Source organism: Cetorhinus maximus, chromosome 11 (genome assembly GCF_964194155.1).
Source record: "Cetorhinus maximus chromosome 11, sCetMax3.hap1.1, whole genome shotgun sequence".
Taxonomy (NCBI): Eukaryota; Metazoa; Chordata; class Chondrichthyes; order Lamniformes; family Cetorhinidae; genus Cetorhinus; species Cetorhinus maximus.
The window spans coordinates 34,179,721-34,308,561 of NC_135889.1; the positions used below are offsets into that span (position 1 = coordinate 34,179,721).

The 128,841-nt window shown below is 43.3% G+C and overlaps 1 protein-coding gene, 1 non-coding gene and 1 pseudogene across 3 annotated transcripts; 1 reads left to right on the plus strand and 2 right to left on the minus strand.

Moving 5' to 3' along the window:
• The first annotated feature begins 21,120 nt into the window (after positions 1-21,120).
• Positions 21,121-121,372, plus strand: vps16 (VPS16 core subunit of CORVET and HOPS complexes). Of its 2 annotated transcripts, XM_078551781.1 has the most exons (24): positions 21,122-21,267; positions 27,220-27,305; positions 27,429-27,526; positions 29,646-29,774; positions 30,887-31,031; positions 38,353-38,468; positions 40,033-40,155; positions 54,777-54,832; positions 56,593-56,682; positions 63,913-64,007; positions 66,557-66,633; positions 68,071-68,202; positions 77,219-77,346; positions 78,914-78,949; positions 79,303-79,411; positions 84,927-85,061; positions 90,679-90,787; positions 98,834-98,931; positions 100,112-100,219; positions 105,854-105,931; positions 114,692-114,861; positions 116,713-116,809; positions 116,909-117,012; positions 120,390-121,372. In XM_078551781.1, exons 1-24 carry the CDS (start codon positions 21,218-21,220, stop codon positions 120,532-120,534), a joined length of 2,514 nt encoding a protein of 837 aa, XP_078407907.1. In that variant the 5' UTR covers positions 21,122-21,217; the 3' UTR covers positions 120,535-121,372. The 2 variants fall into 2 exon arrangements, with proteins under 2 accessions (XP_078407908.1, XP_078407907.1); XM_078551782.1 differs by lacking the exons at positions 116,713-116,809; positions 116,909-117,012; positions 120,390-121,372 and adding an exon at positions 114,960-115,262 and having other exon boundaries at positions 21,121-21,267.
• On the minus strand, positions 104,197-104,972 carry LOC144686932 (mitochondrial import inner membrane translocase subunit Tim8 A pseudogene; annotated as a pseudogene).
• LOC144687006 (U6 spliceosomal RNA) lies at positions 105,402-105,504 on the minus strand. Its single transcript, XR_013578043.1, has one exon. It is a non-coding gene; the product is annotated as a U6 spliceosomal RNA (small nuclear RNA).
• Positions 121,373-128,841: the final 7,469 nt, after the last annotated feature.

The following is a 128,841-nucleotide window of genomic DNA, read 5'->3' on the forward strand; positions in this document are numbered from 1 at the left end:
GATCAGTAAACTGTCATAAGTCATATACCTTTTCTGTCTAATTAATTAATGCATCGTTTCTAAACTATTGCTTCTTAATAAAATATCTTAAAATTACTTATGAATAGTCAACTGCCTATCTTAGATATCTGTGACCTGAACCCAAAAATCTTACAATATGAATGACAGAATGATTTAGAGCTGCTGTCCAAAAGGAAAAACAGGAAAATTGAGACTAAAACTGAAACCTGCAAAGAAAATGGAAACAGAAGAGGGACAAAGATCATGCTCTGTAATTGTTGAACTCAATGTTGAGTCTGGAATGCAGTAGAGTGCCTTATCGAAAGTTGAGGTCCTGTTCCTCAAGTTTAGGTTGAGCTTCGTTGGAACACTGCAGGAGGCTGAGGACAGAGAGGTCAGCCTGAGAGCAAGGTGGAGAATTAAAATGACGGATGACTGGAAGCTCGGGGTCATGCTTGCAAACTGAATGGAGGTGTTCTGCAAAGTGATCACCCAATCTGTGTTTGGTCTCCGCAATGAATAGCATTGGAGAAATAAATGATGCTGTTGTAGCAGTACCAACCTTGTTTCATAATTAAGGTTTTCTTTTACAGTTCACATTTTATCTCATGCATAGAATTTTCTACTGCAATGTAAAAACAGATATAATAGAGAAAATACTGGAAAAGAAGTGCTCAAGTACACTGACACACAATGATCTGTTGCTTAGAACTCTGAGGATGTATATTAAGGAGTTGGTGGTGGACAGGTCTAGTGCATAGTACTGACCTTGGTGGCATCAAGGTGGCTTGCACAATTGCAAGCTTTCCCACGTAGGTCTATTTTAATTTACAAAAGTGGCACTGGCTGTTAATGAACAGAAATCAAAAGTGCAAGATCTCCCGTTAAACCATTTAAATAACTAATTAAGGCTTAATCAAACTAAAAGAAGTTTAATGTGAACTAAGTATTTTGTTGTTTGTTACTGTGTGCTGATTATACAATAAACATCCTGCGCATTCAATAATTGTGGAAAAGTTTCCCACCATATTTGTGGAACAGACAGGCTTGCTATAACAGCTCCTGGAAGACATAACCTGGACATAAACATTCATTATAATATCGAGGATTTTATGCCTATCATGATTATAGTGAAGAGACAAGTAGATGCTTGGACCTCCAACTGCTGGAAATTCTGATCAATGAGGTATGATCTGCATCTGTGATATAGTCATAAAGAAAAAAAGACTTGTATTTATCACTTTTCACGATCACCTCAGAACGCTTTACAGCCACTTTTTGAAGTGCAGTCACTTTTAATGTAGAAAACGCAGCAGCAAACTCCCACAAATAGTAACGTGATAATGACCAGATAATCAATTTTTTGTGATGTTGACAAGGATAAATATTGGCCAGGACACCAGGAATAACTTCCCTGCTCTTCTTTGAAAAAATTCCATTGGAACTTTTACATCCACCCGAGCTGACAGGTGGGCCCTCAGTTTAATGTCTCATCCAAAAGACGGCACCTTCGCCAGTGTAATGCACCCTCAGTACTGCTTTCATTTTTGTACTCATCAGAACAAACAACAGCATTCAGCCCCTTAAGCCTGTTCCACTATTCTTTTAGATGATGGCTGCTCTCCCAGTGGGGCTGCAGCATTGGGAGTCTACCTGCCATCCTTAATAGGACAGTGATCACAGAGACGGCCAATTATGAGGCCATATCCTGGAAAATTGTGCCAAAAGTCTTGCTGCCAGTAGGTGCTGATGTCGGGATCCCAAAGCCCACAGGAAAATCCTACTTTCTCTCTCTCTTTAATAATGGAGTAATATAAGAGCATTAGAAATAGGAGCAGGGGTAGGCTATTCAGCCCATCAAGTTTGCTCAGCCATTCAATATGAAGATCTTGGCTGATCTTCAATTTCAAATCAACTTTCCCACTTACTCTTCATATCACTTGATCCCTCGAGAGACCAAATATCTCTATTAGCCTTAAATGTCTTCAATTTTGGAGCATCTGCAACCCTCTTGGGTAGAGAATTGCAAAGATTCACAACACTTCGAGTGAAAAAAAGTTCTCCTTATCTCAGTCTAAATGACTGGCCCCTTATCCTGAGACTATGCCCATGTTCTAGATTCCCCAATCAGGGAAAACAACCTCTCAGTGTCTACCCTGTTAAGTTCCTTCAGAATCTTGTATGTTTCAATGAGATTACCTCTCAGTCTTCTAAACTCCAGAAAATATAAGCCTAATTTACCTAGTCTCTCATCATAAAACAATACTCTCATCCCAGGGACCAATCTAGTGAACCTTCCGTGCCACCTCCAATGCAAGTATATCCTTCCTTAAATATGGAGACCAAAACTGCATAATATTCCAGGTGTGGCCTCACCAAAGCCCTGTACAATTCATAGAATCATAGAATGTTTACAGCACAGAAGGAGGCTATTTGGCCTGTCGTGTCTGTGCCAGCTCTCGGCAAGAGCAACCTACCTAGTTTCACTTCCCCCAGCTTTACCCTGCAGTCCTGCAAATTCTCTCTCTTCAATTGTAGAAAGACTAATTTTTTCTCGTACTACAATCTGCAAGCAATAAAGGCCAACATGCCATTTGTTTTCTTAATTGCTTGCTTTACCTGCATGCTAACCATCTGAGCTCCTTGTATGAGTACACACACTTCCCTCTGAACATCAACATTTACAAGTTTCACAACTTTTAAAAAATATTCTGTTTTTCTTACTACCAAAGTGAATAACCTCACACTTCCCCATATTTTTCTCCATCTGCCAACTTATTACCCACTCGCTTAACCTGTCTATATTTCTTTGCAGCCTCTTTTGTGTCCTTCACACAGCTTGCATTCTCATCTAGCTTTGAATGGCCAGCAAACTTAGGTACATTACTCTCTGTCTCTTCATCTAAGTCATTAATATGGCTTATAAATAGCTGAGCAGGTGAAAAGAAGACCCAGAGGCAGTAGCCGCTACATAGAAGAGCAGGCAAAAAGAGGACCCAGAGGCAGTAACCACCACCTAAGAGAGCGGGTGAAAAGAAGACCTGGAGACAGTCAGCAGCACCTGGAAGTGCTATCCAATCCAGTCCAGTCTGGGATCCAGAGTGGAGCAGCCACATTCTGAGAGAAATCAAAGCATGACATCGCAGAAAAACATAAGTGATTGGTTGGTGAATATTTTACTCATTTATCTCCAAAGCTCATGTAATTTATTAGTAACTATGAGGTCTTATTACTTGTAGTAAGGTTTACTAGCGGTAATAAAGGTTATTGGGAGTAGCAGTGTTTATTAATTATAAATTAATTAAGAAAAATAAATTAATTTACATAAAATAAATATGGCAGGCCAGGTGGTGTTGTAACTGCAGAATGTGGGAGCCCTTGGATGCCATTGTGATACAGGGCAAACACATCTGCAGTAAGTGTCTGCGGCTTGAGGAGCTCTAGCTCAGTCATTGGGCAGAATTTTCTGGCTGGGGGGGTGGGGGGGTTGGTGGGGGGGGGGGCGCGGAGCGGGTGCGGAACTGATCGCCACCCGTGATTGGGTCCGCGGCGCCATTTTATGCGGGTGGGCCAATTAAGGCCTGCCCAGCATGAATTATGGCTTCCGACAGCGGGAGTAGACGGGCGGCAGCAGGACTGCAATGACTGCCGGGCCCAATGGTGACCTGGCGGCCTGTTTTAAAAAGTTGCTGTAGCCTTTCAAAGGCTGTGAACCATGGCCAATGGAAGGGCTCCCCAGAGTGCTGCTGGTGAGCAGGCCAGACAGGAGGGTGGGCCAGGGGGGTCATTGTGCCCCTCGTTTTTCTGATGATTGCCTTGCTGCCCTCCTCGAGGAGGTGTCAGTGTGGCAGGAGGTCCTGGTACCCCAGGACGGGAGGAGGAGGCCCCTCCACATGACCAGACATGCCTGGGAGGAAGTGGTGGACTCCTGCGACGTGGTGCGGCGCACCTGGGTCCATTGTCACATGCGCTTCAATGACCTGTTGCGCTCAGGAAGGGTGAGTACCATGTTGGCATTGGTCACTTAACCCAGCAGGTAGGCTTTCCCCCCTGGCGCCACCAACCTCCACCCCCGCAAGTCTGGTTCAATGACTGCATTGAACCATTGACAGCATGTGTCCTTCACTGGTTGGGCCAGCAGATATTGCCCATGCCGAGGTCACCCTGAGAGGGTGGTGAAGGGATGGGTTCTGCACCCACAGCATGTGGTACACTGAGACCCACATTACTGTTTTGGGGGCAACCTGGAGGGGCTGCACTTAGGCGCAGTGCTGGAACTCCAGGACATGTGAAAGTCTGGGTGATGACATGCTGGGAGGGGAGCTTCAAGGTCGCGTGGCACCGATCGATCTGCTGTCCTCTGCGCTCCACGTGCTTGCACCTCCTTGCTATGGAAAGTTAGACCGTGTGGTGCTTAATGTGATGTAGGCAGCATTTGGCCAAGGGGGTTGAGGGAGAGGACAGGCCTAGCATGTTTGTGTGAGTGTTAGGCAGCAGCGGGTTGAAAAGACATTAGAGCCCTGCAATGTTCCATTCTGGTTGGGGTGGGCTGTCCGCGAAGAGAGTCCAGGTACAATTAGCACTAATCAATGCTCTTCTATCCTTTTCAGGAGAAGAATGCACATAATGCAGCCGAGTGGGTGAGGACTGGCGGCGGGCCAGCACAGTTAGCGATTCTCAGCCGCTTCGAGCAGGGGGCCCTAGATTTGGAGAGGCACCATGCGCCCAGGTCCACCAGTGTCAGTGAGGCTGGAGTGCCACAGGCAGGTATGTTTGCCCAGCAATGAGGTCACCATTGTTCTCCCAACAGCCATGGCAGTGCTGAATGTTCAGTGATTGAAGTTTGCAACATGGCTTGACCATTGCTTAAGGAAGTGGGAGCGCATAATGATCCGGGGGACAGGGATGCACATTGACATTGTCCCCACATTAACTGATCCAATGTCCTTGTTCTTCCTTTCAGCATCAGTGGAGCACGGCCGGGAGGAGGAGCAGCAGAGGCCCTCTCTCACACCTAAGGGTCCTGAACTCTCACCAGCATCACACCATCTCTGCCAGGCAGGCACCAGCGCAGATACTAGCACCTCGGTGGGAATTAGAACATCGGCTAGTGTCCCTGGGCAAAGCGGTGAGGGCACTTCACAGTCGCTGGAGGAGCTGGCAGAGACAGAGAGTGCCCATGGTGCCAGCAGTTGGAGGACTGCAGGGGACCAGTTGGTGCCTGATGATGTGCCTCTGGAGTCGTCCGTGATGCAGCATACGCAGGAAATGCGGCCGGGTGTGTGGGAGCATCTGGGGGAGATACATGAGGCTATGCTTGGCTTGGTGTCTGTGGTGGAGGAGTATACACGGACTATCGCCGAAGCAATGAGCCTCATGTCAGAGCGCCATGCGTCCTCCATGGAGAGAGTGGCAACTCTCGTGGAGAGGCTCCTCCGGGAGACTCATCAGGGCTCCCTGGGGATGCGCTTGGACCAGCAAGTCCTCACATTGGCATTGACCTCAGTTGGTCAGTGCCAGTGTGGGAGATGGTCTGGGCACCAAGTTTCCCAGCTCGGTGCCCATCCATCCACAGTGAGCAGGGAGGTCAGAAGCGACCTCAAATTGGCGCAGCAGCTGCCTGCTGTCTCTGCGGGCTCCTCTCAGGGCGCTCCGGATGAGGGAGGCAGCTACTCCACCCCTCTGTCAGTGACCATTGCATCCGGTGAGGCTGCGACGACTGGGGAGATGCCAGCTGTGGAACTGGCAGCTCCCTCCCAGGCGGGGCAGAGGATGACCGCCAAGGTCATCGAGACCAACAAGGACAGCAGAGTCAGCAGGCTGTCTCAAATGCCACTCCCAGTGAGGGGTCAGCACCAAGATGAAGCACCCGAAAACATAAACATAAGGCACCTTAGGCACATCACGGGTTTATCACTGGTGCTTTTGTGTTGGCCCGCAATGAGGTCTTTATGAGTTGGCGTGATTTTTAACACCTTTTTCATTTTGTTTCATTAAGTTTCTTTGGTTGCAATATTAAATTCAGACATGTCACCATGGCAAAGGGTGCCCCTTTTGTCCTGTAGGTGGATGGTTTCCGACAATGTAATGAGTGTTTTGTGGGATGTTCAGCTTTATTAACAAGGACCTTAATTAATGTTCCTAACCAGGCAGATTTTGCTCTTAGGTCTCGAATATGGAGCCTGCAGCCCAGGCTTGTCCTGGAGGCCCATATGTGGTGTACTAGCTGAAGGTTCGTTGAATTAAAGCCTCCCGGATGTCCCTGCCTCCCGGGTCAGCGTCTACCCCCTCAGCATTTCCCTGTGTGTGTTCATCCTCGGACTCACTGCTGGACTCATCGTGTGCCGCCACAGCCAATGAGTCTACGTCTTCATCATCCACTGCACCCCCCCTTTCCAGCGCAAGGTTGTGGAGATCGCAGCATGCAACCACTATCAGTGACACATGATCTGGGGGTATTGGAGAGTGTCCCCTGAGCAGTCCAGGCATTGGAAGCGCATCTTTAGAAGACCAATGTCTCTCTCCACCACAACCCTGTGGAGGTGTGGCTCCTATTGTATTGCTGCTCAGTTTCTGTTCCTTGGATGGCGGAGAGGCATCATGATCCACCTTCTGAGGGTATAGCCCTTGTCACCCAGCAGCCATCCATCCAGACAGGTTGAAGCACTGGAGCGCCCCGGCACCTGGGAGTGTCTGAGGATGTAGGCGTCGTGGGAGCTGCCTGGGTACCTAGAATCAGCATCCTGTGATCACACACTATCTGCACGTTCATGGAGTGGAAGCCCTTCCTGTTGACAAAGGCACCAGGCTCGCCTGCTGGTGCCTTGATGGCCATATGTGTGCAGTCTATTGCACCCTGGATGCGGAGGAAGCCAGCAATGGCCACAAAGCCTCTGGCTCACTGTGCCTGGCTTGCCTGGTCCCAACGGTAGAGGATGAAGGTCAATGCACGCCTGAACAGAGCATCTGTAACCTGCTTGACACAAATGTGGACAACTGATTGGGAGACACCGCAAAGATCACCCACCGACCCCTGGAAGGAGCCAGAGGCATAGAAGTTGAGGGCAGCTGTGACCTTCAGAACCACTGGCATGGGGTGTCCACCCTCACAGTTTGCGGAGATCTCAGGCTCAATCATCTGTCAGATATAGTTGACTGTCTCCCTTGAGAGACGGAGCCCCCTTTGGCACTGCACCATATTGAGGTAGCTACTTCGCCACCTGTATACCCTGGCAGCAGGATAGTTTCGTCTTCTGCGGCCCCTTCCGCCTTGGACTACCTCTTGGCCCTGTACCCCTTGTGCCTGCGCCTGACCTCCCAAAGGTGGCTCCCCTGGAGGCTGAATGTGCACTCCTGGCTTCCTCCCCCTTCTAGCCCTCCATTTTTCCTCAGAGGAGGTGCCTCCAGCGGAGAGTTCAGCTCCCATTCCCAGGCTAAGGGAAGGCTTCCTGAAACATGCAGGCCCAAAAAAGATTCCTCACTGCAGAGTGCTGACCTGAAGGTTATGAGTTCAGTCCAAGCAGCTTGTATGCGTTTTAAAGTATTGCAAATCACACAGGCACACAGGTAAATTTGAAACATCAATATTTGACAGAGCACTTTTGCGACCCCACTGAGCCCTCTTATCCCGCGCATGGATGAGGTTTATACAAATGTGTCCTACCAGCCCGCCCGTTGCGCCCGTGCACCGACCCAAAGATTGCATAGGCACTGAAAAATCACCATCGATCAGCGCCTCAAGGGCCTTAAGTGGCCCGTTAATTAATGGCGGGTGCGCATTGGAGATCATCGTGTGCCTACCCAATGAAATATCGCGATGGCACATGGTGATGTCGGGACGCTCACCCGACGTCACCGCATGTCATTTTACGTGCATGCATGCGAGGCCAGCCCCCACACGCCAATGGGAAAATTCTGCCCATTGAGCTGGAAGCCAAGCTGCAATCGCTGTGATGCATCGCGGAGGGATGGAAGTTACCTGACATTTTGTACCAGGAGGCAGTCACACCCCTTAGGATAGGGTTTTCTGATTGGGTCAGTGGTCAGGGACAGGAGGGTGTGATTGCAAGTGAGGCAGGTATGGGGACCCAGAAGTTAGAAGCGGAGGAGCCTCAACCTTTGCAATTGTCCAACAGATTCGAGGTTCTTGCAGCCTGTATGGATGAAAGCTGTGGCTGCAGGTTAGATGAGCAAACTGACCATGGCACCATGGTATAGGAAGCCATTCAAGCAGGAAGAGTTAATAGAAGTAGTGGTAGTGCGGACAGTATTGTCAGGGGAATAGACAGTTGTCTGCAGCCAAGAGTGGGAGACCAGATGGCTGTGTTGCCCGCCCGATGCCAGGGTTTGGGACATCTGCTCTGGGCTGTCGAGAATTGTGCAGAGGGAGGGGGAAGATCCAGTGGTCGTGGTCTATGTAGGTACCAACAACATTGACAGAACTAGGAAAGAGGTAGTGCTGAGGGAGTTTGAGCAGCTAGGAGCTAAATTAAAAAGCCGAACTTCAAAGGTAATAATCTCTGGATTACTACCTGAGCAAATTGGCATAGGGTAAGTCAAATTAGAGAGTTGAATGCATGGCTCAAAGATTGGTGTACAAGAAATGGGTTTCGATTCATGGGGTACTGGCACCAGACTGAGGAAAGTGGGAGCTGTACCATGGGGATGGTCTTCATCTGAATCATGCTGAGATGAGTGTTCTGGTGAGTCATATAATTAGGGCGGTAGATAAGGCTTTAAACTAAATCATGGGGGTGAGGGATCAAGTTTGGAAAGATGTGATAAGAGAAGACAAGTTAAGAGAGCAAGATAGAAATAATGGAAATGATGATCAGAGTGTGGCAGAAAGGGTGTACAAACCTAAGAGCACACCCAGATAAGGCTACAGGGCACAAAAATAGAATACAAAAATGGTAAAAAGACAGAACTAGAGGCTCTGTATCTGAATGCACGTAGCATTCGTAACAAACAGATGAATTGACAACACAAATAGAAATAAATATGTATAATCTGATAGTCATTACAGAGACATCGCTGCAGAATGACAAAGACTGGGACCTGAATATTCAAGGGTACATGGCATAAAGGAAGGACAGGAAGCTAGGAAAAGGTGGAGCAGTGGTTCTGTTAATATTGATATTAATATTGATTAAAGGATAATATTGGTACTATAGAGAGAGATGACCTTAGTTCTGGAGATCAAGATATAGGGCAGAATTTTCCACTCCAGGACTAAGTTCCATGGCAGGGGCAGGAAGTCGGAAGTGCTTCTGCTGCAGAGCGTGGCAGGTAATCGTGCTGAATCGTGTGATATTGAGTGAATTAATTATGCAGCCACATGGTTCACGATGAGTCTCGTGGCAGAGCAGGCAGAAAGTCAGTCACCCTGCCATCATGTCCAGGCGCCATATTTAAAAGACACCCAGACAGTCCTTCATTAACGGTGCCAGGACCCTTGCAGGAAGATGTGCATGAGAAGGAAGCAACATCCAGCGATGCCTCCCTGGAGACTCCCCTTCATGCCGTTGAGGACAGGCGGGATACCCCTTTTCCAAAGGACAGCAGGTCCTCCCGGCTGACCATGGCGGCTTGGGAAGAGGTTGCAGGGGTGGTCACCGCTCAGAGGGTCCATAGGACAATCGCCCTGTGGTGCAGGAAATGGGTCAATGATCTAATCTGCACCATTAGGGTAAGTGAACCTCTACTCATTCCAAACTCACATTACCACTCATTTTGTGATTTTATCATGGGATGTGGGCATCATTGTATAAGCAAGCATTTTTGCTGCCATACCTAATTGCGTTGAGGAGGTGGTGGGGTGCTGCCTTCGTGAACTGCTGCCGTCCATGTGCTGTGTTGTTAGGGTGGCAACTGCAGGATTTTGACCCATCCACAGTGAAGGGACAGCCATGGCGTGTGGAGTGGAGGACAACTTGCAGGTGCTGATGTTCCCATGTGCCTGCTGCCCTTGCCCATTCAGCTAGTAGAGCTCGCAGGTTTGGAAGGCGATACCAAAAGAGCCTTGGTGAGTTGCTGCGATGCATCTTGTACATGGTACACACTGCTGACACTCTGTGTTGGTGGTGGAGGGACTGAATGTTGGAGGTGGTGGACGGGGTGCTTTGCCCTGGATACTGTCTAGCTTGTTAAGTCTTTCTGGAGCTGCACTCATGCAGGTAACTTCCATCACACTCCTGACTTGCTCCTTGTACATAGTGGTCAGGCTTTGGGGAGCCAGGAGGTCAGTTCGTAGCCACAGAATTAGCAGCTCTTTCATCAAACTTACTCACAATCCATCCATCTGTCTTTATGCAGGAAAAAGACAGTCCACAACAGGAGGGAGAGAGAGAGAAAATGTGATGTGGGATGCCAGAGCTATGAACCCTCATCACATTCGAGCAGCAAGCTGCAGCGCTGGCAGGGGAGTACAGAGCCTATGTCTGTGCTGAGGGCGAGGTCAGCCTCTCTCAATAATCCAGTGAGGAAGCATGCATTATTCTGAGACCTTTGGAAATTTTAGGTGATTGATGCGTGCAATGTTTGAGCCAACCATGCAGTCACTTTTCTCCATTCCAGGTTCCAGCAAGAGGAAGGGGAGGCCAGTTTCCTCCAGTGAAGAAAGCCCAAGCCCTCAGGCTTCCTGGGAGGAAGAAGAGCCATCACAGCATTACCCTGCACCCTCCACTAGCCCAGAGACACATACCTTGGTGGGTCATAGATCTAGTGTAGGCTTGGGTTCACACTCCAGTGGTCACTTCACAGGCACGGGTCTACGGCAGGGACAGCCAAGGTCTCCAGCACTCGGAGGACTGCTAGAGACTAGGCACCTGCTAAGTCCGAGTCTGATGATGAATCGGCCATAGAGAAAATACTGGAGTTACAAAGAGAAGCACAGGAACATCAGTCAGAGGTCATCAACAGAGTGGCATGAGAGACGGAGGAATCCGTCTGTGTGCTCTCTGATGTCATGGCTCCCGCATGTGAGTGCATTGAAGTCTCCACGGGAGGATGGCGGACACCATGGAGACCCAGGTCCAGCAGAACGCACAGTTCCTGCTGGAAATGCACTTGGACCAGCACACCATCGCTGTAGCCATGGCTGCGTTCCAGCAGTAGCAAGGTGAGAGGGGGACAGGGGACGTCGATCTCCCTCTAGGTGCTCCTTCTCCTCAAGGAGTCAGGGAGGGGCCCTCAGGCAACCAAAGGGAGGGGGACCGTCAGCCGGACACCCCAGGGGCATCCACCCAGGACACACCAAAGTTGTCCAGATGTTCCCAATCCCCTCTGCCTATGACCCCATCAGCTCCAGCAGCTCAGTCGAAAGGGGTGCATCTGACACTAAGCAAGAGACCCAAAGCAGGCTGGGACCCTCCAGGCCTCGGACCTCTAGAGGATGCCCACCAAAGTCATCACAGACGAGAGCATAGTAGTCAGCAGGATGCATCCACCTCTGTTACAGCTGCCAGGGCTGCACCTTGACGTAGCAGTGGGGTTAGCAAGATTAAGAAGTTCTGAATTACACTGGTGGCACAGATGTACAATCATTGTATATAATTTGGGCATTTGTAAATCTATATTCATTTGCACTGTTTGTAAGTTTCCTGGATTCCATCTTGCTGCTAATTGCTTTAATGTTCGCGTACACTCCATCCCTTCAAGGTGAAGGACAACCTGGAGGACCAAGGATGGGTGTCCCTTCCCTTAATGCACGCCTGCACATGGAACCATCGCTCTTTGACAAGGGTGGTGAGAGCCAATTGCAAGAAACCTCCCTCTCAGTGTACCGCTTGCCTCCACTACCCTCAAGGCTATTAGAGAGACCTTTGCCTTCTCATAATAGAAAGACAAACTACATGAGCCCTTGTCAGGCATGATCATGAACTCCGAAGGATGGAGGTTGGCAGTCGTGAATTGGCAGCCATTCACCAGCATGTCCTTTGTAGGCATCCACCTTCCTCTCTCCCTTCATCCCTCAGTTTGACTGCAGCCCAGGGCTAATGGCTCAGAACGAGTGGCAGCTCAACACCTTGCCGGCATCTCATTGCTTTGAGAATCCTCTGGGCCAGACCTGCTGCCTTGTGGGCTTTACCATACTATTACAATTTCAAATGACCATAGCAATCACAGTTCCCATTACTATTAGGGTGTTTCTTTAATTGTCCAGTTGTACAGACCTTGAGCTCCACCCATCCGAGAGGACCCTCCTCCCAACTAAAATTTTACATTTGGACATCAGGAGCATTCTCTTGCTAATGAGCTGATCTTGTGAGAAGATGGTACAAATCACTTTTCACACCAGCTCCGATACCTTTCACACCCACCCATCACCCATCAACTTCCCCATCACCATTGACCTCCCCCAATGTCACCCTCAACCTTCCCTCTATAATCCTTGAACCTCTCCCCACCACCCTGGACCCTATAACTATAACCATGCGTATGCCTTCCCTCCCCAAGGAGGCCACACCTGTCACCATTACCATGCCCACCCTGACCCTGCTTATCCGTTCAACCTTTCTACTCCCCCTACATGACCCTCCTGACCAACACTACTGCCAAGAAACAAGAACCTTTGCCCTCTGCCCTCCCGTGTCCCACTTCCCCTGTTACTGTAACCGTTCCCTCTGTACAGCAATGCCCTCGGTTTGTCCCCCAGGACTTCGATAGCGGCTCAACCCAAGCTGCCCTATAACAAACTATGGCCCCTACTTCCCCGGAACCACCCCTTGCAGACTTTCCCTTCCCTGACCCACCCACCTTGGACTTCACCCTCCACACCCACCCTTCCCCCCTTGGACTTCGCCATCCAACTCATCCTTCCCTCATGTCTTGCACCCCCCCACCCACTTCATTCATGTGCATGCCATCTGCTGCGCAAGAGACTGCTGGCACTGGGGAGAAAGGCAATACAAATGGGAACGGAAGCATCCAGTGGCAGGTAAGTCCAAGAGGTCTCCCTCGCTCTGTGCACACCACATTTGTCAAGTGGGATAACTGAAATCATAAATTCTTGCTCGTGGGGCGGAAGATTTCCCGGGGGTGCAAGATTCTGGTCTGTTGTCCCATTAGTGAGTGTGCATGAGATGCAAAATACATTCCCGGCATTCACTAGCGGGAAACATGACTCACCATGAACATCAGGTGAGGAAGATTCGAACCTGATTTCCCAATGTGAGGAAACTGATTTTTGGCCTCCCACCAGATCTTCCGGCCCCAACTGCCACAATTCCCACTACTGTTGGGACCAGAAAATTCTGCCAGTAGCATCAGTTTGGGTAGAAATAAAAAATAGTAAAGGTAAGAAGTTACTTGTGGGGGTGGTTTATAGGCCCCATAACAGAAACCACACTGTAGGAAGGGGTATACAGGGAGAAGTAATGGAATTATGAGAAAGATATGGCAATCGTCATGAGTGATTTTAAGCTACATATGGATCAGATGAGTCAGATTGGCAAAAGTAGCCAGGAAAATGATTTCATAGAGTGTTTTCAGAACAGTTTGTTAGAACAGCACATTCTAGCACCAACCAGGTAGCAGGCTATTCTAGGTCAGGTAATGAGACAAGGTTAATTAATGACCTCATAGTGAAGGCACCCCTAGGTAGCAGTGATCATAATATGATTGAATTTCACATTCAGTTTGAAGGGGAGAGGAGTGGATCTAAGACTAGTGTTCTAAACTTAAATAATGACAATTATGAGCGCATGAAGACAGAGCTGGCTAAAGTGAACTAGGAAATTAGGTTAAGGGATAGGTAAGTAGAGATGCAGTGGCAGAAATTTAAGGAACTATTTCAGAATACTCAGAAAGAATATATTCGGTCAAGATACAATGGTCAAGTGTCTGGGAAGAGTGTCCTGCAGTCAGCATCGCGGTGAAGCAGTCTGGGAAGAGTGTTCTGCAGTCAGTTCTTGTTGAAAATGATAAGAGTGACATCACAAGACAGCGCGAGGAGAGTGACGGAGAGTTCAGAACCAGCACGAGAACAGGGAAGCTTCAAAAAGTGACGTCAGCACAAGGTGAGAGCTGATTGGTGAGTAGTGGGTAAGTGTTTTTCTCCAGTTTTTTTCCAGTTTAAAATAGATTAAGCTAAGGAAAGGTAAGGGTTCTAGTTTTTATTTAAAGTACATAAATAATGTAACTTTTTTTTTACTGTATTTAACTTAAAGTAAGAGTTTTTTTCAACTAGAGGCATGGCAAGGCAGCTCAGTCCTGTGTTATGTACCGCCTGCAGCATGTGGGAAGTCCTAGATGCTCCTTGTGCTCTGACCAGCCACGTGTGCAGGAAGTGCCACCAGCTGCAGCTACTTGAGCTCCGGGTTTCGGAGCTTGAGCGGCAGCTGGAGGCACTGAGGGTTTCGTGGATAGTAAGTTTTTAAATGTGTTCACCCCACAGTTTACAGAAGTGCAGACAGAGAGGGAATGGGTGACCACCAGTCAGAAGAAAGGTGTCAGGCAGGTAGTCAGGAAATCCCCAGGGTGCATCTCGCTCAAGAACCGTTTTTCTGTGTTGGAAAACAGTGTGAGTGATGGTTCTTCTGGGGAGTGCAGCCACGCTCATGGCACTGAGTGGCTCAGCTGCACATAGGGGGAGGAAAAAGAGGGGAAAAGCAATAGTGGTATAGACTCGATAGTGAGGGGAACAGACAGGCATTCCTGTGGCCATAGACATGACTCCAGGATGGCATGTTGCCTCCCTGGTGCCAGGGTCAAGGATGCCACTGAACGGCTGAAGGGCATTCTAAAGGGGGAGGGCAAACAGACAGAGATCGTGGTACATATTGGTACCAACGACATAGGTAGAAAGAGGGATGAGGTCCTGCAAGCAGAATTTAGGGAGCTAGGAAACAGATTAAAAAACAGGACTTCAAAGGTAGTAATCTCTGGATTACTTCCGGTGCCACGCGCTAATGTGTATAGAAATAGGGGGTTAGTCCAGATGAATGTGTGGCTGGAGAGATGGTACAGGAGGGAGGGCTTTAGCTTTCAGGGACATTGGGACCGTTTCTGGAGGCAGTGGGACCTGTATAAGGCGGACGGGTTGCACCTGAACCGGAATGGGACCAACATCCTTGTGGGGAGGTTTGCTAGTGCTGTTGGGGAGGGTTAAAACTAAATTGGCAGGGCGATGAGATCCTGAGAGGAGGTTCAGCAGGGGGAGATGCACAGCCAAAATTAGTAAAGAGAGCAAGTGAGTCTGGAAGGCATAGAAATTATAGGCCAGTTAAGGCACAAGGGAGTTTGGCAAGGTTGCATGGTATTTGTTTTAATGGAAGGAGTTTAACGAATAAGGCAGATGAGTTGAGGGCACAAATTAACACATGGAAGTATGATGTCATTGCTGTTACAGAGACATGGTTGAGAAAGGAGCAGGATTCATAGCTCAATATTCCAGGATATAGGGTCTTCAGGTGAGACAGGGAAGGAGGTAAAAGAAGAGGGGGTATCGCAATATTGATCAAGGAATCAATTACAGCAGTAAGGAGGCATGACATCTTAGAAGGCTCCTCAAATGAAACCATATGGGTAGAACTGAAAAACAAAAAAGGAGCAATCACATTGCTGGGAGTGTACTATAAGCTCTCAAACAGAGAGAAATAGAAGAGCAGATATGTAGGCAAATTTCAGAGAAGTGTAAAAATAATAGGGTAGTAATAGTGGGGGATTTCAACTTCCCCAACATTAACTGGGCTAGTCATAGTGTGATATGTTTAGAGGGAGCGGAATTCTTAAAATGCATCCAGGAGAACTTTTTAAGCCAGTACGTAGAAGGTCCTACAAGACAGGGAGCGGTCCTGGACTTAATTTTAGGGAATGAAGCTAGGCAAGTGGTAGGGGTATCAGTGGGGGAGCATTTTGCAGATAGTGATCAATACTCCATTAGATTCAAGGTTGTTATGGAAAAGGACAAGGATGGGCCAGAAATCAGAGTTCTAAATTGGGGGAAGGCCGATTTTAATAAGATCAGATGTGATTTGGCCAGAGTGGACTGGGAGCTGCTACTTTTAGGTAAATCTGCGTCAGAGCAGTGGGACTCATTCAAGAAGGAAATAGGGAGAGTACAGGCCAACATATTCCAGTAAAGACAAAGGGTGGGACCAACAAATCCAGGGAACCCTGGATGTCGAGGGATATACAGGATTGGATAAAGAGAAAAAGGGAGACTAATGGCAGATACCAAGGGCTCAGCACAGCAGAAACCCCAGAGGAGTATAGAATGTGTAGGAGGAACTTAAAAAGGAAATTAGGAGAGAAAAAAGGGGGCATGAAAAAACATTGGCAGGTAAAATAAAGGAAAATCCAAAGTAATTTTACAAGTACATTAAGAGTAAGAGGATAACTAGGGAAAGAGTAGGGCCCATTAAGGACCATAATGGTAATTTGTGTGTGGAGCTGGAAGATGTAGGTAGGGTTCTAAATGAATACTTTGAGTTGGTATTCACAAGTGAGAGGGACGATGTGGGTATGGAAATCAGGCAGAAGGACTGTGATATAATTAAAGAAATTAGCATTGAAAGGGAGGAGGTTCTAACTGGTCTGGCAGGCTTAAAAGTAGATAAATCGTCAGGCCCGGATGAAATGTATCCCAGGCTGTTGAGTGAGGCAAGGGAGGAGATAGCAGGGGTGCTGACAAATTTCAATACCTCTCTGGCCACAGGAGAGGTGCTAGAGGACTGGAAGACAGCCAACGTGGTACCGTTATTCAAGAAGGGAGGAAAGGATAAACCAGGGAACTACAGGCCAGTCAGTCTAACCTCAGTGGTGGGGAAACTATTGGAAGCAATTCTGAGGGACAGAATTAATCTACACTTGGAGAGGCAAGGATTAATCAAGGACAGTCAGCATGGTTTTGTTAAGGAGAAGTCATGTCTGACAAATTTGATTGAATTTTTCGAAGAGATGACCAGATGTGTAGATGAGGGCAATGCATTTGATGTAGTCTACTTGGACTTCAGCAAGGCTTTTGATAAGGTCCTGCATAGGAGACTGATAATGAAGGTAAGAACACATGGGTTCCAAGGCAATTTGGCAAATTGGATCCAGAATTGGCTGAGTGGCAGGAAGCAGAGGGTGATGGTCGAGGGGTGTTTTTGTGACTGGATGCCTGTGTCCAGTTGGGTTCCACAGGGATCGGTGTTGGGTCCCTTGCTGTTTGCAGTATATATAAACAATTTAGACTTGAATGTAGGAGGGTTGATCAGTAAGTTCGCGGATGACACGAAAATTGGTGGAGTAGTAAATAGTGAGGAGGATAGCCTTAGATTACAGGAGGATATAGACGGGCTGATCAGTGGCAAATGGAATTCAATCCGGATAAGTGTGAGGTGATGCATTTGGTCAGGACAAACAAGGCACGGGAATACACGATGAATGGTAGGACCCTGGGAAACACCAAGGATCAGAGGGACCTTGGTGTGCATGTCCACCAGTCCCTTAAGGTAGCGGGACAGGTAGATAAGGTGGTTAAGAAGGCATAGAATATAAGAGCAGGGAGGGTATGCTGGAACTGTATAAAATGCTGGTTAGGCCACAGCTAGAGTATTGCGTGCAGTTCTGGAATCCGCATTATAGGAAGGGTGTGATTGCACTAGAGAGAGTGCAGAGGAGATTTACCAGGATGTTGCCTGGGCTGGAGAGTTTTAGTTATGAGGAGAAATTGGATAGACTGGGGTTATTTTCCCTGGAGCAGAGGAGATTGAGGGGGAACATAATTGAGGTGTATAAAATTATGAGGGGCATAGATAGGGTAGACAGGAAGGAACTTTTCCCCTTGGTGGAGGGATCAATAACCAGGGGGCATAGATTTAAGGTAAGGGGCAGGAGGTTTAGAGGAGAGGCGAGGAAGAATTTTTTCACCCAGAGGGTGGTGGGAATCTGGAACTCACTGCCTGAAAGGGTGATAGAGGCAGAAACCCTCATAACATTTACGAAGTATTTGGATGTGCACTTGCGATGCCATGGCATACAAGGCTGTGGACCTAGTGCTGGAAAATGGGATTAGAACAGTTTGGTACTTGTTTGACCAGCGCAGACTCAATGGGCCGAAGGGCCTTTTTCTGTGCTGTAGATCTTTATGGCTCTATGACATTCCAGTGAGAAAGAAAGACTATCAGGGAAGGACACACTATCCATGACTAACTAAGGAAGTTAAAGATGGTATCAAATTGAAAAAAAAAACATATAATTCAACAAAGATGAGTGGCAGGTCAGACGATTGGACAGCATATAAAGAACAGCAAAGAATGACTAAGACTAAGAAGGAGGGAGAAGTTAGAATACGAGAGAAAGCTAGCTAGAAATATAAAAACAGACAGTAAGAGTTTCTATAGGTTTTTAAAAAGGAAGAGAGTAAGTAAAGTGAGCGTTGGTGCTCTAGAGAGTGACAATGGGGAATTAGTCATGGAAAATAAGAAAATGGTGAATGAATTGAATAGATATTTTGCGTCTGTCTTCGCAGTAGAAGATACAAATAATGTCCAAGAAATAATTGTGAATTAGGTGAAAAGGAGGGAGGGACTTAAAACAGTTGTAATCACCAGGGAAAGGGTACTAAGAAAATTATTAGAACTAAAAGCTGACAAGTTCCCAGGTCCTCATGGACTTCATCCTAAAGTCTTAAAAGAAGTGGCTGCTGAGATAGTAGATGCATTGGTTTTAATTTTCCAAACTTCCCTAGGTTCTGGAAAGATCCCACCAGATTGGAAAATAACGAATGTGACTCCTCTATTGAAGAAAGGAGGGAGACATAAATCAGGAAACTACTGGCCAGTTAGCTTAACATCTGTCATAGGGAAATTGCTGGAATCTATTATCAAGGAGGTTATAGCAGGACACTTAGAAAATCTCAATGCAATCAGGCAGAGTCAACATGGTTTTGTGAAAACTAAATCATGTTTGACTAATTTATTGACATTCCTTGAGAAAGTAGCATGCATTGTGGATAAAGGGGAACCTGTGGGCATGTTGTACTTAGATTTTCAGAAGGCATTTGACAAAATGCCACATCAAAACTTATTATACAAAATAAGAGTTCATTGTGTAGGATGTAACATATTAGCATTGATAGAGGATTGGTTAGTTAACAGGAAACAGACAGTAGGCATAAAAGGGTGCTTTTCAGGTTGGCAAGATGTGACAACTGAAGTGACAGAGGGATCAGTGCTGGGGTCTCCACTATTTACAATTCATGTCAATGACTTGGATGAAGGGACCAAATATATGGTTACTAAATTTACTGATAGGTAGGAAAGTAAGTTATAAAGAGGACATAAGGAGTCTGCAAAGGGACATAGATCAGTTAAGTGACTGGGCAAAAATTTGGCAGATGGAGTATAATGTTAGGAAAATGTAAATTTGTCCACTTTGGCAGGAAGAATAGAAAAACAGTAAACTATTTAAATGGAAAAAGATTGCCAAACTCGGTGGTGCAGAAGGATTGGGGTGTCCAGGTACATGTATCACAAAACATTAGTAGGCAGGTGCAGCAGATGATTAGGATGGCAAATGGAATGTTGGCGTTTACTGCAAGGGATATAAAAGTTGGGAAGTTTTACTGCAGCTGTACAGTGCCTTGGTGAGGCCATATCTGGAGTACAGTTTTGTCAACTTATTTAAGAAAGGATATAAATGTGTTAGAAGCAGTTCAGAAAAGGTTCGCTCGACTGATAACTGGAATGGTGCGGGTTATTTTTTGAGGAAAGGCTGGACAGGCTGGGCCTGTATTTATTGGAGTTTAGAAGAATGAGAGGTGATCTTTTGAAACATATAAGATCCTGAGGGGACTTGACAGGGTGGATGCTGAAAGGATGTTTCCCCTTGTGGGAAAGACTAGAACTAAGGGTCACAGTTTAAAAATAAGGGGTCTTTCATTTAAGGTGGAGATGAGAAGAATTTTTTTCTCTGAGGGTCATGAGTCTTTGGAATTCTTTTCCCTGGAGAACAGTGGAGACAGGGTCATTGAATATTTTTAAGGCAAAGGTCGATAGCTTCTTGAGCAAAAAGTGAGTCAAAGGTTATCAGGGAAAGAAGTTGAGGCAATAATCAAATCAGCCGTAATTTTATTGAATGGTGGAGCAGGCTCAAAGGGACTAATGGCCTACTCCAGCTCCTAATTCGTATATTCCTTGCAGTACTCCACTATTTACAGCCTGCCAACTTGAAAATGCCTCGTATCCCTACTCTTTGCTTCCTGTCCATTATGTAATCCTCTATCCGTGTTAATATATAACCCCCAACTCCTTAAACAATTTGCAGTTTTACAATCCATAGGCACAAATCCTGAAACTAGAGGGCTTTGGAAAATGATGATGAATGCATCGGCAATTTCTTTACCTATTTCAATTAGGGGTGGGTATCATCAAATTCTGTAGGTTTTCCTATCTTCAGAACTATTATATTATTTTTTACTTATATTAAATTAACTAAGTTCCTCACTTTTTATTTGTACTGCTAATGTTCTGCAATCTCTTGACTGTGAAAACAGATACCAAGCACTCAATTAACAAGTATGCCATTTCCCCAAAGCATAGTTTGGAGTCTTTTATGCAGTGATGGGTCTGCCAATCAACTTACTAAAAAAACTGCTCTTAGGATACAACGAAGAGACAGAAGAACAACATTAAAATATATATTTAGATCACAACATCCCTTGCTATATTTGTAACTTTTCCACCCTACAACCTTCTGATAATTTTCTGTTCCTCCGGCTCAGGCCTCTTGTTCATCCCCCACTCTCTTCACTCCAACATTGGTGGCCTTACCTTCAGATGTGCGTCCCCATCCTCTGCAACTCCCTTCCTAAATATCTTAATCTCCACAACTTCTTTTTTAAAGACCGTCCTTCAAATAAACCACTAGTCAAGCTTATAGTCACCCCAACCTAATATTTCCTCTGGCTTGACACTGCTTTTCGAGAGGTGCCTTGGTAACTTTTCCACATTATGTGCTATATAAATGCAAGTTAATGTGGGGAAGAAACTAAGCCGGTTAAATAATTTGGTTTATTCTTGTTCTTTTTAAAGAATAACATCCCGTTATACCAACTCAAAAATACTTTATTAGCAATATTATCCATTACAAGAAGTTTGATTCAGGTCAATGTTTAAGTGGTGAAGTTTGTTGCTGTCAGTGACCGACAGTTGGCGCAGTCTGCGCCGCTGCGGCCGGTGTAAACACTGGGACTCGGAGCCGCCGCTGTCCCCATCCCCAGGCCGCACTCATGGCGTTCGTGACGGCCAATTGGAATCCTCTCGGCGACGTGTTTTACAGGTTAGTGTCGGTGTGCGCGGAGGGCCCGGGCCCCGGAGCCGAGGCCTGGGCTGGGATGAATCCCATGATTGACGGCGGAGGCCGCAATCCTAGACATCTCCTTCACCCGGGCTCCCCACTTCCCTACCGCCCTGCGCCCGCTTCTCTCCCGGGGCCCCCGCTTCGCCCCCTCACCCCCCCGCCTGCCTGCCTGGCCCCCTCCTCTGCCTGGCCCCCTCCCTTCACGCCCAGGCTTCGCCTCAGCCCGAGTTCCCCGCTTCACTCTCATGCTTTTGTTCTGTTTTGTGAAGCTGCTGTGCAGACTTCTCCATCGCCTGGTACTTGCCGGGTCTGGGGAGGGGGAACATGTTGGGGCACCGACCGTTTGCTTTGGAATTGGGCTGTTCGCTCAGCGTTTGGCTTCACAGGAACATAGGGCCGAGGAGCAGAAGTGGGCCCTTTAGCCCTTTGAAACCACTCATTCATATGGTCTGGTTGTGGTCTCAGCTCCACTTCCTTGTCTGCCCTCCCCATAACCCTCGACTCCCTTGTCTATCAACAAATATATCTAATTCAATCTTTTAATAAATTCAATAACCCAGCCTCCACTGCTTTCTGGGGAAGAGAATGCCACAAGCTAACAACCCTCGGAGAAAATATTTCTCCTCATCTCTGGCTTAGATGGGAGACCCCTTATTTTTAAACAATGTCTCCTAGTTCTAGTCTTCCCCACAAGAGGAAACATCCTCCTGATACCCACCCTGTCAAGTCCCCTCAGGATATTGTATGTTTCAATTAGATCACCTCTCATTCTTCTAAACTCAGGTGTTCAACCTTTATCTGGCGCAGTGGCCACTGATGGGGCTGTACCTGGAGGAGAAGGGCTCAGCACTGGACATGTAGTTCCTGGCTCTGAGCATGACTGAACTTCAATTCAATTCTAAAACTGTTCATTTCCTGTGAATAATTGAAGTTCTTAAATTTTCTCAATGTTGTAAATTTTAATGAAAACGTGAAGCTTGCTTTAGAATTGACTGGAAAACCTCACTTGCAAAGGTAAACAAAAACAGAATTACCTGGAAAAACTCAGCAGGTCTGGCAGCATCGGTGGAGAAGAAAACAGTTGACGTTTCGAGTCCTCATGACCCTTCGGCAGAACTGAAGTATAGTTAGGAGAGAGGTGAAATATAAGCTAGTCTAAGGTGGGGGGCAGGGGGAGAGAGAAGTTGAGGGTGGGGTGGTTGTGGGACAAGCAAGCAGTGATAGGAGCAGATAATCAAAAGATGTCACAGACAAAAGGATCAAAGAGGTGTTGAAGGTGGTGATATTATCTAAGAAAAGTGCTAATAGTGATATTTCATCACGTTTTGATGCCATCTCCAAGAAATAATTTTGCATTTCTTGGAGATAACATCACAGTAGGAAAAACAATTGGATGTGAAACAAATAAAACCCCTGCTTGACCAGCAATTCTCTCCCCTCCCCCCACCCTGTGTTGTTTATCTTAATATTTTATGTAAATATATTCAATGCAAAGTTGACTGTTCTTCGTCATGTGTTTGGTGGGGTTCCAGTGGGTATGTAGGTGACTGCTAAGGTCAATCTGCACTCTGAGGTTCTGCAAATAGGACAGGATGCCACAGATGATTAAGTTTTGGTTGAGTTGCTGTCTCCAGATTTTCTCTGTTTGCATTTTCTCTCTGCTTCTGATATGTGCTTGCTTTCGAAGAAGGCCACACCATTTTTTTATTTGGTTGTGCCAGGGCCGCAATCCTGGAAAAGCTTCTCCCAGGAATTGAAGTCAGTATCAGAACTCCTAAGTGAAGCCTTGTAGCGCTTCCGTTGACCACCATGAGATTGCACCCCAGACTCAAGCTCTCCATAGATTTGCTTTGGTGAGTGAGTGTCAGGCATTCTGGCCACATGACCAGTCCAACACAGTTGTGACTATCTCAATATGGTGCAGGTACTTGTCATGCCAGCTTGGATGAGCACCTCAGTGTCTGGTATTTTGTCCTGCTATCCGATCTTCAGAAGCTTCCGATGGCAGCTCAAATGAAAGTGGTTGACGTTCTTGACATGACGCTGGTACACAGTCCAAGTCTTGCATGTGTAGAACAGAGTGGACAGGATTATTCCTCTGTAGACTTTAAGTTCAGTAGGCAGACTTACTCCTCTTTGTTCCCAGACTGATGTTCAAAGTCTGCCAAAGGCCACAGTTGCTTTGGCAATATTTGCCTGTCATCAATGTCATCTTTCTTGTCATTGAGAGAGAGCGTGCTGCCAAAATAAGTGAACTTATCTACTGCTGATCAATTCTGGTCATGGACTGCAACCTTGGGCTTGAGATGGGGCTTTTCTGGTACATTATTTCAGTTTCCTTTGTGCTGATTATAAGGTTGAGGTTGTTGCATATATGTCCAACTCTGAACCAGCAGCTAATGCACAGTCATTGGCAAACAGCGAAGTATGACCTTGGTCTTTACCTGAAGTTGTCTCAGATTGAGCAGCTTCCTGTCCTTAGATAGCACCTTCCAAACACACCTGCAGTTCCCCTCCAAGCCACACACCATCCTAACTTGGAAGTATATCACCACTGCTTCACTATAGCTGGGTCAAAATTCTGGAACTCCATCCCTAACAGCACTGTGGGTGTACCCAAACCACATGAACTGAAGCAGTTCAAGAAAGCAGTTCACCACAACCTTCTTGAGGGCAATTAGGGATGGGCAATAAATGCTGGCCTAGCCAGCGACGCCCACATCCCATGAATGAAAAAGAAAAATCTAATTTCGATGCCTTCCATGATGGTGATCCTGGCATTGGAGAGCATGGTGTAGAAAAACATGTTGAATAGGGTTTACGCTAGCATGCAGCCTTGTTTAAGTCCATTAGTACTGGGAATGGGCACCATCACCCAGACATGCGTGAGCATGCCTTCGTGGAACTGTCAAACTATTGTGATGAATTTCTCAGGGTAGCAGAATTTCTCCATTACATTCCAATGGCCCTCACCGCTTACTGTGATCTTGGTCAGATCAATAAATGTGGTATTGAGGTCCATGCCCTGTTCTTAGTATTTCCCCTAGAGCTGTTTAGCTGCAAACACCATATCAGTGGTTCCTAAAGCTTTTCTGAAATTGCACTAACTCTCTGGTAGCAGATCCTGGTGATGTTGCACTAAGAAGTTCGGAAGGATTTGGTGAAGATTTTGCTTGCGTTGGAGAGGAGTGAGATTCCTCTATGATTGTCGCAAGATTAACGAGTTCCTTTCTGCTCATGCAGGTGGATAATAGAGGCATCTTTGTATTCTTGCGGATAGTGCCTTGCTCCCACATAGCCTGAAAGAGTTCAGAATGCCCTTGACCAGGCATTAGCCTCCAGCCTTGTAGACCTCAGCCGGATACCATCAGCTCCTGGAGCTTTGACACAAGACAGGAGTTTGATTGCATTCATCATTTCTAACAGCGGTGGAGTACCATTGAGAGCAGTTGATGGCAACTTGTGGCAGCCTGTGGATTGTTGCTTTTTCTGTGAGCATGTTGACCTGTCGGCACTAAGTTTTGGTGTTGAACCAGTAGACAGATTTCACTTTCGTTGAATCTCTTCCAGTCTTTGTGATCTACGTATGACTGAAGTTCTTCTGCTTTCAGGCTCAGCCAAGTGTCCTGCAGCTCTCTGAGCTTGCATTGGACAGCCCCATGGATATTTTGTTAGGAATTGTGGTTGGATAGTGAGGACTTGTCACTGAAGAAATCCACGTAAAGGCGATGTTTCTCCTCCAGTACTTTCTGGATTACCTCATTATTTTGAAAAGGGCTGCTCAGCAACTCGGAGTTCAGCCGAGTTCCACTTCTGCTTCCTTCCAGTGAAAATCGACGCTATGGCCTGAGCTTCCTGTGTACAGGTTCACGGATTTACTGGGAGCTGTCATCATCCCTGCTGCTATGTCACTCGCCAGTTGCCACAGGACTATGACAGATGATGGATGACAGATGATAGAAAGATGGTGAACATGACATGCACATGAATTGGATTATAGTGAGGGAGAGTTGTGCATCATCAACCTCACTCTCTCATCCTGACCTATCTTGATCCAGTGGCAAAACGAATTTAGACAGCTGGAAATAGATCCGGGTGCAGTGGGTGACTAAGATGTTCTATGTCTTGCCGAGCTCTGCAACGTGGTGCTGACCCACCTTCAAGAACGTTGGACCTTAGATTGGTCTTATTTTCCCAGTCCGCTGGAATCGGTCTTCACATAGCAGGGTAGACAAATCCCTAAGTTACCAAAGGTAGGCGACCCAACAGCTACCCTCACCTGGTTTGTTCCACCCGTTGAAGCAGTTTACTGGGGTGTGGCCGCTGTTGTATTCTAATTTGGTGCCACTGTTGAGAGCTGGGTAAAAGTGAGGATCAACACAGTATGAGGCACTCCAAAGAGTGTGGTGAGCCTGCCTGTGAGAGGTGCTACCTCTCCCTTAAACCCAAATAGCATAGTTAGAAATGGATTTAAGGGAAAACTGCATACGTTAATATGGAAGAAAGGAGTAGAAGAATATGTTTGAGGTTAGATGAAATAAGGCGGAAGGAGGCTTGTGAAGCAGAAATACTATCATAGACCAGTTGGGCCGAGTGCTGGTTTCTGTGGTTTACGTTCTAATGTCTTAATGTTTTTCCCTGTTTACATCATTTTTAATGTAAAATATGTTTCTTATTTTTATAGAAAGTGTAAGATGAACATACTGCTTAGCCTGAGAGTAGTCCTGGATGAATTCCTCTCACTGCTAGTGAGCTATGTAGATTCAGCAAGGATCTGCTGAAAGCTTCAATAATATGTTCCTGGGAGGTGTTGGGCAAATTGAACTCAGGCAGCATGCTGCTAGAGCCTCTACAATTGGCCTCTATGTCCTTGAGCTTGGGAGAGGGAAAATCTACCAAGGTTTGGGAGAGGGAAAATCTACCAAGGTTTCTGCAACTGATTGCTCTATCCAGTGACTCCTGCTGAAAAAGCATGCACGTGGACATTGGATGAGGAGAAGGTCAGACTCATCCGTGATGATGTTATGGTAGAATAGCTGCCAACATTTAATGTATGGGCTCACACTTAGAATCATAGATAAGTTACAGCTTAGAAAGAGGCCATTCAGCCCATTGTGTCTGCGCCGGCTTAAATAGAAAAAATGAAAAACTATCTACCTATTCTAATTCCACCTTCTAGCACTCTGTCCATAGCGCTGCAAGTTACAGCACTTCAGGTGCAGATCCAGGTGCCTTTTAAATGAGTTGAGGGTTTCTGCCTCCACCACTAAACCAGGCAGTGAATTCCAAACACTCAGCACCCTTTGGGTGAAGACGTTTTTCCTCATGTCCCCTCTAACCCTTCTAACAATCACCTTAAATCTGTGTCTCCTGGCAATTGACCTCTCTGCCAGGGGAAACAGGGCGTTCCCCCCTCTATTCTATATAGGGCCCTCATGATCTTGTACACCTCAACCAGTAACCTCCTCAGTTCAAAATTGAAAATTGGGCATTTAAGTGAGGTAGTGGAGGTACTCAATGCATATGGAATTATACCCCAGGAGTGCCTGGCACTAAGTGGTAGAAATGGATTTGTCTTCTGCTTCAATATTCAGTGAGTGTCTGATGTTGATTATCCTGTTAGTTGAAGGAAATTGATAAATGATCAGGAGACTGGCAAAGATGGATAAAACAACTCTATTGTGATCAGTCTTAGAAATGTCATAGTTGCTGCTAGTCACGATCTGCAAAACGTAGGGGATCCTTATAAATAGCAAAACAACTCCAGGGGTTGATCAGCAAGTGAACAGTTACCATAAGTACAATACCCGTATAGATAAGTAGTCCTTTAGAGGAAATTGACAGGTTGTCATAATCATACCAGTCACTGGTATTTATATGCTTGATACTTAAGTTTTCTGTTTTGGTAATTGTACATTTTTTTCTGTAAAGGAAATTTGACCTGTACTCTGAATGGATGATAAAAGAAGACATCAGTAACTGTTTAATTGCAGCTGCACCATATGCTGGCCCAATTGGTAAGATATTCTGTATCTTATTTAATGAACAGTATCCTTTTTGCCACTTTCCCATTTTTATCTTGCTAGAAGTAAAGTTAGATATGACTGCTGGTAATGTGAAATGTCAATAATCTTTTGCAGCTTTGATGATCAATGGATCACGTAAGGAAAAATCTCCAAGCTTACGGCCTGTCATGGAAATCTACTCTTCATCAGGAAATCGAATAGTTTCCTTCCCAGTAAGCTTTATTTTTCTGTTATTTCTTGTTATCCCAATTTGAAGTACAACTTGACTAAGGAATAGCAAATAGCAAGATATTATGGATGCTGGAAATCTGAAATAATTCCTCTCTGGCCACGGGGGAAGTGCCAGAGGACTGGAGAACAGCTAATGTGGTTCCGCTATTTAAGAAGGGTTGTACAGATAAGCCAGGGAACTACAGGCCAGTGAGTCTCACGTCAGTGGTAGGGAAACTATTGCGGAAAATTCTGAAGGAGAGAATCTATCTCCACTTGGAGAGGCAAGGTTTGATCAGGGATAGTCAGCATGGCTTTGTCAGAGGGAGGTCATGCCTAACAAAGTTGATTGAATTTTTTGAGGAGGTGACCAGGTGGGCAGATGAGGTTAGTGCTGTTGATGTAGTTTATATGGATTTCAGCAAAGCCTTTGACAAGGTCCCACATGGGAGATTTATAAAGAAGGTAAATGCACATGGGATACGGGGTAATTTGATAAGGTGGATTCAAAATTGGCTTAGTTGTAGGAGACAGAGGGTGATGACAGAAGGATGCTTTAGTGAATGGAAGCCAGTGTCCAGTGGCGTACCACAGGGATCTGTGCTGGGTCCCCTATTATTCGTCATTTATATAACCGACAGGTGACAATGTGGGGATTAGTAAGTTTGCGGATGACACAAAGATTGGCTGGGTGGTTAACAGTGAGGTTGAGTGTCTTGGGCTACAGGAAGATATAGACGGGATGGTCAAATGGGCAGATAAGTGGTAGATGGAATTTAACCCTGAAAAGTGTGAGGTGATACACTTTGGAAGGAGTAATTTGACAAGGAAGTATTCAATGAACGGCATGACACTAGGAATTTCTGAGGAACAAAGGGACCTTGGCGTGTGTGTCCATAGATCTCTGAAGGCGGAGGGGCGTGTTAGTGGGGTGGTGAAAAAGGCATATGGGACACTTGCCTTTATCAATCAAGGCATAGATTACAAAAGTAGGGAGGTCATGTTGGAGTTGTGTAGAACCTTGGTGAGGCCATAGCTGGAGTAGTGTGTGCAGTTCTGGCTGCCACATCATAGGAAGGATGTGATTGCACTGGAGGGGGTGCAGAGGAGATTCACCAGGATGTTGCCTGGGATGAAACATTTAAGATATGAAGAGAGGTTGGATAGACTTGGGTTGTTTTTGTTGGAGCAGAGAAGACTGAGGGGCGACCTGATCAAGGTGTACAAGATTATGAGGGGCATGGACAGGGTGGATAGGGAGCAGTTGTTCCCTTTAGTTGAAGGGTCAGTCATGACAGGACACAAGTTCAAGGTGAGGGGCAGGAGGTTTAGGGGAGATGTGAGGAAAAACTTTTTTACCCAGAGGGTAGTGACTGTCTGGAATGCGCTGCCTGGGAGGGTGGTGGAGGCGGGTTGCCTCACATCCTTTAAAAAGTACCTGGATGAGCACTTAGCACATCATAACATTCAAGGCTATGGGCCAAGTGCTGGTAAATGGGATTAGGTAGGTAGGTCAGGTGCTTCTCACGTGTCGGTGCAGACTCGATGGGCTGAAGGGCCTCTTCTGCATTGTGTGATTCTGTGAAAACCAGAAAATGTTGGAAATAGCACTGGTGGAGAGAGAAACAGAATTAACATGTCAGGTCAAGGACCTTTCTTCAGAATAACAATAATAGCCCACATGAATAATATATACTTTGCTGAAAAAGCCTTTCTAAAACAATATTGTAGGAAGATTTAACAAGTTTTACTTGCAGCATAATAAAACACAAGATTTGAGGTAGGAATTGTTGTACGATACCTTAACGAATTAGAGGCCAATCCAGCCCTACATCAAAAATGGAGATAAACTTGATGATCTCTTAACTGCTCATGAGTGCCCACCTTCTTTGTCCACCCCCAACAAACCCCACCACCCTCACACCCACGCAACTTGTTTGGAGGGTTTATCTATTTTAATCTAAGTTAAATAGCATGTATAAAGACAAATAACTAGTGATTGTTATGAGTAGATAAGATATATCAAACCTTTTACTTCTTGCCGGCTGTGGTTGTATTAAAGCTAACCTATAAATTGGAAGTTAATAATACTTCTACTTTCTGTATCTTTCATCCCTGCAGTGGATAAGTGGCCTGGTGGTTCACATTGGGTGGACTACCAGTGAGGATTTGCTCTGCATACAAGATGACGGAACAGTTCTGATCCATGACATTTTTGGAACATTTAAGCGACACTTCAGCATGGGGAATGTAAGTTGATGTGAAACATTGCTGTATAAATATGACTATCCCATAGAAGAAATTGCAATTTGGCCAATTGACCTACGTAGTGGGGATGCTTGATACTCATTGAACTGTATCATGGTGAGTCAGCACCTTCAAGAGATGAGGAAAGGAAGTTGATTGGGAGGGTGCGGTAGTGGTGGGGGTACAGGGGTTTGCGCGGGGCAGTCAAAATTACCCTTGGGGAGAATGCAGTGCTGCCAGTTAATACATCTCCTAAACGAGAACTTTTGTTTCAGTGGTCAGAAGGATTCATGACCCTCTTCAAAGAAGTGGAGGACATTTTCCTGATGCCTATGCCAAGTTTTAACCCTCAGTCAAGACCATCAGAAACACACATAATTGTTCATCTCATTGTTTGTGGAATTTTGCTGTGCACAAATGGGTACCAGATTTATCTGTACAATTGTAGTCACTGCAATTCAAATTTCAAAAAAATGAGATGAGATACTACATTAAATGTCATTTCCACCCCCCCACCTAGCTTGGTCAAGAGTACAGAAAGCTTTAGCCCACACATGACTTGTGCTCTCTACAACCTGGCAAGTTTGATGGCGATTCTTTGGAAAACTATTCATTCATCAACACTAACATCCCTTACATCGAGCACATAACATTGTTTTTAATGTGAGTGTTCTCTGGTTGAAGTTTCAACCAATTTTTTTTAATGTATGAAAACATTGACACAAGTGAGTTGAAACTAACATCCATTCTTCAAGTTGGACAAAAATACATTCAGAATATTTTTCGAGCATTTTTTTCCACTGCACAGCTTGTCTCTGTGCAGCTACAGTGCCATCACGCTGCTACTAATAGGTTACCTTTGTCAATTAACTTAATCAGCGCTATCCTTCCAATGTCAACTCCAAAAAACGTCATTTGTCGCATTGACTAATATAATGGTCACATACCTAGTACCAATTAACTGTGAAATACAACTGTATCCCAAGCAGACCTTACTGTGTGCAATAATTCAATAATATAGATAAAGTATAAAAATAAATTGACATATTTGTTGATGACTTGCTGTCCAAGACAACATTTAGTAATGGAGTTAATTTATTGTCTTCATTTTGAAGGAGGTGTTACAGAATCGAGTCATGGAGGCCAAGGTTTTTCTCACTGCTTATGGTTCAGGTGTTGCCATACTAACTGGTGCTTTTAGATTCACACTTGCCACAAATATAGATGACCTCAAACTCCGACGACTTCCTGAAGTTCCAGGTAAATATTCTAAGATTCAATAGTAGAATCAACTTGCAGTGTAACCCACAACCAGGCAATGGGTTCATGTAAACATTTGAACTAGATTAAGCTGTGACATTTTGTTGATTGCATTCATAATTTGTATGAACTCTAATAAGATAGCGATTGTACATGTAGGAAGTTCAACCCTTTTGGAGGTTGCTGCTAAAGATGTGTAATTGGATTTATTGGTTTTTACTGACAGTTTTTTTTATTCTTTACATGGCATGTGGGCATTGCTGGCAAGTCCAGCATTTGTTGCCCATCCCTAATTGCCCTTGAACTGAGTTGCTTGCGAGGTCATTTCAGAGGGCAGTTAAGAGTCAACCACATTACTGTGGATCTGGGGTCAGACAAGGTAAAGATTTCCTTCCCTAAAGGAAGTTAGTAAAACCAGATGGACTTTCATGCTCACTACTACTGAAACCAGCTTTCAATTCCAGATATTTATTAACTAATCAAAGTTAAATTCCATCAAATGTCGTGGTGGGATTTGAGCCCATGTCCCCAGGGTATTAGCCTTGGTCTCTGGATTACTAGTCCAGTGACATTATCACTATGTCATCAACTACCCCTGATATCATGATATTGTCAGCAATGACTAATCCTATTTTACACCATTTTTTTCCATCTTAAATTCTTGTATCATTGTAAAAGCTGCCTAATGTATCCATTGTGAAATTATTTTCAAAACTCTCCTTGGGGGCCCATGGTGGAGTTCTGTTTTGAACAACCATATTACTTTTAGAAGGCAAATTATAGGGAGGAACATTACATTTGAATTACTGGAGTGTTTTTTTTATTCACTCATGGGATGTGGGCATCGCTGGCTAAACTAACATTTATTGCTAATCCCTAATTGCCCTTGAGAAGGTGGCAGTGAGCTGCCTTCTTGAACCGCTGCAGTCCATGTGGTGTAGGTACACCCACAGTGCTGTTAGGAAGGGAGTTCCAGGATTTTGACCCAGTGACAGTGAAGGAATGGCAATATATTTCCAAGTCAGGATGGTGTGTGGCATGGAGGGGAACTTCCAGGTGATGGCATTCCCATGCATCTGCACCACTCCCTTCTAGATGTAGGGGTCTTGGGTTTGGAAGGTGCTGTCAAAGAAACCTTGTCGAGTTCCTGCAATGGATCATGTGAATGGTACACACTGCTGCTACTGTGCGTCAGTGGTGGAGGGAGTGAATGTTTGTGGATGGGATGCCAATCAGCAGGGTTGCTTTGTCCTGGATGGTGCTGAGCTTCTTGAGTGTTGTTGGATCTGCACTCATTCAGGCAAGTGGAGAGTATTCCATCACACTCCTGACTTGTGCTATGTAGATGGTGGACAGGCTTTGGAGAGTCAGGAGGTGAGTTACTTGCTGCTGGATTCCTAGCCTCTGACCTGCTCTTGTAGCCAAAGTAATGGCTAGTCCAGTTCAGTTTTTGGTCAAATGCAACCTTCAGAATGTTGATAGTGTGGTATTCAGTGATGGTAATACCATTGAGTGTCATGGGGGGATGGTTAGATTCTCTCTTGCTAAAGATGATCATTGCCTTGGATAAATAAATTACATTGGATAAATAAATTGTGCAGAAAAATCTGGATATATTGGATGCATATGCTACAATTTTTTCCTCTAGATCCCCAGCAAACTAACCATGTGCACAATCCATGCAAGGCCATTTACAACAATGACCCAAAATGTGCCATCAAAATAAGGATGATGATGCTTCCCATTATTTATGGGCAAGTGCAACATCAGCTTCAGAGGAGGACAGAAGAGCAATTAAACTCAGAAATCATAAAGTTTCTGACGGAGAGTGGCTCTCGCCTATTAACTTCAAGAAAGTTCATATCTTGTTGTCTGACTTCCCATTCAAATGCATTGAACGTAATCAAAATACCCTTAATGATGTGTTAATTGTTAATTACTGCCAGTCAACTGCTCTGGCACTGAAAATTAACTATTTCAAGTGTGGAGTTTCATTCATTCAGGTTTTAATTAGAAATTTAAATAAAGTATTTTAATTTTTAAAAACTTTTTCTGTATTTTTCTTTCTCTCTTAACCTTTCTTTTCCTTTTTATTCCTCTTTCTGTACCTGATTTATCATTGAATTCACCAACTCTTAACAGTGTAGGAGAAGGAAGTTTAAGTTAATTTTGCTGCTTCAATTTGATTGGTTAAAGAGAGACACAATTTCTTTCTCTGTTTGCTCAGCTCCCAAGTGCCATGTATAAGGCACTGTGCCATTTCCATCTTGAGTTTCAGCAACTTAGAGGGCAAAACTATTGTTGAAATCAAACTGACAAGGGCAAGTCTAACAAACAATAACTTATATTTATATTGCACCTTTAACCTAATAAAAAGTCCCAAGGCACTTCACAGGAGCATTATAAAACAAAATAATTGGAGATAAATTAAATTGGAGACCAGATTTAGAAGAGCGCATTTATCTCGGAGAGTTGTTGGGCTGGAGGAGATTACAGTGATAGAGAGAGGAGAGACCGTGGGTGGATTTGAAAACAAGGATGAGAATTTTAAAATCAAGACCTTGTTTGGACAATGTAGGTCAGTGAGCATAGGGATGATAGGGGTACAGGACTTGATGTGTGTTAAGGTGTGGGCAGCAGACTTTTGGATGACCTCAAGTTTATAGAGGGTGGAACGTGGGAGACCAGCCAAGAACATTTTGGAATAGTCAGGTCTGGAGGTAATGAAGGCATTAATGGGCATATTTTCTTGCCCTCCTATACCAACCTTTGGACCTATGTTGAAATTAAGTTGCTTTGTTGAAGAGAGATAGAAGATCACATGGCTATTAAATAAGGAACATAGGAACATGAAAAAGACTATTCAGCCCCTCAAGCCTGTTGTAGCATTCTATTCGATCGTGACTTATCTGTATTGTAATACTATTTGCCTGCCTTGGTTTTGTGACCCTAACCTAACAAAAATCAATCAATCTCAGTTTTGAAATTTTCAATTGCCTCACCCTCCACAGCTTTTTCTTTGGGGGTTTGGGTGGAGGGGGCAAGAGTTCCAGGTTTTCAATACCCTTTTTGTAAGGAAGTGCTTCCTGACATCAATCCTAAACTGCCTAGCTAATTTTAAGGTTATTTCCCTCTTCTCCAGACTTTCTATCTACCCTGTCAAATCATTTAATCATCTTAAACATCTCATTTAGATCACTCCTCTATCATCTTTTACTCAAGAGCATAAAAGCTAAGTATATGCATCCGATCCTCACAGATTAACCCTTTTTGTCCCAGCATCAACTCTGGTGAGTCTGGGAAGCATGAAACAGCAAAATGAGTGGGCATGAGTTTAAACAGAGAAGATGCTAGATGATGGGTTCTTCCTTATATCTGCAATGTGAACTCAGTATCTTAGGCCTTTACAAATTGAAACACTTATTGGAAACATACAGTTCTTACACATCTCTTTTGCTTCCTCTGATAATCTGCACAATTCTGCATTGCATAATTATATAGAAATTGAAACATATTTCTATGTAAGGAGCACTTGACTGACCTATCTTTTATTTGTAACCTAGGGTTTCTTTTCTTAAGCTCTTTATCTGGTTGCTTTAACATGTATGACTCCGTATTATACTAGATTATTGATTGTTTCATTATTACTCCAAGTAATTGCTATTCTACCGAGTGAAACATTTAATTACAAGTAAGTCTTTGTTGCCAGTTATACCAATTAAAAAGGATGATGTATTCCCAGATGATTTTGCAGAACTGTTTCCCCACACTGTTATTGAATAATTCAGTTTACAATGGCCTCTTATTATAATCATATAATTTGTGATAATATGATAGAACTCAGCACCCCACAAAACATTTGCAATGCAATTAGTATGCTTATTGCAACAGTACTTCTTTAAATCCCCATCCCATGCCATCCCTTCCTTCCCCCTCATGCCAGACCTATCACATTCCTTTCATCCCTCTCATATCATGGTCATCTCATCACCTCCCCCCACCCCCCTCCAACCCACCCCTTCTTAGTGTGCCATCCCGATCCTTCATTCCATTCCTCCCAGGCCATCCAATCCCCATCTCCCATTCCACACCTCCCAGGCCAACCCTGCCCTCGTATAGGAAGGGGCGTAAAAACCGATTATGAAAACTTATGTAGTTCTGTAAAGATTAGCAAAACTAAACATAGATCTCTTAAAAACAGAGACAGGAGAAATTATAATGGGAATAAGGAATAAGACATTAAAACAAATTCTTTGTAACTGTCTTCATGGTAGAAGACACAAAAGACATTCTGGAAATAGTGGGGAACCAAAGGTCTGGCAAGGATGAGGAACCTTAAGAAATTAATATTAGTAAAGAAATATTACTGGAGAAATTACTGAGACTAAAAAACAACTTTAAAAAAAAACAACTTAAGAAAATAAAACATCCCGAGGCATTTAACAAAAGCATTATAAAATAAAATATGACACTGAGTTACATAAGGAGATGTTAGGGCAGATGACCAAAAACTTGGTCATAGAGGTAAGTTTTAATGAGTGTCATAAAGAAGGAGAACGAGGTAGAGGGGTATACGGAGGTAATCCCAGAGCTTGGGGCCGAGGCAGCTGAAGGCATGGCCACCAATGGTGGCGTGATTAAAATCAGGGATACACAAGAGGCTAGAATTAGATGAGTGCAGATATCTTGGAGGGTTGTAGGAGGAGATGAGGAGAGGTAAGGCCATGGAAGGCTTTAAAAGCAAGGATGAAAATTTTAAAATCGTGACATTGGTTCCCGGTCAAGCAATGTACACCAACAAGCACAACGGTGATGGGGAAGGGGATTTGCTGTGAGTTAAGACATGAGCAGTAGAGTTTTAGCGTCCTCAAATTTACTGATGGTAGAATGTGGGAGACTAGCCTGGAGTGTGTCAGAATAGTCAAATCCAGAGGTAACAAAGGCAGGAATAAGGATTTCAGGAAGTAGATGAACTGAGACAGGGACAAAGTCAGGCAACATTACAGAGGTTGTAATAGGCGGTCTTGGTGATGGTGTAAATATACGGCCGGAAGCTCATCTTGTGATCAAATAAAACATTCAGGTTACTAGCATACTGATTTAGTGTTAGACTGATGCCAAGCAGAAGGATGGAGTAGGTAGCTAGGGAACAGAGTTTGGAACGGGTACCAAAAAAATGGCTTCCGTTTTCCCAGTATTTAATTGGAAGAAATTTCTGCTCAGCCAGTATTTAGAGAAGCAGTCTAATAATTTAGCAACAGTGGAGGTGTTGAGATTCCCATGCTTGATGGCCTGTACCCTGGGGTTTTAAAAGAGGTAGCTACAAAGATAGTGGACGCACAGGTTTGACCTTCTAGAATTTCCTAGATTTTACAATATTCATGGATTGAAAGGTAGCAAATATAACCCCACTATTCAAGAAAGGAGGGAGGGAGAATAGGGGAACAACAGGCTAGCTAGTATGACATCAGTTATCAGACATCAGGAAATGCTAGAATCTAGTATTAGCGATATGGTAACAGGGTACTCAGAAAATCATAAAACGATAAGCTAGACTCAACACAAGCTTATTTATATGTAAATCATGTTGATATACCTATTCGATTTATTTTTGAGACTGCAACCAGCAGGCTAGGTAAGGGGGAAACCAATGGATTAGTATATTTGGATTTTCAAAAAGCATTCATTCAGATACCACAAGGGGTTACTGCACAAAATTAGGGCTCCTGTGATGTGGGGGAGGTAATGTACTAGTATAGATTAAGGATCGGTTAATGAACAGCAAACAGAGTAAGGATAAATGAATCACTTTCAGGTTGTCAAGTGTCATAAGGGTCAGTGCTTAGGATTCAGCTATTTACAGCAATAACTTGGATGAGGGAATCGAGTGTAATGTATCCAAGTTTGCTGATGGTACATAGTTAAGTGGGAAAGTAAGCTGAAAAATGGCTGCATAAGAATTCAGACAGGTCAAATGAGTAGGCAAGAACATGGCAAATAGAAAATAATGTGGATAAATGTGAACTTACTTTTCTAGGAAAAATAGAAAAGCAGGATATTTTTTAAATGGAGAGAGACTGGAAAATGATATTCAGAGGAATCACTGAAAGTTAACATGCAGATATAGCAAGCAATTACGAAGGCAAATAGTTAGCATTTATTGCAACAAAGCGATTGGAGTAAAGACAGACGTCTTGCTGTAATTATATAGGGCTTTGGTGCGACCACACCAGAGTACTGTGCACCATTTTTGTCTCCTTATGTAAAGAAGGATATAATTCCCTTGGAAGAAGCACAGTGAAGGTTCAACAGATTGATTCCAGGGTTGAGAGGATTGTCCTATGAGGAGAGATTGAGTAGAAAGGCCTAAATTCCCTAGCATTAAAAAAAATGAGAGTTGATTTAATTGAACCAAGTAAACTTCTTAAGGGGTTCGATAGGATTGATGCAAGGAGGATGTTTCCTCTGGACTTGGGGGTTGTCTGGAACATGGGGTCACAGAGTTAGAATAAGGGGTCTGCCGTTTAGGACTGAGATGAAGAAAATGTCTTCTCGTAGCGGTGTGGATCTTTAGAATTCTCTATCCAAGAGAGCTGTGAATGCTCAGTCATTGAATATATTCAGGAGAGAGATGGGTAGATTTTTGGGCACTAAGGGAATTAAAGGATAATGAGATAGTGTAGGAAGATGGAGTTGAGGCCATAATCTTATAGAATGGCAAAGCAGGCTCTAAAGGCTGAATAGCTTACTCTTGCTCCCATTTCTTATGTTCTTCTATTCTTTCTCCATCCTGTAACTGGGCACTGCTACACAGTCAGCCCTGGCCCAAAGCCTAGTGGTTCTTCAAATTGACATTCTTCCCTATTTAACAGACAAAGGGCAGCTTTACTACAATATTCAGAAAAATCAATACTAGAATGAAATTAGTTGACTTCAGGACAGTCTGGTTCACCTTTTCCTAACACACAGATAGATATGGATTCAGAAAAATTGCAAAGAAATATTGAAAGGGAGTTGTTTATTGGAGCAGCTATCAAGGGAAGAGATTCAAGACAAAATTATTGAAGTGCTTTGAAAGGAAACATATTATGATATGCAACTGGTAGGCAAGCAAGAAGGACTAGATGTGACTAATATCTTTGCCAGCTTTGAGTTTTTTATGTTTTTAATATGTAGTAGCACCATCTGGGCTAGCATTCAGCATATTGTATTTTACCATTATCCTTTGAGGGTATAAAGGAGAGCAAAATATTACAGGGAGACTTAATTTTGGTAAATATGTACCAGCAGATACTAAATTTTACTTTTTTCTCCCTAACAGGACTGCAGCACCCACCAACATGCTGGGCTGTATTAATACAAGATCGACAGACCAAAATTGTTCTTGCTAATGGGAAGGATTTATATATCTTAGATAATGCTTCCTGCATATCTGTTGTAAGCATAAAATCTGCCTGATACAATAACATGTACTGGAGAGTTAGTGCGTTTCACACAAGAAACAAAGTACAGATTAAGATATATTTGGTAATTGACAGTATATAAATGCCCCAGACAACCAAATGGGAGGTTTGAACTTGAATCCCATTATAAGATGACAAGTGCCTTACAGGTATTGAAATGGGCGTTGACCTGAATAAAAGTAAGATGCTATCAAATGGCATGGCACCCACTATCTGGTAACTTCACCATGGCACTGACTGAGGTATAAGAGATCTTTGGAGTCAGTTGGCAATTCCATGTAGAATGTGCAGTAGCAACAGAGAAGATAATTAGAAGCAATTAATCAGCAATAGAGAGCTTTGGAATATTCTAAAGGAATGAGTGCCATATAAATGCAAGTTTATTCATTCCCTCTCTTCTCCAGAGACTTTATTTTATAAAGCACCTTTCATGACCTCAGGGCATCCCAAAGTGCATTCTAACCAATTAAGCATTTTCGAACTGTAATCACTGTAACAACTGTGGCAGCTAATTTGCACACAGCAAGGTCCCATTATCCAGAATGTTATAATTGGATAAATCTGGTTAATATTGATCGAAAGATAAATGTTAACCACAACACTGGGAGAACTCCCCTGCTCTTCAGATAATGCCATGGGACTTTTTATGTCCACCTGAGAAGGCAGACATCTTGGCTTAACATCTCATCTGAAAGACAGTGCTTCAGATTTTGCAGCACTCCCTTACTATGGAGCGTCAGCCTAGATTTTGTGCTAAAGTATCTGGAGCGGGACTTGAAGTTATGACCTTCTGACTCCAATGCAAGAGTGCTACCACAGGATTATTCGATGGTTATTAATGGAAGTAATAATGACAAATACTTTGTTTCCATCATCCTTCTAAATTGACCTAAACTGATCCATAAGTGTTTCAGTCCAGACCATAAGACATAGGAGCAGAAATTAGGCCATTCGGCCCATTGAGTCTGCTCCACCATTCAATCATGGCTGATAAGTTTCTCAACCCCATTCTCCCGCCTTTTCCCCGTAACCTTTGATCCCCTTACCAATCAAGAACCTATCTATCTCGGTCTTAAATACACTCAATGACCTGGCCTCCACAGCCTTCTGTGGCAATGAATTCCATAGATTCACCACTCTCTGGCTAAAGAAGTTTCTCCTCATCTCTGTTCTAAAAGGTCTTCCCTTTACCCTGAGGCTGTCAACTAATTACAAGCGTTAATTTAGAAAACTTAATAATACTAAAGATTGCATACAGCTGAGCAGGCCTGTTGGCAAAATATATATTTAACCATGAATTGGTAAAACACAGACCCTCCCACTAAGGGAGACTGAGTAACTTTCCAGCCTTAATGGTGACTGTATTGACGAAGGGCATGCTTTTAAATTTGGGGAAATCGAAGAGTAAACCAACTTGTACAGATCACAAATAGTAAAAAGAGGAGTAGAGGCACAAAGCCTCTGCACCCTTAGGGAATAGGAAGAAAAGTAATGATGGGAATTTAAATTAATTTTAAAAATCACTTTTTCTGTTGTAGACTCCTCCTGGCCTTGGACCGCAAGTCTGCTCGTATACCCAAATTGCTATTTCATTCAATTATAAAAGGCTTGCTCTATTTACAGACACTGGTAACATTTGGATGGGTTCTTCATCATTGAAGGTAAGGTGAGCAGTCTAAACATGATAGTATGATTTTTTTTGTTAGTTACTATGAAAAGATCAAATTAACTAATTTGTTGATGAAAGTTTTAACAATTTACAACAAAAACTTGCATTTATGTAGAGCCTTTTAAAATAGTAAGAACATCTCAAGGTGCTCCACAGGAATTTTATCAAACAGAATTTGACACTGAGCCACATAAGGAGATGGTAGGACAGATGATGAAAAATTTGGTCAAAGAGAGAGGCAGAGAGAATCCCAGAGTTTAGGGCTTTGGCAGCTGAAGGCAAAGCCGCCAGTGGTGGAGTGATTAAAATCAGGGATGCACATGGGGTTAGAATTGGAGGAATGCAGAGATCTCAGCGGGTTTGTAGGGCTGGAGGAGGTTAGTGGTAGAGAGGGACCTTGGAGGGATTTGAAAACAAGGATTCTCTCTTAATGAAGGATGACATCAGTACAATAGTGAGCGATGACCTTACTTCTAAAGATCAAGATGTAGGCCTGGATTTTCCACTCCCATTTGTGGTGGGCATCATGGCGGGCGGGAGCAGAAAATATTGTGAGTAGGGCAAAAATCGGTTTTATGACGTTGTAAAACCAGTCCACGATTGTGTGCAGCAGCCTTCGATGGTCGGCCACGTTTCCTGTCGTGGCATGTCAAAAACATAATTTCAATATATTTGCATCTCATTATAAGGACTCTTTACTAGAATCATCCCCCCACGCTGGATCATCAGGGCATGTCGGCGTGCAATTAAAAAGACGTGTTTCACAACGGTATATGGGTGACGTACAGCTGGCGACCTGCACTTTGCTCGTGACTTCAAGGTTCATTCGCCTATATCGCATTGTGCAGCGCTAATGGTAATCCGCACTAGGCTTTGCAGGCAGCACAACATCGATTTCAGGGGGTGTCAGAGGAAAGTCTCTACCTTCCACACCAACGCTAAGGCGGGGGTGGCTTTTATTGGGCTGCAGGGTTAGGGTTGCACTGGGGAAGGGGGGGAAACTGTCCTGAGGCATGGAAGGAGCTGCAGGGCAAGGGCTGCACTGGGAAAGGGGGAAAACTGGTCTCAGTATTGAAAGGTCCTGCAGGACTAGGGCTGTACTAGGGAAGGTGGGGGGGATACTAGCCTGAGGCATGGGAAGGGGCTGCACTGGGAAGGAGGGGTGAAACTGGCCTGAGGCATGGGAATGGCTACAGGACTAGGGCTGTACTAAGGAAGGTGGGGGGGGACTGGCCTGAGGCACGGGAAGGGACTGCAGGGCAAGGGCTGCACTGGGGAAGAGGGGAAACTGGCCTCAGGAGTGAGAAGAGCTGCAAAGGCAGGGCTGTACTGGGAGGTATGAGTGGGGAAGGTTGAATTCAGACACATGACTAGGGGAGGGTGCAAGGGGTTTGCGGCCTCAGTGCCAGGATGGGGAAAGAGTATGTTACAAAATGACGTAAGCCACTTGGGGCCAGAATGGGAGGAGTGCTGAGTGAAGAAGCGCTTCAGTTTACATTTTTGAACTTCAAAGACTGTCCTTGCCCCAGCCGAGGGAAGGAGAAAGGTATGTCAGTTCAGTCTCAATCGTGCCCAGCATGTTGTGCACTGGGCATTGTCGTAACACCAATCATCCATGGGATTTCTGCTATCAGACTGGGCTGCAGATGGCACACTCAGTCACTGGAGGCATCTACAGCCTACAGATGGGGAAAAGGCATTGTGGGGCCATCTGAGGGTATGTGGTATGGGTATACGTGTAACTGTGCAAGTGGTCTCACGATGTGGAGGGGTGGAGCTCCACACGGGGCACAGGCACATCCATCTCAAAATGTTCAGGGGTTAATAAGCGAATATCCACCACAATCATAATGGGATCAAGGAATACAGGGGGAGGATTGAGAGGTCTTGGAAGGAGGGAAACCTGAACATTAAGCTCCTCCAGGATGATTGGAGAGGTGTCCATACTTACATGGAGGGTCCAAGCTGGTCTGGAAGTGAGAGCTCAGCACAGCCATCTTCCAACCTGCAGCGATGGCGCAGTACAAAATTAAAATGAGGAGAAACTCTGGTGATGAGGTCTCTGCAAGCAGATTGGAAGACAGATGCCTGCACTGAAGGCTTGATTGAAACTCTTTCGAGTTATCAACAGTCACAGATTGCAACTCTTTCGAGTACAATCACAGTTCTTGGTTTTCGGGAGTGGGACATGAACCCACAACCCTCTGATTCAAAGGCGAGGGTGCTATGAACTGAGCCACAGCTGACACCTTTGAAGGCTTGATTGAAGGGGCACCCAACTGAACTGTGCATTCTCAAATGAGGAGAGAGGCACAGCTGAGACAGTTTGGAGCCTTTCAATGACAATGCAGGGAATCAGGAAAGTACAGTAATGATGTGCGTTCATGCGAAACTAATCCTGCAAAGAGACTTTAATCAATCTCCTTGTTTTAACCCCTTGTTCATAGCGTGGAAATTCCCCAGATCGATAACGAACTACGGAGCAACTGGGCAAGCTTCAGAAGCGTATTAGAATAATGACGCTGGACGGTTCAATGAAGAGATGCCTCAGGTTCCCCTCAAATAATCTAATTTCCTGACTAAACATTTACCCTCATTTTATTCCAAAGAGTGTAGTGTTAGAGTGCAGTGAATAAGGATTCCAGTGCCTGGGCTGAAAGCAGCACATCCAAGGGCCTGGTCAAAGCAATCTCAAGCAGGCGGTCATGTAAAGGTGGAGGAGCACCTTGAAACGGCCATCATTTCAGGGGTGAATATTTGTTGACATGGAAACAAATCCCTTGAGTCCATATTCACTGATGAGTCATTGACGGATGATTGGAGATTGATGCTGACTGTCGTCTCACTCTCATTGATACTGCAGAGAGGAGACCATCAGGAGGCTGGATTTATTGCTGTCTGCATAATCGCTTACAGGCAGGAGAGAAGAAGGTGAAGGTTGCGACCGAGGCACCTGGCTGGTCAAAGGGAGTAGCAAAACCCTCAAGACTAAGGGCCAGCAGGGTACCCCCTGGATGCAGAGGATGAGGCTCACAGAAATATCGTGCATAGGTGACTGGCAAGACCAAGGGTGTACAGAACTCACATGTCTTATCTGCAGGTGAGCGAGAACCATTGTCACCGATGCCTCCACATGTCCAGGGATCTAATGACTCATATTTGTCACATTCTCCAGGATTGGCACCATGGGGACTGGGAGGGCATCCATTGCCAGTGGCTCTGAAAGTAACCACTACACTTAACTTCTACACCACTGGGTCCTTCCAGGGTCCCACTGGGGACCTCTGTGGGATCTCTCAAGTGTACAAACACAAATGCATACAGGAGGTCACAGATGCCCTTTTTGCAAGGCCCACAATTACATCAACTTTAACAGAGATCAAGCAAGCCAAGACACCAGAGCAGTGAGCTTTGCTAAGATGTCCAGATTCCCACAGGTGGAGGGTGCCATCGACTGCACTCGTGGCTATAAAAGCTCCCTGGCAACAGGCACTCCAACACATAGACCAGGATTTTCCCCTCGGCGATTTGGGGGCGTGGCCCGGTCACCGAGGGGAAAGTGACGCGGGATGACGTTGGGAGGAACCCCCGACATCATCCCAGGCCATTTAAATTTTTAGGAAGGTGGGCGGACAGCGAAATCAGCTATCCGTCCGCCGACCTGTCAATGGCCAATTGAGGCCATTGACAGGCTAGCTAAAGTACTTAAAGACCTGCCCGGCCAACCTTAAGGCGGCCGGGCAGGCCAGGAGCCCCAGCAGGCTTCTGATTATTCATGAAACTTCATCCACTGGTGGGATGAAGTTTCATGTCTGTTGTGTACTAAAATAATAAAGTTTATGTGTTCTTTATTAACATGTCCCATCTCGTGTGACATTGTCACATGAAGGGGACATGGTAATAAGTTTTGAATGTTTCTATTTTTAAAGTTTTTACCACTGTCAGTATTCTCCCCGAGACAGGGAGCAGTGCGCTCTTTCACGTGCATGTGTGAAACAGCGCACTTTGACAGATGGGGAATCCCCCCCCCCCCCCCCCCCCACTGCCTGCCCACTGCCAACCCGGTGGGGCCCGCCCGCCATCCAAGGGCAAGATTCTGCCCATAAACAATACACACCACTCTGCGACCATGAGAAACTTATCATGCAGGTTTAAGCCAGATACCCAGGAAGCATCCACAACTTGCATCTTGAGTAGATTGCAGATCCTGGACATCTTTGAAGGATCACACAGGATCTAGGGCTGGCTCCTCACAGTGACACAGGGTAGCTGCAAAGGATGTGGCTGATGACACCTGTGTGGCGGCCTCAGACTTCCGCAGGGAGAAGGTACAACGAGACTTGTGCCACTAGCCAAACATTGGTGGAGAACACCACCGAGATCCTAAAGATGAGATTCTGATGCCTGGATAGATCTGGTGGAGCACTCCACTATAGCCCGATAGGGTCTCACCGATCATCGTGACTTGCTGCGTGTTGTACAACCTGGCACTGCAAAATGGGGAGGACTTGCCAGATGCTGACATAGAGGAGCTGCATCTCTCCTCTGATGAGGAGGACATCGAAAAGGATGGAGGATGTTGAATTCAAGGAAGCTGAGGCTGCAGGGGAAGTGGCCATCGCATGGGCCAGATGAGGCAGGCATACAGGTGAGGCCCTCATTGCCAGCAGATTCCACGAGGAGGATGATGAGTTGCAGTGAGTAATCTCTTGGACAAAGAGTCCTCCTTCATGGGCCAAGATTAATACCAGCGTTGCTATTCCTCTCATTTCAAACACACACTTCAATATGAGTATGAATAGTTACACATCAGGCTCACATTGTCCTGACCCTTTGAAGGAAGATGAAGCCTCAGAAGCATCCTCACTCCTATCCCATTGCTCCCCTCAGCATTGTCTAAAGTTATGACGTATGCTTCCAGAGCATGCTCAAAGGCTCTATTGACTGCCAAATAGCTCCACTTGCAGTTAGCATCACTTGTCTCAGCGACTGTTAGGTGATGGGAGGCACAGTGCTGCATCCCAACATTGTGATGAGAGCCTTATGGCTGCAATCCAGAGAATTACAGGTTGAGAATTGCTCAAGGTTGTAGATTTGAGTGCCAGGGCAATAAAGTGGCTGAGGGGCAGAGCTTCGGCACCTTGAGGTAGCGAGGTGCTCCCACTTACTGGTGAGCTTAGCAGACATACACTCGCAAAGTCAGAAATGTGGTTGGCATACAGGAGCGCACATGAGTTCTGAGCATGGGCACATAGCATGAAAACCCTGCCAGAAGACAGAGAGCAAATGGAGTTGGGCGATATATGACCCTTTTCTATGCATTAACGCATCTCTCCTTTCAAGAATGCAGGCGAGATAGGAGAACACCTCTGCCTCAATCTTACACAGCCAAGAATAAACATGACATGACCTTGCAAAGCATGTACATGTTCCACAAGTACACTTAACGTTAAGGTTGAGGCATCTGATGTTGAGAATGGCCTGGAAAAGGGCCACATACTGTGGTGATATGGAAGCACACTACATAGATGAGAGGCTCATGCTAGTGACATTTGCAGTAAGTGCTGGGAAGGGACCATGGATTTGACAGCAACACAGCTCATCATAAAGAGGGAGCATGCATAAGAGATGTAGATGTGAAATGGGTGTGATTCTATTTACATTTGTGAAATCGAGAAACGGCTGAAGGCACTGGATACTGGAAAGGCTATGGGCCCTGACAATATCCCAGCAATAATACTGAAGACTTGTTCTCTGGAACTTGTCAAGCCCCTTGCCAAGCTGTTCCAGTAGCATCTGCCTGGCAATGTGGAAAATTGCTCGGGTATGTCCTGTACAAAAAAAGCAAGACAAATCCAACCTGGCCAATTAGCGCCCCATCAGTTTACTCTCGATCATCAGTAAAGTGATGGTAGGGGTCATCGACAGTGCTATCAAGCGACACTTCCTTAGCAATACCCTGCTCACTGATGTTAAGTGTAGGTTCCACCAGGGCCACTCAGCTTCTGACCTCATTACAGCCTTGGTTCAAACATGCACAAAAGAACTGAACTTCAGAGATGTGGTGAGAACGACTGTCCCTGACATCAAGGCAACATTTGACCAAGTGTGGCATCAAGAAGCCCTTGCAAAACTGGAGTCAGTGAGAATCAGGGAGAAAGCTCTGCTGGTTGGAGTCATACCTAACACAAAGGAAGATGGTTGTGGTTGTTGGAAGTTAATCATCTCAGTTCCGGGACATTACTGCAGGAGTTTCTCAGGGTAGTGTCCTGGGCTCAACTTCAACTGCTTCATCAATGACCTTCCTTCCATCATAAGGTCAGAAGTGGGGATGTTTGCTGATGATTGCATAATGTTTAGCACCATTTGTGACTCCTCAGATATTGAAGCAGTTCATGTCCAAATGCAGCAAGACCTGGACAATATCCAGGCTTGGGCTGACAAGTAGCAAGTAATATTCACACCACACAAGTGCTAGACAATGACCATCTCCAACAAGAGAGACCCTAACCATCGCCCCTTGACATTCTAAACTCATGACCGCTACCATCTAGAAGGACAAGGGCAGGGGACCCATGGGAATACCATCACCTGGAAATTTCCCTCCAAGCCACTCACCTTCCTGACTTGGAAATATATTGCCATTCTGTCACTGCCGCTGGTTTAAAATCCTGGAACTCTCTTCCCCACCCCCCTTAACAGCACTGTGGGTGTACCTACACCACAGGGACTGCAGTGGTTCAAAAAGGCAGCTCACCACCACCTTCTCAAGGGCAATTATGGATGGGCAATAAATGCTAGCCTCGCCAGTGAAGCCCACATCTTGTAAATGAATAAAAAAATCATTATCTACATGTTGTGAACACCCATGCTACCGTTGTTCTCCTCAACCTTTTAACTTTCCTAACCCTACTGCTATGTCATGATGCTTCCCCGGCATTGACAGCAGAGGCAGATGCAGCCTGGTGACTGCTACCCCCTGTTTTCTCTGATGACTTTGTGGGTGTACTCCGGAGGGCCGAGACTTGGAAGGCCCCAGCCTGCTTTTGGTGCCCTGCTGTGGGACAGGTGTACCATCCTCAGCCTGTGGAGCTGGAGGTGATGGGGTCACAGGAAGAAGGAATTGGGGTCAGCTGGACAGCCTTGGAGTCATGTGGGTAGATGGCCCTGGGGTGTCCAGCTGCTGGTGGTGGTGGTCCTCCCTATGGGTGCCCGAGGCCACCTGGCTGACTCCTTGAGGAGAAGGGGCTGCTGGAGTGAGATCTAGGCACTCCATCTGCTCTCATATAGCCACTGATGGATGACACCAATGGCAAAAGTGATGGACTGCTGCTCCTGTAGCAGTGCTGGACCAGTGTCCTGGACCAAGGTCTCCATGTTGGCCTTGGTGTGTTGGCATGCCGGCGCTATCACCTCAGACTGAACACGGATGGACTCAAATAAACATACGAAATAGGAGCAGAAGTCGGCCAGTCGGCCCCTCGAGCCTGCTCCCCCGTTCACCAATATCATGGCTGATCTGTTTGTGTTTTGAATTCCATATTCCCAACCACCCCAAGTAACCTTATATTCTTGTTAGGCAAGGGAATCAATCTACCTCTACCTTAAAAATATTCAATGACCCCCACCTCCACCGCCTTCTGAGACTTTTCCATTGTCCATTGCAATCTGAGGAATGCAACTGACATCCCTTCCTTGATGTACCCGTGATTGTCTTTGCAGCTCCACCAACTGGTTTAGGACCAAATCCGGAAGCTCGTCATCTGACTCTCTGCAGATTCCTGGCCCTCAGTTGTCCTCCAAGTGCTGGTGACCTCACTCCGTGGACCAGATTGTATGCTGTACTCACCAGATTATGACCCCGAGCCTGCCTTAGAACTAGGTCTCACCAAGGTCTGTGTCTCTGCGATGCTGGAGGGTGTGGGTGAGCACTGTGACGGGTCTTCGATGGTGCCCTCCTCTGGTTCCTCATCCAAGGTGTCCTTGGGGTTGGAGCTGAGGGCATGACTTGTGGTTGCCCTTGGGTGCTGTCCAGAGGTTCCTATGAAAGAATGGAGCGATAATTACTGCATGGCAGATGACTCTAAAACAGGACAATTCATTCACAATATGGTTGTCTGAGGGATGAACTGGTGCAGGATCCTTACTTGGGTGTGCGCCGTCCACCTCACTGTCGGCGCAGGCCCAGTCCACGGGATGAGGATGTGAACTGCAGAGGATATGTGCCCAGATGAATATGTGAATGTGTGTACGAGAGAGTGAGTGATGTCCCTTGCGCTGGCAGCATGTGAGTTGGCAGTGAATGTTGATGGGCTAGTGAGTGTGACTTGAGAGTGATGAGATAGTTGATTTACCCTGGTGGCATGGATGAGACCATTCATCCTCTTTCTGCATTGGGTGGCTGACCTCTTCTGTGCTGCGTTGACACAGAGCACCACTGCCAAGCCAGAGTGGTGAGATTAGTGGACCTCCTCTAGCCATCACGGGGTTTTAGGACATCGTGGCGAGCCTTGACTGCATCCAGCAGGCGTTCCAGGGAGGCGTCACTGAATTTGGGCGCAGCTATTTTCTTCCCTTTTGGGGCCATCTCTCTCATCTGTGGCAATCCTGGGCTGCAGATATTGACAAAGCTCTGCATTTGTGCTGTTTAAATATGGTACCTGGAGTGAGGAAGCAGTGAGCTCACGGTGGGGCGGGTGAAGTAGAGGCTGCCTGCTCGCGATCCGGCCTGTTTCCTGTGTGTGCATAATTAACGTGGCGGGAAGCAGATGATATGGCGTGAAAACCCGCCATTATGACTGGCACCGTTTTTCACACCCTCTATCGCACTTAGTGCAATGAGGGGAAAATTCACCCGTTGAATTAGTTTGAGTAGAGTTAAGAAATAGCAAAGGCCACTTGTGGGAGTAGTTTATAGGTCCCCTAACAGTAACTACACTGTAAGATAGAGTATACAGGAAGAAATAATAGAGGCTTGTGAGAACGGTATGGCAATTATCATGGGTGATTTTAATCTACATACTGATTGAACGAATCAAATTGGCAAAGGTAGCCTGGAAGATGAGTTCATACACTGTCTTCAGAACAGTTTCTTAGAGTAGCACTTTTCTAGAGCCAACCAGAGAGCAGCTTATTCTAGACCTGGTAATGTGCGACGAGACAGGATTAATTTATGACCTCGTAGTAAAGGCGCTCTGAGATAGCAGTGATCATAACATAGCTGAGTTTCGCATTCAGTTTGAGGGAGAGAAGAGTTGGTCTAACACAAGTGTTTTAAACTTAAATAAAGGCAATCATAAAGGTATGAAGACTGAGCTGGCTAAAGTGAACTGGGAAATTAGGTTAAGGGATATGTCAGTAGTGGAAGACATTTAAGGAGAGATTTCACAACAGTCAGCAAATATAGATTCCAGTGAGAAAGAGAGACTCTAGGAGAAGGATGCATCATTCGTGGCTAAGGAAGATAAAGATAGTATCAAATTGAAAGAAAAAGCGTACACTTCCGTGAAGATTAGTAGCAGGTCAAAAGATCGGACAGGATATAAAAAACTGCAAAGAATAAGTAAAAGAATAATAAGGAGGGAAAAATTAGAGTATGAGAGAAAGCAAGCTAGAAATATAAAAACAGATGGTAAGAGTTTCTACAGATATTTAAAAAGGAAAAGAGTAACTAAAGTGAGCGTTGGTCTTTTAGAGAGTGAGAATGGGGAATTGATAACGGAAAACAAGGCAATGACAGTTGCATTGAACAGATATTTTATGTCTCTTGTCACTGTAGAAGACACAAGTAAGATTCCAGAACTAATTGTAAATCAAGAGGTGAAAGGGAAGGATGGGTTTAAAAATAATTGCAAATACCGTTGAAAAGGTACTGAGAAAATTATTAGAACTAAAGGCTGACAAGTTTTCAGGCCCTGATGGACTTCACCCTAAGGTCTTAAAAGAACTGGCTGCTGGGTACATTGGGTAGGTACATTGATTTTAATTTTTCAAAATTCCCTAGATTCTAGAAATATCTCATCATTGGAAAATAGTGAAAGTAGCTCCTATCTCCCCCCTTCCTTGAATAGAGAAAGCAGGAAATTACAGGCCAGATAGCCTCACATCTGTCATAGGGAAAATGCTAGGATCTATTCTTAAGGAGGCTATAGCAAGACACTTAGAAAATCGTAATGCAATCAGGCAGAGTCAAAATGGTTTTGTGAAAGGGAAGTTGTGTTTGACTAATTTATTAGAGTTCTTTGAGGAAGTAACAAGCATAATGGATAATAGATGTGGTGTACTTGGATTTCCAGAAGGCATTTGACAAGGTGCCACATCAAAAGCTACTGCACAAAAAAAGAGCTCATGGTGTAGGAGGTAATGTATTAGCATGGATAGAGGATTGGTTAGCTAACAGGAAGCAAAAAGTAAGTATAAATGGGTCATTTTTGGGTTGACAAGATGTAACGAGTGGGATCAGTGCCTGGACCTCAACTATTTGCAAGCTATATCAGTGACTTGGATGAAAGGATCAAATATATGATAGCTAAATTTGTCGGCAACACTAAGATAGGTAGGAGGCTAAGTTGTTAAGAGGGCGTAAGGAGTCTGCAAGGGGATATAGATAGGTTAAGTGAGTGGGCAAAAAAATTGACCGATGGAGTATAATGTGAGAAAATGTGAACTTGTCCACTTTGGCAGGAAGACTTGGAAAGCAGCATATTATTTAAATGGAGAGAGATTGAAAAACTCTGCAGGACAGAGTGATCTGGGTGGCCTGGTACATGAATCACCAAAATTTAGTATGCAGATGCAGCAAGTGGTTAGGAAGGGAAATGGAATGTTGTAATTTATTGCAAGGGTAATGGAATATAAAAGTTTTGCTACACTTGTTGGTGAGGGCACATCTGGAGTACAGTGTACAGTTTTGGTCTTTTTTAAGGAAGGATATAATTGCATTGGAAGCAGTTCAGAGAAGGTTCACTTGACTGATCGCTGAGATGAAGGAGTGGCCTTATGAGAGAAGGTTGGACAGTTTTGACCTGTATCGATTGGAGTTTAGAAGAATGAGAGCTGATCTTATTGGAACATATAAGCTTCTGAGGGGACTTGACAGGGTGAATACTGAAAGGATGTTTCCCCTTGTGGGAGAGACGGGAACTAGGGGACACAGCTTAAAAATATGTGGTCTCCCATTTAAAACAGAGATGAGAAGAATTTTTTTCTTAGAAGGTTGTTAGTTTGTGCAGCTCTCTTCCCCAGAGAGCAGTGGAGGTACGTTTATTGAATATTTTTAAGGCTGAGTTGGATAGATTCTTGACTGACAAGGGAATCAAAGAGTATAGGGGTGGACATGGAAGTAGAGACCACAATCAACTCAGCCACAATCTTGTCAAATGGTGGAGGAGCTGAATGGCCTCCTGGTCCTAATTTGTTTGTAGTATGTTTGTGTATATTTGTATTTTTAAAATCGAAATTAACGGACCAGAAGTCAATGTAGGTCAGTGACCACAGAACTGATGGGTGAATGGACTTGGTGTGAATTAGGATGTAGCAGCAGCAGAGTTTTTGATGCACTCGAGTTTTATCGGGTGCAAGATGGGAGCCTAGAGGTGATTGCAGTAATCAAGTCTCGAGGTAACATAAGCATGGATGAGGAGTTCAGCTGCAAATGAGTTGAGGTAAATGCGGAGACAGATGTTACGGAGGTGGAAATAGGCGGTCTTGGTGATCGACCGGCTATATAGTCGGAAGCTCGTTTTGGGTTCAGATATGACAGCATGTTTGTGAGCAGTCTGGTTCAACCTTAGACAGTTGCCAGGGTGTGAAATGGAATTGGTGGCTAGGAAACAGGATTCATGCTGTGGGCTCAAAAGGCAGTGACTTCGGCCTTCTCAATATTTAGTTGGAAGAAATTTCTGCTCATCTTGTACTGGATGTCAGATAAACAGTTTGACAAATCCGAGACAGTGGAGGGTTCAAGAGAGTTGGTGTTGAGGTAGAGCTGGGTGCTGTCATAGTAATAAAAACAAAAAATGCTGGAAAAACCCAGCAGGTCTGGCAGCATCTGTGGAGAGAGAAGCAGAGTTAACATTTCGAGTCCCTCAGAGCTCTAAAGAAGAGTCATACAGACTCGGGTCCATATGACTCTTTATTTAGAGCTCTGAAGAGTCATACAGACTCGAAATGTTAACTCTGTTTCTCTCTCCTCAGATGCTGCCAGACCTGCTGAGTTTTTCCAGTATTTTTTGTTTTTATTTCAGATTTCGAGCATCCGCAGTATTTTGGTATCATGGTATCAATGTGTGAATTCTGACATTGTATTTTCGGATGATGCCGCCAAGGAGCAACATGTTGATGAGAAATAGGAGGGAGTCAAGAATTGAACTTTGGGGACTCCAGAGATAACAATATGGGAGTGGAAAAAGCAGCCATTGCAGGTGATTCTCTGGCTAAGAATGGCCAGGTAAGAACCGGGCCAGGGTCTTCCACCCAGCTGGATGATGGAGGAGAGAGATTGGAGGAGGATTTTTTTAAAAATTCATTCATGGGATGTGGACAGTGCTGGCTAGGCCAGCATTTATTGCCCACTTCTAATTGCCCTTGTGAATTGCTTTCTTGAACCGCTGCAGTCCCTGTGCTGAAGGTACACCCACAGTGCTGTTAAGGGGGTTGCAGTGGGGGGAGTTCCAGGATTTTAACCCAGTGACAGTGAAGGAACGGCGATATATTTCCAAGTCAGGATGGTGAGTGACTTGGAGGGAAACTTCCAGGAGGTGGTGTTCCCAAGGTCTGCTGCCCTTGTCCTTCTAGATGTTAGTGATTGTGGATTTGGAAGGTTCTGCTGGAGGAGCCTTGGGAAATTCCTGTAGTGCATCATGTAGATGGTACATACTGCTGCCACTGTGCATTGGTGGTGGAGGGAGTGAATGTTTGTGGATGGGATGCCAGTCAAGCAGGCTGCTTTGCCCTGGATGGTGTGAAGCTTTTTGAGTGTTGTTGGAGCTGCACTCATGCAGGCAAGTGGAGAGTATTCCATCACACTCCTGACTTGTGCCTTGTAGATGGTGGACAGGCTTTGGGGAGTCAGGAAGTGAGTTACTCGCTGCGGGATTCCTAGCCTCTGACCTGCTCTTTTAGCCGCAGTATTTATATGGCTAGTCCAGTTAAGTTTCTGGTCATTGGTAACCCTCAGGATATTGATGGTATGATCACTCATGTCAAAGTCTGCAGGTTGAGAAGGCTGAAGAGGAATAGTTTACCAAAGTAACATAAGAGGTCATTTGTGACTTTAGTAAGACCAGTTTCAATACTCTGGCAGTGATAGAAACCTGATTGTAGGGATTCTAGCATGGAGTTAAAGGAAAGATGAGCATGAGGTTAGGTGGCAACAATATGATCAAGAACTGTGGAGAGGAAAGATAGGTTGAAGATGGGAGCAATGGTTCTCAGGAGCAGAGCAGACAAATAAATTGAAGCAGGGGCAGAAGGACCTTGGAGTTCATGTGCATCGATCTTTGAAGGTGGCAGGGCATATTGAGGCAGTAATTAGCAAAGCAATATGGGATCTTGGGCTTCATTAAGAGAGGCATTGAGTAGAAAAAGAGAGAAGTACGCCTCACCTGCATAAAGCCCTGGTTAGGCTGCAACTGGAGTTTTGCATCCAGGTCTGGTCACCTCATTTTACGAAGGTTGTAAGGATCCTTGAGAGGATACAGAGGAGATTTGTCAGAATTTTTCCAGGGAAGACAGATTTTAGCTACAGCGTTAGGTTGGAGAAGCAGGAGTTGTGCTCCTTGGAGCAAAGGAGATTGAGGGGAGATTTGTTAGAGGTGTACAAGATTCTGACAGGTTTAGATAAGATGGACAAAGAAAAGCTATTCCCATTAGCTATTTGTACAAGCCCTAGGAGAAATAAGGTTTTGGGCAAGAGATGCAGGGGGATGTGAGGAAAACCTTTTTACACAGCGAGACCCAGTGACCTGGAACTCACTGCTGTCAACAAGACTGATGGAAAACGAGGTGATGAATGATTCCACAAGAAAATTGGTTAGACACTTGAGGAAGATAAACTTGCAGGAGTATGGGGATAGAGTGGGGTAATGGACTGAGTGGATTGTTCTATGGAGAGCTGAGATGGACTCGATTGGCTGTTTGTGTTGTTATGACTCTAGTATTTTAGGTGCTTTGTTTTTATTCGTTCATGGGATGAGAGCATCGCTGGCTAGGTCAGCATTTATTGCCCATCCTAATTGCCCTTGCTGTAATTGCTAAAAGTGGGTTCGCTATCAAATTAGCATATCATGATATTATATAATCTGATATACCACATACGGTTAAAGTATAAGTTTAATATATATACGTGACATGGAGATCTTTTTTGTGGGATGCATTTCTTATGAATTATGAAGGAACAGGGAACACCGTGAACTGCCTGGAATTTGTGATATATAATGCTTCAGTGAGGGGAAATGGGTAAGTGGAGTAAACTGGCAAATGGTCACACACAGAGTAGTGTTGAAGCTGCTAAATAATGTTTACTGTGGCTGCTTTATGATCAAAGAAAGAAACGCTGGATTTATTTTATATATCAGTAAGAAATATTTAAAATTTATGCCGCTTTGTTTCTAGGATAAATTGTGTGTGGTTGACACAAACTTCCAAACACCGCCTAAGCAGTTTGCCTGGTAAGTAGTAGATGTGGCTCATTGATCAAATGAATTTGAGTTTCACGCGTATGTATTATACCAACATGACACAGCAGTGGCAAATGGAGAACTTCTAAATTTGAGTTAGATCATATAGGAAGAGTATGAGAGCAGCCTGAACTGCTCCATCCCTTCCTGTAGAGAAATGGCTAACATCTGCTCAACACCCTCTGCCTAATGGCACATCTGTACTGAGATACTTTCCTTTGACAAATTGAGTGAAAACTTACCTTCTACCTGTGTGTAATAGTGTGTTGGAATAGATGTTCCACATCTCCTGACTCCTTCCAAATTCTAGTTATGTACTGTCCCACCTCCTTGAAAATAGAGCCTCAATTTAATGTTGTTTCCAAAGGACTGCACTCTGAAAATTTGGCACTCTTCCTGTACTGCACCAGAGTGTCAGCCTAGTTTGAGTTAGGTATAGGGCTTGAATAGAAAATTTCCTATCACTGACCTAGCTCCTCCTCAGTATAGTGGTTCATATCCCACCTGTCATGTGGAGGCCAGGGTTCAACTTCCCAATAGGGAAAGGTTATGATCTAAAATCTAAAAGGACACCAGTCAAATAAGAGTTATTTTGAAGGGGCTTGATAGTGAATACTGAGAGGATGTTTCCCCTCGTGGAGGAGTCTAGGACTAGGGGCACAATTTGAAAATAAGGGATCTCCCATTTAAGATGGAGATGAGGAGGAATTTCTTCTCTTAGATCACTAACCTTTGGAATCCTCTTCCCCAGAGAGCAGTGGAGGAAGGGTCATTTAATATATTCAAGGCTGAGTGAGACAGATTTTTGATCTACAGGGGAGTTGGGGATTATGGGGGGGCCAGCAGGAAAGTGGCTTAAGGCCACAAGTAGATCAGACATAACCTTAAGTGGCGGAGCAGGCTCGAGGGGCTGAATGGCCCACTCTTGCTCCTATTTCTTGTATTTTTATGTTCAGAAGGCGAGAATTCCAGGGGGAAAGTCAGCCTTTTCTGCCCTTGCGTAACTCATAGGATTTGGTTTGTGGATATAAGTGGAAGATGCCCTGGAACTGTACTTAGCAACATTTCTGAGTTGGGAAACCATTGTTGAATGGCTGGGGTGAGAAACGATGAAGGCACTATTTTAAAAATAGTAAAGTTCTAATTGTTTAATAAGAGGAGACGGTGTGTGTGTATTATTTATATATTTAACTGAAATAATTTACTTGGAGTAAAAATGAGTACAGATCTCAAGTTTGAATTTTGTTAACATGTTTTTTAGGGAAATTCCTTATTTGTCCATTGGGTCGTTTTCAGAAATGTACATGCTAGTCAAAAAACATTGCTAAATCTTCTCTCTAACTAATTTTGAGCCTAATACTCAGTGTGCATTTAAATCCATTTCAAAGACATTTTTTGCTAATTTCTGACATAACGATTTACAGAAAAAAATTAGGAGAATAAACAAGACTGAAAAAACTCTTCATTTGAAAGCATCAAAGTTTGAAAAACAGCATACATTTTTCAGTTGCAAAGTAACTGTTTAAATCCTGGATCCTAATTGTTCTTGTATACTGGCCATTAATATATTTGCTCATATAGTGTAATGTGCAGTGTTTTGCAACAAATTCTCATCGGCAAAACAATGGCTGCCTACAGTAAACCAGTGATTATTAATCAATTCTGCAAGCCTCTCATTTAACAATGTTTGCTTATGTGAAAGAACAGTAGAGGAATGTTAGCTTTGGTAACTTCTTTCTTTCCATTTTCAGGTGTAATAGACCTAAAAGTAACAATCCATCTGTAGTTGGTATTTGGGACAACCTACTTTTGATAGCAGGGAATTCAAAGGAGACCATTAAGTATCCTTATGCTATGACTGCCATTGATTCCTGTACTCACTGAATGCCTCTCCTGCTGCCAGAACATACAGGACCAAAAAGACTGTCAGGTTAATACCAGAGTCCAAAAAATATACAGGGAATAGTTATCCCACTGTCTCTTGAATTTATCAGCACCCATTCTCCCAGAAGTTGCATGTACTTTCAAAACCAGAGTTTTGCTAGTTCTCAGCTTTGAGAGTGAAACATTTTTAGGATTTGTGGGAGGGAAGGAGATGGAGAGAAGCAAGCAAAAATTGGCAAGTATGTTTTTGCCTGTGGAGCAATATTAATTCAGATCATGGAGAAATCCATGCTGAAATCCTGCTACCATTCTCCATGCTAAAAACGTAAGAACTATACTGTTGCGCTAGGACAAAAAAAAAATAGCAAACAAGATACACATAGCTGTCATTGCAGAACGTTTATGGTATTTTATTATCTTGAGCTCGAAAGTGAGATAAATACAAAATCATGAGCTTGAAAAAGATAAAGTTAGATCAAAAAATGTTCTCTGGGTTATCCTAAGTATCCATTGTTGAGTATATTCAAGGTTGAGATGAACAGATTTGTGGTCTCTTGATTTTATATTTTTGGTTATCAGGTTCGCTTAGTCCTGCGAACGCTAGCTGCGTCCTTGATATTAGCACAACAGTTGGTGCTTGAAACAATATAGGCAGAGAGACCGATTAACTAAACAAACACTGGTGCTTTATTGGAACTAAGAACAGAGCACTAACATAATGTGTGCTTCTTCAATCACCTCCAGCTCTAGACTTACAGTTACCCAAGAAGCCTGCGCTGTGTAGCGATTGGTCAGTGCAGTCACATGGTCAACTAACTACATTCTCTTAAAGGTACATAGCACTCCACTTTACCACATCCCTCCCCCTTTACTTGAAAGTGCAATTGACAAGCATCACAACATCCCAATTATTTACATGAATTTACAAGTCAAGTCTCTGGGGAGGCTTCCTTGGACGTGTTAAGCGTCATAGCTCAACGGCCTCGGCTGGTTTTTCCTAGACCCCCTTCTCAGGGGTCAACTGTCCACCAGGCCCTGCGGTAGAAGTGGGCAAGTTAGTACCTTCGACTCTCCCAGGTCCAACAGGCCCCACCGGTACTTCCAAATCATGTGACATTTCTTCCACGTGCATTGCAGTCTCAAACGTAAATGATGACGGCATTCTTTCTGAGAGACTCTCTCTCTTCTCCGGAGATGATCTATGTGTCATCTAATTATTTGGCTGTTTACCGTCACATTATAGGAGAGAGGCCCTGTCACGGCACTCACTTTGCCTAATAGCCAATTGGGCCCATCTCCAAAGTTCTTCGAGAGAACTGTGCCTCCCACCATTAAATTTCTTTCATGATTATGGCCATCTTGTCTAGTCATCTGAGCCGCTTGTCTTCTCTCCACCCTCCCCCCTAAATTTGGCCTGATAAGAGTTAGACGGGTGTGAAGATGTCTCTTCATTAGTAATTCAGTGGGGGCAATACTGATGGTCGTGTGTGGTGTCGTCTGGTATGCGAACAGGAACCGTGACAACCCGGTGCTGATGGAATCCCTGTCCAGCTTTTTCATTCCGGGCTTAAAAATTTGGACCACCCGCTCAGCCAAAGCATTAGAAGTGGGGTGGTAAGGCGAGGTTTTGATATGAGTTATTCCGTTGAGGCTGGTAAGTGCAATCCCGTTGCCTGACACGAGCACCTCTGGAAACCCATGCACTGCAAAACTGTCGCAAACTATCTATGGTGGCAGCAAATGTGGGTGACCGGACTTCGAAGACATCCATCCACTTGGAGTGGGAATCTATTAGTAAAAGGAACATTGTGCCCAAGAAGTGCCCCACGTAGTCCCCCACGTAGTCGACGTGGAGGCGCACCCATGGCTGCCCCAGCCATTCCCAGTGCAATGGAGCTAAGGGGGGTAGCTTTTGTACCTGCTGGCATTGAAGACAACTTTTGACTAGGGTTTTGATGTCCACATCCATTCCTGGCCACCACAAGTAAATGCACGCAAGCATCTTCATTCTACTAATGCCAGGGTGAGTGTTATGTAATTCGGCCAGTAATGGCCTTGGCCTTCGCCTTCTTGGGTGCACAATAACCCCTGCCCCCCAGAGCAATATACCGCCCTGGCAGGTGAGCTCATCTCTGCGATTGAAATAGGGCTTCATGTCATCAGATTGTGGCTCGCCTGACCATCCATTCAAGATCTGCTTCCGGACATGAGATAAAAGTGGATCTCGGCTTGTCCACCCACGGATTTGTTTGGCTTGGACAAGAGGGGAATCTAGAAAATTTAGCACTAAGACAAGTCTCTGGGGAATTGGAACCTTCATGTTATCTGGCAGGGAGAGGTGGCTCAGTGCATCAGCATGTTCAATCCGGGTTCCCAATTGGTGAATAAAAGTGTATTCGTAAGCGGCCAATATCAGTGCCCACCTCTGGATGCGAGCAGATGCGATGGAGGGGGGTTACCGTCTCATTCTCTCCAAATAATCCCAACAGAGGCTTGTGGTTGGATATAATGTGAAAATGGTGACCATGGTGGTATTGATGGAATTTCTGAACACCAAACACAGTCCTTCCAAATTTGAGAATATCGTCATTCTGCAGCACTGAGCGTGCGAGATGTATAACCAGTTCGAAGCCATCCGATGTGCAAATACAGCCCCTACTCCATAAGGGGACATGTCGCAAGTTAAAATCAATTCTTTCTTTGGGTCAAAGTTGACCAGTAGGGCCGATCTTAATAATTGCTTTACCTTCAGAAACACATCCTGGTGCAGAGCTTGCCAAATCCATTTGTGGTTTTTCTTAAGCGATGTGTATAACGGAGCCAGTACAGTTGATAGATTTGGGAGAAATTGCCCATAGTAGTTTATCATGCCTAAGAAGGTCTTTAGTTCTGTAGTGTTTCTCAGTGCAGGTGCCTCATGAATAGCCTTGACCTTTTCTTCCACGGGGTGCAGGCCCTGCATGTCGATCTTATGGCGCAAGTAAACTACCTCTTTGGCTTGGAAAAGACATTTTTCTTGCTTCAAGTGCACCCCTACTTGTGAGAAGCGTTTCAGCACCTCCTTCAAATTAGCTAAGTGTTCTTCATCAATTCATCCGGTGACTAAGACATCATCCAGATAAACAACGACATGGGACAGTCCCTATAGCAGATTTTCCATGGTACGCTGGAAAATAGCACACGCCGATAAGACCCCAAAGGGTAGTCGACTATATTGATACGATCCCTCGATGTGTATTGATGGTCACGAATTCCCTAGAGCCGCCTTCCAACTCTACCTGCTGGTAAGCGTGGCTCATGTTGTGTTTTGAATATGTGATGCCCCCTGCCAATTTCTAATATAATTCGTCAATCTTCAGTGTCGGGTGTCTATCAAGTTTGTCCACTCTGTTTACAGTTAACTTATAGTCACCGCATAAACAAACACTTTGGTCTGGCTTCAGTATGGGTACTATGGGTGCTGCCCACTGGAAAATTGCACCAGTTGTAAGATACCCAACTTTTCCAGCCTGTTTACCTTGGTCTCGACCTTGTCCCATAGAGCATAAGGGATTGATCTGGCTCTGATAAATCTGGGGGTTGCATTAGGGTCTGTGTGGATTTTGGCTTGTAGCCCATGAATCCTTCCTAGCTCGTCACTGAAAATGGAAGCGTACTTTTGTAACAATTCTGTAAGTTTCTCGTTCTGATTTGAAAAATCTCGGCCCGTTGCAATTTAATCTTTTTGCCTCAGTTGCCACCAATTAAACTGGGGCCTGCCCCAGCTACTACTATAAGGGGTAAATTTGCAGACTGATCCTCATACTGCACCAGGACTTGACATATCCCTTTCACTCTTATTTCTTCACCCATATATGTTTTTAGTTTAGTGCCCGATTCTTCCAAACTTAATGGATGGACTCCTTTATTCGAGTGTCTCCTATGTACTCCTATGACAGACATTGATGCCCCAGTATCGACCTGCATCTTGATGGGTTGTTCATTGACTCTAATAAGTACCTGAATTGGCTCAGTTCTACCCACTTTCAGGTTGTATAATGAATAAATGTCAGATTTTGCTTCTTCTGGTTCTTCAACAAGGCAGATTTCGTGATTTCTACTTTTGTTTTTAAAGTGCTGTCCCAGTCTATCTTGACAGTGCCGCATTATATGACCATTGCGGTGGCAGAAAAAGCATTTGATATTTCTGAATTGCCAATTGCCTGCAAGCTGCCTGGATGCATTTCTCTCATTAATGTCGTGGGTTTTCACTGTAGTACTGTTGTTCTTCAATGATCCCTAAATTGTTCCCCGCCTTTCTGCAGAGTCCAACATTTTTGCACCTTTTGTTACCAGTCCTTCCTGCCCTACAAGATGTACGGAGCCATTTTGTGTATCTTTTATTGCCTCTGAATCTCTAACAGCGCTCTCCATGGCTGTTGCCAATTCTAATGCCTTACTGAAGTCTAGATTAGTTTCAGAAAGCAATTGCCTTTGAACAGCATCGTGCCCCGATTCTGCATATTAATCGGTATCTCATGTCATTAATTGAAGTTCCGAACTCTCAATATTCCATTAATTACTTTAAAGCAGCTACATAACCAGTGATTGTCTTTCCTGGAAGCCTACTCCTCGAATTTAATACGTTGCAAAGTGACTGAGGGCTTTGGCCTCAGGTGGTTTTTTACAATGTTTACTAACTCATCGAAGGTCTTCATATTGGGGGTGTTAGGTGATACGAGGCTGCGGATTAGCCCATACGTTTTGCTCCCGCATGAGGACAAAAGAATCGCCCTCTTCTTGTCCTCCCCATGATGTCATTAGAGGTAAAGAAGAGTGTTAGGCATTTGAAGTAATGAGACCAGTCATCGGAAATGGGATCAAATGGTTCAAGATGCCCAAACCGCAGAATACTCGATGACTAAGGAGACTGCTTTCAAACAGCTTTCAAGGTAGTGGCGAAGCAATGTAGCTGGCTTACTGTGGCTTTCTTTGATTGCCAACAGTTGATCCAGTTTACCCTCGTCGCCAGTTTTATGTTTTTGGTTATCAGGTTCGCTTTGTCCGGCGAATGCTAGCTGTGCCCTTGATATTAACACACTAGTTGGTGCTTGAAACAATGTAGGCAGAGAGACCGATTAACTGAACAAACACTGGTGGTTTATTGGAACGAAGAACATTCTGTGTGCTTCTTTAATCACCTCCAGCTCTAGACTTACAGTTACCCAAGAATCCCGTGCTGTGTAGTGATTGGTTAATACAGTCACGTGGTCAGCTAATTACATTCTCTTAAAGGTACACAGCACTCCACTTTACCACACTTGAGGAATCAAGGGGCATGGGGAGCAGGTGAGAAACCTGAGTTGAAGCAAAAGGGTTGAAATCCTTGAAAGTTGATAAATCACCAGGGCCAGATGGATTGTTTCCGAGGCTGCTCAAGGAAGTCAGGGAGGAGATAGCAGATGCTCTGAAGATGATTTTCCAATCTTCACTAGATACAAGGGAGGTACCGGAGGACTGGAGAAATGCAAACGTCGTTCCATTGTTTAAAAAGAGATCAAAGGGAATGCCAAACAATTATAGGCCAGTTAGTCTTACGTCGGTGGTGAGCAAATTAGTAGAATCAATCCTGAGAGATAGGATTAACTGTCATGTGGAAATGCATGGACTAGTCAGGGATGATCAGCATGGATTTGTTAAAGGAAGGTCTTGCCTCACAAATTTGATTGAATTCTTTGAGCAAGTGACAAGAAGGGTTGATGAAGGTAGTGCAGTGGATGTTGTGTACATGGATTTTAGCAAGGCATTTGACAAGGTCCCACATGGCAGATTGGTCAGGAAAGTAAAAGCCCATGGGATTCAGGGTAATGTGGCAAACTGGATAAAAGGTTGGCTTTGTAACAGGAAACAAAGGGTAATGGTCGATGGATGCTCTTGTAAATGGAAAGTTGTCTCAAGTGGTGTTCCACAGGGCTCGGTGTTGGGACCCTTGCTGTTTTTGTTATATATTAACGATTTGGACGTGAATGTGGGGTGCATGATTGGGAAATTTGCAGATGACACAAAGATTGGCTGAGTAGTGGATATTGTAGAGGGCAGCCATAATCTCCAAAATGATATAGATGGGTTGGTGGAGTGGGCGGTAAAGTGGCAGATGGATTTTAACGTAGAGAAGTGTGAGGTCATACATTTAGGGAGGTCAAACAGTTACAGGGATTACAAAATAAATAGGAATATACTAAGAGGGGTAGATAAAGTGAGAGATCTTGGCGTACAAGTACACAGGTCCCTGAAGGCAGCAGTTCAAGTAGACAAGGTTGTAAAGAAGGCATATGGAATGCTCTCCTTCATTGGCAGAGGTGTAGAATATAAAAATAAGGATATAAGGTTGGAATTGTATAAAACACTGGTGAGGCCACAACTGGAGTATTGTGTGCAGTTCTGGTCACCACATTGCAGGAAGGACGTAATAGCTCTGGAGAGAGTGCAGAGGAGGTTTACAAGAGGGTTAGAAAAGTGTAGCTACGAGGAGAGATTGGATAGGATGGGGTTGTTTTCCTTGGAACAAAGAAGGCTGAGAGATGACTTGATTGAGATATACAAAATCATGAGGAGAATAGATAGAGTGGACAGGATCAAATTGTTTCCCTTGGTGGAGAATTCTAGAACCAGGGCACGTAGATTCAAGATAAGTGGCAGAAGGTGTAGAGGGGACATGAGGAAGAACTTTTTTATGCAGAGGGTAGTGGGTGTCCGGAATTCGCTGCCCAAGTTGGTGGTAGAGGCAGAAACTCTAAACTATTTTAAAAAGTATCCGGATTGGCACCTTAAGTGCTGTAAGCTGCAGGGCTGTGGGCCGGGTGCAGGAAGATGGGATTAGAAAGGGTACCTGGGTGTCCTCGGGCTGGCATGGACAAGATGGGCTGAATGGCCTCCTTCTGTGCTGTAACTTTCCTATGGTTCTAAGATCAGCCATGGTCATATTGAATGGTGGAGCAGACTTGAGGGACTGTATGGCCTACTCCTCCTATTTCTTATGTTCTTATTTTTTCATTAATAAGTAAGAAACCTGCATTGGCTCTACTTTGCTGTGAAGTAAGTGGCTTACTGAAAAGTAGGAAATTGCATGTCATTGTTTAGTTATGCTCTTGTGTTCATTATACAATCCATAAATGATGTGAACATTTAAATCCTTAACTGATGTTCAGATTTTATCAAGATGAAGATGTTCACTTAGTGCCTGAGGTTGATGGTATTCGCATCATTGGTTCTTCCAGCCATGAATTTCTACATGAGGTCCCAAGTAAGTGCTGTGCTTATTCAACAAGGAGTGGTGTTATTAAATATTTGTAGTTTAATTTTACAGCATACTACGTGTAAACCTGGAGCTTTCGAATAAAAACAAAATACTAAGTCACTTGAACTTAAATATTGCTGAAAAAAGAAACCTGCTGTCAAAGCTTTTCGTCTTGCACTCATCAGGGCAGATACACAAGAATATCAGATCTTGCCAGAAGAATACCAAAAACAAAATACCAGAAAAATGCAACATCGAGAAAGCAATAAGAGAAAAGATAGGTTAAAATGTTGAGTGATATAGGTACTGTGTTGATATACTGTTCCATTTTAATCTCTTTTAAATTCTGCCAGACCTTATGTGTATTTCCAGCATTTTTCTGTTATTTTGAAGCACAACTGTTAACTCTTTTGAACTTCTAAATTATTCTTGGTACTGCATGCATGTATCAGTGTCCTCTGTAAGTGGTGTTAGGAAGTGCCAGGCAAGACTCTTATAACGTCTCTTTCCCCTTATGGGAATTATTTCTAGTCTATGCTCAGCATTTCATTGTGCTTCTCACCCATGCCGTAGTTGCATCCAGCCTCAACTATTCCAGCAAACTCCTGGCTCCCACTTCTACCCTCCCTAAACTTGAGGTCTTCCAAAGCTCTGCTGCCTACGCCTTAATTCACAGCAAGTCCCGTTCCTAGAATTGCCAACCTCCGACCCCCCACCCTCACCCTGCCAGGAATCGGCCTCAATCTCCTGGTGGCCAAACAAAGCATTCCAGGAGCGTGTCAGCTCCTGGCAACAGCGGCCAGGACTGGCCACCAGCCAATCACAGCCCACGCTCAGGTACCACCTGACCCTCCAGACTGCCAAGACCGATTGCTTGCCAATCACAGTCTGGACTCAGGTGCTACCAGACATTCTCTATGTCAGGGACAGGCCTTCAGCCAGTCACAACCTGCGTTCAGGTACCTCTTGACCTTCCCAATGTAAGGAACTTACTCCCCTACCCACGGAAAAGCCCGACTTGGTGTTGGCAGAGACCACTTGATGGAAATATCCAAATGGCCTATTGACCACCTGATTAGTGCTCCAATCAATTGAGGTGATGCTCACTCAGGATTCAGAGCTATAGGAATGGGCGCTGATTTTTGAGCCAGGGTTAGGCTTGGTTGACACTGGCTGGATGCTTGTATAATGATTAATTATTGCTGAAAAAAGAGACTTTTTGTCAAAGCTGATTTAAATTTCAAACAATACTTGGCAGTTAACTGTCAGTCACCATCAGCTGGTACATTCTCCATGGCAATGCCTCTACCAATCAGAGTGCACTTGCCAACCAATCAGCACTCTCCTCTTATACAGTATAAATATGTTGTTTCCCCTGACATTGGTATTTTCTTGCGCTATGTCTTTAAGTGCAAGACGAAAAGCTTTGACACAAACAAGTCTCTTTTTCTCAGCAATACTCAAGTTCTGTACTACCAAATTACTAAGTGATTAGTTAGTGTTATTAATGTAATCAATTTGTGTCAAATTGAATTGGTGATAACCAGGCAGATTGTGGTGCCCTGCGGATTTCCATCCCTCAAGAGCAACTGGCAGGGGAAGGAATTGTTCAGACTCAGTAGTGGAATTTAGTGGCGACAGGTTCATTCTCTCTGTGTCACAATGAGTCAGTGTTCACAGTCGATGGAAACAGCCAACAGGTCTCAAGTCCAGGTGACCAGCTTGACGGAAAAGCTCAATAGAGCAAAGCCCTACCTTTGCAGCTGCCAATCTCACATTTGAACTATATAAAATATACAGCACAGAAAGAAAGCATTTGGCTCAACTAGTCAATGCTGATTATATTCCCTCTCTAACTTACCTCAACTTTACCCTTAGCACATTTTGTTCTATGCCCTTTTCTCTAGCTTCACTCGCTAGTACCACACCCACCAGCTTCCAGTGACATCACTTCCACCGGCATCTCCTGGAATATGCCTAACCAGAGTTGGCAACTCTACCCATTTTACTATCACCCCTGAGCTTGCTGACCTATGTTGGCTCCTACTCAAACATTGTCTTGATTTTAAAATTCGTATTCTTGTTTTCAAGTCCCTCCATGGCTTTGCCCCTATCAATCTCTCTAATCCCCTTTCAACCCACAGCCCTCCAAGATATCCATGTTGTTCCAAGTCCAGCCTATTGTGTATTCCCAATCATAATTGCTCCATCATTGATGGCCGTGCCTCGAGTTGTCTAGGCCCCAACCTTTTGAATTCCCTCCCTACACCTCTCCACCTCACTTTTTCCTTTAAGACACTTCTTAAAACCTACCTCTTTTACCAAGCTTTTGGCCATTTGACCTAATATCTCCTTTGTGGTTTCAAAAAACATGTAAATCATATAATTTGAAACATTTCAGAGCAGCATTTTCTACCTTGCACAATGATCCCAAAATTGGGTACCTGTCTTAATTAGGATTGCTGTCTTATCTTTAAATATGGTTTTGTGACAGTGAAGTATATGATTCTGCTAGCTTCTTGTGTCATCGTTTTTTTTTGCTTTGCTGCTTTCAGCTGCTTGTCAAGATATTTTCAAAATTGCCTCAATGGCACCTGGTGCACTTCTGCTGGAAGCTCATAAAGAATATGAGGTATGTTTTGCTGCTACCTTTCCTGTGATTTTGTTATTGCTCCTTAATCACAACTATTCTATTTTGACAGATGAAAATTAAAAAGAGACAATGAATATTTGCTGTATGTATGTTTTATTCTCCACCTTCTCTAAGCTTTAGTTCATCCAGAACTCTCCTGCCCATATCCTATTCTACACAAGCCCCACTCATCCATCAACCTGTTCTTGATGACTAACGTTGCCGCCACGACACCTCAAATTTTAAATTTTCACTTTGATTTAAAAACTTCATGGCCTCACCCCTCCTTATCTCTGTAATTCAACCCACCCCCACCACCAGTCTTCAGCTGCCTAGGCCCTGATCTCAGTAATACCCTCTCTCTCTGGGTGTGTGTGTTGAGCAAGATTGTCAACTCTCGCTATTGCCTGTGAGTCTGCCAGAATCGGACATTGAGACAGGAAGTAGGAGCAGGAGTTGGTCATTCGATCCTTCAAGCCTTCTCCGCCTTTGAATGTGATCATAGCTGATCCTCAAGGCCGTGCTCTCGCGCTCTCCCCTTAGACCTTCATGCCTTTAAAGTCCAGAAATCTAACTATTTCCTTCTTTAATATATTCAGTGGCTTGGTCTCCACAGCCTTCTGTGGTAGAGAATTCCATAGGTTCACCACCCTCTGAGTGAAGGAGTTTCTCTTCATCTCAGTCCTAACTGATCTGCCCCGTATCCTGAGACTGTGGCCTCTTGTTCTAGATCCCCCAGCCAGAGGAAATATTACCCCTGCATCCAGTCTGTCCATCCCTGTCAGAATTTTATACGTTTCAGTGAGATCCCCTCATTCTTCTAAACTCCAGTGAATACAGGGGGCTGTTGCTCTGGATATTGATGCAGTCATCCTAAACTGAGGTCAGTACTAGCATTTCTAAACCACTCTCTGGGCATGGACCCAATACTTGAGAGTTTTCATAGAATTATGGAATTTACAGGACAGGAGGATGGCCTGCCTGTGTCAGTGGTGGTGTTATCTCCATTTCCCCAGATCCTATATTCGTCCTGTTCAGAGTGCAAGCTCAGAAGGTGATTTAGAAATCTTGGTGCTGACCTGACTTGGGAACAATATACCCTGTGAGAAGTGTTCCAAACACTGAGCCCACAGTCCTTTGTATGACCTTCCTATTTGGTTCTCTGCCAAATGGTTTTACGGGTGAAGCGCAAGTAAAGATCAGCTGTGACTGAGGCTCCAAGTTGAGAGTTGTTACAGAATGTGAATCCATGGAGATAGTGAGAGATCAGGTCTATCAAAAGTGCATAGCATTAACAGGGTTTGATTAATCTTTGAAGGAAAAAAGCATTATATTTTTATCTACATCTTGCTGGAATTAACATGTAAAATAATTTTGGAGAGCATGCAACTTTAGTATGTCTGTTAGATTAAATGCAATATTAATTTGTGTTCATAGAAAGAGAGCCAGAAGGCAGATGAGTATTTACGAGAGATAAAGGAGCAAAACCTCTTGTTTGAGGCCGTACAGCAGTGCATTGAGGCAGCAGGCAATGAGTATGAACCTGAGATGCAGAAGACTCTGCTGAGGGTAAGAGCCCATATCTTGTAGATGGGATACAGCACTAAGTAAAAGCAAGGGGGCATCCTTGTCCTTTGTACAATGTTATTCTGGTTTAATCCCCAGGGCGCGTCTAATAAATTTGCATCATTGTCATGTGTTTTGTATCAAAGCTTATGATTTATATTCTCCGTGTCTCCATGTACAGCTATTCTGTAATTAATTTTGAAGCAAGGTTTTTGAATGAATGGTTATAGCATGGGAGGCTGCTATTCAGTATGAGGTGTCCATGCCAGCCCTCTGTAAGAGCAGCTCAGCTAGTCCCATTTGCCCCGGTACTTTCCCCATAGCCTTGTAAACCCTTTCTGTTCAGGTAGCTATCCAGTTCCCTTTTTAAAGCCATGATTGACTCTGCCTCCATCACACTTGGACATGAATTCCAAATTCTAACCACTCGCTGCATGAAGTATTTTCTCATGTTGCCTTTGGTATTTTTGCTGTTCATCTTAAATTGGAATCGCCCGCTTCTCAACCCTGTTCCAGTGGGAACAGTTTCTTCCTATCAACTCTGTCCAGATCCCTCATGAATTTGGACACCTCTATCAAATCTCCTTTCAACCTTTTGCCCTTGAAGGAGAACAACCCCAGCTTCTCCAATCTATTCATGTAGCTGAAGTCTCTCATTCCCGCAACATTCTTGTAAATCTTTTCCATACCCTTCCTAATGCCTTCACATTCTTTCTAAAGTGTGATGCCCAGAATTGGACATAATGCTCTAGTTTAAACAAAACCAGTGTTTTATAAAGATTCATCAAAACTTCCTTGCTTTTGTACTCTTTGCCTCTATTTATAAAGGCCAAGATCCCGTATGTCTATTAACCACTTTCTCCACCTGCTCTGCCACCTTCAAAGATTTTTACACATATACCAACAGGTCTTTCTGCCCTTGAGCCCACATAAGAGCATAAGAAATAGGTGCAGGAGCAGGCTATTTGGCCCCTCAAACCTGCTCTGCCATTCAATAAGATCATAGTTGATCTGATTGTAGTCTTAACTCCACTTTCCTGACTCTCTTGTCAATCAAAAACCTATCCAACTCAGCCTTGAATATATTCAGTGACCCAACCTCCACTGTTCACTGGGAGAGAGAATTCCAAACACTAACAACCCTCGTTGAGAGAAGAAATTCCTCATCTCTTAAATATGAGACCCCTTATTTTGAAACTATGCGCCCTGGTTCTAGACTCCCCCATGAGGGGAAACATCCTCTGAGCAACTACCCTGTCAAGCCTCCTCAGAATCTTGTATGTTTCATTAAAATCACCTGTTATTCTTTTACACATCAATGAATATAGGCCCAACCCAAAAAGTAATCATCATAAGATAACCCCTTCATCCCAGTCAGCCTAGCAAATCTTCTCTGAAATTTTTTTTTTTTTTTTGTAAAAATATACTTTATTCATAAAATATCTTCAATCACATTCCAAACCATTTCAAAAACAACATTACAAGGGTACAATCCAGGTTAAACTTTTACAAAATGTATCACCAGGTGCATCAGTACAAACAATATTACAATCATTTACAGCCTTTCATTTTGATCTGTACAGCCCGAGGGGCTCTAAACAGTTCCCAGTCTCTCGGTGCGCTGTGGTAGAAAGGTCTTAGACAGCGACCCTTCCCCATTGCGCCTTTGCGGCAGCTGCCCCAAGCTTTAGTGCGTCCCTCAGCACGTAGTCCTGGACTTTGGATTGTGCCAGTCCGCAACAATCGGTCGGGGACAACTCTTTGTGCTGGAAGACCAACAAGTTTCGGGCAGACCAAAGCGCGTCTTTCACCGAGTTGATGATCCTCCAGCTGCAGTTGATGTTTGTCTCGGTGTGTGTCCCTGGGAACAGCCCGTAGAGCACAGAGTCCTGTGTCACAGAACTGCTCGGGATGAACCTCGACAGCAACCACTGCATCTCTCTCCAGACTTTCTTTGCAAAGGCACAATCCACAAGGAGGTGAACAACGGTCTCTTCCCCACCACAGCCACCTCGAGGGCAACGTGCAGAGGGGGTGAGCCTCCTGGCGTGTAGGAAGGATCTGACGGGGAGGGCCTTTCTCACCACCAGCCAAGCTACGTCTTGGTGCTTGTTGGAAAGTTCTGGCGATGAGGCATTCTGCCAAATGACTTTGACAGTCTGCTCGGGGAACCATCCCACAGGGTCCACCCTCTCCTTTTCCCTCAGGGCCTCTAGGACGTTACGTGCTGACCACTGCCTGATGGACTTGTGGTCAAAGGTGTTTTTCTGCATAAATTTTTCCACCAGGGACAGGTGGTACGGCACGGTCCAACTACTTGGAGCGTTCCGCGGCAGCGTGGCCAGACCCATCCTTCGCAACACCGGGGACAGGTAGAACCTCAGCACGTAGTGACACTTGGTGTTTGCGTACTGAGGGTCTACGCACCGCTTGATGCAGCCACACACAAAGGTGGCCATCAGTATGAGGGCGATGTTGGGCACGTTTTTTCCCCCTTTATCTAGAGGCTTGTACATCGCGTCCCTGCGGACACGATCCATTTTTGACCTCCAGATAAAGCGGAAGATGGCTCGAGTGATCGCCATCGCGCAGGAGTCTGGAATGGGCCAGACCTGCGCCACGTACAGCAACAGCGAGAGTACCTCACACCTGATGACCAGGTTCTTATTCTCTGAAATTTTTTTTTTTTTGTAAAAATATACTTTATTCATAAAATATCTTCAATCACATTCCAAACCATTTCAAAAACAACATTACAAGGGTACAATCCAGGTTAAACTTTTACAAAATGTATCACCAGGTGCATCAGTACAAACAATATTACAATCATTTACAGCCTTTCATTTTGATCTGTACAGCCCGAGGGGCTCTAAACAGTTCCCAGTCTCTCGGTGCGCTGTGGTAGAAAGGTCTTAGACAGCGACCCTTCCCCATTGCGCCTTTGCGGCAGCTGCCCCAAGCTTTAGTGCGTCCCTCAGCACGTAGTCCTGGACTTTGGATTGTGCCAGTCCGCAACAATCGGTCGGGGACAACTCTTTGTGCTGGAAGACCAACAAGTTTCGGGCAGACCACAGCGCGTCTTTCACCGAGTTGATGATCCTCCAGCTGCAGTTGATGTTTGTCTCGGTGTGTGTCCCTGGGAACAGCCCGTAGAGCACAGAGTCCTGTGTCACAGAACTGCTCGATTCTCTGAAATGCCTCCGATGCAAGCATGTCCCTCCTTAAGCAAGGTAAGCAAAACTTCACACAGTACTCTAGGTGTGGTCTGACCAATGCCCTGTACAGTTGTAGTAAGATTTCCCAATTTTTACACTCCATTCCTCTTGCAATAAAGGCCAACATTCTATTTGCCTTCTTAATTACTTTGTGAGAATTGATGTGATTTTAAAAATATTTTTGGGGTATATTGTGTTATTCTGTGAAGAAGGCTGTGTATGTAAATGATTTAATCAAGCTGAGGAAGGTTACTAGAAGACAGTTTGCCTGGAGGGTTTAAAACATGAAAGGATTGAGTTGTTAGGTTTGCACATTTGTAATAAGATATTATGAGGGGTTGAGGTACGAGTGAGTAGGTTGGATCTAACATTTGCATTTTTAGATAAGGTGAGAGTTTGTTCAATTATCAAAGAGAAGTCAGATGTGACAAGAAACATGTTTGCATCTTACAGGAGTTCTATGGTTAAATAGAAGAGGGTATATTATATTTTATTGACCGGAAAGCAGAGACAAAATAGAATCATGAAAGATTTTATATTTGGAAGGATTTGTGTTTCAAAGAGGTGCGAGAGTGGAACATGAGTTGAAAGGAGGAAAAAGGTATTTTAAAGTTACTGTGGAGAGCTGGCAGTGGTTGGCTGGTAACTGTAGCTGTTGACTTAACTGTGATCTGTTGGCTTAATCGTGGGCTATTGGCTGTGTGAGGAAGATCTTCTGGAAACAGCTGTAGGCTGGAAAAAGATACAGTTTAAATCAACCACCCGGTCAAGCCAGAAAAGTTTTGGGCTGCAAAAAGCCATCTTGTTCTAAAATTTTGGATTTCCACAGCAAAGTGGAAGAGAGTTTGAGGTCATGTGGTATGCCTCTATTAAAGCTACAATAATTTACCTTGGGTAATATTACTGGATTTTTATAGCTAAACATCTATAAAGGGAGTGTTGCTTTGAAGGTGTTTACTTGTGGACCTGACTCTCTAAGACAAAGTAGAGAATGATTTGTAAAACTAATTTTAACTATGCAACTGTAATCTTGTGTGCTTAAGTTTTCTTTTATTCTTGTTAATAAAACTTTTACTCTGAAATTTTAAAATCCCAGAAATGTTACTGGACGTCTTACTGCTGAGATCAATACGTTTTTTCTCATTTTCAGTATACAAAAAAAGGGTATGGCCCGTAAGCCATGTTTCCCTCTGGGATTTGGTTTGTGTATTAATTAACATCTGCTATGGTCATAACAACTTGCTGTACCTGCATGCTGGCTTTTTATAATTCATGTACAAGCTCTGGCATTGTGTCTTTCATTTTATATTGCTTCTCCTTGTTCTTCTACCAGAATGTATCACTTCACACTTCTCTGCACTAAATTTAATCTGCCAACTGCCTGTCCATTTCACCAACCTATCTGTGTCCTCTTTAAGTCTATCACCATCCTCCTCACAGGTTCAGAATACTTTCAAGTTTTGTGCCATCTTCAAATTTTGAAATTGTGCCCTGCACAACCAAGTGTGTGCTATTAATTTGTATCAAGAACAGCAGCATTCGTCATACCGACCATAGGGAACCCAACTATATATCTTCCTTCTGTCTGACAAATAGCCTTTAACTACTACTGTTTCCTGTCACTCAGCCAACTTTGTATACATGCTGCCACTGTCACTTTTATTCTGTGGGCTATAACTTTGCTGACAAGCCTATTACGTGTGCTTTATCAAGTACCTTTTGGAAGTCCTATGTACACATCAATCACATTACCATCATCATCCCTCTGTTGTCTCATCAAAAAACCTCGAGCAAGTTAGTTAAACACGATTTGCCTTTAATAAGTCCATACTAGCTTTACCACATTTGTTCAAGTGATTTAACATTATCCTGGATTATTGTTTCTGAGAATTTTCTGACCACTGTGGTTAAACTGACTGAGCTGTAGTTGTTAAGTTCATCCTTACACCCTTTTTTGAACAAGGATGTAACATTTGCAATTTTCCAGTCCTTTGGCACCATCCCTGCATCTAAGGAGGATTGGAAGGTTAGGGCCACTGTCTCTGTAATTTCCACCCATACTTCCCTCATCCTCGGATGTGCCTCATCCTCGGATGTGCCTCATCCTCGGATGTGCCTCATCCTCGGATGTGCCTCATCCTCGGATGTGCCTCATCCTCGGATGTGCCTCATCCTCGGATGTGCCTCATCTTCAGATGTGCCTCATCCAGTTTTGGTGACTTATCAACTTTTAAGGATAGCTTTTCTATTACTTCATCTTTATCAATTTTTAGCCCAAGGTTTTTGCAAGTAGTTTTGTAAGTGATTGAGGTGCGAACAAGTGACTGAATATGGGGAAATTTCTGTCCTAGCTTATAAAGCTCACTGTGTTAAGCCTTAATGGACTATCCAAGAACACAACTGGAACGTTTCAGATAGTAGGCAAATGTGAACTTTTGGTTCTACAGTAATATAGTTTACTGTATTCTTGAAGCAGTGCTTCTTTTGTTCTTTTAAGAATCTTCTGAATAAAGCTTGTAATATAATGTTGATTTTAATTTCTGATGTGCAAATCAATAACACTATCAATTTATGTGCCATCAACAATATTGAGTTGGAGATTGTGGTAGAAAACGGGCAGAAAGCAAAACTGATGTTCCAAGACTTTAGGATTCCGCAAGGATTTTGGTGTTTTGTCAGCCTGTCAACCAACTTCTCCTTTTATTAAAAACAAAAAACTACTGCGGATGCTGGAAATCCAAAACAAAAACAGAATTACCTGGAAAAACTCAGCAGGTCTGGCAGCATCGGCGGAGAAGAAAAGAGTTGACGTTTCGAGTCCTCATGACCCTTCCGCAGAACTGAGTAAAGTTAGGAGAGGGGTGAAATATAAGCTGGTTTAAGGTGGGGGGGGGGGGTGGAGAGAAGTTGGGGGGGCGGCAGGGGGGTGGTGGTTGTAGGGACAAGCAGGCAGTGATAGGAGCAGATAATCAAAAGATGTCACAGACAAAAGGAACAAAGACGTGTTAAAGTTGGTGATGTTATCTAAGAGAATGTGCTAATTAAGAATGGATGGCAGGACACTCAAGATACAGCTCTAGTGGGGGTGGGGTGGAAAGACTGACAGGGCATTACAGATTTAAAAATAATGGAAATAGGTGGGAAAAGAAAAATCTATATAAATTATTGGAAAAAACAAAAGTGAACACCAGGGAAGCCCAACGCAAACTGGAGGAACAGCACCTCATCTAGGCACTTGACAGCCTTCCGGGCCGAATATTGAATTCAACAACTTTAGATCTTAAACTCCCTCCCCCATCCCCACCCCTTTTCCGTTTCTCCCCCCTCCCTTTTGTTTTTTCCAATAATTTATATAGATTTTTCTTTTCCCACCTATTTCCATTATTTTTAAATCTGTAATGCCCTGTCAGTCTTTCCACCCCACCCCCACTAGAGCTGTACCTTGAGTGTCCTGCCATCCATTCTTAATTAATACATTCTCTTAGATAATATCACCAACTTTAACACGTCTTTGTTCCTTTTGTCTGTGACATCTTTTGATTATCTGCTCCTATCACTGCTTGCTTGTCCCTACAACCCCCCCCGCCCCCTCAACTTCTGTGTCCCCCCCCCACCCACCTTAAACCAGCTTATATTTCACCCCTCTCCTAACTTTACTCAGTTCTGCGGAAGGGTCATGAGGACTCGAAACGTCAACTCTTTTCTTCTCCACCGATGCTGCCAGACCTGCTGAGTTTTTCCAGGTAATTCTGTTCTCCTTTTATTAACATGGTCTTTTATATACTAACGAAAACATTTTCAGCAGTGATTGCAGTGTTTATTTTCCTTTGGGCAGCAGACACTTTCTGAAGTTAGCTCGGGGGATCTCTGGTACATCTCAATATCATAGAGAGTGCCAATGCATTTAGAAATTTGCAATGAGTCACTCACATGGGAGAGATTGAAAACTATTTATTTAAAGGACTCCTCTAATTGAATAATGAGCACATAATGCAAGTTAATAAGCCATACAAACCAGGAAGGTTCCAGGCAACATATCTTCTAAATTTTTTTGGAGTGTGCAAGCAATTTGCTTAAGTGTGCAGCCACTTGAAATTGCACACGTAATAATTGAAAGGGCTGACTTATGCATGGCTTGCGTGGGAACCTTTGGGTTGCTGCATGGCCACAGTTTAAGGGGAACTTTGATCTCAGGTTCCATACTTGTTTGATGTCTTATTGCTTTTAACATGAGTGACGACTAAGATGCTCCAATGGCTTCAGTATCCATGAGTACCTGCCTCTAATCACTATCCAGTGCAACTTGTTAGTAATGCAGATGTGAGGTGAAGACTTGAACAGCCACAGTAGTGATGCCCATCAGAGTCAAATATCTGCCAATATTCACCATCTGCGTTCACAGGTTAAGAATGATCATTTGGGCAAAGTATCATAAGGTGACTAGTAGTTATGAATTGGTACCTCAACAAGGAATCAACACATTCAGGACAGAATGGGAGAATGTTGACAAGGGTGAAACAAAATAGTGTATTAAAAATTTATTGCCTTGTTGTAGAAGGTAATGTGATCATGTTATCAGAATAGTGGCATCAATTCAGGATCATGCAAGATAGAGATGTTGTGGCAGAATGTTCCTCTACGTGAGCATTAGGTTTTTGAAACTTCAGAAGCAGGATTGTATTGTTGAGCTCATACTCAGCACCCTTCGAGAGAACAATAGTCGATAGCTCAGAGCATCAGGTTCTTATTATGGTTGCATTGAGTGATCAGCCACTAGCCAGAAATCTACCTTAAAATTAGAAATTTGCCATTATTCAATCATGTTTCCTTGTACATCACATCAAAAAACTTATATACAGCAGGAATAATTTTCTATGCATATCAAAATTGGCCCACTATATGATCTGTCACTAACTTAGCTAATATTTGCTTGTAGGTACTCTTAAGTGAGCTGTAGAGTATTCAGGACTAAGAACATTTCAGCGCATCTGACCAGCCCCAGAGTTCAAAATGGAAGGTGTAGTTCACTACCTGTATCCCTGAATCAGTTTTTCTCTATAGAGCTATTGACACTGGACTAGTAATCCAGAAACCCAGGGTAATGCTCTGGGGACCCGGGTTCAAATCCCACCACAGCAGATGGTGGAATTTGAATTCAATAAAAAAAATCTGGAATTAAAAGTCTAATGATGACCATGAAACCACTGTCGATTATTGTAAAAACCCATCTAGTTCACTAATGTCCTTTTAGGGAAGGAAATCTATCGTCCTTACCTGGCCTGGCCTACACGTGCCCCCTGATCCTTAAATGACTCTTAAATGCCCTTGAACTAAGGGGCAACTAGGGATGGGTAATAAATGCTGGCCTGGCCGGCGACGCCCACATTCCATGAATGAATTTTTAAAAAATAGTGAGTTCACGTAGCAACAATTCAACAGGCTATAATTACTTACTGCTCCTTTTAATGTTGGTATACCTGACTGAAGCTTTAGCATTCCTCCTATTTTTGCTGTCCCATTACCACCCGAAAATGAAATGATTGTTTATTTTTATTAACAAAATTTAATGACGTGACTGGCATTGCAATGTTTGTAACTGCCAGTGCATGATATCTGGTAGTGCAATATTGTCAAACTTGCGTTACAACTGATGGTATTGTGATAACTTGTGACCATTTTATATCGTAGATAGCTATCACTGCCTGTCACATTTATTCCTTAATCTAGAAAAGGGGAAGAATTAAATGTGTGAAATTCACATGTACAATATATACTGACCTTGGTGATGTTTACTTTGGACACAGGCAGCTTCTTTTGGTAAATGCTTCATCAGCAACTTTCCACCAGATACATTTGTGAAGATGGCCCGAGATCTACGGGTGTTGAACGCTATTCGAGACTATACCGTCGGCATCCCTCTCAGTTATCCCCAGTATCCTTGTATGTGATCTCTGACTTGGGTGATTTTATCGCACAGCTGTTGTAATAAAATGTGACTTTTTTGGAACTGCATGTGTTGCAACAATTTTTTTTTGTTTTGAGTTATTTATTTAGTTGGATACATTAATTTTTGCTTGTGATGTTTCAGTAAATATAATTCATATTATCCTTCAATTGTATTAGTTATCTTTCTTACTAGAATTCCTCTTGCCTGTTTAGAACAATAGTTTTCAAGATACAATCAAAAATACAAAAAGCTTCTCAGTTATAAAAAGTTATGGGGCAGTCTTGTAACTGTAATAACACCGCTTACTGATTCCATTCCCATTCACAGGGCCAACCTCTCATCCCAGTCTTGACTATCATTTGATCATGATTCCCTTCAGTGGGTGATATTGTATGCTAGCTGCTGAGCTAATTGATTGTGTGGTAAGTTTGTTTTGGGGTGAAGACTTGACCAGCCTAGGCTTCTGGCATCATGCCTTCTGTAGGCTGATCACAACGACAATGCTGGTGGTTCAAGAGAACTTAATGTTCCAGAGCATCAAATCTCCCCATTGCAGGAGGAAGCGTTAACATAATTGACGCTAGCACGGATGATTAAAAAAAATACATTCAGTTTAACAAAATTTGGGAAAAATTGATGTTACGATGAGATTAGGGATCCTAGAACTATTACAAATAACGACTTCCACATACTAGGAAGTGTTTGAAAGGCTTGATGATTGATTTAACTGATATCATAAGGTGAGAAATTGATCAAAGCCATCATCCCATCCCACAAATTAGATCTTAGCCTTGAAATTACCCTGCTTTTTCTTTATGCTAACGAAAGTACTGAGATACCAAAAATGTTGATATTTTCTGTGAGTTTATTGAGTGATACTTTGCCATTGATTATACAAAACAACACTACTGAATACTGCATCTCGCTAATCTAATAGGAAAACCCAAAACAAAAAATCTACTTACATTGGGAAACATTTGCTGAACAATCCTGAGCATGCTAATAGTTACACTAACGACCAATTTAAGATTAACCATTGTGGCTCATTTACACTTGCTAGAAGCGACATACACTAATACATAGGGACCTGTTATTTGCAAATAAAAGGAATATATTCGAGCCTTGCGCCTTTTTTGAATTACCTGGAAGCATGGGGAGCCCCATGTTGTTTTCTTCATGGCAACACTTCGGCAATCAGAGCTGACTTGCCAACCAATCAGCACCCTTTTCTCCTATGGTATAAATTGTTATGATAGTTTGAAATTTGACATTCTTGTGTTTGTCCTGATAAGTGCAAGATGAAAAACTTCAACATGTCTCTCTCTCTTCAGCAAAATTTAATGATGGTAAATCTATGATTTTAGAATTTTGTAAAGGGACATTATATATTATCATTTGGTTCTTCTCTTTCTCACCAGTAAGTTTTTAATATGTGCTTACCTCATGGTATTTGATATGATGTTCAGAGCCTCTTGTATTGGACTCATTTTGTATATTAAAGCCAGTGAGGATCTTGATTATTTTCAAGTTTATCTTTAACTCTCAGTTTCAGATATAAGCAGCTCACTATTGAAGTTCTAATAGACAGGTAACTTATGGAGTACTCAGTATGCCTATTTTTTTATAATGATTTACTTTAAAAAGGTGCAATGAAAAGTAATACTGCCTTTTTACTATACTGAAATGGTGGCTGACTGATGTGATCACAGCTTTCTCCAGATCTGTTGATGAGTTGGCTCCTAAATGTGTGACTGTGCTTTGGGGTAATATTAGATTTTACTAACATTTTGGTAGGGATATAACTAACCAAAATCCTGCCATATAATAATTCTTGGATGCAGTTCTATATTTGACCACTCCATAGTATATGATGTTTTTGTAATTAACAAAGAATTAATAAGGGAATTGCTTCGGTCCTGCTTATCTTTTTCATTTCCTCAGATTAGTTTTGCGTAGACTCTATCCCCTTGCAATAAGGATTTGTAAGTACATGAAAATATCAGAATTTCAGGGAGCAAGTCGGATCTTAGCTCACTGGGCCTGCTATAAGGTAAATGTTTCATCTTTGTTTCCCCCTCAGGAATAAGTGCTCAGTAATCTAGCTTTGTCTTTATAGTTCATTTAAATTAATATCTACTGTTTACTGATGATGGCAACTTTTGAAATGTGATTATGCAGTTGACAACAGCTCTCTAAGACTTTGCACTGGTCATTTTATGTGTATGAGCCTGAACTTTGAGCATCAATAGGTTTCTGACAGCTGAGCCAGGACTGCACTTGTCTCTGCCCTACACACAAATGTGTATGTGCTCCAGTAGATAGTGATCAAGAACACAACTGGCTAATTAATCATTGACATTTTAAAATATCCGCACTGTTGCCCAGTCTGAAACCAGCTAATTTAGCATAAACCAGCAGTCGAGCCAGGGATCTTCGTGGCTCATATTTGACTGTCATTTTCCCAATGTTTTCATGATTTTCTTTGAAATTCCCTGACATGAGAGACCAGGGAACACTGTATGTGGTTATGTCGACTCAAACATTCTGATTGTTTAATCAGTACATTCTGAGTTCTAGCTTATCCAGCCTTTCTTGATTCAGACCTGGAAACAACATCACTTTTTTTTGCATGTCTGTAATATAGGAACATATGAAAATGATGGACAGGAAAAGACCTACTGGTCTATCCAACCTGTCCCCCACAGTTGTAATACCTTATGAATCACAGTACGTACACTCTTTCTACCCAAAGCATGTACTTTCCTGGAAGAGGTGATAAAACGAACAGAAACCCAGGCTAATTAGTGAAGATTTTGGAAGATTCCTCTCTGACCCCCTGAGGAGATCAAAGGCAGTCCAGGAGGTGACCTTAGACCTGATTTACTTTACAGGGCACCTGCTCTTGTGCAAGGTGATCTCTGCCCCAGCTGGGGATAGGTCCTGTTTTCTATTGAAGGAATACAATGAATCAGCATTAGTTGGCAACCTGTCCCACAGGCTTATTAATCATTAGGAAAAGTAGCTGCAAACACCCAATTTAGATCTGCTCCACAACCTTAAGCATGAATAGTATTCACGAGAGGGATTGCAGGCATTTCTTTCATGCAGGAGTTCCCAACTGCCTCCACCTTTTCGCAATTCCTCCACTGTTCTTTTTGCCCCTTGCTCCTGTTTGTTTCAGCAACTATGGACAAGGTTGAACCTCGAGCAGGCAGGGGAAGTGGTAACAAGGATTTGGTTGGGAGAGAAAAGTATTGGGACTCATGCAGGCTTTAACTGATCTCAGAATTGTAGAATTATACAGCACAGAATGAGATCATTTGGCCCATCATGCCTGTGCTAGCTCTCTGAAAGAACTATCCAATTAGTCCTACTCTCCTTTTTTACCATAGCTTTGCAACTTTCCCACTTCCAGTAAATGGACTTGGAGCATTTTCTTTTCATTCTTGGAATTTTCAGTTCCAACAAAGTAGCAACTCAGATCATCAGTTAATACCAATCTTTGCTTTATAAATGCCACATGTGCAAAGTGAAGTCTTGTTTCTTTAAGCCACAGTAAACTAGTGTTATTATGACAAAAACAGAAGATTCTAGAGGTACTCAGCAAGTCTGACAGCATCCATGGAGAGAGAAAACAGAGTTAACCTTTCATTACTGTCATTATGATGAAGATTTTTTTATTGTTGACCTTGATTTCACAGATGCTTTGAGATTATGGTTTTGGACAGAATAGTTGGATATGAATGATTACTCAGACTGAATTCTATGGTAGATATTTAGTTGCCAATTACAGGCTTTGAAAATATCATCCAAAAGTGGAAGAAATTGATTTTTTTTCTGCTTTTCCAAAGCAAAATACCGCAGATACTGGAAATCTGAAATAAAAACAAAAAACGTTGGAAGTACTCAGCAAGTCAGGCAGCATCCCTGGAGAGAAAAACACATAATGTGGGGATTTTATGGAGCCTGCAAGAGTGGAAATCAAGGCCTGTGGGGTGACTGAATAAGGTGGAAGTCAAAATTTTGATTCCCTGACAGTGGGTTGAGATGCAGAGATTGAGTCAGTGGTGTGTTTGTGGCATGTCAAGCCTCACACCATTCTATGGCGGTTCCCACTTGTAGTACGTTTGCATGCCATGGATACTCATTAGTGTAAACATTTTTAAAATTATGTCCTACTTTCAAGATAAAGTCAGCGGTGCACAAAAATCTTGTCACGTTCGTTTAAAGGTGGTATGCAACTGTCAGCTTTGTGCAGCTGTGTCTGAGGTCAGCGGTTTCCCTTGTTGAACTCTGAGGCACAAGGGAGGGAAGCAGGAGAATGGCAACTTACATAGAGGCTTGGGACCGGCAAGGGTGAGTCAGTGGTGAGGAGGAGGGAGTGATATTGAGGGCAGGGAGGAGCAGAAGAGGGATCCAAGGGAGGACAAAGGATGGAATCGTAGGCTTGGTGGAGTGGAAGAGGGAAGGGCCTAGTGTCCTAGGTGCATGGTGGGAGCAGTGGGTCAAGGTAAGAAATTGAGAGGACTAAAAGGGTAGTGTCAATACTGTCCAAATGTGTGTCCATCTCAGGGTGTTGGTTGGCAGTGTCCTTGCAGGGCTTTGAGTTCACCTACAACATTTCAGTTATCCCTGCAGAGAGTGTAAAAGACTTTGTCAGAGTTCAATGCATAGAAGGGAGGGCCAGCTGAGTCTGCCAGTTCAGCCACATCCCACAGAGTAGTGAATACAACACTAGACACTAACATGAACACTCAGTAAGAGTGATTGCAAAAACACAACATTTTTTCCTCCACAATCAAGGAAATGTCCCTAACTCCCCTGTAACCATCACTGTGTGCCAACAATGAGACGTGCCAGTACATTTAGCTCTCTTGACTAAGCTGATCTCAACAAATAATGATGATGCACACATGAATAAAGTGAAACCAGTGTAATGTGAAATATTTGCAAGTGAAATTTAAATTTGCAAAGCACCCTGTCACCTTTGTGCCCTCAATAAGTCTTATGTTAATGGCAATGGAGTTGGGCAGAAGAGTTGTGGCCATCATGAAGGGAATGTGCACCCAGGCTATAGCAGCTGATGGAACAGTCTCTAACAGAAGATAGGAGAGTGCAAATGAAGCCACAGGTCAGGGAGAGGGCTCTTGGGTTCTTTAATGTCGCACTGGAAGTTTTAATGCAGGGGTTGCATGGAGGAGAGAGGTTAGTTCTCCTTGGGAACTAGGAGGCCCTCAAGGCATACATACCCTGTGAAGGGAATGGGAACAGGTGGCCATGGAGGTCAGTTCCCAGAGTTTGACCCTAAAGAGCTGGCTGCGGTGCTGGAAAAAGTCCAGTGACCTCACACAAGTGGTCAAGGTCAGTGAATGCATCTTCAGATGACATTTCTACCCCACTGCACAATCAATCTCTCACGTTTTTCAATGTACCATAGCCCCATAACTCACCCAGAAGAGAAATTCAGGCTCAGTGTATGTTGTATTTACTATGCACACTCTTGGGCCCCCTCCTGAGTGCGTAGCCAGTTAGCAGTGCATTTCATGTTGGGCTGCGCACAGCTATCATGCTGATGTGCAGGCAGAACAAAGTTTGCCTGCTGTCTGTCTCAATTTGACCAGGCTCAGGGGAATTGTCCATTGCAATCCCTGCACCTGAAAATGGATGTAATCCCATTTTTAGTCAGGAGATTCGGGTAGTCTGCTAAGTCCAGGCAAAGGTTTCATGTAGTGGGAGTGAGCTTTGGTCACATTCAGAAAGAGGTTAGTTAAGGGATATTTTGTTTAGGTCAAGTAAGGTAGTTCACTGATGTGTGGAAATGTAGCATAATCATTATTTTTATATTATGCCAAGGCAGGTTGTGCTGTTTGAACTCAGCAACTTTGATCATGAATGTTGCTCCATCTGCTTACTTGTTATGAAATGTAGTAGCTTAACAGTACAAATTTAGCCTCATCTTACAAACATGTAAAAATGACAAACATCTCGTTCAGATCACTAGAGGATTGTTATGACACAGCAATTGGTAAAGGCTGAGTTGTTTAAATCCCAGAGGGAAGCTTGAACAACTGTCATAACCTATATTTTCAATTGGTATGTTTGAGATGCAGCTCTGAATTCAGGAATAAGACCACCAAGCCTCAAGAGAGTTTTATATAAAACTAAATTAAACATTTATTAATTTAACAACAATTTAAACACATACACATCTACAAATTACTACCATAATAACTTTTAAACAAATCCCCAAATTAATCACTCCCAGGTAAATTTTCACCAAGGCAACAATAACCCATAGACTTTAAACAGACACCAGGCAAAGCACATTTGACCTTACAAATTCAAAATGAGGTTCCTTGCAATTTGGTTCCTTTGCAGACACAGTTGTAGGCTTTCAGGCTGGTTAGATCTTAAATGCTTCTGACCAACACACACAAACTCCTTTCTGTTTATACCTAGCTTTTCCTTTGAATATAAATTTTCCATTGTATTACTAGGTTTTTTAATTTTGCCTCTCCTAACAATAGTCCTTTCATTCCACCAATTTTATTAGTAATATAAACACATTGCTTGGCGTCTCCCAGCTAGGTGCAAGATTTTACCCATTCTTTTCCATGGTTTATTCAGCAAATGCAAATTTACGTTTTACCTTTTAACTTCCTTACGTTTATCTAATTAACATCTCTAACTACTGTACATCAAAGCACCCAGACTAGCTGGCTTTAATCCAATTAAGACACTTACAGACACAGACCTTATTACAGTTCCAATTTTAAAATAATTTCCAATAACACTATAGATATTAATATCTCTTCATGGCAGGGATGCTTGGTTTTATACCTATATTATGCTATAATATAGTTATATATTGAGCAATATAGGCACAGGCTGAAGAATAAGGTAATCAGCCTGTTTAGGAGAGCAGCTACTCCCACTGCGCCCACGATCCTATCTAAGGCAGAACCTTAAACAGCTCTACAAACAAGCAGCTTCAGTAGCTCTCAGTTGGGATTGCCAGGAGGTTCTTTTGTAGCCTGCGTTTACCTTCTCTATTGTGAGCTGACGGTGGGTTTCACCACTGAGAAGCTTCCCCTGCTGTATGATTGCATGTGACTCCCATGCACGTCACCGGCACTTTAAATTTAAATTGTAATCCCCTGGGAACCAGCAAAAAGCAAGAGAGGTGAAGTGACACCCACTTCCTGTTCTGCCATCAGGAACGGTGCACCACAGATAGAATTCCACCCGATGTTTGAGGTCTATGAAGGTGTTCTGATGAAAGGTTGCAGACCTGAAACATTAACTCTGTTTTTCTCTCCAGAAATGCTGTCTGACCTGCTGAGTGTTTCCAGCATTTTTATGTTTGTGTTTTTAATGTTAATGCTCAAAAACATTTGTTTTAATTCTTTAAGCAATAGATGTTCTGTAGCCACAAATATACACAATATTTGTAAACAACTTTTGTTTATTAACCTCTTAACCTTGTGTTGCAATGAACAAATAATTGGAAGCGTTTTGCATAAACTTCACTTCCCCAAATGATTACCATCTTCCACAATCCACAGGTCCAGCAGAAGGAAGAGCCTGATGACAGCATTGCTCGTGCAATCAACAACAAACTTGGGGACACTCCTGGGATTTCCTATTCCGAAATTGCTGCCAAGGCTTATGAGTGTGGTAGAGCAGAGCTGGCAATAAAGGTAAATAAAATTCAATCCTTGCATTAACTTAATTTTAAAATAGGGAGTATAACATTATTAGCTAACCACAACATATTTTGTAATGGGGAATTCTGCAAAATTTCAGTTCTGGGCACCACACTTTAAGAAGGATATATTGGTCTTGGAGGGAAGACAGCTTAGATTTACAAGAATAATACTGGGACTCCCAAGGGTTTAAGCTATGAGAAGAGATTACACAAACTGGACATGTATTCCCTGGAATTTAGAAGATTAAGGGGTGATTTGATTGAAGTATTCAAAATATTAAGGGAAGCAGATAGGGTAGATAGAGAGAAAGAAACTATTTCCCGTGGTTGGGATGTTTAGGCCTAAGGAGCATAGTTGAAAAATTAGAGCCAGATCTTTTCAAAAGTGAAGTTAGGAAACATTTCTACACGCAAAGGGTGGTAGAACTGTGGAACTCTCTTCTGCAAATGACATTTGATGTTAGATCAATTGTAAATTTTACATCCGAGATTGATAGATTTTTGTTATCCAAAGGGATTAAAGGATTTGGAGCAAAATTCCATGTGGAGTTTAGTTGTATATCAGCCATAATCTCATTGAATGGTGAAACAGATTTGAGGAGATAAATGGACTACTCTCATTCCTGTGTTCCTAAGTTTTCTTGTACAACATTGTATTTTTCTTATAGAGCTGAAATTACAGGAATAAATACTATCTGTTGAATCCGACTACCTAATCATTGAAGTGGCACAGCAATAGAAGCTGCATCAGCGGTAAATGAGTAGGGGAAAAGGAAGCTTTAAAGAAAATCTATTTTCTGTAAATAATTGCAACACTGATGTAATGTTAATTGAAAGCAAGGGGAGTTTAAATCCAGGGTCAGCAATGTAGCCTCATTACTGTTGTAACATATCACTTACCTTCTCTCAGCTTTCCTTTGTTCTTGTAATTTTCCCTTCTTGTGTTGTTCCCACGAGATTTGGGCAGTGATTTTCTGATTAAAAAGTTATCTTTAATATCTTGAGCTCTATCCATATACAGCTATTGTACATAATTTTTAAAAAATCATTCAAGGGATGTGGGTGTCACTGGCTAGGCCAGCATTTATTTCACATCCTTAATTGCTCTTGAGAAGGTGGTGATGAGCTGCCTCCTTGAACTGCTGCAGTCCATGTGGTGTAGGTACACCCACAGTGCTGTTAGGGAGAGAGTTCCAAGATTTTGACCCAGCGACAGTAAAGCAACAGTAATATATTTCCAAGTCAGGATGATTAGTGGCTTGGAAGGGAACTTCTAGGTGGTAGTGTTCTCAAGTGCCTGCTGCCCTTGTCCTTCTAGACAATAGTGGTTGTAGTTTTGGAAGGTGCTGCCTAGGAGCCTTGGTGAGCTCCAGCAGTACATCTTGTAGATGGTGCACACTGCTGCCACTGTGTGTGGGTGGTGGAGGAAGTGAATGTTTGTGGTTGGGTTGCAATCAAGTAGGCTGCTTTATCTTGGATGGTGTCAAGCTTCTTCTTCTGTTGTTGGAGCTGCACTCACCCAGGCAAGTGGAAAGTATTCCATCATTCTCCTGACTTGTACCTTGTAGATGGTGGACAGGCTTTGGGGAGTCAAGAGGTGAGTTACTCGCTGCAGGATTCCTAGACTCTGACCTGATCTTGTAGCCACAGTATTTATATAGCTATTCTAGTTCAGTTTTTGGTAGCCCCCCCAAGATGTTGATAGTGGGGTGGTTCGGTGATGGTAATGCCATTGAATGTTAAGGGGCGATGGTTAGATTCTCTCTTGTTGGAGGTGGTCATTCCTGGCACTTGTGTGGCGCAAATGTTACTTGCCACTTGTCAGCCCAAGCCTGGATGTTGTCCAGGTCTTGCTGCATTTGGACATGGACTGTTTCAGTATCTGAGGAGTCACGAATGGTGCTGAACATTGTGCAATCATCAGCGAACATCCCTACTTCTGACCTTATGATGGAAGGAAGGTCATTGATGAAACAGCTGAAGATGGTTGGGTCTAGGACACTACCCTGAGGAACTCCTGCAGTGATGTCTTGGAACTGAGATGATTGACCTCCAACAATCACAATCATCTCCCTTTGTGTTGGTATGACTCCAACCAGCAGAGAGTTTTCCCCCGATTCCCATTGGCTCTAATTTTGCTCAGGCTCCTTGATGCTACACTCGGTCAAATGCTGCATTGACGTCAAGGGCAGTCACTCTCACCTCACCTCTGGAATTCAGCTCTTTTGTCCATGTTTGAACCATGTTTGAAATGGTTTTGCTTGAGGTGTTGATTTATTTCAGATTTAGTCAGGCTTAGGCAAACAATATGTCATCTCAACAGAACTTCAACCATTTTGATACAACACATTGAGCATAAATTATAGCTTTGAAAAATCTGTGTTGCTAAGTACATTCATTTGGCACTCAATTCATTATTGGATATATGACCAAGACGAAAAGAAATTGCAATATTGAGTAGAGTTTTCAATGCATTGTAATATAAAGGATATGACTTGGGTTAGATTATGTTGCAAAGCAGTAGTTCAGGGGTACTAATAAAATTAATAAGAGAGAAACTTTGATTAAAGACAGAAAATGCTAGAAATACTGTGGAGAGAGAAACTAACATTTCAGATCATCAGAACTAGCAAAAGTCAGAGGTGTAAAAGGTTTTAAGTAAATAACAAGTTAAGAGATAAGCTATAGTGGTATATCAGTGTTATCTTGACTCTGATCCTTTTAATCCTTTAAAGTGCAATGCGCAATGTTCAGGACCATTTGCAACTCCTCAGATACTGAAGTAATGCATGCCAATATGCAGCAAGACCTGAACAACATTCAGGCTTGTACTGATAAGTGGCAAGTAACGTTTGCGCTACACAAATGCCAATGACAATCTCCAACAAGAGAGTATCTAACCATAACAAAAACAGAATTACCTGGAAAAACTCAGCAGGTCTGGCAGCATCGGCGGAGAAGAAAAGAGTTGACGTTTCGAGTCCAAACGTCAATTCTTTTCTTCTCCGCCAATGCTGCCAGACCTGCTGAGTTTTTCCAGGTAATTCTGTTTTTGTTTTGGATTTCCAGCATCCGCACTAGTTTTTTGTGAGTATTTAACCATGTCCAATTGACATTCAATGGCATTACCATTGTTGAATCCCTCACTATCAACATCCTGGGGGTTACCATTGAACAGAAACTGATCTAGACCAGCCATATAAATACTGTGGCTATAAGCGAAGGTCAGTGGCTGTAAATTCTGAAGCAAGTAACTCACTTCCTGACTCCCCAAAGCCTGTTCACCATCCACAAGGCACATGTCAGGAGTATGACGGAATACTCTCCAATTACCAGGATGAATGTTGCTCCAACAACACGAGAAGCTCGACAGTATCCAGGAAAGAGCAGCCCGCTTGACCGGCACTCCATTCACCAACTGAAACATTCACTCCCTCTACCACTAATACACAGTGACAGCAGTGTATTATACATACAAGATGCATTTCAGCAACTTAACAAGGCTTCTTCGACAGTACCTTCCAAACCCACAATCTCTACCATGTAGAAGGATAAGGGAAGCAGACGCATGGGAACACCACCATCTGCAAATTCCCCTCCAAGTCACACACTATCCTAACTTGGAAGTATATCACATTTCCTTCACTGTTGCTGGGTTAAAATCTTGGAACTCCCTCCCTAACAGCACTCTGGGTGTACCTACACCACACAGACTACAGTGGTACAAGAAGGCAGCTCACCACCGCCACCTCAAAGGGAGTTAAGGATGGGCAGCAAATGCTGACCTTGCCAGCCACCTACATCTCATGAAAGAATAAAAGAAAATGTTCTTTAAATGATGGGGAGGGTGACGGAGGAGGAGGAAGTGGCTGAGGGCCTCACGGAGGTAACAATTTTATTGATTCTGAAACTACTTTGTCAAAAAAACGCTTTGTCAGCCGAGATGGTACAAAAAAACTCAGTGACAGTGGCTGTCTGTGATCACACAAGTCACCCCATTGTGTACAACGTAAGTTGAAAGGGGGTAGGGTGGCTGACAAGTGGCTTGTGGTGAATGTCGGAGCTCAGTACTAAATGTGGAGAAGTAACTTAGGTCCTGAGAGACTGACTGAATGACGAACTGCTGGTTTCAGGTGATGACTGGAAGCCGTTTGAAATGGGGGGGTAGCACTGAACAGAACAGGTCAGTTATTGCAACCTGTACTTTATTGACTGGGGGACAAAGTTAAAGACAGTAAGTGGGTGGGAAGAGAGACATTGAGCCAATCAGCTGTGGCTGGACCCCACAGCAGCTGAGAACAGGCCAATGAATTTAATAAAAATATTATTATGGTACAGCCATCTCCAGGCTGCTCCAGGGCTACCTATGATTGCTTAATCAGTATGATAAGTTTATCTAGGACAAATACATTATAAGCTTTGATGCAGGAAATCATAACAAAGGGAAGTTTGACAAAACATACTTTCAACTGAACATGCATGCAATATTAAGATTTTTATTGGGCCAGAATTTTCTGTTGCTGGCAAATGACCAGCGTCCACCATTTGTTAGATTTGCCATTGCCTGTTTTAATTTCCATGCTCTTTTGTATGTCAAACTGCTGTTAGTGGAAAACCTAAATGACCAGATCCCCTCTATCAAGCATCTGGGACTTGTGTGAACAGGGCAAGCAACTGTGTAACCCTTAATAACCAATAAGATTGAAGAATCGTCAATGAATAGTGTCCAGTCTGAGCAAGGAAATGCAAGCTTAGAGTAGTGAATTCAATGTCAAATCGGGTAAAGAAAGTGAAATGTAAAGAAAGATTGGATTAAGAAAAAAACAAAAAAATACAAGTATTTAAAAAAAAATTAAATGCAATTAAAAGCTAAAGGAATAAGACTTCATATATGTAAAAGTAAATATTTTGTGGCAGAGACTGTTTGGCAGTAATCAAAACTTAACATTGGCTCGAAATGTAGTGAGCTCACTTTGTGTCTACCATGCAAGTACAGGAACTTCATGTTGCTCAATGAATTTGACTGGTAAGTGAAGCAACCAGATGCCATTTGGAGACAAATTGAATTATAATGCGTTTTCTGTAATTTTCAATTTTAAACATTTTGCCCTCTGGCTGGTGCCTGACATGGAATGTATATTGTAAATATCAAGAGTATTGCAATTGTGTTGAGGCACCTCAGAGTGGAAAATGCTGTATGGAGACAGTTGAATTTTATTGCACTTCCTGTAATTTTCAAGTCAGGGTTTTGTAATGTATTTATATAAATTTTATGAATAAAGTATGGTTTTGGGGGAAAAAATGCCATTTTTTAGATGACTAACACGAGCAGAATAGATCAGTCAGCAGCATTTAGATTTTCATATCTAATCACTCATCTCTCTTAAAGTTGCTGTGTGATTTACACACAAATATCTGTGAGGACCAATAAGTTGGCCATTATTTTGAAAATATATTTTTGCCCATTATAAGATAAATTATAGATGTATTTCTACATTATTGCAAAGTGTAGCCTTGTTACTTTTTCTTTATTTTCTGTAGAGCTGTACTGAGAATCACTGAAGGGGATTGACATTTCTATAAGATATATAACTTCTGTTTTGTTCTAGCTTTTAGAATATGAGCCAAGGTCTGGTGAGCAGGTGCCCTTATTGTTGAAGATGAAAAGGAGTCAATTGGCACTACTTAAAGCAATAGAAAGTGGAGACACAGATTTAGGTAATTGAAATATTACAATAAAAGTAAAACTTAACAGCCTTTACTTTTAGCTGAAGGCAATGATTATATTGGGTAATTTTTGCACTAGAGCTTTGTCGTGTTTAATTTTTCATCCCTGAGGTCATTCCTAGTAAATAATCTTGAAACTTGTAATGTATAGGAAGTGACTGGCTTTTAATCCTCCTGGTGAAAAAAAATGTTATATGAAAAACATTGAAAGGATAAAATTTATGGACAACATTATTTTGGGGAGTAGGAGTTGGGGGAAAACAAGCAAAGATTTTATTTTGTCTTATCTAGCAAACAGGTTGAAAAAAGAGGGGCCTGGTTGTCGATTAATTTTTATCTGAAACTACAGTACACACTTTTCTGAGGTCATAGTGCACCATGTATATCTCTTAAGGACCATGTGACAAAGTGCACAAAGGTGGAAGTCAGTACATAGTGAATATGTTGGATACAGTGTTCTAGTGGGTGGGGTTGCATGGTTATTTAATAATGGCCAGTGAGGTTTGGCTGGCCCAGGAATTGGCAAAGACCTTGAAAATATCATGGGAGTTGGAACTGTTGCTATTTTATGGGCCCACTTTGACTTTCTTGGTGAGTACTCTGGCGGTTTGAACAGGATCCTGCATTGTCGGTTCCCATCTATGGCTTCCAGATTGCTTGGCTATTTCTGAGCTTAATCCATACATCACCTTTTCTGACTAAGATATATCCACAGATTTCTGAAGCACATGTTCCTTGTGTGGAGACTATTGCTGCCTCATCGTGGCAGGTGCTTTAGTATAATAATGATGAGTGCACTAGTCTGCTTTAGAAGGGGAAGAGGAGGGCAGCCTTATTGGGAAAATCTAAAATGTATAGGGTCGCATCTGTAGGCCTCTATATTACTTTTGGCTTTGTGAGTGGTTCCCCAGAAAGGTTTAATCTGGAGACAGATCTTAACACGTGGGGCAGAGAATCCCTTTCGGTGCAGTCTTTTAGCATTTATCGTCCAGAAGGGCCAGATAAGGAGCATGCTACACTGATGTCGTAGCCAGAGCTGACCCTTTTTATTATATTGTAGGCAGTGTTTGTGAATGTTCACTTCCATACTTTCTTTAGTTCTGCTCTGATTGTTGACAAAGTGTTGAAGGGGGTTTTGTGTTGTCTTTTGATCTGAAAATAAATATGGTGTGGAAGGTAGATTTGTGTTGGCGGTAATTTGTTGAGCTACAGTTCTGTGGAGATGGCTTCCATTGGAGTTTTATGTATGCAGTTGGGTCTTGTGGAAAATATGTAGTTTAGTGGTCAGTGGATAGCTCATGCTGGGCAGTGCTATTTGTTCTTGGAAAGATGTAATTTGGCCCTGTAGAGGAGGGAGACATAGTGTGGTGACTCCCCTTGCCGTGTTGGATTGGAAGCACACCTGTGTGGCAAATTCCTCCATAAATTCCTCTTTTAAGCCAGATTAGCAAAAATCCCAAAGCATTTACAGAGAGATGCAGACCTCTGTCCAGGCAAATGGTATTGCCTTTGACACGGTTGAACACACCATCCTCCTCCAGCAAGTCTTCTCTGTCAGCTGGTTAGGTGAAAATGCCCTTGCTTGGTTCCATTCTTATCTATGAAATCGTAGCCAGTGAATCACCTGCAATGGCTTTTCTTACTCCCACAATGTTACCTCTGAAGTCCTCCAATGATCTATCCTCGGCCCCCTACCACTTCTCATCTATATGCTACCCCTTGGCAGTATCATCCAAAAACACATGTACGCTGAAAACACTCGGTTGTATATCACCACCGTCTCCCTGGGCCCCTCCACTGTCTCTGATCTTTCACACTGTTTGCCCAATGTTCAATTTTGGATGAGCAGAAATTCCCTTCAACTAAGTATTGGAAAGATTGAAGCCATTGTCTTTGGTCCCCACTACAAACTCTGTTTCTTAGCCATTGTTTCTATGCTTGGCAACTGTCTGTAGCAGAGCCAGACCGATTGAAACCTTGGTGCTCTGTTTGATCTTGAGGTGAGCTTCAATCACATTTCTTCGCCATCACCCAGACTGCCCACTCCCACCTCCTTCACGTTGGCCAACTTAGACCCTGCTTTAGCACGTCTGCTGCTAAAACCCTCATCCATGCCTTTGTTAGCTCAAGGCTTGACTATTCTAGTGCTCCCCTGAACAGCTCCCACCATCCATCCTTCATAAACTTGGTATGTTAACTTGCTCCAAGTTTTGTTGATTCATTTTCCCTTTGTAGGTAGCTTGTTGACTTACACTGGTTCCTGATCTGGCAACTCTCAATTCCAAAATTCTCATCCTTCTTTTCAAATCTGTCCATTATGTCACCCCCCCCTCCCTATATCTGAGCACCTTCCAGCACTAGAAGCCTTACAGATCTCTATGTTCCTCCAATTCTGATCTCTTGCACAACCTCGTGGCTGTGCTTTTAGCTGCCTTGACTCAAAGCTCTGCAATTCCCTCCCTAGGCTTCTCCTCTCCTCTCCCTCTCCTCTAAGTTACTCCTTAAAATCTCTTGAACCAAACTTTTGGCCATCTCTTGATAACTCCTTCTGGGGGTAAGTGTCAAAAATGTTCTCACAGATATCCCTCTTATTGAGTGCCTTGGGACATTTTACAATGTTATAAGGTGCTGTAAAATGCAAGTTGTTGTTGATTGTTTCTGGGTCTCAGTTTGTCATTTCTAATGGTCTGCAAAGGGCAGGTTGTGTACAAGAGTTGGTTGAAAGACCTTGACTCTGTGCATAGTTGTCGGGGAGAGCAGGTTAGTAGTACCATTTGGAATAAAAGAGCTGCTGATAGGGTCCTGAGGTGAGCATATTTTAACACAAGTGCTAATCTCTATAGCTGGGTGCCTCCATTTTAAGCCAGAGCAGGACTAATGGGAAAGGTTGCAATGGGCAGGTCGGTAAACGGGATTAAATGCTTCATTCAGCACTCTTGCCAACACTGCTGTGGGCTCCTCATAATATTTTTGCTTTGCAAGAAACTGGAAGCTCTGAGCTTACCCTGCTATCTTGCAAAGACATTGCGAAGTAGAGCAGTATGCATTTTGTCATTCTGTGTTTTGGAATAGTTATCTGTTTCTTGTATGTCATTCTTTGGGAAAAGTGGACTTTGTTGTCCATCCTTTTGTGGGATCACCTTTCAAAAATCGTGTGTTTGGCGACTCCCAGGGACAGCGGGAGTGGGCGGGCGGAGACGGATCGGCAATCGCTGCCGGGCCGGGGCGGCCTGTTTAAAGGCCAAGCTGCACTCACTCCAAGGCTGCTGTACATGGCCAGAGGTTGGGGCCAAGGCACATCGAGGCTAGCCACGCAGGAGGGTAGCGCGGGTGATTACTGTGCGTCCAGGTTTTCAGACAAGTGCCTTGCTGCCCTCCTCGAGGAAGTGGCAGCACAGCGGGAGGTGCTCTTCCCCGAAGACAGGAGGAGGAGGCCACCCCACGACCAAGCGTGCATGAGAGGAGGTAGCAGAGGTCGTGAGCTCCCACGACGTGGTGCGGCGCTCACGGACCCAGTGCCGCAAGCACTTCAACGACCTGGTGCGTACGGGAAGGGTGAGTAGCATGTTGGCATCATTCGCTTCACCCATCATGTAAGCTTCTCCCCCACTGGCGCCCCACCCATGTCTGAGTGACCTGAGTGCAATGAGTCAGTGACAGCATGTGTCCTTAGCTGGGCTGCCCAGTAGATATTCCTTATGCGTTCGTCAGCCTGAGAGGGCTGTGATGAGATGAGTTCTGCACCCGCAGCATGTGGTGGACTGACACCCTCTTGACTTTGGTGGGGACAACCTGGAGGATTTGCACCCAGGCGCACTGCTCGAGCTCCAGGACATGTCAAAGTCAGGGTGATGACATGGTGGGAGGGGATGTTCAAAGTGGCGTGTCACAGATGGACGTGCTGCCCTCTGCACTCCATGTCATTGTGCCTCCTTGCAATGGCAGGTACAACTGTGTGTTCCCAACTGTGATGATGGCAGCGTGTGGCCGGGGGTGGGGGGGAGGGGACACCTGGCATATTTGTGTGAGTACTGGCCACCAGCGGGGGAAGGATGCATTGCACCCCTGCAATGGGCAACTGGGCTTGGGGTGGGCTGGCCGCCAGGAGATTGATGGTACAAGTATCACTTATCAATGCTATTTTTTCATTTCCAGGCGAAGAATTCTCACAACACCGAGTGGCTGAGGACTGGCGGTGGGCCAGGCCAGATTTTGCTGCTTAGCCGTTTTGAGCAGGAGGCCCTCGACCTGGAGAGGCGCCACAAGCCCAGGTCCACTGGAGCTGGAGAGGCTGGGGTTCCATGGGCAGATATGTATGGCCAGCACTCACGACACCAGTAGTCTCCCAACATCCATGGCAGCGCTGATTGTTGAGTGAGTGACTTAACCAACATGGCTTGCCCATTGCGTGTGGAATGATGAGTGCATGATGAGCTGGGGGACAGGCATGTACATTGACATTGCCCGCAGGCTAACTGATCAAATGTCCTTACTCGTCCTTTCAGCATCAGCGGTGCAGGGCCAGGGCCGGGACCCGGAGCAGCAGGGGCCCCCTCTGACACCTGAGGGGCATGAAGTTGCACCATCAGAAGCATCACACCACCTCTGCCAGGCAGGCAGCAGCACAGATACTGGCACCTCAGTGGGCATCATATCTTTGGCTAGTGTCCTGGGTCACAGCAGTGAGGGCACTTCACAGTCGCTGGCGGAGACAAAATGCCAATGGCGCCCGTAGACGGAGGACTGGAGGGGCCCAGGCACATGCTCAGTCCGTCACTGATGATGAGCCTCTGGAGTCGTAAGTGATGCACCCAACTGATGCGATGCGGCCGAGTGTGCGGGACCAACTGGTGGAGATACATGAGGCTGTGTTTGGCTTGGTGTCAGTGGTGGAGGAGTCTACGCGGACCGTAGCTGATGCATTGAGCCTCATGGCTGAACACCAAGCTTCCTCCATGGAGAGAGTGGCGACTCTCATGGAGAGGCAGCTCCGGGGACAGGATCAGGGGATCCTGTGGTTGCACTAGGACCTGCAATCCCTCACAGGGGCTTTGACCTCACGTGGTCAGTGCCCATGTGGGCGGTGGTTTGGGCACCAGGTATCTCACCTCGGCGCCCATCCATCTACGGTGAGCAGGAAGGCCTGAACAGACCTCACATCAGTGGAGCAGCTGCCTGTTGTCTCTGCTGGCGCCTCTCAGGGCACTCCGGATGAGGGCAGCAGCTCCTCCATCCCTCTGCCAGTGACCGTGGCACCCAATGAGGCTGCAACGACTGGGGAGATGCCAGCTGCGGAGCTGACAGCTCCCTCCCAGGCAGGGCCAGCACAGGCTCGATGGGCCAGAGGATGTCCGCCAAGGTTATCGAGGCCAACAGGACATCAGAGAGAGCAGGCTGTCTCAGATGCCAATGCCAGCGAAGGCGCACCACAAAGACGTAGCACCCGCAAATGTAAAATGAAGGCACCTTAGGCACACCCCAGGTTCATCACTGGTGGTTTTTTTGTTGGCTCCCCTATGAGTTCCTTCTGATTGTGTGTGAAGTGCAACACCAATTTATTTCTGTTATGTCAAGAGATTTTTGTTACAGCATTAAATTTATATCGTCTAAAATGGCTGGGGTGCCCCTTTTCTTGGGCAGGTGCATGGATTCTTGAGATTTGATGATTGATTTTACATTTATTGACTGGGCCCATCGTCAATGCTCCTGTCCAGACAGATTTTGCACTAAGGTCTCCAGGATGGAGGCTACAGGCCAGGCTTGTGCTGGAGATCCATATGTGCTGTGCTTGCGAAAGGTTCCTTGGATTAGAGCGTCCCAGGTGTCCCTGCCTCCCTGGAGTATGCCCGGGTCATCATTTCCCTGTGCGTTCTCATCCTCGGATTCACTGCTGGACTCATCGTGTTCAGCCGCAGCCTACATCTTCTTCGTCCACAGCATCACCCCTTTGCAGCGCAAGATTGTGGAGAGCGTAGCATGCAACCGCTATCAGCGACACTCGATCTGGGGAGTACTGCAGTGCACCCCTGGAACGGTCCAGGCATCTGAAGCGCATTTTGAGAAGACCAATGACTGTCTCCACCACAATCCTTGTGGAAGTGTGACTTCTATTATACCGCTGCTCAGCTTCTGTTCTTGGATGGCGGAGAGGCATCATGAGCCACCTTCTGAGGGGATAGCCCTTGTCACCCAGCAGCCTTCCATCCAGCCGGACTGGAGCACTGAAGAGCCCTGGAACTTGTGAGTGTCTGAGGATGTAGGCGTCGTGGGAGCTGCCTGGGTACCTTGCACAGATTTGTAGAATCAGCATCCTGTGATCACACACTACGTTCATGGAGTAGAAGCCCTTCCTGTTGACGAAGGCACCGGGCTCACCTGCTGGTGCCTTGATGGCCATGTGTGTGTAGTTTATTGCACCCTGGACGCGGGGGAAGCCAGCAATCGCTGCGAAGCCTCTGGCTCGCTCTGTCAGGCTGGCCTCGTCTCAGCGGTAGTGGATGAAGGTCAATGCACGCCTGAACAGTGCATCTGTGACCCTCTTGACACAAGTGTGGACAGCTGATTGGGAGACACAGCAAAGATCACCCACCGACCCCTGGAAAGAGTCGGAGGCATAGAAGTTGAGGGCAGCTGAGACCTTTAGAGTCACTGGCATGGGGTGTCCAACCACACAGTTAGCTGAGATCTCTGGGCCAATCATCTGACAGATACTGTTGACTGTCTCCCTTGAAAGACAGAGTCTTCTTCGGCATTGCACCTCAGACATATTGAGGTAGGTGCTTCGTCGCCTGTGTACCCTGGCAGCAGAATAGTGCTATCTTCTGCGGTCCCTTGTGCCTTGGACTACCTCTTGGCCCTGCACACCTTGTGCCTGAGCCTGTCCTCCCAAAGGGGGCTCCCTTGTAGGCTGAATGTGCACTCCTGGCCTCTTCCCCCTTCTAGCCCTCCCTCCCTCAGATGAGATGCCTCCAGTGGAGAGATCACCTCCCATTCCCAGACTCAGGGAGGCTTCCTGAAACCGACAGGCCCCAAAACAAATCCTCACTGAAAAGTGCTGACCTGAAGGTTATGAGCCCAGCCCAAGCAGCTGCTATGTGTTTGCAACTTTTCCACCTCACACAGGCAAGTTTCACTAACTTCTGATCAGTAACTTTTAAATGTCTGGATTTGCGAACCCACTGAGCCCTCTTCTCCCGCCAGTGCATGAGCTTAATGCAAATTTCTGATACCCGGCTGCCCGTTGCGCCCTTGTGACAAGCCGAAGATTGCATGGGCGCCTTAAAATCCAGGTCAATTGGAGCCTCAAGGGCCTTAAGTGGCCTGTTAATTAATGGCAGTCGCGCAATAGACATTGTTGCGTGCGCGCCCACCGAAATATCGCGATGGCACGCGGTGACCTCAGGACGCGTGCCCGACATCACCGCGCGTCATTTTATGCGTCAGTGTGCAGGCCCCGCTCCCCACACGCTGACAGAAAAATTCTGTCCTAGGTCTATTTTAGGCAACTAAATTAAATGGTTCATGACACAGAGGGGAGATGGTGGTGTAGTGGTAATGTCATTGCATTAGTAATCCTGAGGCCCAAGCTGATGTTGTGGGGACATGGGTTCAAATCTTATTTAAATTCAATTAATAAAATCTGGAATTGAAAGCTAATCTCAGTAATGGTCCCAGGTAACCGTGAAACTATCATCTGTCATAAAAACCCATCTGGTTCACCAATGTCCTTTTAGGAAAGGAATCCAGCAAGCCTAACCTGGTCTGGCATACATGTGACTCTAGACCCACAGCAATGTGCTTGACTCTTAACTGCCCTCTGAAATGGCCTAGCAAGTCACTCGGTTCAAGGGCAGTTAAATTTGGGCAATAAATGCTGGTCTTACCATTGACATCCACATCCCATGAGAAAATAAAAAAAGAGGGAATGACGTGCTAAACTAAATTGAATGATGTTGTAAGGAGTGTTAGTGTGTTTAAAACTATGAACTTGTAATGTTGATTCCTTTCTTGTTGTGATTTTTTTTCTCTGTATCTCAGTGTATACTGTTGTGACATATCTAAAGAATGAGATGAACAGAGGAGATTTTTTTATGACACTCCAGAATCAACCAGTTGCACTGAGTCTTTATCGTCAGGTATGGGCTACCTTGTTACGCATATAGGCATTTCCAGAAGCTGCGTACAATTTTACACTGGTGTTAGCTATTGCTTCTTCTAAATTTTATATTCTTGCTTGATTTTTTTGCTGTTTTCTTTAAAGTGAAGGTTATAGGATGGGATACTTATCCACTTTTGACACCTAATGTCAGGATCAAATGTACAAGATCATGTTGTTGCAGTCTGGACCAAATGCAGCATAAAGCTGCTTCTAATCTGTCCCAGCAATACAGTTTAACACCAATCTTGGAGGTGCTTCCCCTACTTGTAGCAGTGTGATTTTTTTTCATTTCCCACAAATGCCACTCATAAGCACCTTGGTGTGATGGTGTAAAAAACAGTTTATACTGTAAAGTATAGCTGGGCTGAGTCTACCTAAACCAGTTTCACATAACACACTTACAGCAGTCAGAGATTTGCCTTCTATCACTCTGGGCTGGATTTGATTAATAGGACAAAAGATGTTGGTCAGATGATAATTATAACTTTTTGAGTAAATCTTACTTTGTCGAGGAAATCAGTAAAATGTTTGAAGTCACAAGCCTGTTTTATTTCTTTGCTATCCTCGTGCTTTTTTTCCTCTATTTCTTTCTCTCTTTCCCTTATCCTCTGTGCTTGCCTCCCGCCCCACCTTCGCAAGCACCAAATCTTCTGAATTGTAACTAAACAATGTGACTGGATTACATCTTCTAAGTTTTCTTTCTTACCAATATTGAATATCATTGCAATGAGGTGAGCTGTTAATTAAAAATGATGTACTTGTAGAATAACCTTAAAAGTATATAAAGTTGCTTGGTGAAACCCTTTAGTGTTCCCACATACCAGTGACTTCAGCTGTTTTAATTTTGCTTTTTATTAGTTTTTGAATGCACATCATGGAAAATACCAAATGTTGTACTGATAGAATTGTGTAGCTTTTGATTTGACAATTTGTCTGTTATCCTGTAAATGTTTATGGCTATTTACTTTCATTACAAGTAGAGAATCATTGTGGTTTTAACAAGGTCCAGTACCTCCCATGTTGTTTTGTTTGTTCAATGATGAGTGATGAGTGTATTTTGGTAATTCATGTAACATAAATATTGAATATTTTGTACTCAGAAGGAAATAAATGTTTTTACTTGTGAAGGTTTTTGACCAATGAATGCTTGCCCACAGTTCTGTAAGCACCAGGAGCCAGAGACACTCAAAGATCTATTCAACCAGGATGACAATCACCAGGAGCTTGGGAACTTCTATGTGCGTTCCAGTTATTCCAATGAAACGGTAAGGACAGAATACTGTTTCCACTGGGATCCAGTATAACCTTTCTGAAATAGACTTTAGTTTCATCATGATAATAGAGGCAGTCGTTACAATCACTAACTGCTCTAATGCAGCATCATGTGCATAGAGTGATGGCTGTGCCAAGGTTGCACTAAAGCTGTAGAAATCGAGGCCACATTCACTAGATCAGGGATGTCCAACCTTAACAGGCCGGATTCTTGCTGTGCAATTGGTTAATAGTCTGCATCCAATTTATGTGTGTACTTACAGTATAGGCCACTCTTTATTCAAAATTAATAAATTTAAATTATTCAATAATTGCATTTATAGTGCAAAAATTTGAATTATCAGTAGACAGCATAACTTATGTCCTTTCTGCTCCCACCAAGTCTCTCTACTCCTCAGTTTACCTCTTTCCCTCCATCACTTCTTTGTGTCGCTTTCTGCATTCATTTCTATTGGTTCCCCTTTCTCTTTTCTCTCCTTTTCTTATTCTTCTATCTTATCTCTCTCTCTCTCTCTCTGCCTTGACAACTGTAGGCATTGAGAAGCAGTATCAGCAGGGCTCAGAAATGGCCAAGTTAGAAGCATTAGTAAGCAGAAATGTGGGCATTGAGTAAAAGCATTAGGGTTCTGATGGTTAGGCTGGTTACTGTCTAGGACCTAGTGGGAGGGAATTCTATTGATTCGGCATGCACTTTCTTGCCTGATCATCCCTGAAGCTCTTTGGGATGTTTTTCTCTAAAAAAGACATTATGGAACTCCAACTTGTTATACTGGAACAAAGATCCAACAGTCTGTTGGTCGATGGTTGCCGAAAAAGGACAGGGCTGATTGCATACTGTGGCTTTTGCATGCCTGGGTTAGTCAGCTGCTCCAGAGTGAACTACCCCTCCTTTTGCTCCAACACCCAGTAAATAATCACAGGTAGGTGAAGAGAATATTGAAAAAGACTCATCACAGAAAAGTCTTCAGAAAGAACAGCTGATCTTTCATTGAGCTACTGACTTTCTCAGCGGGAGTGCACATGTTGCTCTTGCTTTCAGCAGCACTGCTTTTTTTTATTCTTTCATGGAATGTATTGCTGGCAAGGTCATTTGTCATTTGTTGTTCATCCCTTAATGCCCTTAGGAAGATGGTGTTCAGATGCCTTCTTGAACTGCTGCAGTCCATGTGGTGTAGGCACAGGAAGTTAGGAAGTGAATTCAGGTTTTTGACCCAGCAACAGTGAAGGAACAGCAATATAGTTCCAAGTCAGGCTTGGAGGGGTACTTGAGGTGGGGGGTCTGCTCCCTATGTCCTAGGTGGTAGAGGTCGCAGGTTTGGAAGGTACTATTGAAGGAGGTTTGGTGAGTTGTTGTAGTGCAACTTGTAGATGGTACTCACTGCTGCCACTATGAGTTGGTGGTGAAGGAAGTGAATGTTTAAGGTGGTGGATGGGGTGTCGATTAAGCAGACTGCTTTGTCCTGGATGATGTGGAGCTTCTTGAGTGTTATTGGAGCTGCACTACTTCAGGCAAGTAGAAAGTATTCCATCACACTCCTAACTTGTGCTTTGTAGATGGTGGACAAGCTTTGGGGAGTCAGGAGATGAATTACTTGTAACAGAATTCCCAGCTTCTGACCCATTCTTGTGGTCGCAGAAACAAAAACAAAAATAGCTGGAACAACTCAACAGGTCTGACAGCATCTGTGGAGAGGAATACAGTTAACGTTTCGAGTCCGTATGACTTATCAGAAATACTGTGGTCGCAGTATTTGTATGACTGGCCCAGTTCAGTTTCTGGTCAATGGTAACCCCTCAGAAAGTTAATGGTGGAAGATTCAGTGAAGGTAATGCTATTGAATGTCAAGGAAAGCTGGTTAGATTCTTTTTGGTTGGAGATGGTCATTGCCTGGCAGTTGCATGCCACTTATAAGCGCAAGCCTGAATGTTGTCCAGGTCTACTGCATGCAGGCATGGGCTCCTTCATTATCTGAGGAGTTGTGCATGGTACTAACCATTGTACAATCATCAACAGACATCACCACTTCTGACCTTACGTTGGAAGGAATGTCATTGATGAAGCAGCCAAAAGTGTTTGAGGCTAGGATACAACCCTGAGGAACTCCAGCAGCAATGTCCTGGAGCCAAGATGATTGGCCTCCAACAACCACAACCATCCTTGAGTGCTAAGTATGACTCCAACCAATGGAGAGTTTTCCTCCTGATTCTCGTTGACTTCAATTTTGCTAGGGCTCCTTGCTTTCCTCCATAATCAGGACCTATGGTGCTCTGGATTTCTCAGGCAGGTTAGGATTAAAGCTTGAGACTGAGAGCTACATGCAAGCCTAATGGGTTCCCATTGAAAAGACCCTAGCAAGGTTTGTGAATTTGTTTTTCATGTCTAAAAAGCTGCTGGAAGAGCAGCTGTATGTTTGATACAGATCAAAACATTGTGCTTGACAGGCTGGATAGCGCTTTTGTTCACACTTCAAAAAAAAAATTAAATATTGAATCAAAGTGGGCTGGATTTCTCCTGGGTCTTATTGAAATATCCCTGTATTTCAATGCTGAATTGCTTTAAGGCAATACAAAAAATAAAAAACTACCTGGAAAAACTCAGCAGGTCTGGCAGCATCGGCGGAGAAGAGTACAGTTGACGTTTCAAGTCCTCATGACCCTTCAACAGAACTAAGTAAAAATAGGAGAGGGGTGAAATGTAAGCTGGTTTAAGGAGGGGGATGGGGGATGGAGGAACAGCACCTCATCTTCCGACTAGGTACTTTATAGCCTTCCGGACTGAATATTGAGTTCAACAATTTTAGATCTTAAACTCCCTCCTCCATCCCCACCCCCTTTCCGTTTCTTCCCCCTCCTTTTTGTTTCTTCCAATAATTTATATAGATTTTTCTTTTCCCACCTATTTACATTATTTTTAATGTATTCCACCAATCATTTATCTATACCTTTTATGCCCTTTCAGTCTTATTTCACCCCACCCCCACTAGTGCTATCTGTACCTTGCTTGTCCTGCTATCCATTCTTAATTAGCACATTCTTTTAGATAATATCACCACCTTCAACACCTCTTTGTTCTTTTGTCTGTGACGTCTTTTGGTTATCTCCTCCTTTCATTGTTTGCTTGTGCCAACAACCATCCCCCCCCCCCCCCCACCTTTAAACCAGCTTATATTTCACCCCTCTCCTATTTTTACTTAGTTCTATTGAAGGGTCATGAGGACTCAAAACGTCAACTGTACTCTTCTCCGCCGATGCTGCCAGACCTGCTGAGTTTTTCCAGGTAGTTTTTATTTTTTTTTTGTTTTGGATTTCTAGCATCCGCAGTTTTTTGTTTTTATCTCTGCTTTAAGGCAATGATTGTTTTAGTGCAATGACCAATATGCATTTAATCAGTAGCCATATACTAATTTGTAATGTAAACTTTAAAATCTGAGGAGCAAAGATTGTGACATAATTTGAAATTAGAGATGCACAACAGGAAGTTGTTTGGCAAATAACAGTTGAAAAAAAGTTGTTAGTTTGAGTACTCGAAGGATAGCAAACTCTCATTGAAAAAAATGAAGCTGATCAATTTCACATCAATTTCAATTTCACTCACTCGTCTGACACAGAGCAATGGGATTGCTGAACGCACCTTTTTAGTTTACATTTATCTCGCCAACCTAAAGTTGTATAAAAGAGTGTTCAGAATATTTTGATTTTGCCCCAGTACTTGTATACATACTGATATTTTTTTTAAAATGCCACCGTGCTTCATTTCTGGATGGATGACGATCATACAGAAAACTCAGTATCAAAGACATGTTAGCCTGAGTTAAGGTCCTTTTAAGAGCAGCCCCAGGATAGCAGGTCCTGCGGAGCTGTGCCCTAACTGTAGGCAATGCTGTACATCCCACACTGTGCCCACCCTGCACTGTGCCATATGTTGAGGCAAATTCGCTGTATTGCTGATCCACAGTACTGTCCTGTCTGCTCAGTCGCTCAGGCTCTCTGGTGACATCTTACTTTTCTGCATCTGTTCCAGTTGATTGAGGATGAACTGGCTGTTGTCAATGAAACGTTCTACATAGTTCACAAAGCAGGTTTCTGTCCTGTCAAACCAGGGACCTGGTTAATCCATACACTTATCCCAGCAGAGCTCAGTGAGGCCAAGAATCAGCTGTTGTAATTTCTGTTTCTGACTCTCCACCTTGATGAATTGTTGTAAATGAGGATCCGTGGCCAGAGCATACTGATATTTTTTTTAATAACACAATAAACACACATTTATTTCCTTTTCTGCTGTCATTTCAGTGGTCTACCTTACTGTGAAATAAAAAACAGCAGCTTTGTTCATCCAATGTCATCAAAAATCAGTGAGGATAAAAGCAATACTGATATATAATTAGGCCTCCCTGCAACACACATTGTCCTACTTTAATGTTTGGACAAGTGTTTCGTATTTTAACCTTTATTGCTTAATGCCGACAATTATGAAATCCTAAATCAATCTTCCAACCTTGAAGGCACCACTAACAGCATAACAATTTCATTTACATTGAGTTTATACAAGCATATGTATTCACACTGAAATTTTAATCATATTTTCTTGTACAAAGCAACTCATACTCAAAATGATCAAACTATGGGAAAACCTGATTTACTACATCTTATTCATCAACTTAATGTACATTCCCCGCAAGTCCAACATTCAATGAAATATGAAGTTACTAGGCAGTCACGCGTCGTGTGGTAGATGGTTTGATCCATGCCACGCCTAACTTAACTACCGATTCCATCACAGCACCTGGTAAACTCTCCAATGGAATAATTTCAGATCGAGAAGTTTGACTATTTTTGAAAATTCCTCCTCAGTTGCAAAAACTCTCTGTACATTCCATGGAGTTGTATGGTACAAGATTCAAGTTTCCATTCAAATCTGTGTCCTGGGGCTGACCGTTTCCATGATGAGGGTGAGATTCCCGGCCTCTGTCCCGGTTATTCCCAGTATTTCCCGGTGCTGGTCTCTCTCTCCCGGTTTACTCCCCGTGCTGGTTCACCCGGGTTGTTCCCAGTTTACTCCTAGTGCTGGTTCAACCTGGTTGTTCCCAGTTTACTCCCGATGCCGGTTCTCCCGGGTCGTTCCCGGTTTACTCCCAGCTTTTTCCGTTGCCGCTTGCACTCTGCTCACAGCTGGCAGTCTATATGGAACGCTTCACGAATTTGCATGTCATCCTTGCGCAGGGACCATGCTAATCTTCTCTGTATCGTTCCCATTTTAGTATATGTGCTGCCAAAGCTCACTTCTCCAAAGGCGTAATTGATAACAACTGATAAAGTGTGCTTACCGTGAACTTGTTGCAGCAGCAGCCTTGTGTAAAACGTATCTATTGCTCAGAAATTAGCATTTACAGAGTCATCTGAGCTCTGTGCAAAATTTTACAAGTCACTGCATCAAATTGCTGATCATATGATAAGTGTGAATGCGACAAATGTAAATCTTTTGTAATCCGCTGCAAACGTGATATCTACTTCTACCTATGAATTTTCTAGATTTTGAATTGACCCCTTTTCTTGCCATCGGTTATTTTTTCTGGTTTTAAATTGCAATCCCTGTATTAGTTTTTAAATTGTCTTTCTGTGTTTATCAGACAATCGAGGGGCGAGTAGCTGCTTTGCAGAGTGCTGTGGACGAATATAATAAAGCTAAGAATGAATTTGCTGCCAAGGTATGTATGGAAATTGTAAACAAATACAAGTGCCTCAGTATTTTTTTTCTGTGCTGGTGTGTGGTTTGAAAAGTTCCAATAAAAATTACACCTTTGAAAATCTTCAATAAAGTTTCTGTTGTATAATGTTTACAGACTATATGGAGGAGGATTGCTTTTTTTTTCTTTTGTTTTTTACTTGCATTTTGGTGCTGTTTGTGAATTTTGGCTACCGTATTCAGTGCTGTGGCAATTTTCCAGGCTTTGCCCAACTGTAAAATGTCACCACCGTTGCAGTGGTGACAATGGGATTCAAACCCAAACCTGCACTGCATTCTGTGCTGTGGATCCCCTGGAGTTTTATGCACAGTTTTTACAAATCTTACGTTTTTAATTCCTTTTAGGGGTGTGAGGGATATTTAGTTTTCAGTTAGCCACAGGGCTTGGATAAGTTGCCGATTCCTGTTTTCTTCCCTTTTTTTCTCCCCAGACTACAAAAATATAGCACCAGACAATCCAGCTTAAGTCCGGAGTTTGTTATGGGGCAAGCCATTGCTTCAGCACTCTGAATTATTACACCAACACAATAGCAGTTAATTTTATGGTTAAATATCTTCCCTGTCCTTATAATGCCTTCTGGTCCCCCAACACTTTAAATTTAAAATTCTCATTCTTATATTTAAATCACTTCATGACCTTGCTCCTCCCTATCTCTGTAACCACCTCCAAATGTACGATTCTCCCCATGAACTCTCTTTCTGACTCTGATTTCTTTTGCACCCCCTCGACCTAGTGGCTGTACCTACGGCCATCTAAGTCCTAAACTTAGGAATTCCCTCCCTGAATTTCTCCATCTCCCTCCTCCTTTTCAAGCTGACCATAAACCTCTTCTTTGTCTTATTGTCCATTTTTGCCTGATTATGCATCAACGACGCACCAAGAAGCGTTTTGTTACATCGAAGGTGCTATGTAAATGCAAGTTGTAGTTGTAGAAATGGAAATCTGCCATGTAATGGAGGATGTTGTAAAGGGTGAGCTATTGCTTTCAAAATCTGCTCTACCCTAATATGAGTCAGAGTGGCTCTTTACGGCTGTTTCAAGTTTAGGGAAAAAAACAGTATGTGTAGGGATTGACTAGGAGAACTAAAAACAGAAAATACTGGAAAAATTCAACAGATGAGGCAGTATCTTTGCAGCAAAAAACAAAATTAATGATTCAGGTTGTTGTAGCAGGTTTTTAAGCAGATACAGAGATGGGGAAAGGAGGGGTGATTTAAAAAAAGGAAACATCTCTGATAGGGTGAAAGGCAAAAAGCAGAAGAGATTAAATGATGCCCTGCATCGTGTTGTGTGGTACTACCACCTTACTGAATGGGATCATTTAGGAACAGATCTAGCAACTCAAAACTTGGCATCCATGAGGTGCTGTGGGCCATCAGCAGCAACAGCACTGTATTCAATCACAGTCTGTAACCTATGGCCAGGCATATCCCCCACTCTACCATTAATATCAAGCCTGGTTCAATGAAGAATGCAGGAGGCTATGCCAGGAGCTGCACCAGGCACACCTAAAAATGAGGTATCAACCTGGTGAAGCTATAACATATAACACTACTGGCTTGCCAAACAGCAAAAGCAGCACATGATAGACAGAGCTAAGCGATCCCACAACCAATGGATCATATCAAAGCTCTACAGTCCTGCCACATCCAGTCATGAATGGTGATTGGCAATTAAGCAACTAACCAGAGGAGGAGACTCCAAAAATATCCCCATCCTCAGTGATGGGGGAGCCTAGCATATCAGTGCAAAAGACAAGGCTGAAGCATTTGCAACCATGTTCAGCCAGAAGTGCCGAGTGGATGATCCATCTCGGCCTCCTCCTGAGGTCCCCAGCATCATGGATGCCAGCTAATTCGAGTCACTCCACGTGATATGAAGAAATGGCTAAAGGCACTGGGTACTGCGAAGGCTATGGGCCCTGACAACATCCCGCAATAGTACTGAAGACTTGTGCTCCAGAACTAGCCACTTCCCGGGCCAAGTAGTTCCAGTACAGCTGCAACACTGATATCCACCCAACAATGTGGAAAATTGCCCAAGTGTGTCCTGTCCAGAAAAAGCAGGACAAATCCAACCCAGCCTGTTGCCTACTCAGCCTACTGTCAACCATCAGCAAAATGATGAAATCAGTGTCGATAATACCTTCTGAGAGCACTTACACAGCAATAACCTGCTCACTGATGCTCAGTTTAGGTTCCACCGGGGCTGTTAGGTTCTTGACCTTATTACAGCCTTGGTTCGAGCATGGATAAAAGAGCTGAACACAAGAGGTAAGGTAAGAGTGACTGCCCTTGACATCAAGGCAACATTTGACTGAGTGTGACATCAAGGGTCCTTGGCAAAATTCAAATCAATGGGAATCAGGGGTGGGGGGATGTCTCCACTGATTAGAGTCATACCTAGCACAAAGTAAGATGGTTGTGGTTGTTGGAGACCAATACCTCACTCACAGGACTTTGCTGCAGGAGTTCTTCAGGGTAGCGTCCTAGGCCTAACCATCTTCAGCTACTTCATCAATGACCTTCCCTTCATTATAATGTCAGAATTGGGGATGTTCACTGATTGACGATTACACAATGTTCAGTACTATTCGCGACTCCTCAGATACTGAAACAGTCCATTTTCAAATGCAGCAAAACTTGGACAACATTCAGGCTTGGGCTGATAGGTGACACAAATTTATTTGCCACTTAAGTGCCAGGTAACAACCATCTCCAACAAGAAAGAATCTAACCCTCTTCCTCTGACATTCAGTGGCATTACCATTGCTGAATCCCCCACTATCAACATCCTGGAGGTTATTATTGACCAGAAACACAACTGGACCAGCCATATAAATACTGTGGCTACAAGAACAGGTCTGAGGTTGGGAATGCTGAGGTGAGTCTTGCACCTCTTGACTCCACAAAGTCATCTACAAGGCACAGTCAGGGGTATGATGGAGGAATGCAGCCTCAGTGACAATCGAGAAGCTTGACAATATCCAGGACAAAGCAGCCAACTTGACTGGCACCCTATCCACCACCTTAAACATTCACTCCCACTACCATTGACACACAGTGGCAGCAGTGTGTACCATATGGAAAATTCACTGCAGCAATTCACCAAAGTTTCTTTGGCAGCACCTTCCAAACCCATGGCCTCTACCACCTAGAAGGACCAGGGCAGCAGATGCACGGAAATACCACCACCTGCAAGTTCCCCTCCAAGTCACAAACTATCCTGACTTGGATCTATATCGCCATTCCTTCACTTGCTGGATTAAAATCCTGGAACTCCTTTCATAACAGCACTGTGTGTGTACCTGCACCAGGCCGACTGCAGCAGCTCAAGAAGGTGGCTCACCACCATCTTCTCGAGCAATTAGGGATGGGCAACAAATGCTGGCCTTACTAGCGATGCTCATATCACCTGAAAGAATAGAAATAAATAAATGGGATGATGCTGCAAGATAAAAGGAAATGGGAAAAGTGGGAAAATAAAATAAGGGTCTATAGGAGGTGTAAATAAGAAAAACAGATTCACCAACAGCTGCTATCTGACAAAATGGAGGCAGTGGTTATAGTCAGAAATTGGTGAATTCAGTGTTGAGTCAAGAAGGCTGGAAAGTGCCTAAACAAGATGAGATGCCGTTCCTCAAGCTTATATCGAGTTTCTTTACAACAGTGTAGGAGGCCAAGGACAGAGAGGTCAAGACTGGGAGAGCCACAGAGAATTAAAATAGTAGGCAACAGGAATTTCAGGGTTACGCTTGTGGACTAATTGGGGGCATTCCATAAAGTGATTGCCCGATCTGCATTTGGTCTCCCCAATGTAGAGGAGGTGACATCATGAGCAGCAAATACAGTACACTAAATTGAAAGAAGTACAAGTACCTGTTTCTCTGGAAGGAGTGTTTGGGACCTTGGAAAGGTGGGAAGGGAGGCGATAAAAGGGCAAGTTTTGTATCTCATTCACTTGCACCATGGGAAGAGAAGGGGATGTTGCAGGTGATTGAGGAGTAGACCAGATGTTCATAGAGGGAAGGATCTCTTTGGAATGCTGAAATTGGAGAGGAGGAAAAGGCGCATTTGATGGTTGCATCAGGCTGAAGATAGCAGAAATGGTGACGGATGATTATTGAATGGAGGGGTGGAAGGCGAGGATCAGGGGCACCCTATTGTGGTCTTTGGAGGAAGGGAAGGTGTAAGTGAAAATGTGGAGGAAATAGAACATATACAGTTGAGGGATCTGACAAGAAATGGGGAGTGTCCTTGGATGAGGAAAAGGGAAGACACTGGGAACACTGGTACGGAAGGTGGCATTCAGAGAATGGTTGCGACAGACACGGAGAAACTAAGAATGGAATAGAGGCATTCCAGGAAATGGAGTGGGAGGAAATGTAGTCAAGGAGTCCTTCAGCTTGAGGACGGGAAGAGCCGGAAAATGACTATGCTGATACCATCATCAATGTACCGGAAGAAGGGGTGAAGGAGGTGACCTGAGTGGCACTGGAACAAAGAATGTTCCATGTATCCCATGAAAAGGTAGACATTGCTAGGGCCAATATGGGTTCCCATTTCAACACTTTTTATTTGGAGGAATTGAATGGAGTCAAGGGGAAGGTCATCAATGTGAGATCAAACTCAGTTAGGCAGGGGAAGAAGGCTTTGGATGGGGGCTTGGTGGGCCTCCATTCAAGGGAAAAAAACATGAGTTCTCAGGCTCTTCTGACGGGGATTGGAGTTGTCAAGGGATTGGACGTCCATGATGAAAAGAAGACTATATTTGGACTAGGAAACAGGAAACTGTTAAAGCTGCAGAGGACGTTGAAAGAGTTGTGGTTGTAGGTGGGAAGAGACTGAATAAGGTAGAAGAAAAATTAAGTGGATTTCTTCATCAGTTCTGTGGGGCATGAACAGGCTGAAATGATGGGTCCATCAGGGCAGTCCTATTTGTGGATCTTGAGAAAGAAGTAGAAGTGGGCTGCATGGGATTGGACAATGAGGTTGGAGGCTGTAGAGGGAAGATCTCTAGAAGAGATGAGATCAGTGACAGTCTTGGAAACAGTGGCTTGATATTCATGATGGATCATTGTCCAAGGGAGATAGGAGGAAGTGCTGGAAAGATGGTATTCAGCCTCTGCTAGGTAGAGATCGGTTCACCAAACAACAGCAGCACCCTTGTCAGCAAGTTTGATGACAGTGTTAGGGTTTTACCTGAGAGAATGGAGTGCTGCGAGTTCAGGAGATAGGTTGCAGGGAGTGAGTGGAGCATAGAAACAGAAGTGCTTGCTGTCACACTGGCAGTTCTCAACAAAAGGATCTAGAGAGGGTAAAAGACCAGTAGGAAGGGTGCAGGTGGAATGAGAATTCTGAAGATGGGAGAAGGGTTCCAATGTGTATGGGGAAAGACTCCTGGCCAAATAGGTGGGCTTGGAGGTGAAGGCCTTGGAAGAAGAGTTTAGCATTGTGCCAAACTCGAAATTCATTGATGTGAGGGACATAAGGGGATGAAGCTGAGACCTTTGCTAAGGGCTGACGTTTGTAGTCAGAGAGAGGAAGATCAGGAGGGATATTGAAAATACAGCAAGAGGTGAGATTGGAGTTAAGAATGGAGTCAGACTAAAGTGAAGGGCAGGAGGATCTGGAGTTGCATTGATATCCAAGAGCTTGCTGTAACTTGCAGTCCTTGACACCTGATAGATCGTTGACCAATATCCATTAGAAGTCCACTGACTCTCACAGCTACTTTGCCTACATTTCTTTTGCACCCCACTTCCTGTAAGGACTCTCACTCTCCCAGTTATTCCTTCTCCCTCACATCTGTTCCGATGATGCCACACCAGTGGTTCCCATAAATCTTCCTCTTTCCTCTCCCAAGGGTTCTGCCCCCCACACTTACCCTCCACAGTGGTTGACAGGAGCATCTATAATTTCTAGTCCATTTCTCACACTTTCACATCTCCCCTCCCTCCCAGAACCATGATAGGATTCCTCTTGTCCCTGCCTTCCACCCAACCAGCCTCTACATTCAACGGATCATTCTCTGCTATATCTGCCGCCTCTAGCGTGACATCACTACCAAACAGATTTCCTTCCTCTCCCCTTTCCATATTCTGAAGGAACCGCTCCCTTCTCAAACCTTTAGTCCACTTCTTAATCAGTTCACTATCCTCTTCCCTTCCCATGGCAACTTCCAAGGCAAACACAGATCCAACACCTGCCCTTTTATCTCTTCCCTTCCCACCTTCCAAGTTCCCAAACACTCCTTCTAGGTAAAACAATGAGTTATGTATACTGTATTCACTGTGCACAATATATTCTGCTCTACATTGGGGAGACCAGATGCAGATTGGGTGACTGTTTTGCGGTGCACCTCCATTCAGCTTGCATGCTTGACCTTGAGCTTCAGGTCATCTATTGTTTCAATTCTCTGCCATACTCCCACTGACCTCTCTGTTCTTGGGCGCCTGCATCCTTCCAATGAAACTCAACGTCACTTGGGAAAGAGCTCCTCATTTTTCGATTTTGGTACTTTACATTCTTCCAGACTCAAAATTGAATTCAACAATTCAGGCTGTAATCTCTGCTGCTTTTTTTTGGATGAAGGCTGTTGGTAATGGTTCTAATCCCATTTACACCTGCTCTAGACCCATCTTTTTGTTTCTTGTCCCATTACCATCTCCTTTTGCATTACACCATCATCAATTTTGTCATTTACTCTCTCCTGCATTCCGCCCAATCCCTTTAGTTCTCCCCATCTACATCCTTGTGCTTTCCCTGCCTCTGTACTTAAAACCTGTTTCATCTCTTAAACTTTTTCAGTTATGGTATAAGGTCATCAACCTGAAATGTTAACTGTTTTTCTTTCCACAGTTTGCTGCCTGGCCTGCTCAGTTTTTCCCGAATTTTCCGTTTTTATTCCAGATTTCCTGCATCTGCATTATTTTGCTTTTGACCAGAAGGACACTGGCTGATAAATTTGAAGAGTCTTCAAAATAGTATATTTTAAGTATAATTACAGAAATCTGGCATTTATTGAAGATTCTTCAGAAGCTGCCAATTGGAAGCGTTGGCTTGAATTTCTTTGATGCAGTGATTAGTTTCTTAACCTGTACATGAACACACTGCGCAACATACAAAAATGTGGGCCCCCCCAGAAAATCACCCAATTGGCCAAAAGAACGCAAGAAAGAAGAGCAGCAGTATTCAACCACTCGAACCTGCTTTGCCATTCAATAAGATTGCAGCTGATACCTCATCTATACCTTCCCCCACTATCCCTATATCCCTTGGTTCTCTGAATATCCAGAAACTTGCTCATCGCTGTCTTAAATATACTTAACAACTGAGCATCCACAGCTCTCTGAGCTGGAAACTTCCAAACATTCATAACTCTGCATGAAGACATTTGACCTCATCTCAGTCCTAAATGACTGGTGCTTTATTCCGAGACTGTGACTCCTAGTTCTAGCTTCCCTCATTGGGAAAACATCCTCCCAGCCTCTACCCTGTCAAGCCCCTTAAAAATTTTATGTTTCAATGAAATCACTCTCATTCTTCTAAACTCTAGCGTATATAGGCTAATCAATTCAATGTTTCCTCATAGGAGAATCCCCTCATTCCATACATCAGTCTCGTGAACCTTTGCTGCACTCCCTCTAAGACAAGTTATAACCTTCCTTAGGTAAAGAGACCAAAACTGAGTGGTCTCACCAAGGTCCTATACAATTGCAGTAAGACTTCTTCACTCTTGTACTCCAATTGCTTTGCAATAAGGACTAACATGCAAATTGCTTGGTATGACCATGACCTGAACAACAAGGGCAGCAGGCTGATTGCTTATGATTAACCTCAAAAGCAATGCGCAGTGCATCAAGATATCCTAGTTGAAAAGCTACTACTTAATGAAAAGTACTCCATAATCTATCCTAAATTTTATTATATGTTGTGCACAATTCCTAAGTTCTAATACACTCCTTGAAGTTTCACATGTTGAGTAATTGAGTAACACAATTTTAGGAGATTAAGCTCCTTCCCTTCATTCTCTTACCTTTCCTCCCCCACTTATCTACCGGTATGGCTTTCTGGTTATACCATATCATGGTATGGTAGTATGGGAGGAAAAAAGGCTTAGTGTTGGTGTAGTCCCTTTCAGAACTTCAGAATGTCCAAAAGCCCTTTACAACCAAAGAAATACTTTTGAAGTAAAATCTTTGTTATAATGTAGAAAATGTGGCAGCCAATTTGCACACAAGGTCCCATAAACAGCAGTGTAATATGACCAGATAATCGTTTGATTTTTGTTTTTCTATTGACTTCATTTGGAACCGATTGGGGAGTTGCAATTGGCTTTGATGCTTTCAGACCAGGGAGAAAAGTTAGGAGAAAAACTTACTGTGGATTGCTAATCAGTGACCTGCACTAGAGAGTGTGTGTGGGTCCGAGAGTGTGCGTGCCTCTGAGAGTGTGTGCGTGTGTTTTGGTTGTGTGTGATACTCTCTATAGTTGAACTGCCTATGCTTATGCATGAAAAATGACTACTTGGAGGAGAAACCTGAGGTCTGCACATACCAATATCCGGACTGATGTTAGAACCTTCAAAAGAGGAGGCAGGGGCATAGGAAAGATAAAAGCTTTTGCAGGATTAATATGCAGAGGAAACCTCCTTGTTGTGAGACAATTAAAAATAATAGCCCTGTTGTGTATTTAAACTGTCTTCTCTATCAAATTCTAGATCACAGAAGAACAGATAAAATTGGTGCGATATCAGTTTCGCTTGCAGAAAGAATCTGGAGAAACATATCTAGATTTATCCTTACATGAAACTGTTTACACATTGTTATTGGAAAGCAAGCACAAACAAGCTGAACAGCTTTACAAAGACTTCAAAATTCCTGACAAAAGGTATGATCAGAGCCTCTGAGTGTTCCCATTGAAATAATTCATTAAGATCTGTAGCAATTTATGTAGTGACTAAATCAATCCTTTTTTGTAACTTTAAGGAAAAACAGGCTAAAGTATAACCAGGAGTCAGGCTCACTGTGGGATGCTGGAAATCTGAAATAAAAACATAAAATGCTGGAAATACTCAATAGGTCAGGGCAGCCTCTGTGGAGCGAAAAACAGAGTTAATGGCCCAAATTTTGTGGTCAGTGGTGAAATGACAGTGCTCGCCCCTAACCCCAAAGAAAGATGCTCATCGTTAATGACTTCTGTGACATGGATTTTGTCTTTCATGGCATTAATTTGATTCTAATACCAACGATAGTGGGTCTCTGGAGTCTTGCAACAGTCATCAAGCAGGGTAAGCAGCCAGCCACATTGAAGACTTCTCACAGACCACAAACTAGGAAGAATCCTGATTATCTTTCACTTTTAATAATTTTGCAGAAAATAAAATAAAGATTGGGACAGGCAAATATCATAAACAATAACTAATTATTATTTTAAAAGTCTATGGGTTTTTTTCATAATGGAGAAATTTGACATTCTACGAATATAAAATTAGTTTTTCTGGGCCAGAGAGATTGTTCATAAGTAATTATGACTTAGTACACAGTTTAAAAACCCTTTCAGACTTCATTCAACAAGGCGTAACTTTTTAATAGGTTTTTACAGCAAGATTAGAGTGTAAAAAATGGAGTTAATGTTAATTCAAGTGATTTCTAAAGATTTCTATTGCAGGGAACAATTTACACTGTGGTGGAGCAGGGAATCACTGAAAACAACTTCTGGATTTCTGTGTTTAACTGCGTATGAAATTTCTGTCGGTTTCATAATTTTAATGATGGAAAATGCTGATAGTTTTGCTTTCATTACAACTGCAAAATCTGGGCCATTAATATTTAGCATTGATGTTCTTTTGTCGGAACTCATGTCTAAAATGAGAATTGGGGGGTGGCTATACTCAGCACTCCAGGGGGAGTTCAAGTATCTACCATAATGGTGGTTATTAGAAATCAGAACTGTGATAACTGCAGCCTAGAAGGCACACACCAACACAGATTTTTTAATGATTTCCCCTTACCTTGTGAAGAGAAACCTGACTTCTACCTGGTGCATTCTCAAAGCAGTACAGTTGAAATCTGAAACTCTGGAGTGTAGAAAGCAGCAAGAATCAGACCTGTGTCCTTCACTACTGATGCACTATGCTACAGACATTTGATAATTCAGGAAACACTATAGCAAAAAACTTCGAGGGTAAAATGTGGTGTATGTTTTAAATCAATGCCAGAAATAGGGAAAACAGTTTGTACTTTTAACTGGTTTTGAGAAATAATACTAATAAAGTTAAGAATGGGCACAATCTAAGGCATGCTGATTTTTGGTCCAGCTATTTACACAGGAGATTAATTTTTAAATAATTGCTGTGCCTCTGTTAGTGCAGCATGTATGGTGGTGATGAATGTTGATTTTGTTAAACAGGAAAGGCCAGAGTGATTTGCAGTCAGGAGATGGCACTGTAGCTTACAACGCTGAAAACAAACAGCACACTAAAAGTAAAGGCAAAATACTGTGGATGCTGGAAATCTGAAACAAAAACAAAAAATGCTGGAAAAACTCAGCTCTGAAGAAGAGTCGTATGGACTCGAAACGTTAACTCTGTCTTTCTCTCCACAGATGCTGTCAGACCTGCTGAGTTTTTCCAGCATTTTTGTTTTTGTTGGAGCACACTAGAAGTGTTTTATCTCGTATGTTCTGAGTGTAAAAATCCTAATCACTTTAAAGTGTAACAGCTTTTTGTGTGATACTCAGGTTTTGGTGGTTGAAGATTGCTGCACTGGCAATGAAAGAAGACTGGGAGGAACTTGAGAAATTTTCTAAAAGCAAGAAGTCCCCAATAGGATATATGGTACTTGTTCTGTGATCTTGAACACTATATGGTGTGTTTTCATATTCAATTGTTACCAAAATTGTTCTTTTAAAACATTGCTTTTATCCCATTTACCAGCCTTTTGTTGAAATCTGCGTGAAGCATCGTAACAAGAATGAGGCTAAGAAATACGTAGCAAAGGTCAGTCCAGAGCAGAAAGTGAAAGGATATATAATGGTTGGGTAAGTAAAAAGAAGTTTACTGCAATTTTTAAGCTTATAAATTTATTGGAACTCTCATGACCCTCTGCTTTGCTACAGCTTTGTGTCATCTTCAAAACCTTATAATCTCAGTCCCCTTCTAATCTGACACCAAACTGTGACATGATTCAGTACATTGCCCAAAATTAATGCGTTTGAACACTAAAGATATTCCTACCTGTTTGGAGATGTATGTTTTAATTTCTTTTTTTTCCCTCTTAAGACTGAGGTTTCTGTGTACAGCTGGAACCCACTTCTGTTTCGATTCCTTTCTGTTTCTGTTTATCTCTCCCTCACTTTCTCTCTATCTGTTTTTCTCCCCCATTCTTCAGTTTAATGCACTTTATGAAGTTTATAAAAAGCAATTTCATTTTTCCTTTTGTACACTTTTTTAAAAGAAAGGATTTTAATATAAATTAAACATGAATAAACATGAAAACAAAAGCTTTGCAGGGTTGTGGGGGAAGAAGAGGGGAGTGGGCCTGATTCAATAGTTCTTTCAAGTGCCAACATAGCATGATGTGCCTAATGGTGTCCTGTGCTTGAAGCTCTGATTCTAAAAGTTCTGAAATTTGCCATTTTTCTCTCCAAATTACTTGGAAAAAACTCAGTAGACATAGCTAGAAGTTAAAGAAAAATACCCCATCAATACAGTTAAGTGAACAGTACTTATGCACCCTGAGAAATTAGGTACACAGCACATGCTCTGTGAAGAAACCAGTATCAATTCATAGCATACAGAATCTTACTTAGCTCTGCCCTAAAATATCAAGTCTAAGTTTAGCTCTTGGGAGTGGCTGAGGATGTCAAATGAAAACTAATAAAAGTTTAAGATGATACAAAAATGAATTCAGTTGATAAATTTGATCATGTTATTGTGAATTATTATTCTGCTGAAAGTTTACTTTGTTTGATCCTTTTGGTCAATAGGAATGTCAATATACGAATTAAAACATTAAAAACTATTTTTAAAAAGCTTCTTGATCAATTTTGGGGGGAAAGTTCCAAGTTTTTTTATTATTATGAATTTGAGCAACCTTGGCAAGATGGTAGCCCAAATCTTCCAGTCCCTATATCATCAGAGACCGGATGTACAATGGAAGATGTGTGACAGAGCCCTGCAGAAGTCCTGATGTGCAGACATATGTGGTGATCGCCCGGGAGGTTCAAACTTCCGATGGGCAATTCTCTGCTGCACGGGGCTCTGCGCAAACATCTCCACCCCTGATCTTAGGGCAGAGACTTGTGCTAGATCTGCACGACTTACCTTGATATTTACCCAGGAAATGTTAGACAATTTAAAACCTAGTTTAACACCTGGGTAACTCCACAACTGACACCACCTTCCACCCCCCACCGATCACTCTACAACAACTCCCCCTGACCATCAGTCTACCCCCGCCCCCCCCAACAATCTCCCCAACTTGACTATCCGCCCACCCCTACCTAACTACCCCACTCACTCACCCGACTGCCCACTCACCACTTACCTACCACCCACCTCACCCACTCACTAACTCACACAAATTCATTAAAAGACTGAACCTTTAAATACTTATTCAAATACAGCAGCTACTGCTGTAAAAAAAAAAAAGTGTCCTCTCCTTTCCCTAACTCTACTTTGCTCACTGGAATTAGACAGGAGACACTGCACTGCCCATTTCTGTATCAGCCCAGGTCTGCAAGATTCTGGAAGAAATGGGCAGTGGAGTCGGATTGGGCAAATCATGGTGGACAGCAGCAAAGTGTGCAGCATTGCTGCTGACCGGAAGATTTAAGCTGTGACTTATTGCTCATCTCTATTTTCCTGGAGAGCATTAAAGGTCAATTACATAATTTAGCAATGTTGCTATACCAAATAAGGATAACAGTTTTTATTTTACCTGAGGGTCAATAGCTAACCAGTTAGGTTTTTGCAAGAACCCTGCAACTTTTGTGGTCATTTTATCTGATACTGGCCCACAAATTATCAAGACTATTGAATTTGTTTCCCAGCCTGCCATAGTGGATTTGTAATCACAGCTTCTGGTTTGTTAGACTAATTCCGTAGCCTGCAAGCTACTTTAGACAAAACCCATTATAAAAAGAGACATAAGAATTTCTGATGGCAAAAAGTTGACGCAAAAAAATGTGACAGCTGAAAATCAAGTTTTGTGGATAAGAAGTGCAGAAATTTCATCATGGATTTTATCAGAAAATATATTTCAAGTGTAAGGAACATAGCATTTTATTTCTGTTGGACTGTTGTAAAGAACATGTCTTTTTATTTCCTGTTGGACTGTGGATTAAAATTAAAATGGCCACAGGTTAAAAGACATGTCCACTGGTACGGGTTGAGAGATATATACAAGGTTGCAGTCCTGGAACAGTGTGTGCCATGAAAGACAGCTTGGTGCCGGAAAGGAGTCCTGGACCAAGGGAGCTGCCTGGCAACAACGTTTTAATTGGCTGCTAACCAGGTGACCAGGTTTTGTGTGAGAAGCAGTGCAGCAGAATTGCTCCTAACCTGAAAGGAACAAGACCTAAAACGTTTCTCCTGTGTGTGGAAGATTCCAGTAATTCTACAATATTAGCTAGCTGGTTTTTCCTTCTCAAATTTCTATAATCTGTGCACTCTCTCTCTGAAAACCCCTGTCAAGAGGCAAAAGGGGAAAATTAGAGACATTGAAAGGCAAGCGCTCAACCAAACTAAATACTGAAAGTGCTGGAAGACCACCTCGTGTCATCAACAAGAACTGAAAAGAATTTGGAAGACATCGATCAAAATCAATCCATCGAATCCTGTACTCCAGAATTGATGCTATTGAACTATTTTATCCCACCCTTAAAATTCATGATTTGTGTGTCTTATGTGTCATGTGTGTGTGTGTAGGGATTTAAGAAGGGGTAGAGTTTATAAGTTACAGAGTTAGAAATTAGCAGTCCATATTTCTTTCTTTTGCCACTGGTTAACGACAGTTTGTTCAATAGACAGTTATTTACTTATTAAGTTTACAAACCTGGTGCTCGTATTCTGTTAACCTAAATTAAACATTTAGGTAGAATTGGGGCAATCTGGTGGTTTGGTCAAACTCTTCACATTTGTCGCAGCTCGGGGAACAGTGGGGCTTGATAATACAGCGCACTATCCCCAGTGAGTCGTGACATAAGTGATAACTTTCACCAAAGTCTATTGAAGATGCTGAAAATATTAACCTTTTTTTCTTGCAATAATTGACTGGCCTGCCATGCATTTCAGATTTCTAGCACTTGTGTTTATCCTTTAAACTGATGGGATTTTGGTCTATGTGTTACAGTCTGAATTGTGTTCCTGGTATAGTTCTAATCTCTTTTATCTTTGTTTTGTATCTTTAACACAGAGACCTAGAACAAGCTGTGGAAACTGCAACAGAACGCAAGAATGAAAGCGAGTTGAACACTATTCTTTCAAAGTGTACACCAGCCACTGATCAGTTAATTATAGAAAAAATTAACCGAGCAAAAGCTCAGATTTTAAAGAAATAAGATACTTTTCAAAGATGACATTGTGTTTGACCATGTTCCCCACTGATCACTGAGGAGTTAGCTGTTTGTTTTTTTAACGCTTGAATATATGTTCATTGCTAATCTCATGTACAGTTCTGTTTGAAATACAAATACTCATGTGGATATGAATGATAAAATGGCAAATTATTGAAACATGAAAAAGTTGAAATACTTTAATTTAACATTTGTGTCACCATAGAAATGCTGATTATGCACATGTTTTAGATTTCTCTTGTATGGTAAAATATTAGCTTTAAATCTGATATTAGAGACTGCACCGATGTGTAAATGACTTAAAACTAAGTTACTCCATTAACCCAAAGAAAATCAGTGAAAAATGAAGGAGACTAAAAGCACAGTTAATTATGTTATATTTATTCTGCTTTAAAACAAGACACAAATGTCTTCGTGGACTTTTGGTATAGTAATAGATTAAAATTATACTTAAAATCATTACAATTTCTTATCTCTGCAAAATCAGGAGAAGCAAGTACAGAATTGAAAAGCTTCTATTTGGAGATAACGTGGTAGTATATTTGACATGTCCCTGGAAAGATAGTTTCTTTAACTAACTGCCTTCGCTCATTCCAGTTGATTAGAGATCTCTGAACCAAGGATATTTTGCTTATAAAACATAACTTATAATTGTCACACTATACTTAATAGCTTAATCGTCAATGATGCTGATTTGTGTTAATATGTAACTACAGAAAGAGAGGAGTATTGCAGTGATAAATATCTATCATATAAATGTTCCTGTGTTTTGCTGTAATTTTGAAGGAACCAATTGAATAAACATTTCTTTATTTTGCTGTCATTTTATTTATTGGTAAATAACTCTCATGTTGTAGATTTTATAGCTAAAAGAATGTATAATAATTCAATTTTTTCAGCTTATGAAAATGAATGCCTGGGTTCAGCAGTGAGCTGAAGGCAGTTCCTATCTGGTGCAAGACTACAGTACAAAATTGCCTGTGAGTTGGCACAAGTGAACAATTGAAATGCATTGTTGTCTAGAACTGTAGCATAGTGGTTATGTTATTGAATCATAGAATGGTTCCTCCACAGAAGAAGACTATTTAGCCTGTACTGAGTCTCTGCAAGAGCAATTCAGCTAGTCCCACTTTCCAGCCCTTTCTCCACAACTCTGCAATTTTTAAAAATCTTCAGATGCTTATTAATTCCCTTTTTAAAGCCACAATTGAATCTGCCTCAACCACCCTCTTAGGCAGCGCATTGCAGATCCTAACCACTTGCTGCGTTTAAAAAAAAGTTTTCTAGTGTCTCTTTTGGTTCTTCTGTCAGTCACACTACATCTGTGTACCCTGGTCCTTGACCCTTCCACCAAAATGAACAGCTCCTCTTTATCTACTTGGTCTGGACCCCTCGTGACCCATCAAATCTCCTTTCAATCTTCTCTAAAGAGAAAAACCCAGGTTCTCCAGTCTATCCTCATAACTAGTCCTTCATACCTGGAAATATTCTGGTAAATCTTTTCTGCACATTCCCTAAAGTCTTCATATCCTTCCTAAAATGCGGGTTCCCAGAATTGGGCACAATACTCCAGCTGAGTCTAATCTAGTACTTTATAAAGGTTCCTCGCTTTTGTACTTTATGGTTCTATTTATAAACCGTTTCTCAACCTATCCTGCAACAATTTGTGCACATATGCCCCCAGGTCTCTCTGTTGTGACATGTTCACCCACTCCACCAGTTTGTTTATGTTCTCTTGAAGCCTAACTTTATCTGCCTCACAGGTCACAATACTTCCAAGTTTTGTATCATCTGCAAATTTTGAAATTGTGCTCCATTCACCCAAGTCTTGGTCATTAATATAATCAAGAAAAGTAGTGATCCTACCCATAGGGAACTCCAGTGTATAACTTCCTCCAGTCTGAAAAACAACCGTTCTCCACTCCTCTGTTTCCTGTCACTCAGCTAATTTGGTATCCATGTCACCATAGTCTTTCTTATTCCATGGGCTTCAACTTTGCTGATAAGCCTGTGTTAAGAAACCTATACTTACCTTTGGAGGTCAGGAACTCCAGTTCCCGACGAATCTCGGGCCTTCCATGCATGCGCCTGCCGGGAAATGCACGTGCAGTTTGGTTGTTTTGCGTTCTTTAGGCTGGGGACCAGCTCTGCACATGTGCGCAGAAGGGAAAATGGGAAACAGTGTGAAGAGGCAGGTCAGATGACATGGAAGGGAACATGATCATAGTGAGTATGTCCCAGGGAGCAGGACATGGGAGGGGACAGGGAGAGGTCCCACCAGGGACAGGAGAGGTCCCATTCCAGGGACAGGAAGAGGTCCCATTCCAGGGACAGGGAGAGGTCCCAATCCAGGGACAGGGAGAATTCCAAAAAGGTAGTCCCAGGTAAGGGATGAAGACAGAGGACAGAAATAGGTTCCGTTAAGTGAAGTTATAAGAACAGAGCAGGGCAATAGGCTCCAAATTCAAGAAAGTGTTGCAGGGAGTGAAGATCCAAGAAGGTAGCCAAAGGTGGGTGACTCCATGCTGTGAGCTGTTGGGATCTTTAGACCAGTAATGTTCTGCTTGGCACGACCGAGACGTGCGATTGTGCATGGAAGGTGAAGCTTGAGTGTGCTCGGAAATCCAAGAATCTTGGAAGGCGAGATTGAAACGCTGTAAGATGGGTAATTGTTGAAGATGTCTGAGTGGGAGCAACTTTTGGAGAGAATTCCAAGGCGAGATCTAAATGTGGAGACTGGAAACCCTTGTGAGAAAGACACAGTTTCATTGAGATTGGTTGGCTCACAATTTGAAAAACATCTGGGTGGGCTATTGAGAAATTCATGGAATCTGTTTTGGTCACATCATCTATTGTGCAGTGTGGTGTGTCCGACCACTATTTGCCTGTAAATTCAAATGTACCTCATACCCTGAATGTTAGATTATAAGATAGATATTGTAAATTGTTTTATCTTTCTGAACTTATATAGTAAAGCTTATTCCCGTGGAATCTTGTGGCTTTATTCACATTGTAAGCATCTTGAACCTCAAACTTTCTCTACTGTAAACAAAATGTTAGTCGTCTCTAACTGGATCTTCCCCCACATCCCAGGGTCTGGCCAAGGATCATAACACCTGTTATGTGGTACTTTATCAAGTACCTTTTGGAAGCCTATATACATCCACACATTGACCACACTACCCTGATTAACTTTCTCTGTTACTTCTTCAAAAAACTCAATCAAGTTAGTCAAACACAAATTGCCCTTAATAAATCTGTGCTGGCATTCCTTAATTAATCCACCCTTATCCAAAACTCAGTCCTGAATTAGCATCTCTAAAAATATTCCAAGCATTGAGATTAAACTGGCTGGCAGGTAATTCCTGGATTTATCCTTGCCTTCGTTACCTCTAGACTCGACTATTCCAACACACTCTGGGCTGGTCTCTTACATTCTACCCTCTGTAAACTTGAGATCATCTAAAACTCTGTTGCCCGTGTCTTAACTTGCAACAAGTCCCATTCCCCAACCACCTTTGCTGACCTGTATTGGTTCCCGGTCGAGCAAAGTCTTGATTTTAAAATTCTCATCCTTTTCTTTCAAATCCCTGCCTGGCCTTGCCCCTCCCTATCTTTGTAATCTGCTGCAACCACACAACGCTCTGAGATGTTTGTGCTCCTCTAAATCTGGTCTCTTGTGCATTCCTAATTATAATCGCTCCACTGTTGATAGCCGTTCCTTCAGTTGTCTAGGCCCCAAACTCTGGAGTTACCCCCCATACCGTTCTGTCTCTCTACCTTTGGAGGTCAGGAACTCCAGGTCCTGACAGTCCTTGGGTCTTCCATGTATGTGCCTGTCGGGAAATGGCTGCACATCCGCAGTTTGGTTGTTTTGTGTTCTTTAGGCTGGGGACTGGCCCTGTGCGCATGCGCAGAAGGGAAAACAACGCAAAGAGGCAGGTCAGATGACCTGGAAGGGAACATGAATGCAGTGTGTCCCCCCGGGAACTTGGCAAACCTTTAAGACACTTTTTAAAACCTATCTCTTGAACCAAGCTTTTGATCATCTGACCTTAATATCTCCTTATGTATCTCATATTTTGTTTTATAATGCTTCTGTGAAACACCTTGGGGTGTTTCATTTTGTTAAAGGTGTTATACAAATATAAGCTGTTACAACCTTGTTCCAAAAAAGTGTAAGATTTGGAATTCTCGAGACTTCTGGCATTGCCAGCCTCCTGACCCCAACACTCCCTCTCCCCTACGCATTCCGCACCCCCGCCCCCCCGTATCTGAGGATTGAAAGATTATGGCCAGTACCTCCAGAATTTCTGTCCTTATTCCCCTAAGTATCCTTGGAAGCATCCCATCTGGTCCTGGTAACTTAACCACTCCATATACAGCCAGCCTTTTAATCCCTTCTATCACTTCTTAGCCCATCTCAATTACTTCCTCTTTCATATGACTTTGGCGGCAGCATTTGCCTTGAATAATGACAGATGTAAATTACTCATTTAGTACCTCAATCATGCCCTCTGCCTCCATGCATGCATCCCTTTTTTGTCTCTAATTGACCCTAAAAATTGCAGTAATCGCCAATGTAAACCTGGTAGGTACGGTAAGAGAATGAGCTTAAAAACTTAACTAAAACCCTTGATTGCTGCATCAGCAACTCCCACAGCGGTAATAGTAAACACACTGCAATCTCACAAATGGAATATATAATGAGACATATGTAAACAATTTTCTAGAATGATACTTTATTCCCCCAAAAACTGTAGAACCTGGTCCTAGGGATTCCAAAAATGTTGGGTGCAGTTGCAGGGGAAATAAAAGTGCTACATCATGAGCTTAGCCGACAAATACCCTCAGTGATAAGTAGGGATTAAAACTTGCCTAATCATTTATTTATTTATATATACATATACATAGAGTAGCATTAATGTATATATAGTCCACTGACTTAATGTATGTACATAAATTATGGTAAATTACATAATGCATTGATTGTAACATGTATGCAGGCCATATCCTTCTCCCTCTAGTGACATACTGTTCATAAACCCAGCTTTGTAAGTAAATCTGGAAGAAAACTATATTGGAATAGCAGTTGAAGATGCTGGTTTTTAAACAGCTCATTTTAAATAAATACATACCTTATTGACCCAGAAGTTGCTGGAATGACACATCTCCCTGCGAGCAACATGACTGAAATTATTACCTCACCCTTCAGGTCGCATTGTGTTTGCACCACAAATTCTTGGAAATACAAATTGATAACAATGCATCAAGGTCAATGTCACATCTGGGGCCATTTTAATGTGCTCAATGGTCTCTCTCCTCGACAAGGAAACAAAATGATGGAGAGAATATTAAAATTAACAGCGAAGGATATCTGGTAAATTAAAATCAAACCAGAGATAGAAATATAAGCGAAGAGGGAAAGAAAGTGGATTAAGAGAGAGAAAAACAAAGGAAAAGTAATTTTTTAAAAATCTATTTGAAACTTAAAATTCCCCTAGGAACAACTACCTGGAAAGGTGATAATCAACAGTTTAATTATTCCCTTTCTGGGTCTGTATGGTTGAGTGGCATGTCAGAACCATAAATCATCCATCTTATTAAAAACGTCCTTACACCACATATTATCAGTCCTAAATGGTTCCAGTGAGATTGATTTGCATTAATTTTGCAAATGAAGCAATTTCTTGGCATACAACTAATGTTGATGGGGAGGCTCGCAGCAAGATTCCAATTCTTATTTTTTACAAAGCTAACAACAGAGCAGCACAAATCATCCAGCAATTTGTGGAACACAAGAATTAGGAGCAGGACTAGGCCGTTCAGCCCCTCGAGCCTGCTCTGCTATTTGGTAAGATCAGGGCTGATCTGATTGTGGCCCCAATCTATTTTCCTATCCATCCTCCATTATCCTTAACTCACATGTCAATCAAAAATCAATCTAACTCAAAGTTGAATGCATTTAATGACCCAGCCTCCACTGCTCTCTAGGGAAGAGAATTCCACAGACTAACGACCCTCTGAGAGAAAAGATTTCTCCTCATCTCTGTCTTAAATGAGTGTCCCCTAGTTCTAGACTCCCCTACAAGGAGAATCAGAACTTGGCATATCTCCTCCACAAATTGCTTTTTTTTATAAGCTAATAATGGTGGACACCATGAACTTGTCATTATTTTCCAGCAATTTTTGGGCCAATATTCCTAAGGAATTATAGTACCAAATCATACTTTCTCTTCATGTTTTCCCAAGAACAATTGGATCAATTGTTAGTTTCAGAGTACAAAAATATTTCCAGAAGCTAAGCTTTGACTCTTAATAATCCTGAATGTTTTAATTCTCATTATAAATATAAATAATTTATAAAGTGTTTTGTTAATAAAACAATATAGTTTAGAAATGGAGGTTTGTGGTGCAATAGTAGTATCCCTACCTGTGATCCAGAAGCTCTGGGTTCAAGTCCCACTTCAGGAATTGATGGTCATGGAAGATGTGTTCATAATATGGCCAAACAGGTTGATTATCAGCCTGTAAATCCTTCCAATGATGGCAGGCAGTAAGAATGGGAGAGTTGCCTGCTCAGCTATACTGCAGAAGGCAACTACAAACCACTGCAGTACTTTGCCAAGCATAATCATGGACCGATCCAATGGAAGTCCATGATCTCCAACACCCTCTTAGGTCGTGGTACGTGAAGGAGTATTTTAGAAATCCTTATCAGTCCCATTATAAGCAAATTTGTACCACAGATTGAGTTGATATCAGCTGAAGTTATCTACAAGTAATAATGGCTTATTCAAAGTTGGTATATGGGTAATATTCTTCTTAAAGGAGCAGTATTGTTTAATTGGAGATTTCTATTGCTGGTCCTGAGCACAGGATGATGTACTACTATAGTCATTTGGTAGTATTGAGTATTGCTGAAAAAAGAGACATGTCAAAGCTTTTCATCCTGCACTTAGGACACTTCACAAGAATACCAATATAAGGGAGAACAACAATTTATACTGTATGAGAAGAGACTGCTGATTGGTAGAGGCGTTGCCATGGAGAATGCAGGTTAAGCAGTTCAATCCTCCCATCTTACTGGACTGAATAGAGAATGTACTGTACACCAAACAGAAAATAAAGTCACAAGTTCACCAATTTATTATTCCACTGACGTGGAATTCTGAAATAATATAAACAGGCATGAATTTCACATTACTAAGTACCCTCAGACTATATTACAGTAAAACTTCAAAACTGGTTGTGCAGGATAAAATCAATTGAATAATCCAATTCTACACCTTTTGAAATTCCATCCTGTTTTAGCAGCCTTACAAACAGAGAAATCAGAATTATTACAGCACAGAAGGAGGCCATTTGGTCGGTCGCATCTATGCTGGCTCTCTGAAGGAGCAATTAACCAAGTGCCACTACCCAGCCTTCTCCCTGCAGCTCTGCACATTCTTCCTTTTCAGATAATAATCCAATTCCCTCTTGAAAGCCTCGATTAACCTGCTTCCACCACACTCCCAGGCAGTGCATTCCAGACCCTAACCACTCACTGTGTGAAAAAGTTTCTCCTCAAGTCATCATTATTTCTTTTTCCAATTAGCTTAAATCTGTGCTATCTTGTTCTCGGTCCTTCCACCAATGACAATAGTTTCTCTCTATCTACTCTGTCCAGGCCCCTCATAATTTTGAATACATCTATCAAATCTCCTCTCAACTTTCTCTTCTCCAAGGAAAACGGTCCCAACTATTCCAAACTATCTATGTGACTGAAGTTCCTCATCCCTGAAAGCATTCTCATGAATCTTTTCTACTCTATTACGACCACATGAGGAGGAGTAGAAATGACTCCCCTATTCTACCACTCCTGTCTAACCATAACAGGGTTTATGTGTCAATTTAGAGACGATGTGATTTGCTAATACAGCAGGAGTCCCATTCATGCTTCCCATTTATAAAGAATTAGTCAGGCATGTTTTCTGAGTTTAAACAAAGAAGAAGAAAGGTTTATTGAAACTATTTCCCAAATTTAAAAAGAACTAGGTAAATCGCAACCACCATTCCCTGGGCCCATATGCCCAATAGTACAGAGGGTAGAATAAGAGGATAGGCTTCAAGGTTTTTTTACAGTTCGTGGACAGGATAAAACAAAAGAGTATACGGTTAGCTATCCTTTGGCTGGTCCCAATGCTGGTCCCATGATTCCACGGTGCGGCCATTTTGTTCAGTTGTCTTCCTGGGTGTAGTTGAATGGAACAGATTTCCAAGTTTTATCCCCAAAAGATCTCAGTTTGC

Bases quoted from the DNA above. Each gene is read 5' to 3' on its own strand.
- vps16 (XM_078551781.1), top strand. From the start codon at position 21,218: ATGGCGTTCGTGACGGCCAATTGGAATCCTCTCGGCGACGTGTTTTAC. The intron at 27,306-27,428 runs GTAAGATATTCT...AATCTTTTGCAG, and splicing joins ACCATATGCTGGCCCAATTG to CTTTGATGATCAATGGATCA. The intron at 38,469-40,032 runs GTAAGCATAAAA...TTTCTGTTGTAG, and splicing joins ATGCTTCCTGCATATCTGTT to ACTCCTCCTGGCCTTGGACC.